The sequence below is a fragment of the Lathamus discolor genome, chromosome 3 (assembly GCF_037157495.1).
Source record: "Lathamus discolor isolate bLatDis1 chromosome 3, bLatDis1.hap1, whole genome shotgun sequence".
Taxonomy (NCBI): Eukaryota; Metazoa; Chordata; class Aves; order Psittaciformes; family Psittacidae; genus Lathamus; species Lathamus discolor.
This window is the reverse complement of record NC_088886.1, coordinates 44,826,907-44,958,864: the sequence shown is the minus strand read 5'-3', so window position 1 is coordinate 44,958,864 and position 131,958 is coordinate 44,826,907. Positions and strand designations below refer to the sequence as shown.

Genomic DNA, 131,958 nt, shown 5'->3' with positions numbered 1-131,958 from the left:
TTGGACCAGATGATCCTTAAGATCTCTTTCAACCTGATGTTCTATGATATAATAATTACTTAGGAATGCAACCAATTCAGTAGGAAAATGATAAATTTGCAATTAACAGTGAATTATACAATAATTTCAGAGGAAGGCAGCTTCTTAGTTTACACACAGTAAAATGGTATGGTAATTTCAGGGAGATATAATAACTACGAAAAACATTAAATTCCCTGCTAGGTCAGATATGCAGCCCAGCTAGGCCATTCCTCTGCTTTCTTCAACCTCGGCCACATTTTGCAGCCTTTTTGCCTCCTACTCCTCAACAATTGAAGTTATGGGACTAGTGGTGTTAGAGGGGACACCCCTGCCTATTACCTTTATCATCTGTGTGTTGCCCCCATTGTCCATGAATCCATCTAATCCTGCCTGAGATGCTGCTGTATACTTGTGTGATCTTTTCTGATGTCCGTGAAACTAATGCTTGAAAGGGACATAATAATTCTTTTTACCATTTTCCCGCTCACTGTCTGACACCAACTTCAGAGCTATTTTGGTTCTGTCTCTTTAACTGAACCTGTAGTTGTAGGAGGTGACAGTGCAGCTGAAAGGAGACTGTGTATATCTGCATTCACTTTTATTCTCGAGGGTTCTTGCTAAAATGCAGGGAACTTCTGTTGAATTGAGTAGCATTACTCTGGGTTTGTAATGACTTACTGAGCTAAGAATCCAACTTGAATTTCTCAGCACTGGGAAAAAAAAAACAAACGCCACACTAAAATTCTCTTTTTCGTGTAATGTAGTAATGAGAATTATTTAAGTAACTTCCAGGCATTGATGCACATTTGTTTTGTGCTTTCAGATCCTCTTTTATCCTCTACTAGCTGTTCTTTCCATACTACTTAGTCTATATTGTATTTTCTTAAAATTTCATCCTTTTTCACTGATTCACCTCTGACTGCCAAATGGGAGACAGTAAAACTGTGATGGACTTATACAAGTTTTTGGTCAATTTGAGCCCTTTGTCCTGCAGCAGGGCTTGGTTGTTGGGTTTGAAGAAAACTGCTTTTCATGCTGAGTTTGAATGTAGTCTGTTTGGAAGCAGGAGTGGGCTAGGGGACCTATTTATAGGTGGCATCCCAATTCTCTTCAATTGGGAAAGGAAAGACTAAGATCTGGAGAACATGTGAGTTTTCTAGCAGCAGTGTATTCTAAAGAGTTAATATGATATGATCTCTAGTGTATCAAAGAGACAGGAAAATTCCAAGGATAGAAGGGAAAAGAAAGGCAGTAATAGAAGGAGACTGCAAACATTTGTCACCCTGGTACCTTCTCCTCCCTCTGCTGTCTCTTGGGCTGATCCTGGTATGATCTCTGGTGCTTCACAGGATGGCACCAAAGCTGGGAGCCTCATCTCAGCTGTGTGAGGTACATTCCTCTCTCAAACAGTCTGGTTGAGTGCTGACTTAGGCACTGACTATTAGCTCCCAAATCACATCAGTTTCTTGAAACCAGCTTAACTTGGGAGAAGAGACTTTGCAAATCAAACTGAAGGCTTATACTTTTTAAGGAATGTGTCCTATACTCCTTTAAAGAAAGAGTGATAGCAAAGAAAATTTACTGTGGCTAATCCTAAAGACTTTTCTCAATTGGTGGTCAAATAGAGCCCATGCACAGAAAGGTTGTAATGGCAGTTATGAAGATTAAAATTCCTTTTTGTTGTATTCCTCAGACCCAGGAGTATTCAAGGGGCAAGTTCACTTTTTGATTTATGGAAGAGCAGATCTTAATCTCTTCTCATGCACTACATGCCCATTTTGGGAACAAGCTGCTGCGTGCAGCCCGAGTCTGAATCCTGCAATGAATGGGTGAGGGTTTTCCTAACTTGCTTCTCATTGAATCTCATGCATGGTTCCCAAGGTGGAGAGACCTTCACATGCTGGGCTCAAATGCTTTTCATCACAGACACTCAAATGCTTCTGCAAAGTCTAGTTTAGAATATTTGATAGAAAGTGCATTACTCCAAGGGGCAAGCTAGAGAATACATTCCACCAAACTAACATTTCAGGTACTTAATTTAAAAATAAACTTATAAGTGATTCCTTACTTAAAAGTAATGACATAAGGGTATATTTCACTACACTGCAACTTACATAAGACTACTGCCCTTTTCTTTTTATCTAGCCACTCTTTATTCATGTCACTAGAGTGTGTGTTGCCATTTGCATCATACAGGGTAGTAGCTGCTGGTAGCAGGGCAGGATCTGGAACCAACAGCTGTGTCATTAATTATCACCCTGGGACATCTGGGAGCTTAATCCTTTTTTTTTCTTACAGGTGAAATTTTAGTGGTGACATACTTGAGTGTTTGCACAAATAAGGCCTGGAGCTACCAATATAGCATGGAACATGCAGAATTTTTGTGATGAGTTTATGAAGACTGGTCAGACCTACTTTGCTTGCGGAGACATGCTTTATGTCCCCTTTTGTACACTGCTGACTCTGGGCCAGTGCTGGATTGAAAGGAGTGCTTTACCTTCTTAATCCCTTGTTAGTGGCCAGGGAAACTTAAGTTCAGTATCTTTAAGTTTCTGCAATGCAAGTCATTGGTTGGATTTTCTTCTCTTTTGGTTACAGTTTCATTGTTGAATTGAATGTGACTGGTCAACATCTCCGTAATTGTGAGAGGCTGGGGAAGTAATATTCAGTTTACACTGGGCATCCCCCCTGGGACCATTGCCAAAACTTTGTAAAGTCTTTGTAAAAGGAATATATGGCGTCCTTATTTGCATCTCGGTGACCTGCATTGCAGCTCTCTGATACGTTCCATGTCTCTTGCAAAATCCTGTCCAAGGCTTTGGTAGGTTTCCAAATGAAAGCGTTTCATGTTGTCTGAGGACTAGGTCCATTAGTTGAGCAAGATCCCCCTCGACTTTCTTGTTCTGATTGGCACAGCATACAGTCTGCTCTCCCAGCTGAGGGATGCAAAGCAGGGTGGGCCAGAGGAGCCACAGAGCTGAGCCAGAAAACAATTCAGCATGGGAAAGTATCTACTGATAGTGTTCTGATAAAAAATTCATTGTTCAAACTGAAAACGTTTATGAGCTTTGAGGTATCTTCTTTGATTTATAGGTCTGACCACAATGGAAAAATTAAATTTTATAATTTTAATATTTTTTTCTGGATCAAAACTACTTTTTTGAGCAACAGCAGCAACAAAAAATCAAAACCAAGTTGATTAGCTGATTGAACAGTTGATGAAATTTCAAGGATTGAGCAGACAGATGATATTTCATTGGTCTCCCTCTTGCCATGGCCCTAACGGCCAAATTTATTTCTGTTGCAATATGCCAATAACAAAATACTGTCTTGAAACTTTTAAAACAGAGAATGGAAATCCAACAATAGTGTGATCCAAAGTTTACTGGAAATTGGAGAAAGTCTTCCTGTTGCATTCAATGAATGTTACAGCAGGACAGAAAGGCTTACAGGAGAATAGGGTATACCTTATGTAGTTCCTTTTGTATTCCTTACATTTTCCTTCCAGATCATCGTCAGAGGACAGGAGCTACTACTTTGTCAGTGGGATTCTCTGGGGACTTTAATTTACTTAAAATTTTATGTGGTGTCAGTAGGTCTGCAGCTTTCTTCTGTGCAAGTGCTGGCTATGGGTAGGTGTACTGGGATCTGGCTTCCCTCTGCCCCCAGACAGTATGTCTGTCAACTCTTCTAATGGCACAGAAGCCATCGGTGTTTAAAGGGAGAAAAGCCGTTTGGTATTTCAGGATGAAGGGGAGAAAGAAGTGGTTGAATTCTTGTGACTGCAAAGCTGTCTTTCACAATCATTTTGAGGTTATCAGTATGGTTCACAAGCTGGCTTTGAGCTCTTCACTTCTGTAAATTGTGGTGGAGGGAAACACATCTATTTTTTGGTGGCTAATTTTGCTTAATACTTCCTTGACATGAGTTACATGTTACATGCAAGAATGAAACAATTGCTGTCATAAAGTACCAAATGCTCTAAAAGCTGTAGCCTATTTTCTCAACAGTGCCAACCACAGATCACTCCCATGACAGCTGTGAGCTCCCCATGGCCAATGAAACAGACAAGGTTTTGAAAATGGAGCTTGTGCCAAATCTAGCTGGTTTTGTTTGTTTGTCTTGTTGTTTGTTGGGGTTTTTTTTTGGTTGTTTTGGGTTTGTTTTTTTTTGGGGGGGGGCTGAAATGAAAAAAAATCTCTTAATTCAGCATAATCACTGTTCAACACTGTAACAAAAAAATCATAAAAATTACACATTTCAGAAATGAGGAAGAGAATAAAATAATCTATTAAGCTTCACCTTTAGAATTTGGAGGGCAGTCCAGTCACAGATAGATGCTCATATATGATATCCTAGCACCAAAACGCTGCTGTATCTCCAAGTTTGCTATTTGATGATTGGACCTGGTAACTCTGTTATCCTATTTGTATTTTTTGTAATGATGCCATATAGTCTAATTCAATGTCTAGTCTTAGCTCGTGTTTTAGCCTTCCTTTGGTTGTATGTTTTCTTCATCTCCAGTTAAGTAACAGAAAGGAAATTATATATAGGTCAAAGAAATCTCATGTAAATTGATTAATTCTTTTAGTGACTAATGGATTGCCAAAGAGAGATGAGAGGAAAAACCTGAAAGGATTTCTAAGCAACTTTCCATGTTGAAAGATCACTTTGAGGTGTGTCCCCATGTACACTTACCCTACAAACCTCCCAGTAGTGGCAGATTTTGCCCTGTTGTCATAGACGGACGTCTCATTTCAGAGACAAACATTTGCATTTGCACAACTTGTGTAGGAAGTTTCACCTCAGCACCTCCGCTCCACCTTTTTTGTGTTTTCCCCCCCTCGAGGTGTGTTTCATTGCAGACACTGTGGGAGACTTTGAATCATTGCAACAGCCCAGGTAGTGTAAAGACTTGCGAGAAGAATGTTTGTCACATCTTGACAAGTGCACATATGTAGCAGGGTGTCTCATTTAATGCTAAATCTCTAATGATATTTGAGAGAGACTTTAAATAAATGCATCATGTTGCTAGTGTTTGTTTGTAAGTAACAATTCTTGCACTTAAAATGTCCTGGATTCTTCTAATAGATTAATTTCTTGCCAGCTAAGAAGAATTCGGATAACCAGAGACTTGCAGGGGTTTGCTTTGGTTGGCTGATTTTAAAATTTGGTTTCAATCCCCCTAGAGTGTGTTGCGTTTTGCCCTTTTCATGAAGAACATATATATTTATTCTTTTTTCACATGGTCCGAGTTTTTCTCCATGTGTCTTCATCTTCCTGTTAGTCCCTTCCAAAGCAGCAGTTACAGTGTATGTATGTGTCATATCCTGAAGCTGTGGCCCTGTTTCCCAGGTCCCTTGGTGCTCACTGTGTACAGACATGAAGAAGAAAAGGACCATTCTTTGATCTGAGGAAGGCTAAGTCTACTTACTAGAGGCAAAGATGTTCTCGTAAAACAATTCATTTTGGAATAGGAGATTTCTGTCAAGCCCAGATTGCTTGTCTTAGAACATCTTGCATTTCAGCAGCTTTTCTGGCTCTCGCTCTTGCTCTTGCAGAATAAGCCCTTGTTTACAGGAGGCCCTGAAGCCTGTGAGCAGTCTTGCATGGTTGGGAACAGCACCATACTTAAAGCGCTGGCCAAGGGCCTAACCATCAGGGTACTGCTGAGGCTGGCTGGAGTTGTCCAGGCCAGCAATAAGGTGAGAGAGACGTTGAAAATGAGGACAAGCAGCACATGCTTAGAGCAGCCAAGGGGAACCTTTAGAAAGAGGAAAAGCAGATGCTTCTTTAAAGGGAGCTGCGGCAAAGCTGCCTTTTGTTAGGGCCCCCAAATACCTCTTGCAGAAATCAAGAGGTTCAGACTAAGGTCCAGAAAGTTTTAAGGGTATAGGAAGATAAGAAGGGCAGTATCTCAGTGGTGCTATGCAAAAGAACCTGTAAAACTTGGGATGGAAGGATCTAGGGCTTTGGATTCCTACGGATAAAGAGCAGGACTCCTGGACAAAGGGAAGTTTGAACCAGCTGGTTTGGGAAACCATGGTTTAAATCTCCACACAGGAAAGTCCCTATAATGTAACTGTGTAGTACTGAAAATCCACAGTGATTGCAACATTCGTCTGGAGAAGGTCTGTGCCCATGGCTACTCTGCCAGTGTTCATGACAATGCCACTCAATAGTGTTAACTAATATCTATTAAAACAAAACTTGTTTGTTTTCTGTTTAGCAATCAAAAATCAGCAGATGTTACTGGGTATTTTTAAACTTATCTTCTAGTAATACATGACAAAATGCCAGCTGTGTTAATCATGAACTAAGTACTCCAGAGGGATTAAGTGTTCTGTGTCAAGTGTGGATGAGTAAAACCTTCATAGAATGACTAGGGTTGGAAAGGACCTCCAAGTCCCCTGCCATGGGCTGGGACCCCTCCCACTAGACCAGATTGCTCAAGGCTCTGTCCAACCTGTCTGTGAACACTGGCAGGTATGGAGCTTTCACAGCTTCCCTGGGCAACCTGTGCCAGTGCCTCACCAGCCCCAAAAGAACTTCTTCCTTATATCTAGCCTGAACTTCCCCTGTTTAAGTTAGAACCCATTACCCCTTGTCCTATCACTACAGTCCCTAATGAAGAGTCCTTCTCCAGCATCCTTATACGCCCCTTCAGATACTGGAAGGCTGCTATGAGGTCTCCACGCAGCCTTCTCTTCTCCAGGCTGAACAGACCCAATTTTCTTAGCCTGTCTTTTTATGGGAGGTGCTCCAGCCCCCTTATTATCCTCATGGCCCTCCTCTGGACTTGCTCCAACAGCTCCATGTCCTTATGTTGAGGACACAAGGACTGCACACAGTACTCCAAGTGGGATCTCACGAGAGCAGAGAGGCCGAATCATCTCCTTTGACTTGCTGGTCATGTTCCTTTTGATGCAGTCCAGTATAAGGCTGGCTTTTGGGGCAGTAAGGGCACAATGCTGGCTCATGTTCAGTTTCTTATTGACCAATGCCCCCAAGTCCTTCTCCACGGGACTGCTCTGAAACGCTTTTCTGCGGGCTTCCCACGAGATCACAGCCTCCTTTGGGCATTCACCTGTTCTGGCGTGGGGCCCTCCATGGGCTGCAGGTGGATATCTGTTCCACTGTGGCCTTTCATGGTGACAGCCTGCCTCACATGGTCTTCACCAGAGACTGGAGGGGAATCTCTGCTCTGGGGTGTGGAGTATCTCCTTCCTGACTTTCACCAACCTTGGTATCTGAGGCTTGTTTCGCCAAGTCTCACTCTTCTCTCTCAGCTGCTATTGTTCTGCCAGGGTGTTTGTTTTTTTCTCCACTTTCTTAAATATGTTATCCCAGAGGTGTTACCCCTGTCACTGGCAGGCTTGGCCATGGCCAGTGACGTGTTCAACTTGAAGCTGGCTGGCATTGGCTCTATCAGACCTAGGGGAAGCTTCTGGCAGCTTTTCACAAAAGCCACTCCGTTAGAACCCCTGCTACCAAAATCTTGCCACAGAAACCCAGTAATGTATTTTTTTCCCTGCTTCTTTCCAACTATAGGTTTTGCCTTCAACTTTGAGAGGTCCATTTCTGTGAAAAAGTGATTGGATACAATGGAGGGTTAATTTTGAAAGAGGGAAACCTGACCTCAGAACACCAAATATTCATCTCCCGTATGTACATAGTGGCAAGCAACAAGCTAGGAAGGGTGCTGGGCTGTTCACAGAGGATGCACAGAGGATGCACCAGCCTTCTCATAACCTGCACTTCTGATACATCAGAGATTAATTTCTCCCAACAGGCATATAATTTGTCCATAATTGCATCAAACAAATGCTATTCAATAGTATTTCTAGATCTATTCCTTACGAAGTGTAACGTATAATTAGTGAAAATTGGTTTCTTCCTTCAGATAAGGATTTTTGTCAGTCATGCAAATGAACTGCATGAAAATACTATATTACATCATAGCCTCTAAGGCTTCAGAGATATTGGGCAAGTCACTTGTGGAACTTTTGTGCTTGGGATTTAGTATGTATTTCATCACTGGGGATTATGCAATGTTTTAAACCCCGCATTTGGCCCTGATCCTTTGATCTAGTGCCTTTTCATGCTCTTTGCTCTGTCAAAAGTCTTCTAAACCATTGGAAATTACAGAAGGGAATTTCCTCTGTTTGGTTCTTTTCTTCCTTGTTCATCAGCTGTATTGCTATAAAATTTTATTTCCAGCACTTCAGACAAGGGCAGTAATATATAATAAAATAACATCATTTGCAAGGATGAATAGAAATGGAAATTTCATTGATGTGCTAGTCAGAAACTGTCAATGTGTTTCTTGTCTTACTGTAGTAGACAGGTAAAGATATCATAGACAGCACCTGACATCAGGATAGGTGAGGTATGTTTTTATGGTTTGTTTTGTTTCTTTAAGCTTTTGTGTTAAATATTAGACCTAAACCCATAAAGAAGTCATTTTAAGCTGTAGCTTATCAGTCAGATAGTTAATGATTATAAAATTCCTTCTCTGTGTCTCTCTTCAGAAGAGTGTTTTAAGCCTTGCACTGTATGGCTTTTAGGAGCTCACAACAGAGCTGCATAGTTAAATAGGTTACTATTGTGGGGCCACAGTTTCAAAGCATTTCAAACTGCTTTCCCAGTCATGTGCAGTTCTGAATTCCATATGTGCATATGGCTTCTCATATGCCAGATTTTGAATGAAAAGAGGCATAGCTTTATTGTCACAACTCTACATGTACCTAAAAATGAGGTGCTCTGCTTCCGTACTGTTCTGCAATGGGGAGATTGAAGGGGCAAGCCCATCCCTCAGAAATAATGCCCATTTTTCCACTGGTACAGTGGTGTTTACCAAGGCTGAACTATTAAGTCCCTTCAGAACTTCAGACTTTCATCAGGTATTTCTGTGTGTGAAAGCCTTTTGCTAAAAGAAACATATTGCTTGGAGACAGCAGACTGATGATCATGGAAAGCAGGGACAGAGAGGCTGTACCTCTGCAGCTGGTGTCCAAGAGCAGTCTGACTTCCCACATCTCCTCTTTAACATCCCCAAACTGCTCAGAACTATCGGTTTCCCAGTATCACCTTGGAAAATGATCTGTTTTCCCTCATACATTTCTTCTCCTTTCACAACTCTGAATGGTTCTACAGCACAGGAACCTAGGCTATCTTTACCTTATCTTTTATAGTACACACAGGAGTGGTTTGGCATGTTCCCTCTGGCCTCTGGAGCAACAGGAAGGGAGGTTTAGCAGAGGCTGAAAACTTAATTGGTCTGTGTTTTAGTGCTTTGTCTTACTGTGAGTGCAGCCACAGGGAAGGAGAATGAGCAGGGTTTGTGAGGGGATCTGAGGAGGTCTGACAGGAGTGAGAGCAATTGAGAAACTTACAGCAGAGGGAAGTCGGGAAGGAACAAGTTAGGAAACTAAAAAGAGAAGAAAAGACAGACATGACAGAAACAGAAAAAATGTGGGCTTGACTGTGGCTTGGGAAGGAGCACAATTGTAAGATCATGCTCAGGGAAGGTCCAGGTCCAGCTGAGGCTTGAGTGCCTCCAAGGGTATTCAAACCGGGCTTTCACATCCCCTTCTGGGGCAACCTGTCCCAGAGCTTCACCTACCTTGCTATGAAGAGGGGTTTTCACTATGTCTGATGAGAATTTCCCTTTCCGCAACTGATGTCTGCTGCCTCTTGTGCTTTGGCTGTGCCCCTCTGAGGAGGCCCTGTGCACACAGCCTCGCAGGCCCCAGCGCAGGGAGGTAACGGTCTCCCTCGACCTTGTGGCCTCCTCCCTGACCTCTGCTCCATGTGCAGACTCCTAATTGCACCAGCACCAGGACACCAAACTCAATGTATTGGCCCAGTAATGACAATCCACAATGCCCATGAACAGTCTCTGAGGTGCTGGTGGCCACGCTGAGCACCAGTGTACCAGTCCTTCACCTGTCCTCTGGCCAATCCATACAGCACTATTTGCTCATACAGATGCCAAGGGAAACCAGGCTGAAAGTCTCACTGGGTCAGGGTGGACAACAGTCACCGTCCCCTCATCCACAGGGAACAATCACTTCCCTTGAACACATAAGTGTTAGCTTGGTTTTATATTTTTTTGCCTTCTGTTTGCATTATGGACTTGTAAAGACTGATAAGATATGGTTATGAGTCATATCAGGACCTAGCAGGCAACTTCAAAAACCTCTTTTGATTTTTTTTTTTTAAACCACTTTGTGCAAATAAACTGAAGGTACTTTGTACACAGGGTTCCTGAAGCTGAGGCCCTCCTCATGGCTTTTGTTTAAAGTCTAAATTTGAACGTGATTTCCTAAGTCAAACCAACGAGATAAAAGATGTACCATGAGCAAGAGTTCTGCTGCAACACAGGACACCAGTCTAGCCTCTGGTTCCTATCAGAGGTGCAATGAAAATTGCCTGAGGACAGAAGTATGGGCTGAGCATTAACTGGGTGGTGTCACTGCTCTGGTATCCAAACTGCTTGTGCTTAATTAGGAGTAGGTAGGTATGGGTGTCAAAGCTCAAGTGAGAAGATTCTATCTTCTGAATGGGGAAGAAATAGAGCTGTAGAGTGAGAAGGGAGACTTGAGATACAAGGCTGCCTCCAACTAGATAACAGCATTGGTAATCACATGATGAGCTGTATTTGCCTAGGAAATGACATAAGAAACACCAAAGTTTGGAATGGGTGTAATAGATTTGGGATCAATGAGGAAAATCAACTAGGTGTGAGTTATGTGTGAGATGTTTGGACACAGGAAAAGAGATGCAGGGGTGGTGAAAAGGTGGGTTCAAGAAAAAGAAAAATGGGGGAATAAGGTATAAAATTAAGGAGAGCAAGAAATGGAAGGACCTTCTGACAGGAAAAGTGTGGTTGCCTCCAGGCAGTGGTTAAGCCAGCCTGTGGATAACCCACCAGAATCTCCACCAGTTCTATGGCTGAACAACAGTACAAGAGGTGGGAGCAAGAACGCATAAACTTCTAAGGAAGGATAGATTTGTACCTTAATACTCAATGCATGAGACTAGGCAGCAGAATTGCAATTTAACAGCACTTACTAGTGATTTTTCAATTTTTCTTTATAGTAATTTAATCAATAGATTTAACCACTGTATTTGTGCTAATAGTAAACAACAACATTGTAACTCAATATGATTTTATAATTGTGAAGTAATATTCCTAATAACAATGGTGTTTTTATTAGCCAATTAAAATATTAGCCTTTTTAAAATGTGCTGCCTAATCAATAAGCATTATAATCATCCTAATCAGTTATGTCTCAAGTCTCCAAACTAACAAGGGAGACGTGAACTTAAGTAGCAACAAGTGCCTTAGCAAGACAGGAGACAAACATATATTTTTCTGGAAGACTTTTTAGCAATTTTAAAAATTATAGTTTGCCTAGTGCTTTTGATGCTCTTGATACTAATCCATGGATAAGGAGATGTGGTTACTGTCTTGACAGTCTTAGGAAGTTCTCTGTCTAAAGCAGCTGGAGAATTTTCAAGTATCAACACTAGAGAGAAATGGGAGAGTGGAAATAGAGGAATGAAGGTTGGTAACCCAATGCCTAATTTTCAGATCTTGAAGGCACTTGCTTGATAGACACTGGATGGTTTGAACTCCTGCTCAAAAATAAGAAGTAGTGGAAAAATCCAAGGTTGTTACTGGAGAGCAAGGACTTTTATTTATTTTTTTTTTTTTTTTAAAGAAATGGTGCTTGATGGGGAAAAGATAGAGAATTGCCTATTGCAAACCTGATGCTTCTTGATACCTGACAAACTAGGAATAGTTGTGATTCATGTTTGACTACTCCTATCATTATGGGAAGGAAAAAGCTATCAAGCTAAACTTCCGTTATGTCAAGCATTACCATTCTAGTTAGCGATTTTGTAACATCGCTTATGCTGACAGATAATCCTTAAAGCAGTCCAGAAATAGCTGCATATAGAGAGCACTGATGTTTATGTACATTTATGATATTTCGCTGTGATCCATAAAGAAATTACAAAACTTCAGGGCATGGAATCTTTGTTGCCTCTTCTCATTACCTTTGGCCAGTGGCAGTGGCCTAAAGGGGGAGCATCTCCAACGTATGTGAAGCCATGCATGGTGCAAGACTGCTCATATGTGTCCTAGCCATACAAGCTTCCCTAAATTCTGGCTGTTATGTTGAAAGATTAGTGTCTTTGAATAATAGTCTATTCCAGAGTTCAGATTTTCTACATTTCTAGGAAGAAATAATGGGAATGTACCCTTCATGAAAGGTACTGGTAGTCTGTGAAAAATAGGAGGTGTGTAGTTCCAAACTAATGACCGTGTCCCTGAGCTCTAACTTAAGAGAAGCTACTTACAGCTCAGGTTACTCTATAATCACCTGGAACTGGCAGCACCTCTTGTGTACACCAGCTGAGCAGGACATGGCCGGTAGCCATCACATTCATTTCACACAGGTTGCTAAGCAGCACTGGAAAGTACCAGCTTCCAGCAGCAGCTCAAACAGTGTACTTACTGTGATGACAGAGCCTCTCCCTGGGGGTTTCTCATGAACTGTGTGAGACAGATTTAAGATTCTGTGTGTTTTAATTAAATGCTCAGGAGTCACAATTGTCAGGTACAGATTGGAATGGGAAAGTAACAAGGTACAGCTATTGCTTGGAAAGCCGCATTTATACATTCTGGACAGTACAGATTCAGTGGAAAATACAGACCCCATTTCAAGTTGGTTTTAGGCTAATTCTGTTTTCAGATGAAATAGTTCAGATGTGTAACAAACTGGTAGAAAGTGATAGCAGTGAATATATGGGTAAAGAAACCCATTTCCATGAGTACTTAATATTGCTCGCATGTCATCATAAATACTACAGTCTAGAGCTCAGAAAGCAGTAATATGGGAAGTCTGATGTTGCTGTATTGACCAACCAGTAAATGTTAATGTAGGGCATTGGTATCATTGCAGATACTTACCCAGCTCCTGGGAGCATGCCATACTGAAATGAAATTGGATGTGTTAGGCCCACCTCCCTCTCACCCTAACTTCGGTTTGATAAACTAGAACACAGCAGATCTGCAGTTTCTGTAGGTAACATTGAGAGTTACCTACATTTGACTTTCCTCATTTCACAACCCACACTCCTACCCCTAAAAATACAAATGCTTCACCCACAGAACCATTACCTCACAGCTTTATATTTCCTTTTCTTTTTGGCTGAATTTTCTAACCTACTTAAACAAAAAAAAAAAAAAAAAAGAAAAAAAGTACTCCCCAGCACGCTGTTATCTCCAGTTACAGCACCAGGAAGGGGCCAAATTAGGCATGATGGAAATTGACATGGGAAAACCCACTGATGACAGAAGAACCCGCCCGCAGGTGAATTCCCGCGGCTTCTGCCACCCCTTTATAAGCAGGTGGAGGTGCGGCAGGGCTGGCAAGACAAGCAGGCAGCAGCTGAGCACTCACTAGAGCACAACTGCTGTGTGGAGTGGAAATGGCTGGCTTTAGCAGCAAGAGCTTGGTCCCGGTTTCCATGCTGGGGCTCCTGGCACTGCTCCTGTGTGGCACCTCTGAAGGTAAGTGAGCTTGGGCATTCAGCCCTGCGAAGTGGTTCTGGGTGCCACCCTGCAGCATGCCAGCCATGTCGGGGTGTGCATGCTTGCAGCTGGCAGCAGCACAAGGGTGAGGATGAAGGGATCTTTTTCAGCTAAATATGCCACCTAATCCTCCTCTTGTGTCAATGAGGAGCTGGACAGTCAGGGAGCTGAACAGTGAGTGCTCTAGGCAGCATAGCAGCATGGTCCGAATGGGGTTTATTTACTTTGTCATTTTGCTTCACTTCAGCACAAAGCAACCAGGATTGCTGCTTGTCTTACACCAAGGTGCGTCTACCTCGGTGGGCCCTAAAGGGTTATACTGAACAGCTCTCCAGTGAAGTCTGCGATATCCATGCAATCATGTAAGTTACTTTTTAGAAGATCTTCTGGTTGCTTTGTTTTTCTTTTCTGACATGTATTAGTCTTAAGATGTCTGTTTGGGCAGACACAGTAATTTCAAGAATATAAGCATGATTTTTCTTGCTTTTTCAAAAGGTTACATTAACTGAATAAATTGTATATAATTCCTGTAAACAAGCCCTCTATTTGATAAGGACTATTAACTCTTAGGACAGCTGTACAGTGTAAATAATAAATCTGACATTTTAGGATTCAGCTGTACAAGCAAAGACATGCTTCATCTCTAGCCAACAGAGAGTATTCCCTCACCAAAACCTCTTAAGAGACACGCAAATGACAAGAGTTTGCTTAATTCACGGAAATCTATTTATTTTTTTTTTTCCCCCACAAGGTTTTAGCCTTCCTAATAGTTGACAGCAACTATTTTCCTTAGTTCCACCAATTACTTTTGACGTCCATAAAAGTTCTTTGTCTTAAGAGTTCCAATAAATTGAGCACAACTTTATGATGCAAAAAATGACTGAAGCAGCTGTTACATTTAAATTTCTTTCTTTTTGTTCATATAGTGTTGGAGGGGTTGTAGAGCATCCCATATCTAACTGGTATTTACAAAAGCAGTTGCTATTATTTATTATATAGAGTAATTATGATGCATGTTTTAGACCAAATGCCTGTTCGCAGTATTCAACGACAGGGGTGTCTAATGGCTTACCGATCTCTTTATCATTATTTCTTTTCCAGTTTCCACACCTACAGTGGGTTGAACGCCTGTGTAAATCCTAAAGAGGGGTGGGTGAAGAAGCATCTTCTTTTCCTGAGGTAGGAATCTAAAAATCTAAATACTATCATCCTATGAAAACAGAGCATGTACAAAAGCCTGTTTCTTACATCTTCTGAATGCCAGTTCTGATGGCAATGCAGAAAATATTTCTTTCCATCTCTGGTCAAATATAGTTACCCTTTTTTAGAGTCTTCCTGGGGACAGTTATGTCACATATCCCTTTTTCTGTCTGAGCTGTTCTCTCAGGTGGTGCTATACCTTGGAGACAGAAATCTATAATTGACCTGTGGCTGAGGTCATTATTTATGTGTGTTCTCTCATTCTTTTAACAGCCATAAGCTCAAGAAGATGTCAATGTGAGACGTTTTCTAGCAGGGAAATAAACAAGCATGGCTAAGGAACTCCTTCACTCAACATCTTGTTTGAGATCGTCATCTTGTACACTGTTGTGTGCTTTCCACTATCTCTGGCTTCCTTGGGACCATTTAACTTCTTGAATTGATTCATATTGCATCGCTGTGTTGCTTGAATTAAGCATTTTGTTAAAGTTTCTATTTTTATGAATGTGTGTATGTTACTAATATGATGAGTATATTTAGAAAGGGCTACCCTAAGTGGTTGTACAGAGTATGAATTTTAAGTTTACTGCATGTAATATTTGTTTTGTTCAGCATGTGTAAAGTGGGTTATTTATTGTCTTTATTTTGTTACTTTGGCACTGCCTTGTGCCAAAATGTTTTCTTTTAATTGTAGTTAGAATTATAATACTTCTTGAACTATTGTTCAAACCAAAACTGCTTGTGAAAAAATGGAAATTGGAGTTAAAGAAATAAATGTTAAAATCTGCGCTTTCTGTGATATATTTTTTTTTTAATTGAAAAAGGTAACTTTTCCTCGAAATGAATTCCTTTGCTTATGAGGCACCAGCTGAAACAATTATACAAGAGTATTCACACCTGTTAAAAGTTTTCTATTGCTTCTGTAGCTCATCCTTCCTCTTGTCACACATGGCTCTGTTGCCACCAAACCCCAGATGCTTTACCAAGAGACCTATGACTCATGGGACTTTTTAAGTTCCTTTTATTCTGATTGAATATTTTTTTGTAACCCACCTTATTGGAGGAAAAAGAAAACATAGAAAGTTGTTTTCTATGCTTCTTAATATGGATCGATATGGTTATATTATTGGTAGGAAATTTAATGTGAACATAACATATCCATCCATGCATTCCTGAGGATACAAATAGGTATTATAAGCAAGTGTTGTATCATCAAAATCATCATATCAGAGGCATGTTTTTGTAAGTAACCTTCAGGACTTATTAAAAGTTCTGAGAGCTCTGAAAATCATGACCCTTTCCAGGAACACCTGATAACTTTGGTGGGGCTGTTCTGCATTTGGGTAGGTAAGTTTCTTTTTCCTCTGTATCTTTGGCCCTTAACTCCTAATTCAGCATGTGGAATTCTGTTGAATAATGTGAGATGCAATATTAGATGGTCATATGGGGTCTTTGCCGCTTTCATTTATATAATTAAAAAAACACAAGAATTTTTTTAATTGCAAATCACCAGCAAGGCTTTTTCCTACTGCTTGGCTATCATTTGAATAATGGATGTGAGAGCTTTCCCTTCAAAGTCTCAGCAGAACTTCATGCTCCAGCTCCAAAGCCACCCGTTCTCACTGCATTGAAATCAGTCATTCCTGTGTCTGCTGTAGTATTATTTTTAAATCCTATTTGTGAAATTCTTTGTTTGTTTTGTGTTGTTTTCTTCTTTTTTAATTCCTTTTTAATTTTTTTTCCTAAAGCAATCTCACTGCATTCCCAGCCAGGACATTGCAGCATTTCATGAGCTTGGGATCTTTCACAGAATTTTTTTTTATATGGAATCATAATTAGATTTACTCATTTCGTAATATTTTTTCTTCTCTTACTCCAGCACAAAGCAACAAAATAACTTGGTATTGTATAGAAAGTGACTTTTTTTGTAAGGAATAGCAAACCTTCTGCTGATTTAATATTGTTGTTAAAGCGTGAAACCTGCCACATCTCATCTGCTGGGCGAGTACTAACAAATTATTTATTGTGTTACTGTTCACTTGACGGTAGCTCCAATCAGTAGAAGACTATTTTTTGTTCCTCATCTCTTGTTTTTTTCCATCTTCCACATAAAAGCGGGTTGTAAAGCATGCACAAATCAAAGAGAAGAATGGATGAAGGCCTTTCTTCGTTTGCAGTATGTATATTTTCAAGTATATCTGAAAACCACGCATTACTGGGTGTGCTTAGTGACAACGACACTTTTAGCTCCGTCATAGGGGTATTGATAATTTGTCAGTTATTTTCAGTTACCAATACCCATGAGCCCACATGTAGCTAAACTGCACTTCTGATGAACTGGAGTGCATTGTTCAGCTGTGATTTAGTAGAGAAATGAATCGGGGAATTCATGCATCAAGAAGGGCTTTAGCCTTATGACACTGTCACTTGATTTTAAGGGCATACACCCAGCTGGATAAACATCAGAACAATACAGATGATCAGTTGTAACAAGCCTTCTGTACACTGAGCTCAGCTGTTACACCCTGGTAGTCTTACTCAAAATACCAGGATACAGGCAACATCCTTTGCCAAAATATGAAACATAAAGGAAGTTTTTAGTCTTCGGTCTAAAACCAGTGCATTGTCTATGCTAAGTTTACTAAATAATTATAGTGGTATGATGGCACATAAATAGAAAACTATGATCTGTGTTCCTATGGTCTTGTGATAGCTCTGTTCTGGGAAGTGTCAGCCTTAACTGTCCAGTGTTGCAGCCCTAACTCTGTTAAAGGTTTTTAAATTGCTGTGTTTGTTCCTTCTGCATTATCAATTACAGATAGCTTTCACTCAAAGCTCACCAAGACTTGCAGGCAGCAGAACATGTAGATACAATATACAAGAAAAATGTTACTGTAGCTGCTCTTATATATTAAGCATAGTGTAGTGCTCATGTAGCTACTAACATAAAAAACCCCCAAACCCGAACACTTGTTTAATAGCCCTTTAGCTTCTTTGAATTTTTATCATTATTCAGATTATGCAATCCAAAATACATATTTAATTTAAAAACGTCATTTGAAATTTAGAATACTCTATGCTTAAAAAGCAAATATGTAATGGGAAAAGTAGAGACTAAAATAGTTTTGTTAATGGCTATTATTAAATTTAAAACAGAATTTATATAGTTTTGCTTATATGACTTCAGTTGTACCTCCAAAATGAAGAAACAGTTTCATTTGTAAGCATTTCTATCTACATGTCTGTGTTCCTGAAATTTTGCTACTTCATGAACTTAAATTGAAAACTCTTCTTCTCCCCTTCTTTCCCCCACCTTGTATCAACGAGACAATTGATGGTCTGGGTTGAGATCCCTTGAAAAAAACAGATATGCTCTATATAGTGTCCTGTATATAGAATTTTGCTGGATACACTTACAATGCATGTCCTGTAGTTGAGGGATTTCGCCTATTATCATGACTAAAGAGCTGCACATACAAAAGTGAGGAAAAGAGGGTTTGCACCCTAATCTCTTTGTTAAATCTGTTGTATGACCTTTGGATCCAATTAATTTCAGTGTACTGGGTTTTCACAATACTCCATCTGCTCAACTATCTTGATTTACCTAAAAAATCAAAGCTTCGTGGCAATTCTTTTTTCTAGCCCTCAAAATTAGAGAAAGCCTTGGAAAACAACAGATGAAGAAGCAAAGCCAGTTGCATGTGTTTTTGAGTAGCAACTGTAGTGAAATTCAAAGGGAAGGTTAATGCCTTGTTTCTTGCAGTGAACACTTCTTTCAGTTATCAGAAATTTTAATTTTGTGCCACTTTTTCATTGAAAAAAATTGCTATTCTAGCTGAATCTGAAGATGTGTATGTTCTTTCTATCTGGTTTATATTTTTTTTCCTTCTTCACTTCTTTCTGCTGGAAATAGACATAATGTCCCACGAGCTTCAGAGCTGATTTAGCTTGCTCAGGGGCTAACATTAACTGTTTCCTGTGCTGTGGTGACTGAGAAGAAATACACAGATAGTTTTATTAAGATATCAGATACGCTTTTCTGTTAGCTTGGTGCTTCTCAGCCTGCGAAGAATTTCTCTCTTGGTAAGACATGCTCATGGTAAGAATAAGGGAGAGAAATCAGCTCTGGAAACAGGAACAGTGTAGCCCAGCACTTGGGCTCCCTGGTGGGAAAGCATGAATGGTAGGATCATTTTAATATCTAAACAGCTACAGGATAAAGTGAATTAGGAAACAAGAAACATTGAGATAGTGAAACTGGGGACACCATGATTAGTGAAGACATATATTAAAGTGTACAAAACACAGAGCCTAGAGTATTTCTTATTTCTGAGTCAAACTTCAGTTACAATTTGCATCACAAATATACCTATCTTCTCTCCTGGGCATGTGCCCAGAAGCCAAAGCAAAATATTTATGTCTATACAAAAATCTTATGTGTGGGATGGTCAAATACAACAAAATTGGTCAAATACATCAAAATTTTTCAAATACAATAAAATTGGTCAAGTACAACAAAATTGCATTAGACTCTTTCTGTATCTTCTGGGTGATAAAATTTGATCAAAACATAGATTTTTCTTGAAGGAATATGGCTTGCAAGCGTATAAACTCCGTACCAAGAATTCATATAACAAATACTGAGGTGACAGCAGATAGCATAGTTAGGTATCGCTGGCAAAGAAACATTACAAATCTGTAAGAAGCAGATAGGACCAGTCCAGCCATCTGATTAAAGTTGTGTCAGTAGAGATGGGCTAAAGTAAGTGGTCCAATTTGCAGTGAAATTGTCAATTACACTGTCAAAATTAAAGTAGTAGTTTAATATGCTTGCAGCATCAGTCATCAGGCACAAAGCTAGTGAGAACACTACAAACTTACAAAGTCGGTAAATGGCAACGTGAGAATGATAGATTTAATGTGACAGATAAATGAGAGCTGTAGAGTGGTCAGTGTGGTTACTTCAACTGTTCACTTAAATGTGGCCGTCTCTCACATACGAATAAGCTTTGTTATATAGCTGTACTTAAGGAATACTAATCAAAATGTTCATTTAAATGTTTGTCATGCAGATCTGAAAAATAATTGTATCTTAGCTATATACTTTATTACTTGATTTCTTCTTTCAAATGTACGTTTACTGGAGCTGGTTTAAAAATATGTTTATGTGTTCCAGTGGGCATCTGAATGTTTCGTATTATAATGACTAGGAATAAATGGTCAAAATGTCTTGCAGAGACAAGCCAAATCCCAAAGATATCTGAAATACTGCAAATCTCAGGGTTGCTCACTCTATAGCATACTCCAAATTGGTACAAAAGTAGGCATAAATGTTTTATGAATTTGAAAGTGGGTAGTACTGTTTTAATGCTAATTAGAATGAATGGATGATATACATATATATTGCACATCCATACGAAGTACTTCAAAACGATGGTAAAGAAACTTAGAAAACAAGAAACACAGAATGAAATAGAGAAGGTGTAGAGATATATAGGAAGCATGATGGTTTATGTGAAATTCTTAATGAATTATTGGCATAATGAAAATTAAATATAGAAACCCAAATGAGTTATTTCAACTTTTTTATTAAAAACCAAGGTGAGATGAAAACAACTTCACTTTAACGAAGCTGTGTTTTTTTTAATACAAAGTAGTTATTTATATTTTGCAATTCTATTGCGGCCTTTACTAGAAATTCTGTTATTTGTTAGGAGCTCTTTGCTTCCTCCCGACTCAAAACGGCTTGACTCAGTTGCATGTTAGATATGTATAGAAGTGTTTATCTATTTCCTCGCTAGGTGTATCCAAATAACTCACCTTCATCTTGCAGGTCAGACAATGTGACTGCAGAATACTTGCGTAATTGCTTGATACCGTCAGCTTTGCTTAACCAAAGAATCTTCAGCCCCCTACAGTCTGGACCATGCTAAAAAGATGAATATATTGTGGAAAGGATCTCCTCTAAAAAGCGGACAGCAAAGAAAAAGTTTTTCAACTAAGTGAAACTTGAATGAAACAAGTAAGAACGTATGCGATTTGCCTGACTGCATGTGATATGTAAGCAGTCTGGGAGAAATAGAAGTTTTAAGAAAAAGCTAAGATGAGAACTACAGTTCCTTTCTAGGTATTTTTTTTTATCTTGCTGTAGGTAAAAAACACATGCATCCATTCATGTGAACAGAAACTTGTAGGTGACAGACTTTCTAGGCAAATAGTATTTTTTTCCTTTTAATTTGAGATAACTTAGAATTGCTGAAAACAGCCATGCAAGGATGAAAAACAAGCTCTGTGAAAGGAAGCACGTTTCTTGTTCTGTAGCACAGTCAGCTCTTTCTCCCAGAATAGCTCTTACCTAGCAAAGAGCAGACTCCCAGAAGATCATATTCCTTACACAAGTAATATAGTTTTATACTTTCAGTGGCTGTGGTGTCATGATTAGCATTGGAAATAACAGTGCAGAAGTGAGAAGGAGCTCAAACAATGCACAGGGAAGTACATGTGCATAGTGGTGTTTGTTTGGGCAAGAGGAAGCAGGTTATCTATTCCAGAACAAAACCTTGAAAAAAATTACCTAAACCTTCCCAATTCAAAGTAGAAACAAGGAAATATCAGAGCATAGTCCTTCTGCATGTGACAGGCCTGACAATTATGAGAAAGGACAGCATGCAAAAACTCCCCTTTAGTAAAAATTCATTGTACCCATTACTAGCATAACAGAAATAGGAAGTGGCTTTCTGTATCTTTCCCTTCACTCAGACTACTCTTGGGCTGGCCTTTCTCGTTTGTTTCAACATACCACAGACTGACCTACTTCAGAACAAGTGGGTCATGATACAACTTTAAATCAGGAAGCCTAAAACCTACTCTTCTTTGAAAGCAAGAGTGTGTTTGAGTCAGAAACACTTGCTTCTTGTTATCCTTCTTGGGGCTGTACATTGGCTCAAGAAAAAGATTTTCAGAACCTGTCTTGGCAGGAAGGAGCCAGGCTTCTCAAAAGGAAGCTCTTCATTGACTGGATTAATTTTGCTTCATAGTGGCTGACACAGCTATCTCCAGTGCTCTAGATAACTGTATATTGCAGCTTTTCACAGGCTTTGGAATATTGACTGATTCTGAGGTTTTCAGTATCTCAACTTTCTGCCATTCCTACAAAACGCTGACATAAGCAAAAATGCGCAGGGAGCAACTAACGTATAAGTTATCTCTTCGGGCTGATGACATCAATACTTTTCATCTCTGTATGTAAAACCCAATTATTTCATCTTGCATGAAAGTCTCAGCGTATAATTTTTCTTTCCAGAGTAGATATTTTTTTAACTTTCTGTGGTGTGTGTGCAGATTCTTTGAAGCTGATTTTTCATGGCTTAGAGGATGTGAACACTCTTGGGATGTTAAAAAATTTCAGGGCAACAATTTTACCCCTGTCTAAAAAATTTCATTCTTTAAGTATACACTATTTGCCCACTTCCCTGAACTTCAAAAAGAATTGCATTTCTGCTTGACATTCAAGGTTTAGAGATACACATTTCTCAGTCTGCTGTATCACCACACTTTCTGCTTGATAAGTCCACAAGTAATCAGCTGTGTGTAAGCCCTTTCCTTTGCTCTGTCACTACACTTTTTACCTTTGCTGCCTAAAGTCTCCTTTGGTAATCCTACCCATGATATAACTCTGGTTCTGTTTTGTCAGAAACACATACTGTTAGTTAGTATGTATTTATGTGCAGACAGGCCTGTCCTGGATGGTACTCTGTGAGAAACCTTCATTTCAGTACAGTGTTAGCTCTTTGTCCCCTGTTCAGGAGGTCAGCAATTTTTTCTAGTTACTATATAGGAATAAAGCAAACAAGGCCATTATGTTGGTGCCTCTTTGGGACAGTCTGGATGGCTGTCACAGACTGAAGAGGAACCAACCTCTCTTGTGACTCCACTGGTCTTGAATCTTCTGCTTACAGAAGCTAGGAAACAAAGTGAGAGCATTTTTTGACTTATCTTCCGGTGTCATTATTGACTCTTACTGCAATAATGATGACAAGCTGTGAAGCATGCATGTTCAGATGGAGATTTACAGCAAAAAAGTGAGGAGAGAATGTGCTAACTGCCAGGTAATAATGTCATGGAGATTTTCAGCATTCCTACTTCCCACTCCCCTGTTTAGATTGGGGCTGCATTGTCCATTTCTGTGTCTTGTGAAAAGCAACCAAAAAAAAAAGCTTGTTGTTTTAGGATGCAAAACTGTAAAAAAAATATTGCCTATCACAATAATTGATGATGCAAATACAACCCTGAAGTATAGAATTGAAGAGCTGCTTACTACATAAGTTATAGTTGAACTGCAGATACTCATTTATGCTGTTTAGAAGGATGAAGCCTTTAAATCTGTTTGAAAAAAGTAGCATTTCTATTTGGTGTCCAGTAATACTGAAGGTACCAAAAAGGCTGCATGAATGTGTGTTTACAAAGAACAAGGAAGGTGTTAACATACGAAGCAGTACCCATGCCATGTTCACTATTCATGTCACTTGTGTTAAAAGAATAGAACAATATTTATATTCTGAAATTATAATCTGGGTGGATACATATTATGTTAAACAAATACAAAAAACTCTTAAGAAACTGACTACCAAGATTAGGGATTGTTGAAAAAGTTATTTTTGAATAGGGTTGGTCCAAGTAAGTCAATTCACTTGGAAAACTGTTCAGATTGTTTCGATTAAAGTATTTCTTATCAGCTTCAGGACTCTCCACATACAAATAAGACAAAAGATTTAAACAAACAAATGGGAAGGAAAAACCAATAGACCACTTTTTCTCCCAGTCATGTCCCAAAGTAAATCTGGGATTAGCCATTGTATTTTACTTCCTGGCTTTCAAAAACCAAAGGAATGTCATCAAAGTGAAGCTGTAGGGAGCCATATGGGTGTTTCTGGAAAAATCACATATTGTTAAACACTGAGCACGACTGTCTTCTGTTGACCCATGTCAGCAGTGTGCGCTATGAGGAAATTTAGTAAATGGCGACGTGTTCACTGCTTCCCCCTATTGATGCTCTACAGTAATTTCTGCATAAATCACAGAAACAAAATGGTTTGTGTTGGAAGGGGCCTTAAAGATCATCCAGTTCCAACCCCCCCTGCCATGGGGTTGGAACTACATCAGGTTACTCAAGACCCATCTAACCTGACCTTGAACACTCCCAGGGATGCGACAGCCACATCTTTGGGCAACCTGTGTCAGTGCCTCACCACCCTCATAGTAAGGAATTCCTTCTTTTAATCTAAATTTACCCTCTTTCAGTTTAAAGCCATTACCCCTTGTCCTGTCACTGCATTCCCTCTTCCCTCTCCAGCTTTCCTGTAGGCTCCTTTAGTTATTGGAAGGCTGCTCAAAGTTCTCCCTAGAGCCTTGTCTTGTCCAGGCTGAACATCACCAACTCTAAGCTAGTCTTCATAGGGGAGTTGCTCCAGTATCTGATCATCTTCATGGCCTCCACTGGACTCACTCTAGTTGACTCAAATTTTTAGTTTTATTAATACATTCTCTTTTAATGATTCCATGTTGGTTATCTCTTTTCAGATATATATTTTTCTTCTGCATTTTATGAAACAGTATTTTCATACTCAAGTAGCTGTCCTGAGTTTCTCTTTAAAAAAATTAAGCTGATTAGGTTTTTAAGTTTTTTTTTCCTTATTTTCCTTAGGAATTAAGTGACTATTTACTTTTCAAATAGCTTTCATGTATTTGTTACGAAACCCACTTTGGGGTTTTTCAGTTGTGATGTTGTATGTTTTTATTGCTATATTTTGTGCCTGAGAGCAAAATTTGATCTTTTATGACCAAATTCTTGGCTCTTTTCAATTAATTCTGCACTGCTCAGAGTGACTGAGTTATGTCTGCCAGGAATTCTCTCAAAAGGCTGGGAGGTATAACTGTCCCTGTTTACACAGCCTTACGTACAAGGATGTGTTTTAGATGTAGAAAAAGAATTCTTTTACTTGTCAAAGAAGACTTCGTGGGCCAGCAACACCCATTGTTATGTCTAAACAAAACCTGCAAAGAGACCCCAAGTATATTAGCTGTTGGCAAAGGCCCAAAATATTCTCATACCCTTGTCTACTTGTTCTTCACGTTGTAAAAACTATTGGGGTTTTATGTATTCTGCTACATACAGTAGTATTCATCGTCATTACTTTCTGCCATTATTTTGATGTTTGAATTTTGATGGGTTGATTTTCAGCTTACAGACAGCACTTTAATTAACTTTTAAATAAGTAAGCTTTTTAAGAATAATTATTAGAGACACCTTTCAGGACTTCAAGCCCAGGGTTCAGCCTATCAGAAAAGAATAGGTTTAATTGTGTTTAATTGTGGAAATCAAATCACTTCCAGAGACTGCGTGTTGCAGTATGAAATAATTATTGTTGTTTCTTTATTGTGTCAGCAGATGGCAATGTGTAGCTGTTTAAAATTGCTAGTCAGTGCTATGTAATTACCTTAGATTTACAGAGAAAAGGGAGATGTTTTGTGTTAGTTGCTTTGGCTAAAAAACCGCCCTTACCTGTTGCTTGATATAACTTGGTTCTGTTGAGCAACAATACATATCTGGGTGAATTCTGCGAAGATCTGTGTATTTAACCTTGAAACCAGAGGTATGCAATAAGGCATCTTAAATTTAAAAAGTTTGTTCCCTTTTAAGGTATGCCCTTAACTGAGATACTGCCTTGCTTTTCGTGAGATTTTAAAATTGTTTATTGGTCACAGAGGCTTACAAATCATTAAATACTTGTTCAAATTCCTGCGTAAAGAATGTTTTTGTTCTTTGTTGAGTAAAGTGGCATGTTTGAGCTTTTGTATTTGGAAATACTAGAGACAGGCAAATCCAATCAATGCTGACTTTTTTCCTTCGCTCAAGAGTAGTTAGAAGTATGTGAAAAGAACTTCTTTTATGTTTCAGTTCCATTTAAAGCTTGTAAATGAAACACGAGTCTCAGATGCTTCTGAGGTACAAATAAATTACAAAAGGTGGGTGGGAGTGAGAGTTTTAATTTTTTGCCAAGAAACATTCCCTGTGTTTGCATTGTTTGGAAATGAGTATTTTTTTCCTGTTGCACTGGAGCACAACATCAAATAAGTGTATAAGCCCATCTTTCTGTTATTTCCAGTAATTGTGGTGATGGTGGTGTGCTAGGCACCCTGCAAAGAAACAAGCTTTGTAACAATTTCTCAGGATTGAAACTCTTAGCTAGCAATGGTATGCTGTAGTGACCCGTGGATTTTTATCTCAGGAACTGCTGTAGCAGATTTTGCACCGCAAGGGTATGTTTTTTTTTAATATTGCCTCAGGGTTTGATTATTGTATCATTTGTGCAAGCGATTCTTGCTGGCTTAGGGTTCTGTGGATGAAGCAACAGCAGCACGGGGCACTGGAAGAATAGAATTAGTCCCATGATCTGAAATTTAACATAAACACATCTTGTTTTCCTCCCTTTTTTCATAGTTGTTAAGTATGGCTGTTGTTCAGAGCTGCCTGCATGGAGCCCTAAAAATGCCATGGATCTAATTTACATAAATTTTCATAATTATTCATTCTCCTATGCAGACACTTGTATAGTGTGGCAAAATATTTTTGTCATTTCTGTGTCTTGATTGCCCATTCCCACTGCTGTAGCGGAAAGTACAGCTTCTCTTACTTTCTCTAGAGAACAGAAATTGCTGTTTCCCTAATGTAAAGCATATTTTCTGTTTTTCTTTGCCTTTTTCTGTCCTTTATTTGACCATTGTTATTTCCATTTTGATCAGTCCCTACTTTTCTGAGTAGATGATCCCTAAGTGTCTTTCATTTTCCTTTTGGAGACAGGCAGCTAAGAAAGCTAGACATAAGGACAAAAAGTTGAAGCTCTGGTAATATGTCAGTGATTAAATGGTATTCCTCATAAATCATTTCTTCTTCATTCTTACACTACAGAGAAGACCTGCACTACACTACAGAGAAAACACTAGACTACACTACAGAAGACTTAGTGGACTACTGCTGCATTTTAACATCTGTCCACTGTCAGCAATTGTTATGATTTCCCAGGTTATGATTTTGTTATACTTGACTTTAGCAGAAGCCATCTTATAACAGATGCAAGTTGTTCAAATGCAAACCCCATTATACACTAGCCAGTGTATATAAAACCATACCAGATTATGATTTTTTTGTCATTTCCAAAGTATCATAGCATGCTGACTTTCATTGGAAATACCTGAAATCATTTTCAGGAATGTTTAATAAACCTTAATATATATTGTCATGGCTATAAGATCGTTTACATGAAACATATATACGGTCTTGTTAAATGATTTTAGGAACTATGTTAGAAAAGCAGTGACAGCTTCAGTTAAGGAGAAACAACACTTCTGTCATAACAGGAGTGGATTTCTCCATTTGGTATTACATGTCCATTATTATTTGCACATGATCCCTGCGCACGTCAGGAGGGTTGGAGCTAGATTATCGTAAGGTCCATTTTAACCCAAACCAGTCTATGACTTGGAAGTCACAGCTATTGAGTAATTTCTATAAAATCCACAGGGTGCCGCTGTATGAATGTCAAATGTAAACTCGGGCGTCTTGTTTTTGCAGTAACTGTCCTAGATTAGAATTGCCATTTGTTAGGTGATAGGAATAATACATTAAGCCTCTGAAGTTTCATTGTCATTTGCTTCCTGGGGAAGAGGTCGTGTCTAGGTGAACCATTTTTACTTTTCTGCAAATAGGAGAAATTAATTCCTATTTTTATATCGAATCACATTGCTTTATTCACTGTCAGATGTCCTATTTATCATTGAGCCATACACAGTTAACATCAGGAGATAAATGTCAAAGACTTGTTATGCTATTTGGAGCATTATGTTTTCCTTCTAAATGAAAAGACTTTACCCTAGAATCTGCTACGTGTCTTAAGTGAATATATGTTTTATATCATGGTATTAATCTTTACTTTTAAAAGAGCTATTAATGAAATCCTTTTCTATATGTCAAAAAAAAACTAACGTATGACAAAAATCCCTGCAAAGATCAATAACTGAACTGTAACATAAAAATAGAGAAGCAATTTGTTCTATGATTCTGTATATAGCAAGTGAAAACCTGGTAACAACCTTGAGCTACCTTTACATTCAAAGTTCAGTAAGAAAAGACCTTTTCTCTCGCTAATCTCTATGTTTCAATATAGTGTCCCCTGCCATATTTTCTGGGTACCTCGCTTCTGACTGCAGTTGGTCACTTCCATTGACTTTCAGTGGGAGTGGAGTTCAACTGAAATTTGGGTAAACTGCTTGGAAACTTGATAAACAGATGTTATCTGATAAAATGACATAACTTTTAGATACATCTGGAAGTACAGCAGATAACCTGTCCCTAATGTGGGTTATTTGTCAGTTAAAAACACTTCTGTGCTAACAGACAGGCACAGTGTCTTGTTTAGAAACTAGTTACGTCTTTTTTGCCCTTAACTCCTGTTAAGGGAATCCTGCTCCAGTATCTTGCAGTGTGGCAAAATATACCAAAATGTATGCAAGCTTCATCAACTGGGTATTATTTCTTTCTTTGATATCAGAGGGTTTTTCTTAAAATAAAAAACCCCAAACCAACCAACCAACCAAAAAACCAAAACCACCACAAACCCAAACAAATGAAAAACAAAATCACCCCCCCCCCAAAAAAAAAAAAAAAAATAAAAGCCCAAGTTTTTTGTTTATTTTTTTTATTTAGTGACAAGATTTTCACAGGATCTTTTGATAAAACCTAAAAACTGGAGTATGGAAACAGAAAAATGTTATCATAATTTCAGAGGACATGAGGCAGCTATAGTGACTACTGATGGATATTTCTTATTCCTTTATGTTTCCTGACACCATCACTGATGGCTGTGGGTTCCAAGTCCGTGTGAGCTGACATTTGAAGGAGCAGCTATTCTGCTGCATCTATTCACACATTCAGATACTGTGAACATTTCTGCACTGCAAGAAATGATAGCCTGACAGTTGTTAAGAAATAGAATAAAACATTGGAACAAACTAAAAAAAGAAAGTCATTTCGATCTGTATACAATTTCCCTAGTTTGCTCCATGTTCAAATATTTTTGAAAAATACTATAACAATCAGAATTTTCAATTTATTGCACATGTTTTTTTTTTTTTTTACATATATTTTTTTTTTCTAGCTGTCATGAATTGCCTTTCATATTTGAGAACTAAGTACAGAAGGACATCATTCCTTGTATTGCTGTCTTTCATGGTGACATCTGTACTTCATGTACAGAACTAAATGGAACCACAGAAAAACGAATTTCTGAAATTTTAGGGTTTAACTGATAAACTGAAATGTCAAAGATATATGAAATGAAAACAGTATAAAATGGTAACAGTTAAAAATGGTTAGTTTCCTTTCCAACGTACTAGGAAGCTATTGGCAATAGGCACAGAATTCTGGTTTAAAAGATCAGGGCAAATCCACTGAAACTCTTAATTTCAATCCAGAATATACTTTTTTATGCAAAAAGCTATACAATCACTATTTAATAGAGCATTTCTGGAAACTATTTTTGTTTAATTTGTAGATTGCAAGGTCTATAACTAGTGTGGAAATGGTGGTTTACCTTGGTGGAAGGTGATGTTTGTTTCAGTGGGTTTTTGATTCTCTGGATACTTTGAGACAGTTATAATGGAGAGCATGTCTGCTTACTGAGACAGGCTGCAGAACCAGTTAGCTAAATATTTAAAGGCCTCTCAATTTCTTCTGACTTCAGTAGAGGTTAGATTAGACCCAAGTGGTATGAGTAGTGCCAGAGAGTAATTAGTAGAAGATAATAGCCAGCAGCAAATTGTGTGTTTCTCTGAATGAGACCTGTTTCTGAAAGGCCATTATTACCCAATACATTGCTGGCAAGGGTGCATCCATAGCTATTCAGTAAAAAAAGAAGGAAAAAAGAATAATGAGAGAGTCATAGTGATAACGCACCAGAGACCTCAGCTACTGTTTCACTTTTTACATGGCACTCCCCATGTTTTATTAGTAGAACAGTCAAACTGAATAATTATAGAGAATTGAAAGATGACTACATGATTCTTATTTTATTTTTTTTAACATGAAGAATGAATTGAGGCAGTCGTTGAGATTTTCTTCTCGCCTTTTTATAAATGAATCTGATGTTGTGGCGATGCCTTTGACAAATGGCGTGGATAATGACACCTGTTAAAATAAGAGTGTGAGTGCACAGAATATGTGGTTACAATAAGCTGTCTGGAGGGACTTTGCCTCAAACTGATCAAGGCAGTGGCATGGGTTCAACTGAAGCTAGAGCACTCAAGTTTCCTAGGGGTAGTGTGAGCAAGTAGGGGAACACATAGAAAAGGGGGGTGTGCTTGTCACCGACTCATCCTGTGAGAGAGGCAGGAGTGTGGAAGTGTGTGTATGAGTAAAACTTCTTGGAGTTAGAGAAGGAGGTTTAGAAGTGTGTCGTTGTTAATTAAGATTTCATAGCTTTATTGTATTACAGTTACTGATATAAATACAGAGTTCTCTGCCAGCTAGCTGTGCACTGTTAATACATTAACAAACTAGTTCAGTCCTGATTTTCATTAAAACTAAACTAAACTAAATAATTTCTCCCTGTGACACATAATGAAGCAATGTGATTTTTAATCCAGGCTTAGAAAACAATACAGGAAATCTTCCAGTCTTCTTAATGCATTGCCACTGCAAAGCAGCCAATTAGTCCATTTGATTTGAGCAGTCATCCAGAGCTACGTGATAAGGATTTGTTGCTCTTCTAGTGAGCTGTTGGAAGAACCCTGCAATTTTCCTCTATGCCATAAAATATGAAGTCCAAATTTTGTCTTATTTAAAAACATTAATCCTGACCTGTTGTTTTTGAGAAAATGTGTATAAATACTCTCCTGCTTTTTCAAGCCAACATTTCTTGCTTATAGGTATGTGTATCATTTAACCTTCAGAGCACATTGGTGGAAACTGGAAGCATGGATACCACCGCCAAACTATGGCATATAGAGAAAGGAGAAGAAATAGTCACTTTAAGTGTATGTTTGCCTTCCTTATGTTTTTAAAGGTGTTCCTTGTTTTCTTAGTTTTCTAACTGAGATAAATAACAGTATAACCCTTACAATAATTTCAAAACTTCCGGAGTTTATTTCACAAGGTGATCCCACAGTGACTGCAGTTACAAAACAGATTAAGAAAACGTGAAGAGAATGATAAAGCTATAGTACAAGAAGTCTTATTTATCAAAAGATAGATTTTTCTCATTTTAATGATGTTACTGCTGTAGGCTAGAATACCTTCCATTGTTCATTAAAACACATTGCTATACTGTAAATTATGATCTCTTCTACACCAACATAAGGTAACGTTTGAGAACATTAATATCATATACTACATCTGTATGGATCTTCTTCCTGCAAACATCAGCAGAGGACAGCCATTCAGTGACCTCTATATTGTGATGCCTGTTTGCTCTGTGTGGTTTGCTGGGATTCCACAGGCTCAGACTGACTGTTTTTGCTGTTTCAAAGCATTTCTCTCACAGAAATCCTAAATAATAGGTAGTGCAAAAGCTTCCTTTAGTATACGCGGCCTGGGACTATAGTTTGAGGAAAGCATTTTCTCTTACTCAACTTTCTCTTCCTCAGAGCCCTGATAACGTGAAAGAGTCGTGGAATGTGTGAAGCTTTAGCTTGTAAGTATGCTCACATTCATTTTTCCAGCCCTATTCACCAACACCAATGACAAGCTGTACTGCAATTTACTGTAAATGAAACATCTGAGTTCAGTATGTGTCAGTAAACAAATGTGATTCTGTTTAAATCAAATATGAAAAATATGCACTGATGACATCATTGGACAATTGCTCACTGCTTAAGTGACACACCTGATTTTTTGCAGTTGTTGGAATACCCACATGTTGCTATTTATTCTCCTTATTGATTGGATGTTCACACTGAAGCTGGAAGCCTGTACTACCTTTATGACCTATGGAAATTAAAGCTTTTAAATTTAAAAATGGCCAAATTCACAAAATTAAGAAGTTTTCCACTGTTGTTTTCTGCTTGTTGATTTTTGGTTTTACTGTAAAAAAGTGTACACAACTACAACAGTGCAGGACTCAAGCTGTGAAGAAAGTAAAAGGAGTAGTTCTATAAGATTACATGAGTATAATCAAGTTTTTGTTATCATAAAAAAATAGAAAACTCCATTGCTCAAGAGATTTGCTTTGCTGTTCATTTAGCACATACATTAATTTAGCTACCCTTATATGTCTTCTGCAATGAAAAAAAACATTTCAGTCACTCATTTAGCTGTTTTTCTAGTCATTAGTTTATCCATTTTTTAACGCAGTTTTCTATTACTGATACAGTGATATTAGCATTGTGATAATAACCTAATTTACTAATCCTTTTATATATATATATCTATCTGAATCTTTTTTAGAGATCATTGCCTTATAAGCCGTTATTTCATAGGAAGCAATAATGGCAATTGTACCCTCTCTATTCAGCTAAAGCTGAAGAATTTAGTGGAACTAATATTGCCAGTCTTGTGCAGCAAAAAATATAGGATTAATGAGGATTAGAAATCATATTTCAGTTTGGCTGTCATTTGCCTGTTACTTGGGAACATGCTCATATTAAGTGACTAAGTTCCATTTGATCTTCTGTGGATTTTATATAAGGTTTAGATTGCATGGAGTTCTACAGGTATACTGTTTGCAGTTTGTTTAAGTAGGATAATGGGAGAGTGTCCTGGGTTCAGCAGTAGCAGTTATTTTTCTCCTTCTTAGTAGCTAGTGCAGTGCTGTGTTTTGATTTTTTGGGCTGGGAACAGTGCTGATAACACTAATGTTACTAAGGTCTCCCCCCATCCTTCTCTTCTCCAGGCTGAACAAGCCCAACTCCTTCAGCCTGTTTTCACAGGAGAAGTGCTCCAGCCCTCTGATCATCCTTGTGGCCTCTTCTGGACTTGCTTCAAGAGGTCCACTTCTTTCTTATGTTCTTAAATGAAAAAGGTAGCTAGAAATGTAAAGGTGTATTTGCTACTAGGCTTTCCAAATGCACAGCAAGAGAATACATAATGAAGAAGTAGCGAAATAAGAAATAAGCAGTTTTACATGCTTATTATTTTTCTAGGAATTACAATAAATAGCTTTTTCTAGGAATTACAATAAATAGCTTTTAGTATTCACCTGCATAGTGTTATATTGTAGCGCACAGTGACAATACCATATTATTTTTACATACTTAAGTGTTTTGATTTGCAATTTCAGAAACAGGATACAGTAAATGGGTGGAACTACTTGGATCTGATTTGCTGTAGTTGCTGAATTAAGACATAAGACAATGTAAAAAAATTCTGAAATGTAATCAATAGCTTATTAAATATGATTAATAGCTTGTTAAATAGAATGAATATCTGAAATCTGATGAAGGCTTTCTGAATATATAGTACATGCATCTACTTCAGTAGTCCATGTTCTATGTGGATATTTGTTTTTACATTTTATAAGATTTCGAGCTGAAGCCATTAAGAAATCAACCTTTTCCAATTGTATTACAGATCTTTTGAGATACTTTATCCTTGGGGGAAACTGTCTCCTATGTCTATTGAAATCAAGCCTGAGGATGAGGCCCTTCTGACCTTATTAAAACGTTCTTATTGAAATGCATGCTTAAGCATGACAATCACAAACGGCTCCTAATCTACTACAACAGGATCAGCAAGTCTATAATGCACAAAAAAGTGCATTGCAAAACTAGAAGGGCACAGAGGTGAAATTTCAAATGTAAGTTGTTTTTGGTTTGCACCTTTTCTTATTTGATTATGTGTAACATCCAGTCCACCAGTTATTCCATGACACAGGAATACTGTTAAAGAATGTGGTGGTAAAGTCATTAATATTCAAGATTGAGAAGTCTGGCTAAGAGGATACCTTTACTAAAAGAACATTCCTTTCGACTAAAAACTATCAGTCAATGATTCCAGCTTGAGCTAAAATAATCTAGGTGTGCTACACCTATAGGCTTCACCAAAAGCCACCTTTCCATATTGTCATGTTATTGACTATTTGATCCCTTAGAACTGTGGCAGTCAGCAAGTTACTTAAGAAGTCCAACCTCCCAGGGATGGATACCTGACTTTGTTAACATTGAAATGATTGTTTTTTCTTATCTCTTTCCTTTTTCTGAAACACTATATAGATTAGGTCTCTGTGTACAGTTCTGGTGTCCCCAATATAAGAAGGACATGGAACTGCTAGAGAAAGTCCAGAGGAGGGCTATAAAGATGGTCAGCGGGCTGAAGCACCTTCCATACAAAGACAGGCTGAGAAAGTTGGGGCTGTTCAGCCTGGAGAAGAGAAGCCATGCAGACCTCACGGCAGCCTTCCAGTATCTGAAGGGAGCCTACAAGGATACTGAAGAGGGACTTTTCATCAGGGACTGTAGTGGTAGGACAAGGGGTGATGGATTCAAACTTGAGGGAGATTTAGATTAGATATAAGGAAGAAGTTCTTTACTGTGAGAGTGGTGAGACACTGGAATGGGCTGCCCAAGGAAGCTGTGAATGCTCCATCCCTGCAGTGTTCAAGGACAGATTGGACAGGGCCTTGAGCAACCTGGTTTAGTGCAAGGTGTCCCTGCCCATGGCTGGGAATTGTAACTAGATGATGTTAAAGTCCTTTCTAACCCTAACTATTCTATGATTACCACTTTTGCTGCACAAGACAAAATCAAATCTTTGTTCCAAGCAGAAGAAAGTTGATGATACTTCAGTTATTACATTGTTTTTAGTACATACTAAATAGGGCCATGAACAAACTTGTATAAAGGCAGGGTCTTACCCTACCATCTCTGCTAGGGGCATATACCAGCACCAGACCAGTGACTAAGCCATTTTCTCTCAATGCACTGAAGTGAAGGAGGTTTAGATGAGCAAAAGGCAAAGTTTTTTAAGGGAGCACACCTTTTGTGTATTTGGCACCAAACTCTGTTCAGGTTTCCTTCATTTCAGACAAAAAATTGTGGGAGTAGGGAAAGATACAGAATATTTGTGATTGTTTTGATCTTTTGATGGAACTACCAAAACATGGGATGCAGGATGATCTCAGCTAAATAAATTGCTGTAGGTCCTTCTGTCTCTTGCTAGTCATGGGCAGAAAAATACTTCCCTGGTTCCTTGTGATTCTGTGTAGTATATTGGTGTAGGTATTAACAAAAATGGATAATCTTGTGATACACCTACATGATTCCTTCGCAACTTGCTTTTATTACTAGGGAGCAAAGATAACTCCTGCAGAATATGAGCCTGACTGAAATGAATGAAAGATCCAGTTTGGTATATGTCTACTTTGTGAGTTTCATAGGCAATAAACTCAGTCTTTCTCATCTGTTTTCTTTTAAGGTAAATGGAATGTTTTCTTGTATTTCAATTTGTGCATGTTGCCTTTTTATTGCGTACTGCCAAGAAGGGTGGCTTGGTTACCTCAGTCACCTCAGAGAAATGATTAGTGTTAATGAGCTCAGTAGGATGGCCCCATTTTTTTGTGTCTAATTTTTAACTTGTACCCCCTTTAATGAAATACATCACATGTGAAATGTAAATAGTTTCACCTGTGAAAAGGGTGCTGTTATGCACTTGCTCTGAGTGCTTTAGAGTTCTTGGTGGGTTTTTTTTTTTTGTGTGTAAAGAAGAATTAAGTAAAAATGCTACTTTTGCTGCTTGTAATGCAACGTCCCACTCACTATTTCCAGAGAAAACCAATAACCATTTGTGGTTTACATTGCTATTAACTATTGCGTGCATGCTGTAGTTAAACTCCCACTCACCCCTCCCTTCACACTTGCGCACATCTTTCCATTCATTCCATTCCTTTCTGCGCAGCCTTCATTCTCCCATTTGCATCTGAAGTAAAAAAAGTAATAGGGTTGTGACTCCAACCGTAAATCCCAGTCTGAAGATTATGGCCAACATGAAAATACTCTATGCACCAAAGATTTGAAAACAAGGATCATGACATAATCTGAAAAGCATATGAGGAATTTCTGTTATTTACCACTATACAATGAGCTCTCACCTAGGCTGACCACTTGCCAACAATTGCCAACAGGTTTCACCTGTATAAAGTTCTCTCCACTTCCTAACAGAGCACCTGAAACTGGAGTTGGTCTTTGCAGAGGACTAGCAAAAGAGCAGGGCTGACCAGTGTCCTCCAGCAGCCTTGGAACAAGGATGAAGATGAAAAGAAGGTAGGATCAAAGAAAGTATATGTGTTGACTGAGACAAAAAAAGAACAAGCAAAGTGTGCAGCACTTTATGTTTTATATCTCTGGGTGGCTGTGGACTTGACTTCTAGATGTTACATTTAATAGGAAGTTACTAATGCTGATGTGTTCTGACTATCTCTGAGTGCTTATGCTTGCCAGCATTCTTGCGTGCAAATGAAGAAACAAATGTGCCTGTCATCACTTGGCAAATATCCTGTTTGTTTCAAGTAGTGACATGTTGGGGGAGAACTAAGCAGTGTGCTGCAGATCATTTAAAATTAAACCTTTACCAGTAGGCAAAGTGGCTGATATTAATGTTACTGTAATGCTTATGATGTTTCCTGGTGTCTTGTGCAAAGATTTATGGTATCAGAAGTGTATCTCAGTAATCCCGAACTGAAAGGGGCAGGAAGGACAAGGCAGTTCTCTGTAACTTGAAAATTGCCCAGTGTCGCTGAATCAGTTTCCACCTGTGCTTACAGGTGGAGGAAAATGTGTAATGAAATGTGTACAAATACTGCTACTTAGTTAAAAACTGAAATTTGACTTGTTGTGTAACCATCGAAAGGTAAAACAAAAATTGGACTGTGATTAGAAAGTAGAGGTTTGATTTTTATTTTTTTTTCCCAGTCTTTCAGGCTAGATTATTTTTGTTGTCTTTTCCTTTATGCTTTTTCTCTCATACTATGCTAGTGACTCAGTGAATCAAACATCTGAAGTAGATTTTGACTTTGAGCTCTTGCCCTTTATATATGTGAAACTGTGAGTGACTTGAGGTTTTGGAGGCTAAGCGTTGAACTGGGAGGCCATCTGGGTTCTATTTCTGCATCTCCCTGGATGCACTGAGTAAAATTGCTTTCCAGGCTGAGTTATCCAGGTTTCCTGCTCATATATGAAATACTTTCACATCTGGTGTATTCACGGCTCACGGCACTGCTGCAAAGTGTTCTGGCTTGACACCTCGTAAGAACTTCAGTAGTAATCTAGGTACCATCATATGAATGCTTTGATGTTAGGCTTTCTGCACCTTGGTTTACTCATATGAAGATTTAATATATTATAGAGGTATACATTGGGAGTGCATTGTATAGATATATCATCTTGAAACCATTCTTTGTCTCTGGTAGCAGTTTGATACTCTTCTCTAATTCCACTTCAGTCTGCACCATCAAACTAGTGTATGTGGCTGCTTTAACTGTATTGTCCGGTGCCTTTTTGATCTTATAAAAACATTTGCCTTCTACATACCTTACACTCTCCAAGAGGCTACTTTAATTGTTGGGTGTTTGGATTGGGATGTGGCTTTCAACATTATCCTGAAATGCTGGCAAACTGGATCCACTGCTACTTCGTTGAAAAGGATGACCTCTGGAGACTCCCGAAATGTGCTTTAGTCAGGACTGACTGTAGAAATCATATTTAATGTATTGTTTCTGTCCTTTAGACCTCTGCATCCTTCCATCATATACCTCTATAAATATGCAAGTGCGTTTTTCCGGGAAAGAAGCCCTTAACCTCTATCATGTAACACCACCAGGACAGATTTCCACGTAAGCATACAATGTGTAGTTGGACTGTTGATGTATACTTTCTGTATCTCCTGAGATTCAAATTCTTTTCTGAATAAGTAAGGATAATACTAATACTCATGTTTTAAAAGTGGTATCTTGTGAGAATGTCTCTTTTGCCTCCTTCTGTTATAATTTGCAGTTCCTGGGTAGTTAGTGAAAGGATATGAAATATGGCCTTGATTATATTTGTTGTCCACCATTATATAGCTTGGTTGTATTTTCCAGTTTGCTGCACTTTACTGTCTAAATTTCAGCAGGCACTGGGAGGAGTACCCATCAGCCAGATCTGTCTTCATGGCAAATTGTTTTAATTAGTTTGATAGTCCAGCTGCCTAATTCAACTGTCTGTCCTGTGGAATGCTGTACAGCTGCTGGCTGTTTTCTGAAGGCCTGTTTGATGTGATGAGTGGATCTGAAAAATTGAAGTAGTAGCATGATGAGTTTGCTTTAACCTTCACTTAAAATGGTTCTGCCTTGAATAAAAATTATTAAATTGGTTAGTATGGATGTGCGTTCTTTCTCAGCTGAAATTTCTTTTGTTTATTAAGTAGATCATGTGGGCTCTATATGTCAATGTTTGGGAGTTTTTTTGCTGTTGTTGGGTTTGTATTCCCTCAATGTTTTGAAAGTAAGAGTGCAGGACTCATGGTGACATTCCTATGATTCTCTGTCATGTAGCTCTGCATGAAACTGGAGAAATAGTAAAATTGGCCTCTCCAGAAGTTAGCTGCTGAATTTGATAGGACGGCTGTAAACAGGTGACCATTTTAATCATAGACACCAATAAAATACTTAATTTCCTTGAAGACACTATGAAAGTCTTCGGTGGTATGACAAAATTGAAGCAGGTTATAGTTTTTCAGCTTCTAGTGATACCACCATTAAAAGCACCCTGAACAAAGCCAAACTAAAAATGAAGTTTTTAAATACTTATTTTTCAATAAGTAATTTCTTCTGAGTTTGAATTAATGTGTCTGCAAGCCAAATTCTGCTCTGCATCAGGCGTGTGGTAAAGTCAGCTCCAGGGTGGAAGGCACCTTGTCCTGAAACCGCCTTGCAGGGTGAGAAGGCGAGCAGGGCAGGCCTGGCTGAGTTAGGTGCTGAGGCAAGCATCTCCGCTGTCCCCATGGTGGTCTTTGGTGGCCAGGGTGTCTCAGGAGGGGCATGGGGTTTGTCTTCTTTAGTAAATGTGGTGTGTCTTTTTCAAGTATCTGTAAGCTCCCACTTGAACTTACGCACAAGAACTGAAACCTCTCATCTGTGTCAACCCTTTTTATTTGCTTTGTGTCTGGCTTGTGTGAGTTCCATTTATTGGGTCCTAGTTTGTATTGGGAAAGACAGCGAGTGGCTGTTCCCTTTGCACCCTGGTGATATCAACAACCTGCATCATGCATCAACCTGCATGAACTGTAGATAACTTGCTCTGTGACTTTCACCTAAAATTGTATGTAGTATGATGTTCTTATTTATGTGTATTTAATTTTGACTTTATTTTTTTTCAGCCTGTTTTAGTGGTGGGCAAGTCATGCTCTGATTTACTCAGCTAAGTGTTGGTTTCCTTTTCTGTTTAGAAGTAGAAATAAATTCCTTTATACCTAGGTAGTAAATACCTGTACGAACTTAAACAAGCAGAAGAAACTGCTGAACTTCTGTCTCTGACCCACCTGCCTGCTTTTGCAGGTACTGAAAGCAGCTGGAGAGATCATTTGCAGTGATTTTTCTGTGTTGGGAGTTATTTGAGGGTTAGTTCACAGCAATGAACATGTAATCTCTTTTTATTCTACTGTGATACTTAGAACGTTATGATTTGTCTTGTATCTCTTGAGTGAATTGTGGAACCTAAGTAAAGCCGTAGCTTTGATGCTGAGGTAAGACCTGGAACTTGCCCTGACTTCTTTTGGTCTGGGCCATGGGTCAAGATTTTCATTCAAAAGCAGAGCTTTGAGAAGCTACACAGATGGCAGGCAAATGTTATTTAATAAGTCAAAAACCCCATAGTACATGATGAACTTTCTACGAAGGCAAAGAGAACACACGTTATAACACAAATTTATTTCTGAATAAATTGCAACATTAAGAACTACTGTACAGAGAAACTGCATCACACTGTTACAACTCCGTCATTATATTTGTGCTTTGTAGGATAAGTAAACATTTATTCTATCACAGAAAAAACTTGTATACTGACACTAACTGTATTTGGTTTAAAAATAAATACACTTTCCCATTTATTGACTCAAAGCACTTTAAGTCTATAATACTTGGTGCTTTTTATTAACTTTCAGCCTCAGAAATGCTGAGCATTCAGAATTGTCACTCATGTTAGTGGGAATTACTACCGAGTGACTGCACAGTAATGTTCAGTGTATGCAATAAAATGACCTTTAACTCACAGTAAAGCAACCTTCACTGTTTTGTGTATGCTGCAGAGTAGATGTTAATTAGTCATGTTGTTTAATGTTCCACATTAGATTTTGATTCACTAGCAATTTGTGTTTCATAATGGGTGATGCAATCATGCAAGTTTAGGAATGGTTTTAAAGATAAAATTGAGAATATGGCTCTTTCATAAATTATTTTAAACTACTTTAAAATTTTCAAAAATATTTAGTGCAAAAGAACGTTTTTTTTCCCATTTTCCCAAGAAATATTACAGAAGCATATACTGTTATATGGAAAATAAAACATCTCTTAAATATTTTATTGGGAAAAGCAGGCATGTTTTCTATTATGCTATTTAGGTAGAGAGAGAGGAAAGATAAATATTTTCAAAGAAACAAATAACAGAAAAGCTCTGCTGTGATAAATACAATTACCTTCAAATTCAAAACCAATCTCTTTGGCAGAATCAAGAGAATGCATCATTAAGTGCATGATACTAACAGATCATCTCAACAAGACGATACCATAGATTATTTTATCAAACAGTTATATAAATCTTATGGTAATGTGAACTATCACATATAGTCCAAACACTTATATTCAAAATGAACAAGTATGTCTGCTGAAATTCTAACAATCCTTTTGCTTTCTTGGAAGTCACAAAAATTAACACTAAGATTTTTATGAGATGGTACTGTATTCAAATATGCATTTTTTCAACTTAGTAACAATTTATTTGGTTAAATGAAAATTAAAGTAGGATTTTTTCACTGATTTTTAACTGATACATAGCATGTTACATAATGCTTTAACTAGAAGCACTTCACGTAACCATCGTACTATTGTTACTCCCTTTTACCAGGTAGAGACACTGAGGCACAGAGGTGAAATGACTCGCCCAAGGTCATGCGAGGACACGGTCTGTGGCAGGACAGGGCTTAGAAACCTGCTGCCTTGGCTCTCAGATCTGTGTTCAGGGACATACCATGTGTAGCTATGCTGAACTGCACTGCCTCCAAGTGAAAAGGAGGCAGTTCTTTTAAGGACAGTAACTGAGAGTTCAGATTTTATTTCCTTGAGAAGAAGACAGGAATTGGGAATGCTTATGGAAGAGAATCACATGGAAAGAAACTAAAATGTGCTTTCAGCAGCTTTTTATTGTGTTGACTAACGGCAAGTTAAGTGTTCAAAAGTTTTTACCCCTTAGGCTATGAGGACAAAAAAACCCAAACAATTATTTATCTAGGGATATGTGCATCTCTAGGCATCTTGGAACACACTCTGGTTCTAACAGTTAAGCTGTAAAAATATTGGTAACTAAAAACTGAATGTTTGTGTACTATCCCATTTTGGCTGATTGATTTAAACCAACTGATGAAAATGGAACGTATTAGACATTTAATTAAGCCTTTCCTGTATAGCCCATTAATTCAGAAGACTAAAAAAATCCATCCCCTTCTGGTACAGTACACTCTACAGCACAATATGTCACGAGCCCCTCATGATACAGAAAGATACAATACACCTTGGTTTCACTTAGCTTCTTCAGTTCTGGAACAGCCATGTGCTGTTTCTCTAGAGTTTGTATATCTTTGCTCATTTTATTCAGTGGCATTCAGAAATCAGAGCATTACACAAACCGCTGCTTATTTAAACCGGAATAAAACAAAAACGCTGAACAGGTTGAGCTTTCTTAACCCAGTTCCAGAAGCCAATCAAACAGGCTTGGTGTCACCACTTGGCCTTCCTCGCTGAGCTTGCAGTACTGCACCACGGCATGAAAGATATCCCCCACTTTCCAGGACTTCCGTTGAACTAATTGCACAACATCTGAAAACTAATAAAAAACCAAAACAAAACACACTCAGGATTTGCTTAATGCTTTGCTAATGTTTTGTGAAATGAATACACACAAACCATCCTTTGAAAATGCACTGCTGTGAGTGGGCACAGCTCATTACACAGCAACATACAGTTTCTTTCCATTTGTAAAATTTCATTGCTGAAGTTCTATAGCTCCCCAAAGACTGGCCACATCTTGATGTTTTCTGGATGAGCTGCTCTCAGCAATTATTTCTTATTTATTGCAATGAAATTAAGAACAGTGAAAGTGAGCTTAGTAAAGGATCACAACTTTCCCTGTTACCAACAACCCTGTGAAAAGAATGGAAGTGTGACTATCCAGTTTGAAGAATTAAAAAAAAAAAAAAAAATAAATCCCACTTTTTTACCATTTGCTAATTTTAATTTTTATTTCATTTTCTGCATGTCCACATATGCATCCAATAGTGTATTAAATGTTCATATAGTACCGGTGAGAGGAAATTCTGGGTAAACTTCTGTCACAAGGAGACATTTGCTACAATTGTGGTTGGATCACAGAAAGTATCGATATTTGATTTTAACTTCCAGATCGGAGATTAAATATGTGTTCTTATGCAGCTGTAAAAAAAATCCTGAATCTTGTCCACTTTATACTTAAGAAAGGGCTTCACAGTGTCATACATCTGGTCCCATTTTGTTCTGGAGCACATAAATGAAAATCAAAGCTTTTAATTTCTCTGTGATTCACACGCAATATCTAATTAGCTTGCTCCTTCTATGATTCCAGTTTTAAACCGCACAAGAATATATTGTGTCTCTAGTTAGTGTAGCTGTTTGCTATTTACATACTGAAGCCTAAACTTTTAATATGTATTTTAATGACATTTAATAGGCACGTGATTTCCAAAAGCACTGTTGTAGGCAGGATGTGCTTCATTATTCTCTAGTGTATTTTTGCAATTGAATTAGCTGTTTGCCAAAGCACATGGGTAAAGCTGACAGCTGTTTCTTTAATTAGATGCAATTTGGACTGTTGCTGCTGAATGCATTTTAAATTATGTTTATGATTCCCAAATGCATGTACTCAAGAAAATCAAACAATATCTCTGCTACTCAAAATGATCTTCCCATAAAAGACCAAAATACTGATTTGTAATACTTTTTTTTTTTTTTTTAATTAATTATTTGGAATTCTAGGACACTTTTTGAAAGCCGTAAAGCTTGAGCTGTTCTTGCTGATCTTGGAAATAGGGCTGTTCTGGTTATTCCTGAAATACTGTGGGTGTCATTTGGGGTTATCCACAATGGAGCACTTAATGAATCATTCAGGAATAGGAACAGTCTGCACTTCTTGTTACCATTTTGGACTTCAGTGTGGCTCTTGTTGCTCTGGCTTGGACTAACACCTCAGAAGTTTCTTGGTTCTAGTAGCCTGTGTCTGTCTGCCTCTCTCTGGAATCAGATGTCTGCTTTCAAAATGGCAGAGGCTGAGCTACACGTGAGCAGGAGCAAAAGGGTACTGGCACACATAATACTTTATTGTTCAGCCAGGGGAGGTGCTTCATAATTTTCACACAATGATGCAAAATATTTTAATTTTCAGGCCAATTTTCCAAGTAACAGATGTGATTGCAAATACAGCTCCACTGGAAACACTGGTTGGTCACTGCCTGAGCTAAAACTGTCTCTCAGGGTAGTGGATACTACAAGGGTATGCCTACACAGCTAGATCCAGCCTGCCTATCCTCTGAACTGTGGTGCAGAAGCCTCATAATCATGTTATTTTAGACAGTGGACCTGAGCTAATAGAGGTTAGCTTTCTGTGTTTTGCAGTTAGTCTCTTCTGTACATTTGGGCAGTGGGTCCATTCCCTGGTGACAAGCAATCCTTTTCTATGAGCACAAAGTGTACTATAAAGCCAGTGCTTTTAGCCACAGGCCCCTGTGATGCCTTGCTGTATCCCCAGCTGTAACAACCTAAGGACTGTCAGGCACAAGTTCAGACCTGCTGAGGCTGCCCTAATCCATGTTGCGCGCAAGGCAGAACCTTGCCCACAGCCAAGTGATTTTTAAGCTACATGCTCAAACTCTGCTTAAGCCATCTGCAACCCTTCAAGTGCAGCCACATAAAGGGCTCTATGTTATTTCTGACTTGCGTGTTGATACTTAACACATCACTGAAAAAGTGAACAGATTCATCAAAGCATGTTAGAGAGGCTTTGGAGAAGGTCTCATGGTGCTACCGTTTCTTGTGCCATGGACAATCTACTAGTTCACATACCTTCAATTCTGACACATTTAATCCATCCTTCCCTTTCTGTAATAGACAGTAGCATTGCCACCTTGCTGTAATGAAGATGTTTTTGCATCTTCCATTATGCTCACTAACTTTAAGAAGTCAAGTCATAGTAACTATTGTGATTAAAATGAATTAATAGTATGCCCAGTTCTGTAAATGCTACCTTTTCAATTCTGTTTTCCTGAGATTTCTTAAAATAGATGGTTGGAATTCCAAGTTCAGAAGCGGCTATCCACTGCAGGGTGGCTCGCAGCTCTGCATCGGGGCACTCTGGTTCCAGATCAAAGTTTATCACCAGTAGGTCCTTTTGACAATTAGCTGTTCCCACTGAAAGTCCAGAAGTACTTTCTGGAAAAATAATCCCAGCAGTTACTGTGCAATTACTCATGTTAACTTCAGATTGTATGCTTGAGTCGATACGGTTCAACTTACCCTCTGTATTTTCTGTCTGTTCTTTAAGGAAAACCTTTTCTTCTATTAATTCACTTAGAAACAAACAACAACAAAGCTTATTAGTGATATTTAGGAACAGTCTACAACATTGCTTCTTGATGGATAAACTTCTCCCTCAATGTAAAACCTAGAAAAACTGCACGAAAAGATTACATAGGATGGAATAATGAAATGCTGAATGTATTTAATTTATTTTTATCTGTAAACCAGGAAAAGCTACAGGAATTGCATCATTCTCACTGTAATAGGATAGAGTACTTGTAATGGTTGTGCCATGTATTATGTTTGACCAGGATCTGCTGATCTTTACATTTTTCATAATGACAAGTAAATGACATTATGGTACGATGAGCAGATCTCAGAACCTGGGCGGAAATACTGAACTTCTAATGTCTACATTTTGCAGTGCTATACTCCCTGGCTGAATCCTCTCCAGCTTTGCTTTCTACTTTTATCTTTCATAATTAAACACAATCATAACTATCAGTTACTTCAACTACTGCTGTTTTTAAATGTATTTGCTGTTTGGATAAACAAATGCTGTTTACACCTTGTAAAAATTTCCAAAGATCTTAATTTCTTGTGTACCATCTCTTTCCTAAACTACAGGACACAAACTCTAGGCATGTAGTCACTGCTTCAGCTTCCATTTCTGAACACAATATCCATGCATATATATATATGGCAAGGGACTGCAAACTCACTACTGCTGCCACTGCTCTTGCCTTTGTTTCATCATTTGTGGAGGGACAGCATTTGCAGTACACATTTCCAGACTGTCCCATCCTGCCCTCAGTCAGGGGGAACGCTGCAGGTATAAGATTTTATTTCTAGCATAGGACACTACTGTTTATCAGCTTCTTTGCCACTTTCATTCACAAGATTTCAGAATCTCCCCCAAGGCTTCAAAGAATCAAGACTGTATATTCTCATGTAGTGGTTACTGCAAGATGTGAGAGGAAAGAATAAAATGGCAGTATGGTTTGTCATGACTTAGAATCATAGGTGCTTAATTACTTCCTTCCCGGCAGGCTATTTTCCTGTTTTCTGTTTGAACAGCAGATGCATTCTGTGCCTTGATTTTGATTTGTGGAAGTACAAGCTTCTCATGCCTATCAGCTAACAGCTGAGAATAGCTCCTGAAAGCTAACGAGGGGCTCAAAAATGCATCCCTTTGCTCCTCAGAAATTTTTAGGAAAGGGGTCACCTTTAGGAATGTGTGCAGGAAGTATCATTGTCTACTGTAAAGTTTGGAATGTTTTAACCAGGTTAGTCTACAAATCAGCAGCTGGGGGAGAATGCACATAACTACAGAAATATGAAAGCCCAGATTTCTTACAAAAAGAAAGAGCTTTTTACAGAAAAAGCTGGGCAGTTGTAGTACAATCTGGTAGCAAGCTGTGAAGATTTTCTGATGTCACTGACTTCACAAAGATCCCATGTTCAATGTTTGATATATGGTCTGTACACTTCTGCAATGACCATGCCCTGACTACATTGTGACATTCACCAGCTGGCAGGTTATACTAGGTTTCAGGTTTCCAGAACCTTTTAAGTAGGTACTTACACATCTCTTGATGAGTTAATTGCATGCTCAGTAGAAACATGCCCAGAAACAATAGGTAAAATGCAGTTTGGGCCAAATTGTTATTGTTATTTGAAAGAATGCTATCAGATTTTTTTCCTTTTAACAGATTCTCATTTGCTTGACCTTGCTTGCTGTTACAGTAGTTTTGATAATATTTGAAGTTACTGGGAGAAGAAATTTAACACAATGAGAAACCCATACCACAGAAAACTGTCTTTTAGCCAGAGCAGTTAGTGGATCCATGCTCTTTTTGAGAGATCTGCCTGGGTGAACTTGCCTGGGTAATCTTTCACTCTCTAGTTATCACTCTGCACAGAAACCTTCATGTGCTTTTTCGGAAGCTAACAGCAGGCTCAGCAGCAGGTGCAAAGCAGGGCTTGGCACATTTTAGATGGTGTAAACGATTTGCAGTTAAAGTTGGACTAAACATCAAATCTCACTTCAGTGTCTACTTACTTAATCGTAGGAGAAGATGGCACGTTCTCCTGATAAATTTCCAGGTCCATAATGCCAAGACTGCTAGTAGTACTGCTGTTACCATTGCTGACAAAGCAAAAGTTTAGATATTAGTGCCAAGCTACACTGAATATGTTCCCATACGTCTTTTTTGTAATTTACTTATGTACAAAGCAAAGTGAAGAGGTGCCCTCTGTTATGCAGAGTTCCACAAAATCCATTCCACTTAGCAAGTGGTTCCCAGAATGAAGTACATTAATCTGCTCAAAATAATGAGGCTTTTATAAAAGTAGTTCTATATAGAGCATGTATCAAGTGATACATTAAACTGGAGGAAATAGAAAAAGTGGACTATCTTCTTGTGAATACCTTATGCAAAGAACGTCTGGCCTCAAACAAAAAAGCAGTCTGCATGAGTCCTTGAAAAGGATTACCAGGTATGGAGATGCCCTGGAAAAACCTGCTGAGATTCAGATACCTCTGAACATGGTGAGTTGATAGCAAGGCATTTGGTTGCCCATCATACTACTTACCTGTTGGGTGACTCCATGCCTGTAACCAGCAACAGTTTCAGTCTATTATATCGTACCTCAAATACTATCGGGGATCTGATGGAACCCGCAGGTACAGTGACAGCCCTTTGTGTTTCTGACTACTCTGAAAGACAGATTTTGATTATAGCCAGTGCTCAGTGGGACCAGTAACAAGAAAAAGTATTCTCCTTGGCTTTTTCATAAGGATGAAGTATGACATCTGAGAATATTTGGAAAAAGTAAACAGTACCAGTTCATTTTATAACATCATTATAAAATTGATAGTGAATGTTTATGCAGATATTGTGTTAGTCTTGTGAACAGATTGTGAATTTGCTGGCTGCAAGTGAATTAGCACAAACCAGTTCTGTGAGCAAGCGAACAGGAACCGCTTAATTTTTATAAAAAAACCAACTAATGTTAGAAAGATTGATTAAGCTCTTTTCCCCATCAGGTTTTTCTGAGTCAGTGTCAGAATGCCATGCATTCCGACTTGCTGTAGCAATTTCTGTTTAAGTGCAGAGCCAAGAGGCACAATACATTAGCTCTCTCAGACCAAGAACTTTGTTAAAGGTTGATACTGTAATGATACTGTAATGATGGCATGAATATTCACCCACACTGACAGACAGGTTTTGCTCACTATTTTTTCAGCTATCCAACAATGCTCTCTAACAGGGACTCTTTCTTTTCTTTGTTCATTACCATAGTGACTTCCTTCCTTGTCATTTTGATACACAAGAGAAAGATGTAAATACTTAACAGTATTTTAAAACCTAATCTAAGAGCATGTTAAGAAAAAAACTTGCTCAGTCTGAAGTCATGGGCTGAAGTCAAACTAACAACACTTTATACAAACTCTAAGGACTAGATAACGTTTGTAAATGCATGTCCTGACTTGAATAGGAACAAAAGGCAGCACACTGTGGTGGGAGCTCTGGAATTTATGCCTGCCCAAGGAGAACTCTGTCATCCTCTGTTAATCTGTTTCCCTGTGCCATTCTAAGCATATCAAGGCTCTATCTCTGCTCTTCTTGGTGTACAGATAACTGGTGGGAATATTAGTCTCATCAATCTCAGCCAAGGAAATGCCAAAATAAACATTATGCAAATAGCAAATACATCAAAGGAAAGACTGCAACAATTAGCTTTTCCGATGGCCCTTTCACTGTAGGACTGAGGCACTGGAGTGGTGCCAGGAAATTTTCTCTTTGTCTGAATCTAGCTGCTTACAACTAAAAAAAAAAATCCTGCCGAGAACCAGAATGTGGCTAATTTTGTCTCTTTTTCTTAATTAAGGAGATGAACTCGGTTATTAGGTTTTCTTTACAGTATTCTGAATAAATCTGAAGCTGTCGAGCCTCATTCCTGATACGTCGTAGCCAGATCATTGGTCTGGTTGATTAGCTCATATTTTATGCTGAGAACAGACAATATGGGTACCTCAGGGATCGCTCGCTGAGTTGTAAGTAGCTGCTTGTGTCGTCAGGATTGTCCTCATCATTAGCTAGCTGGGACCAGCTGCCAGTGCTTTCTTCACTGCTGCTGAGGTGGATTGGAAATTCTTCGGCTGTTTTTGTCTCTCCTACGATTTCAGCATCTGGTCTGCTCTGAGGACTGTTGCTGGTAGGGTGATAAGGAAGGCACATTGATGATATAGGCAAACAAAGTGGTACCACCAGTCTTCAGGCAATGCTGCTCATTAAAATCAACCAAGCTGCGACATTATACAGGTGCAAGAGGCTGGGCAGGCTTATCATTTATACATAAAGTCCAGTTGAGCATATGGTCTGAGATGCTCTTGAAAAAGATCTTATGAGTGCTATAAGCAAACACAAAACATAGTAAACCTTATACTGAAATATGCATAGAAAAGTTTTAACCTGCACAGAAGAGCTGCTCACTGCACAGGCCTGTTGCTTAGTGCACCTCAGTCATTTCAGTGATTGAAATACGTGGTATACGTTAGCACTGTACGGCAGCATTTCTTGGAAATATATCTTGGCACTAATTCCCTGTCTTACTAATGGGTGAATAGGTTTCTTGACAGGGTTTTCTACTCTATTAACATTGCAGATCCAAAAGAGGTCTAGAAGTAAAAGTATGAAGGTGGTGGGGGTTGTGAATCACTAATGATTCTTAGGCTTCCGTATTCCTTAGGATCCAATGTTTAGACTGGGTAATGACGAAGTATTCTTTTTCTAGATAGGTGTGCAGCAGGCAGGCAGAAACCAGACTGCCTACACAGGTCTAGACTGAGTTTAGAAAATACAGGGTTAAGAGATGTTGTGGCTTAATGCTTTACAATTCTGTATGCTCCCACAAACACACAAACAAAAAATAAGAACTATATTTACGGTAACTTTTCAGAGCCAAACTGGACTTTGTGATACTTGCTGTATGTAAGGCTTTTGATATATAGATGGGAAAGTATATTATAACTCAAACTCCCTTTTTTGAATGCTAGGGAAAGAAATAGTTGTATAACTGCAGCACCAGAATAGCAGTTAATGCAAAACTGTAGTTTTGTTAAATTTACTGGATGGTCTGCATTTGCAGCTGTGTGATTAAGACAATGTAATGTGTACTGGCAACCCTCTTCAGGAACCCTCCAGAGTTCTCACCTTCCGACTTTTATTTATAGTACTGGCTGAGGCACCCTGTCTACAACTGCAGCAAGAGATCACCCCCAAAATTCTACTGCTCCCAAGTCATTAATTTATTTAAGACTATATTGAGACAATATCATTGAGGACATTTCCTTTTGTCCTGCCCTCACTCTAGCGACAGCTGAGAAGTTGCATTAATGCTGGATGCTAGAGAGAGGCAGCCTCCTGTACAGGGAGAAAAGGACCTGTTTGCCTTAGGGGCTCTGCTCTTCCAGGCAGTCAGCATCTGTCAAATAACTATGCCTGTCATCCCTGACCCCTCGGGTACAAAACCAGGCATCTGTGGTAACTAAGCAGCCAGGTTGCAGTTGTTACTCAGATTTTTAATACAGGGCATGTTGCACCTATTGCTTGTTCCAAAGAGGTTTCTGTGGGCGTCATTACATGGCATTTTGGGTTGTGTTTGATTCATTATGCAATTGCATCTCAGACTAGCAATGCTTTGAACTGACAGTTCCCTACTTCTGAACAGTCAGTTGGAACGGTTTCTGTATAACTGTGACAGGACTGGGTCTGTTGCGCTGCCTGCATATACGAAACAACTAGTTTGGTTTTTTTTTTTTTACCCTTGCTGAAGACCTTTTCCGCAGGCCTGCACAACCTTCCCTCCCTTCCCTCTTCTTTTTTTCTAGTTGCCCGTGTGTCTGCTTGATGTTTTGCCTGGAGCCCTGTGTGCCTGTATCTACACTAGCAAGTAATTTCATGCAGTAGGAGTGGATCAAAATAATTGGTGCTCATGCATTTCTATCTGTGTTATTTATATATCTTTAGGTGTTTACTTTAGTCTAGACTTGGTCCAGACATCCGTGCCACAAGCAATTCAAATCCATGTGAAGAAACACTGAAAGCTTTGCCTTCCTGGTAGGGTTATGAGAACATCTGGTACACACTTGTGCAGCTTCTAGTTGAGAATCCTTTAAAAGAAATCAGCATTGCATGCTGCAGAGAAAGCCAATGCATGGAAATGAAGACAAGTTGATTCAGAACTGCACTGCATTGCTGAACCAAAATACTAATGTAGGTGTAGCCTCTGCTTACTAATTCTGCCCTACCAATCCTAATGCTTCAAACTTCCCATAGTTGCTTTAGGAATTCTTCATCAAAGACAGAGGAGAAGCTATTAAAGGGCTCTTAAACTGTGCAAAAATGAAAGTCAAGATTCCAGATATGTACATTTCTAAATGTATCCTACTAAAAGCAATTTGCTTTAAAGGAAGAGAAAGGTTAGTGGGGGACAGTCGGCATGAAAGAACAGTGACATTATGATAATTGTCCACCTAATCGCTACCATACACAGTAAAGTACGTGCTTTCTCACTTCAAGCAGAGCTTTGTCAAACGCCAAAATAGAGCACTTCCTCGAATAAAATTAGCTGCAAAATGGTTTCTAACACTAGCACACGCACTCTGTCAAGCACTCTTGAGATAATGGGTTGCTGCAGTGATCCAAGTGATTGGCAGTTTAGATACCATTAAAGTAACACACATGGCAAAGTATAGTTAAAAACAAGCAATGTCTTGAGAGAGAGTCTTGCTCTTAACCTCAGCATCCACAGCAATCCTCTACATTTGCATTATGTAGTAAAATGAAATTTTATTATTTTCTCTACCTAAGTTCTACCAGAGGAGCCTTAACTAAAGGAGGTGAGGGGTGTTTTTAATTACTAATTTATTTCTTCCACTAAAGATTTTTTATTACTTGTATCTCCAGACTGTAAACACAAAGCTGAACTTCAAGGTCTCAAAAATCTAGTCTTGTTTCCAGGTACACAAAGCATTAGTTAGATGAACAAGCATTGCAGAGAACTGCAGCAGAGGTCAAATTCTGCTATCTTCTGTCAGTGCTAAATTGAAGTTCAAACTTTGTCCACTTTCCTGTCTTAACTATGGAAGACCTAACTGTAGAGAGAAAACTTACTTGTCTCTGCAGTATTAGATTTGAATCTTGGAAGCACATTGTCATGTACAATGTAACTTTGCTCCAGAAACTGGCACTATGATATATGATTGGATGATTTTTATGCCATGAGAAACCTGTAGTCATAACTTTCTTTCTTTTATTTCTTTGAAAGTGCTTCTCCTCTTATCTTCTTTTATCAAAATAATTTTTACTGGGAAATTAAAACAAACACAAAAGCAACGTGCTGAATTTACTGTTTTGTCACTTACCTATTTAGTAGGGAACTGGAAACTGTGTGTTTCCCATCAAAAGCTTCTGGAGGCGTTTCTTTGCTTTGATGCTCCTTTCCAGAAGGGCTACATGAAACAAAGGACTCTGAGCCTTTTTCTGGCTCATCTCGTTGATCAGTTTCTATCTGAATTAAAGGCACTTCCCTATGCTGACTTGCAGGGAGGCATCCAAGGTTCTTATGCTGTTTTTTCTCATCCAAATTTACTCCATCCCTTTTGGGTTTTGATTGAGTCTGAGTTGTGCTTTGAGGATGTTTGCTTTCCAACACACATTCTTGGCTTGTATAATCAAAAGAATCCTGCTGGACAACAATTAAATTTTTACCACTTTCAACAATATTTGCAGCCAGTCTGTTTGCATATTGTTCCACATGTGGTGGGGAATCACTGTGAAACTGGTCTGCCTCTGCCTCATCTGCTATGATTTTGTTCTTGCGCATTAGAGATTCAATAGAACTTGCCCACGTATCGTGGATCAACATATCTGTTATCTGATCAGTCTTGCATCTTTGGTACAGGCATGAGTCAGACTTGCAAAGACTGGAGGAAGCCACTGTATTAACTGGCTGTACACTTAAGGAATCCTGGTGATGGTGGGCAAATCCATCTAATGAATTTGCCTTAACTGGGACACTAACTGTTAGTCTAGAACCTGATGATCTGCTGTCAGGCACTGATGATTGCCTAAAGCAAAAAGGTGATCGTAGAGAGGGTGATAGCAAACTGCCACACCAGTCTTTTGAATTCCGAGGGGAAGATAAGTTATCTTTATTTTCTTTTTCTATTTCTCTTAGCATATACCTATAAAATTCTTCTGTTATGCTTTCTGTGCTGGACTGTTTGGATGGGCAACTTGGTCTGACATTAAGATGGCCATTTTTCTTGGCTACCTGCTGCAAAGCAGAAGTTAAGATGTTGTTTGCATTTTTTCCTGCATAGTAATCTAGTAATAAATCAAAACCTCTTCCTTCATTTTCCATCTGGTTCACCATAAATCTTGAAAATTCATCTGTAATGCTTTCACAACTAGATTGCTTTGAGACAGAACTTGTCTGGCTGACAGGTTGGCCAAAGGCGTTCATCAGGCCTAGGGTATTGAAAGAGGCTTTGGAATCTGAGTCCTCCTCAGGTATGCTCTCACAGCTTGAGGCTTTGGCTCGGCTCCATCTTTCACAGTGCAGCCTGTTCCTGGGGTGGTTTGGACCTTGCCAGATGCCATCAACCATGGAGAGCTCAGTGAGGTTCATGATCTTGGCAGCCACTTCATTAGCAAAGATATTGACTGAGTCTGGTGTGTCCTCAAGGCTTATAGATTCATCTACTACCCGATTCATCAATCTTTCCTTTAGCTCAGGATGCTCATCTGTTTTTCTTTTGATCTCACTAAGTCTAGGTGCCCTGTTCTTCCGAACAACTGAACCATTACCATGGGTTTCTTTTTTCCTTTTCATGGTTCTGCAAGATAAACTCTGGGTCACCAGATATTCATTACCTCTCTTCCACGCACAGAACCAAGGTTGCTTTCCATTTGAATTTTCAAGACAAATGGCAGCTATTTCTGTTGCCATAGAGACAACTGTTTCTGCCAATTCTTCTGCAAAATCCGTTATACAATATTTGTCCCTTGAATGTTTCACCTGTAGCACAGGCTGTGAAGGAAGCAAGACATGATTTCCTAACAAAGACAAGCTAACCTGCACGTCATTATTTAGCATAGTATCAGACTTATGCTTGGCCTGGTTTTCTGCATTCATGACAGTACCGGAAGACAACTGTTCTTGAACACCATGCTTGCATTCATTGTTTGCAAAGGTATTTTCTCTATCTGAAAATGATCTGTAGTCTTTCTTATGATGATTATTATTACTCTGAGTTGGGGATTTGTAACAGTCTCGTGTGGTTCTTTTCAGGTATCTTTTCTTGGGAGATGTTTTTGCAACAAGTGCATTATGCCCTGTAGCTCTGCTTGTTTGTTCTGAATCTAGTGGAGCAGTTTCCTTGCTATTTATGTCTTTCATATTACTTTTCCTAGTATTTGTGACATTTACAAGATCTTTGCTAGAACTAGTGCTGTAGGATGTACCAAATGTTTTAACAGCAGAGCTATCAAGGGGGCTGTGTGAAGTTTCGGGTTCTGTTGCCTGTGTTGACCATCCTTCTGCTCTTGTTACTTTCTCTGTCTTTGTCCCCCCAGAAAAGAGAGAACACTCTTCAACTTGTCTTATGTCATTCATCTTCTTGAAAGTGAAATATACTATGTTGAAAAGCAACTCATTTGCAGTCTCCATGAACATGTCTTGTGCACTTGAACAGTTTTCTGAACAGGGGTGTAGCTGCCTCCTTTTTCTAGCCTCCTCCATAGAATGTCGTAGAATAATATTGGATAAGTTTTGTGCAAGTTCATCCCTGATTACTTCATTAGTGTGTGGAATCCGTGGTCTTGCTGCTGTTTCAATAATTTTTCCATTTATGGACTCCATAAAATGCCCTACATTTTTGTATATGTTGGGTTTTGTCAAAATCATTGATGCCTCTTTGAGAAGTGCCTCTGCAATGCTATAATTTAGTTTCTCCATGCTGCTTCCTAAAGCTATGCTGCAATGTAGAGTAATGGCTGCAGAAGTCTGAGCAGCAGACAGAAGTCCACTCGAAGTAGCAGGGTACTTCTCTTCCTTTGTTTCCCCCAGACCACAAACAGCTACAGCACTTGCTACCTGAGTCATGCCACACAATGCAGATGGAAATGAATATTCCGTGCCAGCACAGTCAAGTAGCTGTGAAGGTGCTGTGTGTTCTTCATTCTCAACTGCTCCACTGTTAGGCTGTGTGGCTTCTTGATCCCGTCTGAATTTTTCTGCAGCCTGCGGACTAGAAATGGTTCCAATAACAGTGGCTGCACAAGCCAGAGCCACTTCCAGTGCACTCTGGCTGTGTCTGTTTGAATGCCCTTCCTCAAAGTAATCTGATACTTCAGCAGAACTTTCTGATTCAGTCCAGTGACACAGGCTGGGGAAGGCAGACCCTGGCCAGTCAGACATATTCTCAGAACTGTCTGGACTTTGCACTATGACAATCTTTGGAAGTTCATTCCATGATCGGGAAGCACGTGTGTCTTCCGACTTACAGGAGCTTCCTACGGAGATGCTGACGGCAGCCTCCTCACTAAAAGTGGGTTGAGACTGTGACAGTCTAATGAATGCATCTTGCAGAACAGATTCTGCTAAATTTGTGGCATACTGACCTGTAGTTGCCTGCTCATCTTGTGGGAGAGGATCAGTTTTCCTGCTACCTGCACAGTCGTCTCCATCTGTCTTACTGTTGTGTTTTTCTGTTGAGTCATGAAGAGACCCTAGCTCCTCTTTAACCATTTTGGTTAAAGATACATCTTCCAACACCTGTGCTGAATTGGAATTTTCAACCTCACTGGTCAAAGTATTAGTACCAAAGGACGAAGTAGCTCTTCCAGCTAATTCCTTCTGCCACAGTGTTTCCTGGTCTGCCTTATCTTCAGGTTGTAAGACGGCATCTTCAGGCACAACAGTCACAGCTTCAGAGGCTCCAGTAGCTGCATTATCTTCATTAATGCAGTTCCCTTCAAGAATAGACGGCAACCTGGTTTTTCTGTAGTGGCTATTTTCAAATCCCTTTCCTTTACTTTTTTTGACATCTGAGGATGCTTCTGAAACACTTAACTTCTCATGACCTATTAAAAGGAAAACAAGAAATCGGTTTTTGCAGAGTACCCCATAACTTTAAAATGAAAACGGCTGCACAACTGTGTCATGCATTACTGCTCTCTAAAACTACTGCAGAAACATATATCCTTGTCTTTGAATAACAATTTGAAAATATGAATGGCCATTAATTTTCTAAATTACAAACAAATATCTGCATGAATTAACATGAAGTACAATTTATGTGAGCAGTCATGGCTGTTTTGCAGTAGAAACAATAGCAGATTTATGCTCAGTCACATTGCTTTTACCAGTTTTACACTCATCAGCCTCGTTGTCATCCTCTAGGTGCTCTGATGCTGTGAGGAAATCTTCTTCTATTGAGGACACGGAGCAGTTTGTGTCATCCTCAGGCTTTAGGACATGAGCTTCTACCTGCAGCTGTCTCTCCTGAACAAGCTCAAGTCCAATCAGAAACTTGTTTATTTCAAAAATGATGCAGCTTGTGCTGTTTCTCCTGTCTCCCCGTGCACACTGAACCAAGCAGACATCTGCCAGCCAAGGACACTGGAGGGGAAAAGAATCTCAAATAGTTATTGAATTATAAAATAAAACTTATTTTAAGCTTCCCTCTCTGTAAACATCTTAGGAATGTTCTGTTGCAAAGATGCAATGCAATTTGTTATTTAGATGTTTATAGCAGAGTGTGCAGTTACATATATGCCAAAATGAGACTGCTTGGACTTGATAGCTTTTGTTATATAAGCATTTTAGTAGAGAACCCAGCTGTATCGCAGGGGCATCTTTATTTTGTTGAAATTACCAACTTGTTTGTTTTCAGTCAGCTTTGTGTTTTAATGACAGACTTGTTTTTAGTCATGTCAGATTTATCCACCTGACATACTGTTATTAATGGCCTTATACCACCTGGTATTACCTATCCCTTGAGGCAATTGTTCGTGGGCATGAATTCCTTTTCAGGATAATTTCTGTAGCAACACTTGTTTAAAGGCACCCTGGCTGGTGAGATTGTTAAGAGCAGGTCACCTTTAGATGTTCCTACAGACTGTTTTCAAATGGTGTTTTATTTTGTTTCTTTGCTCTTCTTCCTCTCCTTATTTGCCCAAAGCTCTGTTATTTTAGAACAGTAAAACCTCCTACTGAAAATGGGGCTTCACTGGGCACTGTGTTAAGCCTTTAAACAAAACCGTCTTACCCAGAGATGCTGTACAATTAAATTGAAAGTTGAACAAAAACTGAGAGAAAGGAACTCTTGTTATTCTCATTTTACTAATTTTAAAAATGTTGGATATTTATACAACCACACAGGTAAGCTGATACCTCTGCATGCGGCTATGGTTGTGGTATGGATGTACTCTGAAGCAAAGCCAAGCTTTTGCAGCTTGTGATTTTATGCTTTAGCTGCAGGCCCCCAGGAAGGAGCCTGAATCCAAACCAACTCTGGATTGAGGCAGTAGATTTAAGCTGTGCAAAAGATGTCCTAGATCCCCTGTGCATTTACACAATATCTAGCATAATGTGACTCCATCTTAGACCTTTTGTCTTTGAAAATGAATGCAAAGCAGGTATCAGTAATAAAGGGAGTGGGATGTGTATTATGTCGGAATAACAAGTTTTGTTAGCCCGCACTTTCTTGCCACCTAAAAAATGTGTCTGAACAGAAAACCAGATAAATTAGTGTGTTAAAACAGAAAAGATAGATTAGATAGCTAAGAAATTGTTGCTGAATCAGACTTTAGCATACACCATATTGTGAAAAATGTTATTAAAAGCAGATGCAGCCTTAGATCAAATGTTCCCCTGCTGTTGCTCCAGTCCACAGTTTGCAGAGTTCTACTTGTGAAAAGGGCTGACGGGGAGCAGAATAATTATTGTATGAAAACTATGTGAGTCTCTTTACAAATGAAATTCTCTGGAAAGCCAAACATATGTAAGGACGAACATAGCATGTACTTATCTGACCAATAAATCTCACCCAGTCTCAATGCAGAGATTTCTTTGTCTTACAAGATCAAAATGTCAGCTAGTTCCCATTTGTGTCTTGCCTGCAGTCTCTCTGGGAAGGCTGCCGGTCTCAATGGCTGCAGTCTTTCGGAAGTGAGGGTGACTTGGGAACTTGAGTCATCTTGTTCGGCCCTCAAAACACCCTTGTGTGTATTGCAGTGGCTCCCCTCTAGAGAAGTGCGGTTTGGAGGTCCACTGCTCCTACCACAGGCTTGTGCACTGATTTCTTTTTAATCTTTCTAAATTCAGCCAATAGTCACAAGGGGCTGGAAAGCTCAATGACTTGGGCAGCCTCTCCTTTTAAAGATCAGCTTCCTGGTATAACATAAAATGCAATGATGTTTGTATACAGCTGTTTCAGGACCTGCTTCCTGAAGACTTTTGTACACAAGTTAATTTCAGTGCCTTTTATTTATTTATTTTTTCCTACAGCAAATGCTATGTTTCCTTCCTTTCTCTATGTGGTGCCAGTAAGAGGAATTCTCAGCCTCCAGATCACGGATAGGGAACATTTAATTGGCAATAAGAGGAGTGAAAGAGTTAGCATGAGAATTTTGCCTTTAGCTCCTTTAAATGTTAAGCTTTAATTAATGTGTTAATTACTTTTTAAGTTGACAGAATCTAAATGAGGTATTAGCTCTGACATGGTTAAAGTAGCTTGGTATTTTCCACTGTCACATTCAGGTTTACAGTAGCCAGTAGGATTTTCAAGTGCTATCGTCAGCTCTTTTCTGAGGTGCATGTGTGGGAGAAGATGGATTGGGAACAAAAGTGGGAAGTAGCAAGACTTCACTTGAAAGGGAGCCTGTAGGAGCTGTGCCTCAATCTGGTTATGTGCACAGAAAAAGTGTCATGTCTTTCCTTTCCCTGTTCTGTGCTGTCCACCTGACTCCTGCCACTCTTGAAATCTGGGCTTATGAATCAATCACCTCTGCCACCAGTGCCTGCATTCACTGGTGAATGAAGAAGGATCATTCACTGAAGGTTCAACCACTAATGGCTTAAAGCATTATCAGCTGCAACCCAGACATCCAAAGGATCTAGAAGGCAATAGCAGGGTTTCTTTCCTATATTTGTGCCATACACCCCCCCACCATCCACTGCCCTGCCACACACACTTAAGATTTTGTTAGATTTACATTTTTATGATTGCAAACTCATACTTGTCTCTTAAACAGCTGCAAAGACTTTGCTTTCAGCTTCCTCTTTTCCATTTTCCAAATCCATCCTTCACAGGTGTGATATAATCTTAAAGATGAGTTTGATTCCTACCTGGGGAACATCATAATCGGCCTGAAGGTTTCCCGATGTTAACCCACTCAGCAGGACTATTTCATTTTCCTTTGGTGGCTGTACATTCATTGAACTGATGAGTTTGGGGAGATTTGGAGAGACGCTGATCAACCGCTGTAGTGTGAAAGATAAATTTTCTTTCAGGTAATGAAGTCTGAGCTGCACAGTTCTATTCATAAAATCAAAATGAAATACCAGTTACAGGCATCCCTTTAGGAAGCTTGGTGGAACTTATTTCTTTGAGTTGATTAAAAATGGAACTGGCAGCATTACAATGCACATTCTTTCTTTTGAGCTACCAGGCAAGACAATGGTGATAGTATAAACTTCTGCACAACTGTTCAGCAGGACAGTCCTTCATCCCTTACACTGTCATGTGCTAAACAGCTTGATTGCATTTATGCATCTAAATGCTTTGCCTTTCTATTACAAGTGAGCTCCTAAGAGACTGAGAATACACTGCCAGTTACTGTTTAAACCAGAAAAGATTCAGTAAGCACGGTAATGAGAAAAGGGCAGATCTTCCAGTCTTCCTCCAAGTGTATGAGAAGCAAGAAACCAAAGGGAAAGTCAGCTGGAAATTGCTGATCAAACTGATGCAATATTAGACCTGGAATAATGGAGCTATTTAATACAGAGATGAAATACTCATTTCTTTGCTGTTCCAGTGGACACCTTCATGACCTTTCATTTGTAATGATACAGTAATTTTCTACCTCTTATGATTTGTTAGAGCCGGACGTGGTAATAGTCACAACATCAATGATGCTATGTATCAGGAGATTCATATTATGATACTGCTGGGAGTCCCCAGTGTGTGTAGGAGACATCTGCTCATTCATGTACAAAGACCAGACTGAAAGTAAAATACCTACCCTAAGAGTACTTGCAATTCTTTGCGGCCAAGGATCTAGCTGTGCTTGCTTTATGAACAAGGAATCAAGGTTGATGCCTTATGGAGAAGTAAATACCATATCCATTTTATACACTAGAAAAGTGCATAAAATGGCAAAGCCATTCAGGGGAATACAGATCTCTGGCACCCAGCCGTATACTTTGGTTACTGTGCAGTTCAATGATATCCCACTTTTTCCTTTTCATCTTCAAAATAATAAGCTAAAAATAATAAGCAGTACTGTTATTTTTCCTCAGAGTGAATTAGATATAATAAAAATTTCTGGCTTAGCAAAGCTAATTCAGTTTTGGGGAACAATTCACTTTTTGGTAGAGTGATCTTCAGATGAGACTAAGTATTTGTGTTTGACATGACTAAATTCAGTGCTTCAATTAACTGATGTTTCAGTATAGTACGAAGAAGTTCTCATCATTTTCTTTTTTCACATGATAGCCTTCTATCATACACAGTTCTACACAAATCTCTATTTTTCTGCTGCCTAAATTGCCAAATTTATGAGATTTCTTATGCAGGAAATCATAGCAGTTTTTTTATCTCTTACTTCAGTTCCATAACTTTTGTTCAGAATAAAAAAAGGCAAAGTCTGGAAGGATGGTTACTTTACAGCAAAACCCCCCAGTTTAACCCATTGCAATGGGTAATGCAAAATCCCAACAGTACCTATTAGGAAATAGTTATATTTCATATGAACAACAGCTATGCTAACATCTTTAAAATTCTATGAAATGCTTTCACCACATCAGTGTGTTGTATAAAAATCCATTCTACCCAAAGCGAACTTACACAAACTGCATATTACACACAAAAACTGTGATGATCAAGTTTCCTCTTAGAGAAGAATACACGGTACCTGTGCTAGCAGTGAATTTTTATTACCTATACTACATATCCCCCATGTGCCAGGTGGGGATCAGCAGCTGTAGGCATGCTGGCGTGCAGCACTGCAGGGACCCGACTGGGCTCTGCTGTCAAGGAAAAGCTTAGGGCTATGCAGAGTGTACAGGCAGTGAGTGGACCACTGTTGTAGGGCTGACGAGTAAAAATTATGCAGCTGCAGGTGATTTCTGCTTGTGAGGGAGTAATCTAATCTCCAGGCATTGTAAAAGCTAGCTGCATAAAGCTAGTTTAAGTTGGCTTTTACAGATATCCAGCTCTAAGACTGAGGGAGAAACTCCTGGTATTTCCTTATCACTTGCTATACCTTTTGTTCCTTAATAAACACTGTAAGCAACAATAAAACCATTGCTTATTAGAAAACAACCAGTGCTTCTGTGGATTTAGTAAAGTTAAATCTCTCAAGCTGTTCTGCACAGTTAACCTGCTGATTCAACACAAAAATAATTTTGCTGGAAGAAGCTGTATTTATTTTTGCCATCTGAATTTTTATAAATTAGGATTCAGAAAACTGCATAGAAAACAGTTCCTGTTAATGAATGACTTGCAGGAGGTGACGAGGTCCCAGCATTGGTTGTTCTCCTGTGAGTTAAAAGTGGTATCAGCAAACTAACTGTAATGCTTTACTGAGGAGCTCCCTGGATATTGTGAGGAGAGCCTACCTTTGTTCTCTTACCACATACTGCAATCGTATTGCTGTATTGATCAGAGACACCAAATGAAAATGAATTGGTGAAGGATGATGTAAACTCAAAACTGACACCAGGCCATCATATCTTTAAAATGTGACTCCCTTAGAATTTTCTTTTTTTAATGGCATATATTTTAAATAGCATATGATAATGTAGTTTGTCTTAATGCTTGTAAAATAACAAAGCTTTTTTTTTTAATCCTTTTTTTTACCCTCCAAACTTTCAGTTAAATGGGTAAAATACACCTTTAGTTATATATAAAATACATATATATATATAAAATACATACACACACACACACATATATATATATAAAAAATACACCTGTTTTACCTAGAACCCTCCTCAAGGCCACATAATCAAACTATTTGAAGTTGGACTGAGTAAGACTAATCAGCAGAACATGACCTAAATGACTAGAAGTTTCTCAAAGGTTTTTTGACAGTAAGAAAGAGCAACATCAGAAATTATTTTTAAGTAATATTATGTAAAATTGAAAAATTGGATGCATGACATATCCATGCTCTTCTCTGATAAAACCAAGGCTAAGCAAGAAGTCCACTCACATGATAACAGCTGTAAATTCACAGGCTGCAACAATCCATTAGATATTTCTGGGATTAAAGTATGAAAGGCTAAAAAATATGGCCTGGCATTGAGATAATTTCAGACTCCTGATGCATTGCTCTCTGTAAGGGTTAAAAATCTAGGGCTGGCTTTGACTTGTCCACAGAATTTTAATCTGGGTTTGTATTGGAAAGTCCTGACTAGACACACTGTGCATGTTATTAAAATCTGTTACCTGTTTCACTTGCTCATCGCTGCAATCATCTGTGTTTGCATCTAAATTCACAAAACAAACCTGTAATAAGAGAGAAAAAGAATCAGTAGCTTTTAAAGTCATATTAGAATGGCAGCAACCCTTTTAAAGTCAATATATTTTCCTTTTCTAGCCTTGTAGCTGAATACATGAAGCCTTCTCCCAGCACAAAAAAGGTTGAAAGGTTAGCAAAGAGAATAGCAGAGTAGATATAAGGAAAGCAGAAAAAAGGAACAAAAAAAGTCGTGACATTACCTGCTCTGGCAGTTAGCTTGTCTGGTAAATGGGCAAATGTACCAACTAGCTGTAATACAGAGGATATTAGAAAAGATAGGGGAAATGTTAAAAATGCATTTGGTTGTGTATCAGATAAATTCTTCATGTCTTACTTTTCCAGTCATTTCTGGTTTTCAGGCACTTCTTGTTAAATATTTTGTAAGTCCAATTGTGAGCTGCTTTTAGAATTTTCCCTACATCATCATTTAGTATTTTCCCTAATTTTCTAAACTTCCTAAGTAGAAGTTTAAGGCTTAATGGATATAACTTCTTTAACCTGGTTCACTAGCCAGTATGCAAGCAGAAGTTTTTAGCTGTGCTAACTGCATGCTACAATAGGTAGCAGAACATCTTACAAGTTTACCTGTGATTCATTGCAAATTACTATTTTTAATGACAAAGTCTTTTTCCCCTTCTTTGATCATTATGAGTTTCAGCTACCATTTGATGATAGTCAGATTGACTTCAAGAGAAACTTCAGATTTAAAGATGATTTAATTTCTGAAGACTTCTCTTATTTATTTTTCTATTATTTTTACATTACTGGAAGACCATTTTCTAATCTTCAGAAATAAGAAAATCTCTCTTCCAGCTTTGTTTCCAAGTTAGAAATAGGGTCTTGAAACCCATGGTGTTTGTCCTACTTCTGAGCACTGCAGATATATCTTTAGAAGTTTGTGAATTTTGCTGTTGTCTTGATATAACACAAAACCTGGCACAGATTCAGGGCTGAGCTGAAGCTAACACTCGATTTCAAATAAACTGCAGAGCCAGAATCTACCTTTTAACAGTGGAGTTATTTATTTTTTTATTTCTTTTCCAGCAAAAAGTAAATGATTTTTGCCTAATTTTATGTAAATTTCCCCTAGAAAAATAAAATGCTCTAAATTATCCCGTTCACAAATATTCTTGTGCTAGGCATCCAAGTTCCTGTTGTGTGCCTGCTTTTACCCCAAGACAACACTGATTTCAGTTTATATATGCACATACCATATGTACAGATTATGACCATCTGCAGTAACAGCCAGCACACCAGATGGAAAGATCCAGCCAGACCTCCCATTGGAAACAAAAAGAAACCCACTGAAAAAGAAACCTTTTTATACTTTTATGAGTTTAATGGCATCTATATATGAACTAAAAAATATACTTTCCCAAATCCTTACAATTTTAGGAAAAAATATTTCTCTACCTGACAATGTCAGGAATCAGGATAAGCCACTGGCATCTGCATTTTGTGGCTGGCTAAATTTTAATAAATAGTTATAAAAATTTCTAAGCTAAAGTATTGAAAATGCCCTCTAGCAACGTCATGTGGCAGATGTGTAATGTCCTAAACATGTTAGTTAATTATATAGACAAAAAATTGTCTTACTTTCCACTGGTATTTTACATGTAGGCATTTTACATTTCAGCAATAGGTAATCATTACAAAGAATTAGAAAATTACACTGTTGATTTGCACATGCACTTCCTCAATGCACGCAATGATATGTGGTTCTGAATCCACATGTACACGTGGATGCATTCGCTTAGGGAATCATTAAATTAGCAACCAGGGTAGGAATGCTGGAAGGTATGGGTCCAGTTTCTATTCCTCTCAAGCATGTTCACTATTGTACTGAAAGTAGGGCTGTTACTTAGGAGCTTTGTTTCCAAGCACACATGCCAGAGTAGTAAGGTTTAGTTTTGTACTGGATTCAGTGTGAAAGCTTTGTGACAAAGCTGTGCAGAACCAGCCGTGTCTTCATGTACATTCCAACTAAACACTTAACTCTCTGGTAAACCTTGTTTTGTCATTTACTATCTATGTGTTGGCGCAATGGCATATGTTTTTGCTGTGGTATACAGTAGCATTCTTACTAGTGACAGTGTGTATCATCCTAAAGGTATGCCTTTTCCGAACAGCCAAAAAATTCACCGCCTCTATTTCATGAGGTGTGGATGGCATATAACTCACTAATGCTTCAGGAGAAGAAATAACAATATAAACAGGAATACCTATTATTTAAAGTAATATTCTCTTTCATATATATTGTTTTTATTTTCAGAACCTCAGAACCAAATGAACTTGTAATAAAACATATGGCAGTACTGAATCTAGTTTCCAAATACACTTATAAAATTCCATTGACATTGATTTATTATACTGCAAATGCTGTCTCAGCATTTTCCTATTCTATTGATTTTGCAGTTTTAATTATAGGCAATTTTTAAACAAAAATAGTTTTGCACTGGTGAAAGACACTGAAGAGCTCATTTACTTTTCCCGTTTTGTTGTTTGTTTTGAGATTAGCCCTGCTTTGAGCAGGAGATGGGACTAAATGGCTACTGCGATCGTGCATTTAACTCTACAGCTCCATCCTGGCAGGCTCTGCACTACTGCTACCTTCTGGAAAGTTTGCTGTGAGGGTATTTTTCTTAGAGATACTTCCCTAGATGTCCTCAAAGGGAAAAAAGATCCATCTGAAAAATCTCTTGCTGTTTTCTGCTTATGTAATATAATTAACATTTAAATTCTCACTAGCTTTCATTGCTTGATGAGCTTCTAGTAATTATCAGAGACACTTCCATCAAAACAAGGCAAAAAACCATTGCAGATTAATTCATAATCTGTAGGGAGGAAATATGACACAGACTATGAAGAAAGAGCCAAAGTCAGTTAGGTCAGCATTTGTTAACCTCAATTCTAACTTTTTTCCTTTGGAACAGATGCAAGTTTAATGTGTTTTAGTTTAGTTTAACTAAAATCTAACCTTGTCCTAATCGCAGGATCTTTAAATGTCACATCTTTTCACTTCCAAAATGTGTCTGCTCTCCACTCATACTGAGCTACTGCCTGGAAACATGCAGAACTGTCAAGATATTGCCTTTTTTCTGGGTTTGCAAATACTTATTTTTGGAGGACAAAATAAAAATTAAATGGTATTACATAATTAAAAACACCAACCACCCAAGAAATGACCCCCCCCCCCCCCAAAAAAAAAAACACCCAAACAGAAGCAACCACAAAACAACCCAACAAATAAAAAAACCCCAAAACACCCAAATTCTGGCTTTATGTAGTAAGATAGTCACCCAACAACTTCCCTCTTAGATGCTAATATCTATCTGTTTGCTCAAGTGAGAACAGCACTTTCCTTTTGGTGAGCATGTACCACTGAACTTGAATCTGGAGCATCTATACTGGCAGAAAGCAGTATGCTACATATCCAAAAACTATTTAATACACACTCACATTGTTAATAGTAACCTTTTTTGCTACACAGATTCCCCCAATACAAGATTTCCATACTATTTTCTGTTTGTTTTGAGAAGTGCTAATGGCTCTTCCTATTGCCTGTATCAATGCCCAACAGTACAGAAAGAAGGGTTTGTCTTTGAAATATCATCTTTGGTAAGATTAAAACAATCCCTAGCTTGTGGTTGTTTTGTTTTGTTTTTTTTTTATTAAACTAGTACATATATATATTCCTAAGAAGAAAATCTGCTTGGTTTTGAATCTTTTTCTGTGTCAAATATACTAATTCAGCAGAGACATTTGAAAACTGGGCTCGTCCTGCCACAACAGTAGTAGCTTCTTGCAAAGTGCTGCAATGGCTAGGAGCTGCTAGCAGTTTATGAGAAGAGAAACAGCTTTTCTCCCACAAAGCATGAACTCTTCTAGGTTCTTAGGGAAGAGGTTGTACTGAATATTCCTTCCTTTCACTGGGATAATAGCTGTCCCTTGCACCAAACTGGTATAGTTACTCTGGTAAACAAACTGACAGCCATAGTCTTGTGCTCTGCGATGGAAGAGCATTAGTTTGAAGTGCTGCAGGAGGTGCTTATTTCCTCCCATAAAATCCAAATGCATATAAATCATACACCACCCTCCCAAATAAATTTTAGTATCTATTTTAAAAGAAAGGAATTTAAACCGAAGAGACAAGGCTTGAAAGTTAGAACAGATGGCTTGTGCAACCTTAATTCTACCTCGTATGCCCACATTCGTGCAGCACAGTATCTCTGTCTGATTAATGCTGACTGCAAAAAGGCACAGAATTATGAAGCAGAGAACTACATTTTCTAACATTTGAGTTTATGACTTTGTGACCTAAAGGACACACTTAAACATGGTTTCTTCATTTCTATATCTGTATGTTAGTGGATTACGACCATCCAGTTAAAGACAGCATCAAAACGCCAAAATGATGGCAGGACAACATTCAGGTGGTACAAACCATTTTGCCCCTGTAACTCTACCACTGTATCCATACAGCTGATCCTCCTCAGGTTTGGCCTAGGTATTACTAGCAGGCTAGGTTTGAGCTGAAGCAGCAACTGTAACTCCACAATAGGAAAGGCGAATTCAAGCTGTGCTGTTCTTGCCCTTTAAGCTTTCTCCAATGACACTCAGTAGCTATTTTGTTCACTTTCAATGTTAGCATATGCTGCTGACAGGGGTCCAGTGGTAGAAGCAGCAAGACAGCTGTATGTCAGGGCAGTTGGCCGTCTCCTGTCTTTTTGGTGATGATGTATGAAACTCACAATGTGAATTTTAAATTAACATGCACCTGACTGTGGTTGTTTGTATCTTCCCTTGCTCCTTGTGCCCAATGTAAGTAACATGCATCTTACATTAATGCAATGACTTTCTGATTACTTAGCATTATCCTCTGAGAAATTAAAGGCTTGTACCTTGTTTCCACATTGTTTCTCCTCTAAATTATGAGCAGGTATTATTGTTCTCAGGATGTGTATTTTTTCCTACAACCGGTTGTGTTACTGAGCACTTTATCCTTTTTTAAAATGTAGAACCATGGAGATACAGTTTTTGAAGAGGCTTGTGAAATTTTACAGTAGTCATGATTGCTGTGACAGTTGTTTTTAGGAATTTAATGGAGGGTCTGATCTCCTTCATGTCTGCTCTTAGCAATAACTCTGTGATGGCATTTTTGGAATTATGAGCTCTGCTCTCATCCTAATTTCATCTGTGCAGAAGTAGAAAAAAAATACAGTTGCTCTAAACATTTATTAGACCAAAGTCAAAGTCTCCTGGCTTTAGAAAGTTAGTTTAGATCAACCTAATCTCCTCCCAGCACAATAACCAAATACAGTTACTCTAATGCATCATTCACTGGAATAGTGTCTATTTCATTGAATGTACTGCTGCACACTGTACTCTTTTAGGAGCTGAAGTCAGCAAAAACCCTAGGAAAAAGTATTGTTTTACTTCATGCATCTGTGGCAAGGCAAACTGTAAACCACAGAAAATACCACAGGAGTGGCAACAGGCCATCTTTGTCCAGAAATATTCTGTGAGCTTTGTCTTGTTGAAAATGACGTATTTTTTACGTCATTTTTACTTATATTAGTACCTTGGTTTCAGCTGTAACAGGCAAAAAATGCGTTTTCCAGCAGACTGTAGCAATGCAGCCATTGGTTTTTTTTTTCCTGTCTGTACAACAAGGTGGTTTCTTTTGGTGGTTATAGAAATGCTGATATGCAGAGCTCCTCAAAAGACCCTCGTGTTTATATTTCATTTGAATTATTTATGCGAATGTGAAGGCTACATAAAACTTCTTGGATTTCTTGTGATATATATATATATATATATATACACACACACATATACACACACACACACACACACACACACACACACACACACACACACATATATGTATATATCTGTATAGCCTGTCTGCAAAGACCCCTAATTACTGACCCCTCTGTTCTTTAAACTTGCAGCTTCTTGATTCTTTAAATCTCAATAGAGTTTCAAGCATGGTTTATTTTTTATTTTAGGAAGACAAAAAAATAGCTGTAAAATGATGATTTCTACATAAATCTTCTAATATATCACATAAGATTACCCTTTAGCTAATAGCTAAACAAACAACCTCGTAATTTTGGAGATCCTAGGCATTTTTTAGCATCTAGGTTTTGTAGGACTTGTGTGAAAGGAGGCTGCTTGTGTGAATTTGAATTTGTTTTGGAAGCTTGGGTCCTTGGTCATTTCATCGTATCTACTAAAAAGAAAACTTTCATAATGGACACCTGAGGCCAATGTCTGCACCTCTCAGTACATTTTGTGCACTGTAATTCTGGGTCATGAGCTGAAAAGCTGCTATCAGGTTTTCACTGTGACTCGGGCTTTGAAGAGTAGAAGTCTTTCTACATTGTAGCTTCAGAAATTTGAGGCCTTGGGCAAATTCCCTGTGTTTGATGGAAATCTTGTTATCAATAACTTCACGACTGCCCAATGAATATGTACATATTGGGTGTGAAAATTACTTCACAAAAATGACTCTGCCATCCATCAAGGCCAAAAGCAATATTGAGCCTAATATTTCTACCCTTTGCTTGTCTCTCATTACCAATAAAAAGTTTATGTTTCTCTGTCACCATTTTAAGTTACAGACTGGAGTAAAAAATAGTTCTTGCTGCAGAATGAATATGAAGTAGCACTGCTCGTGCAAAACTACAGTTAATGTAGTAAAAAAACCCAAACAAGCAATTCATGTGTCTGCATTAGTCGTCTTATTGCTTTTTTCCTAGGTCTTATGCTTATTTATTTTCTTTCTTTCTGCACTCATTTAAATGTCAAGTAAAATCTCAGAGGACTAGATAACATAACTGTGACAGTTAAAGCTAAGAAATCTGATTTCAAGGCCAGTCCCAATAAAACAATGGTAAATATAAACCAATAAATCACAATTGATACCATCATTGAGCTTTGTTCAAGTTAATCTTGTCTTTTTTCTACTTCCTGCATTTGAAGATTGTTGGTAGGGCAAAATTATGGTTCCATCAGACCATTGGAGGGGATGCTATTTTCAAGGAGGATTAACTCCTAAGGAAAATATTAAATAAGAAGCTGAGACCAGTTTGTGGGTTGCACAGAAGCCTGTCCTGCTCCTTCCCCTTTTCCAGCTTCCTCTGATCTCCTGCTCAGCAGAACAGGCTACCTAAATTCCAGCCCAGTCTGGAACAGTATGTCAGTGACCAGGCTGCTCCAGAAAGACAAAGTTACATCTTCATAAAATAGTAGTTCTGAAGTTTAGATGATTCCAGGGAAAAGATTTCATAAAAAGCATTGAAATTTTCAGTAGTTAAAACACTACAATGTTTTGACTGTTGCGGTGAACTACAGACTAGGCTCTGCTAAGTAACTGCACCAAAAAAATATGTAATGGTTTGGAAAGAAGAGCTATTTAACAACAAAATGGAGGTGAAAGACTGACTCCCTGCAATCCTCAATTCTGATTGTCTTGGCAGTCTTTGCCCAGGCCAGTCTTGGTAAGCCAGGAAATGTAACTGCCTATAGTCTACAAAGCTAAACAGATTCATTCTTTAATCTTACAAGCAACTGAAGCAGGGAATTATAATGTTGGATATATACAGAAAATAACATTGGTGCATTATTAAATGAATGTTCAGATTTCTGGGACAGTTGAGTGTTTGCCTACTATTTTTTTTAACATGTAGTCAGTCTCATTTGGTACACTCTAAACTACTGTAAAAAACAATTATTTTTCACAAAGACACTTGTAGGTCATGTAAAAGCAAAAAAAGGAGATTAAAATGTTATAAGTACTTAAATCCATGCTGCTTATCTGTGCATGTCAAAACACTCTATGGTAGTCTACAGGCATTTTCATTACTTGAGGAAGACTAAGTAAATGATGTTAGGCCTAATTCAAAAATGCAAATGATTTTGCTAAGCAAAGATGTCAAGTGAAAATATTCCATAGCAAAGACTATGAGAGAATGATCGGACTCAAGTTCCACCTGATCCAGGTCTCGGGGGTGTATGACTAGGGAGGCATTACAAAAGCATGCATGTATCTATGAGCTGGATAGAAAGAAGAATTGTAAATTATACAACTATGTACAAGGCTCTTAGATCAGAAGCTAAAGCAGCAGTATCTGGAAAAGTGTATTTGGGTATTTTTAAACTGAGTGAGGTAGTCCTTTCTTGCCTTTATTACTCAATAATGCTTATCTCCTCATTATTATACCCAATACCATCCTGCAAGTTCTATCTGCTTTTGAGAAAATGGTGTGGAAATTAAGGAAGAAACCACACAGGTCTGATTATGGGTTTTGACTGAGCTTGGTTGTATGATAGATATGCATCAGCATACACAATTAACAGGCCCTTAGTGACATGGTATAGTAGTGGACTTGGAAGTCCTGGGGTAAAGGTTGGACCTGATGATCTTAAGGTCTTTTCATACATAGTCGATTCAATGATTAAGAACAAAAATCAGGTTTGTAAAATCTAACTGATCAGGATAATGCCGTAAACTCTTCCTTCTCCCCACCTTGCACATCCTGGCCCTAGTACTGCTTCTGGTTTTCTGGGTCATAAGATGATCATCATGTTTGCTCCCCTCTGAAAAGGAACTCTTCATCCTTCCCTTAACAGTATTTGCATTCAGCACACAAATGATGTTACAAGCTGACCAATGTCACAAGCAATGGAAATTACAGCTTTATAATGGATATTGTTTTGTGACAGTGTTCTTAGTTCCATGCACTTTATTGCCTATATCTAACAGTCACCCTGTAGAAATCTCTAAATTACGTACAAAATAAAATATCCACTTACTCTGTGACTGAACCAATTCTTTAGAGATGTCTTTCACATGAAACAAACTCTTAGCAAATAAAGGTTTCCATTGCAATTTAGAAAATAGCATACCCTGTTCTGAACACTGAGTTCACAACACATGTTCTAAATTCAGGAACACATCGTCTCTATACAGCCCTAAATCTACTAACCTACATTAGCTCAGATACACAAAGGCCAGTGAAGAGAAGACAAAAAATAACACGAAAACAGTAACATGAAAGCAGAAAACCAGAACCACCAGTGCAGGGCTTGTCAGAGTCAAGGCTTAGCCCAGAACAGTGATGCCATCTACTTTGTGTCCCCTCATAATGGTATGCTTCAAACAAAAGGCTAATTGCCTAGCTTCACAGCTCAGTTTTTCCTTGTGGGCTTTGTTCCTGCTGTGGCTCACCAGTCTCTCTTTTCATCTTTTCTGAGTGAAGTTCTATAATAAAGACAGCATATGGTTGCCAACAGCTTCAGTCATTTTAAACTAAAACTTTAGGGACTGACCTCTGTTCCTGCCGAAGGAGACTTGCACAACATCTGTCTGCTCACACGTGCTTTACAAATTGCAGGGCAGCTCTGCCCCAGCTGTTAGGCACATTATAAATACGTAGAGCTCTGAAGCAGCAAGACTACTTGAAAAATAAGAAATATCACATATGCTTGTTCTTATGAAGTGGTCTGGAATGATATTCTGATTGGCTATGTGAGTGCTGGGATTAGAAAAGTCTCCTATTAACATTTCACGGTTAACTTTTCAGCATCTTGAGGTGTAAGGTCTCACTGCCATTTCCCCTTCAGTAGAGTGTGTGTGAAGGTGTGGCTTTGTCTTGTTTCTCTGTTGTATAAGCAAGGTTTGGGTTTGCACCCAGCTGATGCACTTACAAGTTCCCAGTCTCATCTCTATTCCTGAAACCTGTGGAACATTTACCTCCGGGACCTCTGGCCTATTGTCATATTAGGTATCATCCAGCAAGTTTGAAAGTGACTACAGGTTGTCACATGGAGGCCTTGACTACTTGTTCTTGTAAGTTATGCCTTGACTGGAAATGAAGATATAATCTCTAGCATACAGAGTGGTAGCTTTATGTGACATACCAAGCATTTCAGAAACCAGATCCTGCAAGCTGCAGAGGAGTCACAAGAAGAAAACTTGTGGGGCAGAAGAATCTGTTCCTCCTCCTCTCACTGTCAGCACAGTCTGTCTCCTTATCAAAGCTACCCACCCTCCAGCCATCTTGGTTCTTCTCACCTGCCTCCCACAGACCATCAGGGCTTAAAATTTGGTCAGAAAAAAGCTGAAGCCAGTGCTCAGCTTCCACTGATGGAGTCTGTTGCTGTAGGAGGTTGTTTGACATGACTTCATCAAGACACCGGACTCCTCTGTCTTTATGTGAGCCTTTCAGAGCCATAAGGGAAGGCTCTGTTGCTAAATGTGTCCCTGAAAGGAGGGGGCCTGCAGGTCCGTCTGCTTTTGCACAGGTGGAGGGGTTTAATTTGGTGCTGCTCTCCTTTGTCTCTGCCTATATTTAGAGGACTGCTTTGTGTTAGCATCCATTAAAAAAAAATAGTCTTCTATGATAGCACAATCTCGAATCCCACAATTTTTTGAAAATGAAATCATGAATCACCATGCTTGCAGAATGTGTTGTTCAGTAGCATTAAAAAGATTCTTCAATTCAGTTAATTTGACATCTTAAATATACGCTCTCAAAACCCTAAATGCCACTGCATAAGTAGAAAGGAAACCTTAACTGAACCTTGAAATTTCCTTTTTCCCCCACTTCTCCTTTATTTGCTCTCTCCTCAACTTGAATTTACTCCTTGATTGCTCTCAGTTGAGTCTCAAATTATTTGTGTTGGTAAACAGGCAACCAGAAACCATAATTATGCTGCTTTACTGAAGCTGTGATCCTTGGTATTCTCTTGATTCTTTAAAAAAACCCAAGAGAAAATAGTCAAACTAATTTAAATCTAATTCAACTAGTTTGTCAAAATGTTTTTATTCACACAGACCCACAGCTGAGTTGGGACAATGTTCTGCCTATTTGCATGTAGTTTTTGACAGATTTATGTCTGATTTCTGGAATCCAATATGAAGTAGTAAAGATAAATAATTTCATCTCCCAGAGTTCTCTAAGCACCTTTCGGGTTAAAAAAAAGAGCAGGGTGGGTGGGAGGGACGTATAGATCTGGAAGGCCTTGTCTTACTCAAACACTGTTTAAAAAGCAAGCTGAGAAATTCTTTAAACTCTGCAAGGAAGTGATTTTAAGAGGGAAACCTCATTTTGGTGTGTTTAATACTGATCTCTCCTGAATGCATAGAAAAATGACTTAGAAAAACATGATTCTGCCCACATTTGCATACCATAAGTTGAAAAGAGCATGGAATATCTCTGCTAAAAGTCTGCTGGAATGTGGAGGAGGTGGCTACTGTATCAGAATCATAAAACCATCCCTAATCTCTGTGTGTTAGGCAGAAGTACCTGTAAATCAGTGCACTCACCCATTCTCCCAAGCTCTGTATTTCCAGAGCCAGACCACAGAACTGCTGAAATCATGGACAAGATTCTTCTAGTATGTTAAATAGCAGCAGTCAGAAATAAAGCTCTTTCTGTCCATGTGTGTGAGTTGGATTACTAGTGTTGTCATTCCCACTTTTAAGCTCTGTAGCTTAAAAAAAAGAAAGAAAGAAAAAAGAAGACTTCATTCCACATGCATTTCCACATCCATTTGCATACGTGGCTGGAGAAAATAATACCTGGATAACATTTTAGAGGGGTTTAGAACAAACCCCTTAAATAAAGCAGGAATCTCCTAGCTTTCAATTTTTCATATCTGAAATGACAAAGCTGGAAGTTAAAATTATTTTCTAGTCCAAACTTTCTTTTTCCTCTTAACAAGCTTCCAAGAGGACAACATCAGCTTTCTTCATGTCCTTCTCCATGTCCAGAGCAGTCGTGTAAATGGGATTGAGGCTGCCTCACAGTCCCATTTGTGTGTGCTTTTTGTGGCATCATTCCTACGTTGGTCTCATGTTACGGGAGGGGATCTGGAAGCTCCTATAATGATGATTAATGTGAGGGCTTTTGTAGCTCCCAGTTTCTTTGCAGAATAACAAAGGGATGAGAAATACTGGCACCCAACTGGGGATTGGATTGTATCTTTTTAGAAAAGGAGCTAGCAACCTCAGCCTAAGCGAGTTTCCTGCGAATGCTATCAGGAGGGGTATTTTGTGTGATGTCAGTAACAGTGTTCCTGATTCCTTCTTTAACTTATGCTGATACTCTGAGAAGGTAAATATCTCTAAAACCAGAACCCCCTATCCCTGTTTTTGCTTACCCCTGGTAACTTTTTCTTAGTGTAGCTCAGGATGTTGTATGGTGATAGACATATCACCAGATACCAGACAGCTGTAGATGATCTTTCACTTCAAGGGGTGCATGAACAATCACTTTGCCTGAACAAGGCCTTGAGTTCTAGAGAAGAAAACACCTAGGGCAGAACACTCAACTGCAATTAGGTGTAACTTACAGTGGAAATTGGGTTTCATGCTCTGAATACTAAAAGCACAAAGCTACACAGAAGAACTTCTAACCCTAGTATGTTTTTCAAGTTCTCACATTGTCATTAGGTACGTGTGTTTATCTGTGTAATAAACAACTGCTCATTTTACTTGACGGAAACTTTACTGTTGCAGCCAGCAGCAGACTGAACTGGAACAGAGGCAGTTAGACAGGCTGCCCGGGGGGCCGATGGTCTTTGCACTAACTTGGTCCCACTCACAAATTTCTCATCTGTTTAAATATATAACTGTGCAGTCACACACCCTCTAATTAAGAGGAAAGGAGGATTATCTGAAGTAGGAGTGTGTGTGGATTTCTTCTGCAGACAGTTTCAGAATGCCTAATGCGTGATCTTCATTCAGCTTCCTTCTTGTTTTATACTGTGCTTCTTCATGTCTTCATTCAGAGCAGTGGGACTTGTGACACCTACATCATAAAGCATGTAAAGGAAAAGACACTTTCCTGTGGTTTTGGGGAGAGAGAGATCTCACCTGTTCACAAACTGCTAGCTGAAATCTAGTGAGTGTCAGGTCATATTCTATAGGGTGTTCTCCCACTATTTCTTCTTTTTGGTCATTACTGTTATTTAGCCTCCTATTGCTCCACCTCTGAGTAGAAGCAAGCATGATTTTTTTCCCTGCCTTGCTATTGAATTGATGTGCTGTCATGGGATGGAAGAACATAATGAGGTAATTTCCAAGTGTTTCCCTTCCCCGAGCATAGAGATAAATGCCTATTGAGGGAGTATGTGTTATAAGGATTGACATCTCCTTTTTGTGGAGATTTGTGCTATTTCAAAGGAAATATGGAAACTGAAAATTACCAGTTGTTGCTTTTATGTTGCAGTTATTTGCTTTTAGATTACAACTTCCTTTCCTCCATTGACTAAATTTTTGGTGACTTATTTTCCCTGACACTGGCTCTCATCACTTCTTTTTGGAGTCCTTAACAGTTATAACCAATATGCATAGCTTAACTTTGTGAAAGATAGAAGAGTGCAAATGGTATAAAAGATGTAGCTCCCTCCTCTACACAGTACAATTTGATCTTTTACATTTAAATAGTTAAAGAAGATCTTCAGTTGGAATGTGTCTTTTATCAGGTGTTTGGAATACCCTGATAGTGACTCAGAATAAAAAAGCATCTTCTGGAAAACAGAGCTAATTATCCATTAACATTTAGATGCAATGCTTGTCTCGCATTAATTTCCATGCTTGCCAAAATGATTCTTGCAGAAGAACCAGCTGAGAAATGTAGAAATAAAAACATGGGTTTGAAAGTACTGGATATACCATGTCACTGCTTGCAAAAGGATGTACATGAATGGAAGTGTGAGGCAGTAGTATTACCCCGGTAGGAGAATTTACAAGTGCAACATTATAAATTGTCCCAGAGTATGAAGCATCTCATTGCACACCTTCCACACTGTAATCTAATTCAAAAGGCTTCGTGACAGGTATCCCTCCGCTATACAGCGGTACCTTTCTCATCTCACCAAGTGAAGCGACTGCAGACCATCAAAAATATCCTTCTTTGCCAAAGTAGGATCAAGTCATGCTACTAACAGTTTCTCTGCCGAAAACTTCTGCGGAATGCAGGGCAGGATAGGGAAACATCAACTTGAAGCCAAGTCTGGACCTTCCTTTTGTTGTACAGTCCTTTGCGTGATTAGTGATTGACAATTTCCCTCTATCTGTGAGAAGAGAAAGTATTTTACCCCTTCTTGCCCTTTATTAGGATGACCACAACAATCAAACTGCTCCTTTCAGATTTTATGTAAAAATACCTCCTGTGAGCTGCACAACTGCTATCTAACATGCAAATGAGGTTTTCAACTGCTCTCCTTGCAAACCCTAAGGCAGTGTTTCCAAAAGCAGACAACCTGCTATAAACTATCTTCTATGAGTCACCCAAGTTCACCTAAATAAGGTCCTGAGGTCACTTTCCTGTGTCTCCCCAGTCCAGCCACAATTCTTTTTTAGGTACACAACATATGTTGTCAGAAGGATGTGTTATACTGTTCTCTCTCCAGCATTTTTAGCAGTAATGTATGTGAAATTTAGCCCAATGTATGTGAAATTTTAGCAGCAATGTATGTGAAATTCCTCTTCAGAAGGTGCATATCTCAAATGACTTGGTGGATTGCTCTTGATATTTTAATGACTATCCCTATTTCAATAGCTGGACTGCATTAATGGATCATCCCATCTCTTCATAATTGGTTGCTTCAAAACCAGCTGTGAATATTTTCTTCCCATTAAGCCTTATTCCTTTGGGTTTGATGTAATTAGTTGTCATTTATGACTTAAAGAAAATATGCCAATAAATATTTATGCCATATGCACCATCTGCTTTCTCTGGTGGCCTGTATACTTAATGTTGAACAAATTTCTATAAGCCTCACATTGCAATTCATGTTAGAGGGAGCCTGTGGTTATAAGAGCAGCAAGTAGTTATAGATGTCCACTCCAGAGGAACCAAAAGAACCCAGTTTCTCGATAAAGCAGACCATGGAGGCACTGAGAATATGCTAGTGTGAAATGCTTAAGAGGATACAGCTGCAATACCACACTTGGTCCTCCTGGTGTTTATTTATAGCTTAGTCAGAGTGAGGCTAAGCATCCTGTTCTCTTAAATACAGTTAGGAAAATTCTGCTGTATGAGTATCACAGAGGGACATGAAAGGAGGTGGCAGATCTAGACAGAAGAGTAAAGAGTGTCCAAGTGTGAAGTTACAAGGAAAGGGAAGAAAATCTATTACCAGTCTTCCCTGCCGCAAAATTCATGAGGCAGCTTTCAGATGCTGTATAAAATACATGTATGGTACTGAAAATGTGGAAATACAACCCTTTAAGGGTATATTTAATTTCTCCCTTAATATTAGCTCATATGTGAAGATACATTTTTCAGAGCCAAGTATCTACAAGAACAAAAAGGGAAACACATTTTACAGATTACACAAGTAATCCTTTCAGTGGTCTTTTAGACTAGTGCTCAGTCTGCCAGCACTGGGCTCCATAAGGCAGGGAGTAATTGGTGAAGAGGAGGGTTATTTCTCTGTGCAAACAAGAGGGGCTCTCAGGAAAGTACAATTCCTTACCACAGTAGCATGAACACCCACGCATGCCTGAGAAAGGACTAAGACTCAGTGCCACAGTTTAGCCTACAGCTGTTGATTCCTGCTCCTTGTCAGGATACAATTAAGGTATCGTCAGGGTGAATAGGAAGATGGGACTTAAAACTAAAAATACCTCTAGTAATTACGGCTTAGATCTTGAAATCAATGGATAGATTTTGATCTCTGAAAGAGACAATGCTGTTCTTGAAGATGGTTGAGTAATTACTGAGTGAAAGGTAAAATGAATACTCATGTAATCCCCTATCTATATGACATACTGCTGAGGGCATGCATGCAATCTTGTGAGGGAGAGCAAACATATTAGTATATAGGTTTGTCTATTTTATGCAGGCAAATAGGACTCTGCCATGTTTACTAGGAAATGTAAAACTTCATTGAAACACAATAGAAAAAGCCAGTTTCAGCTATGTATGGTCACTATTCAGGAACATGCATATGGTTTTGGTTTTATGAAAAACAACCACCCTCCAGAAACCCGTCTTTTGGGATTCAAGATTGCATTTCCATAGTTGGCTGTGTAAAGAACCTTGTTGACTTCTACCAGTCCTGTGAAGACATATTCTCCATTATGAACTCATATAAGACTCACACTCCACCCTTCAGTAAGGGTATGCTTTCATTCATTGGAGACTCTGGAGAACACACTGGAGGTAGGGACCCTGACTAAGAGATACACAATGTCACGGTGCTTAGGTTTCAAGACCCTGACCCAGTGTCTGCACTATTGTTAGAAAGTTACCTAGTAGTTGCAGTATCTGATGTAAAGTATCTGATCTAAAGTATCTGACTGATGTAAAGTATAAATTTGTATATTTGTACCTAAACATATAAAGATATGTAGCGCCAAATCTTTAAAAATACTTAGGTGAAGAAATGAATGAAAACCACTCATAATCCACCTTAATTCAACTGAAAACTGCTCTCTCTTTTTTTCCGCTTAAAATATAACTTGCCAAGGATTTTCCCTTTCTGCATATGTTATCATTCAGTTTGAATTAATTTGTGAGAGCTGTTTCCTGGATGTTTTTATTCTATCACTTGAGTGAGCACTGGCATTTGGCTGTGACAATATGGTGACATGATTCAAGAAAGAATTGGCCAGAAAAACTAATTTCTTAATTTCATAGTTAGTTTTCTTTCTGAATTGACTTATTGAATCTCTGTACAAATGCCAGGGCAGATGAAGTAAAAGATGAAGTAGGGGATAGAGGTGGAGGTATGACCATAGAAGCCCTGATTTGGACAAGGTTAAATTAGTGCATAATGGCATCCTTAATCTCTTCCTGAACCTGTTAAAGGCCTGATGGCTAAACTGCAGTGAAATTAGAAATGTTTAGGTACTTGCTTAGGATAGCAAAGCTGTGTAGTAGCAAGGTAACTTGCCAGTTCTAAAAATCCAGCTGTTATGATGGCAAAATGACATCCTTTATCTCAGTAAACAGACCATAGAATATGTGATCCCTAATTACATCACCTGTTTGCTTTAACAATCTGTTTTATTTCTCACCAAGAACACAGCCTTGCCACTCTTCACTAATATAAGCATTGCTTCCTCTCCTGGAGAAGCCAATTTCTGACTCCTAGACTGGGTATGCTCTGTACCCAACTAACTACCGAACAACCCTAAGATGCAATTATCCCTCCTTCTTCCTTCCATGCTGTAAATGGATTAAGGTTCTTCTATGTGGCTTAAGAGCACACAGTGGCTGGTTACTGTCTCCAACATCTCTGCTTCCCTAGCCATGTTGTCTTCCACTTTCCTTTGTGCTACCACCAGCACTCATCAGACCACTTGAAGAAAAAATGCAAATAGCATGGAGTCAGACAAAAACTGCCAACAATTAAATGAGAAGGTACTTTAACTAGACTGAGTTTTGTCAAAGTTTGGGCTGCTGTCCTTTCACTTTCCCTCTACTCTGGCCATGTGTTCTTGTTGCTCCCTTGGGCTGGATCTAACCAATATACAACTGCATATGTCTATGCGTATAGCCTACATTACATGTATAATTGTGCAGAATATTCTGGTGCAAGCATTTATGTTGTTACAGAGTAGGAGTACTTGCAAGCAGAAAAGTTGCTGGACTATTTCAAGAATGATTCAAATCTTTAAACTCTGTTGAAACTGTTTTCTCACCCATCTGCCTGCAAAGCCATATTTTATTTTTTTTTTTTTGCTCTCATCTCTAAGGAGGCATAAAATTATTTTAAAATGAGCTTTGGAGTCCTTGACAGATCCTGATTCTTTAAAAGCTGGTATCTTGCTGCTAAGTAAGAAATGGGCACTGTTTTTTTACTGCTTTGTTTTAATTTAAAAGCAGAGATTTTTCCACCTTCCCTATCTGTCACTGACATTTAATGGCATAAAGTTTATGTCTCTGCTTCTCCAGGATACTTGACAAACAGTTGTCAGCATTTCTGCCAGTCTGGAAGAGCCATTGCCTGTCATAAGGAGGCAAACTGCCTGGGAAGAGAAGGGTGTATTTTCCTAGATCGGCGGCTCTCAAGTGCAATTCCTTGTAAGGTTGTGTGGAGCAGGAAGGCCTGCTTCCCAGCCTCTGTGCTGGGACACGACAGTTATGTGAAGAGGGAAAGGACATGATGTCATATTTTGTAGGGAGATTATTGGAATCTCAGTCCATTTTGGAAGAAGATATTTATTCAGTGCAAATATAATTTCTAATGGCTTTTCTATCTGTTGCTGGTTCAGACTCAGAAAATCCAGAGAATTTCTGGGAAATTTACTGTTATGATTTGTGTATCTTGAGGTAAATAAATGCCAAATGTCTTGCAGGACTAATATGATTTTTTTTTTTTTTTTTTTGTCTGGTTTGGTTTGTATCCTACTTTTTTCTAAATAACTCTTTACATCAAAAATTCCTAAAGATGAGTAAGATACATATCTAGCAGTGTGGCAATACCACCTTAATCATGTTTACTGCACAGGCATCAAAAAGGAAAAAACCAAATCCTAGAAAGTGCTAAGAAGAATCATAAATTACTTTTCTGTGTGCAAGATTAAAACTTTGCACTTTAGGAGAGTCCAATGCTAGAATAAACTATAAATCATCTCATTTAGGAAGAATTTAAATTTCTTAACTTGTACTAACACAAGTCAACTACAGATGTTCAGCGCTGGTAATTAAATAATCAGCTCTAGGAAGTAAGGACAAAGTATCTCTAGGCTTTTTATTTTCAAATCAGGTTTGCTTAAAACCATGGTCAAAGCAGGGAACATTTGATGAATGCCCAGAGAAAGATATTTGGCAATAGTGGAGTGGACAAAGGTACATATATTTATGTGAAATGAGATTTATAATGTTTCTCCATAGGATAATAATAATTTCACGTTACAGATATTTTAATTACCTTTATAAGTCATTATGTGTAGCTTATGAATGATTATGTCTCACGAATTCATGTATTTTATTTTATTAAGTGAATTTTGATTAAGTTCTCATTCACTGGAAACAAATAAAACTTCCATAATTAAACTACCTTTAAAATTTGTATCTAATTATATTAGCATTAAATTATGTATTCTAATGTACAGCAGTAAACTGCTGCTAAACTATCATTGTAAACTGAACTAAGCTTAATGATTAACAATTAGTCTCTGAGGAAGAAAAAAACATATAACATCACTGAAGTTTTTTGAGGGCGTTTAAACTTTTTAAGCCAAGAGCATGGCAAAATGAGATAGGCTCTGCTGAAAAAAGGAGGGTAGCACACTTCAACCCAGGGACATTTTAAAGAGAGCTGGTAGGACATTTCATTCCAATACAGAAATGAAAACGATCAGCACTGCTACCTGGGATTTACCTTCATTCTCTCACACTGAGACTTCATTTCAAGAACACAGAAATCTCTTTCAGCTGCCTTTTCCTCACTAGTCTCTGTGGGAAAACTCTGTGCTAAGGCCTAATAACCTGAGACAGTTAACCCTGTCCTCCTGGACTCAACCCCAGTATATCTATCTAATCTGATCTCCCAAATATAAGCACAGAATTGGACAAAAATAGCATGCACCAAAAGTAGAAAAATAAAGTCAGGAGAAGACAATCTTTCAAACTCTGTTCCCATCATACCTATTTTATATATAACACTTCTTTTCAAAGACAACTCACCAACATACTGCTAAATTGGCATAAAAATGGAGAACAGACACTACATCTCACTATTATTTCTCCATATGATTTCTATTATTCATCTTTGCAGATGACCAGAAACACTGGGTTAAATATGATCACACTAGTATTCCTTCTATTATGGTGGGGTAATTTTCAAACCAGATTTTGAAATAACAAATTTCAGAGCTCAGGAGATTTCAAACTTAAGCAAATGTGAAATACTGTTTGTTCCTCTAATACAATTTATTATTTTCATATAATAATGGCTAAATTTTCATGAATTGGCTTGGAAATTAATGGACTATTACACATACCAGAATGCCCATTCTGCTTAAAAAAAAAAAAAAAAGTTTCTTTGAAAAGTAGTTTGCTATAACTGAGTTAAATGCTTAGTGTTTTAATAAATTGATGTTAGTATATTTGGTGAGCATATGTAGGACAGCCGTGAGTTTATTTTTACTTGTACAAACTGTGCTAATCTGTAATGGGACATAATGAATATAACATTTATGCAAGCTATGTTCATATGGTCTTGTTGCATTTATAGTTACAGTAAGATTAGACCCCTTATAACTAAACATGAACTCTTCCAAATGAAAACTGAACACTGTAGCTAAATGTATTACCAACTATCTCCAGGAAAAGCAACCATTAATGACATAGTACATTTGAGATTTCTCTTTTCCTTCTGCAAATCTAATGACAACTTTCAGAGGCGGTTTTATTAAAACATCCCTGGCACCATTAGCGACAGCAACTTATAAGTCTTACACATGAAAGAGAAGATAAAACATATTTTCTGCTAAGGGAAGTCTGGTTTGCCTGCTAATTGAGAAGCTGGCGAAACTATTCCATGTTCACATCCTTCTTACTCCCTCATTCCTGCAGTTTTGCTCATTTAGTCTCAGTTATTGGAAAGGACTCAGAATGAAATGCTTTGGTCATTCTAAGTATGATACTGAACTAATGCTTAATCCTAGCACAGCTAACTATTGTGTGTTCCTGGTTTGCTCACGTACCAAATGAACCACTCATGTACCTAAGGTGAGGTGAGCAATTCAGTGGTGGGTGGGGTGAGGTGGGGTGGAAGTGCTTACACTCTTACCACATATCAAGTTTAATGACCAATTTCTAAGTTTTCTAGTTTACTGCTTGCATTTGCATTAGTTGTGCAACTTTTTAGGCATCAAAATAAAAATTCTGTACTGTACTACTGCTCAGAAGAAATTAACCAGGAATATGAACAAAACTTCAGTTATGCTTCTAACAGTTTATGAGTAACTATTTAACAGTAATGCAGAAGCATAACTTCCATGGACAGATCAAGAACTAAACTTCCAGACCACCAAATACCTTTTCTCTTGAATTGAACAGCAATGTTCCAAAATAATATTTAACAACTTTGCTTCTAAATCAATGTTTTATTGTATCTTCCACTTCAATCTCATTAATACAAAATTTTTTCAATATAATCTCCTTTCTTCTATAGTGGTAACTATAAATTGCAGAAACAAGTAGGTACTAAAATTTTGCTTTGAAGATTGTGAAACTTTTTGTGTGTGTAGAGTTGGCACCATGTTCAGAAAGCTATACAGGGAAAGCTGCATGTCCTATATGCACACTACGCAAGGAGTAGGCCATAGGAGATGACTTGCCAGACCCTATTGCAAAGCATATCCTAATATTTCTCCCATGTAAGAAAGCAGTCACGGTCTTGTAATTTAGAATGTCATTAAGAACTGTGAGGGAACTGAAAGCTTCAAGAAGCACCTTTACCCATAGGAAAGAACTTTGTTGTCTTTGTCTTTTCTTCAACAAAGAGGGGATTAAGAGAAAATTTTCACCTTGCATAACTTTGCCAGGGAAAATTGTAGGCATTCAACACATACGAGATTTGGGTCTGTGAGTTGCTGAAACCTCCTTCTCAGAATCTCCTTTTGGGATTCTAATGAAAAGTAATTTCTCTGCTTTTGCCTCTTCTCTCATATCTGCAAAATGGTAAGAGTAATGCTTATTTTATTTTCCCTACAGGGGGACTGACCAGCTCTAGATAAAACTTTATCTGTGCTTTCATGAGAAAAAGTGTGTATGAAGCAGATAGCTAAACAGTAAAAACAAATGACTGTGGTCAGTGTTTTTGCACTAAAAGCAATCCTTTCCTTGTATCAAACAAGGATACCGGTGATCCCATTCTGGTTGAGAATGTATTCAGGATACTGTTCAAGTCACAGCATTTCAGCTGCAGTTGAACAATGTGCTTTTGGCCATATTCCCAACTTTTAACGGCAGCAGTTAGACTGTTTCACTCCTGCTGTTCTCAAGCATGCTGCCTCACCCCTAGGCAAGACACACAGGTTCCAGTCATCACCACCATGGGATGGAGATTCAGTTTCTTGACAGCAGGCATCAGGGTTCATCAGCTACAACTGAAACATTCATGTCCTTGAGGGAATCCCAGCAGACTCCATGAGAGCCCTCAGTTTTTAGGTTGTGTGCAGCACAAACATTTTGCCTGAGATAAAACTGCTCTTTTCTGAAGTACTTGTTGGCTTAACTGCGGCAATGAAGTATCAGTCAAATGAGTTTCTGAGCAAGGATCTGCTCTCCCAAGTCCTTCATCAAATAAAAAACTATTCCATACAGTTTCATGTAGACAGTATGTAAAGCAAAATAACTCCTATTTCTTCATGTACGCTCTTAACAAAAAGTTCTTCTTAATTGCATTATAACCCACAATAGTGAAATTAAAATTTTATTTCAGATGTAAAATAATTCTGTTTGAGTTCTTTAGCTGCTTCTCCTCATCTAATATGGAAAGAGTTTTCTCTTTAATTTTGTCTCTCTGCCTTCAAGAATGTTGAGCAGGATTTAAAACATCTGCTCTTTCCAACTTGCCACTTAACAAGCTATGGTTTGGATTAATTTTCTCTTTGGCTTATTTTTCTCTCTTGTTAGTTGCAGATTATGAATGTAAAAAAGTAAGGAGGGCCACAATGTCTGAAGGCCAAATGTGGGGAAACCAATAATCCTTATTAATGTGCTCTGTATGGAAATCTGTATGCATTTTTGCTTTGTAGGTTTGCTTTTAACAGAAAGCTAGAGATTACAGAAACTAGAGATAGATTGCTATAATTTCAGTGTTAGTCACTGACTTTAACATGTACTGTAATCGGCCCCACACCGTACCCAAATAACTCTCAATAGACTTTTCCCCAGAGGAGGTGTGAGTACTTACTGAGGCACAGTTGCTTTCTGACTTGTCTTCCAGAAAGCCAATTTGGCATGGTGTCCTCTGATTCTGCAGCCAGTAGTCTGTTGATTCTAGCAGACTGTTACTGCAGAGAATCTGTTAAAATAGTAAAAAATAGTTAAAATACTTAAAAAAAAATATTCATTCCTACTTTGTTTTGAGACCCTGAACTCTATTATTGTAATTCAAAGGAAATCTTGACTACAGAATTCTGGGGAGGCAAGACTGGGACTCCTGTTCCTTTTGGACATGTACAGTTAATGCACCTTAAATAAAGTGATTTATGTACCCCCCAAAGTATCAGCCTATTTTCAGAACTGAAAGTCCTTCGACCTACTTGAAGGAGATGCCTAAACCAGATATTTTAATTGGAAAATACTGCTAGGAGTTTTGTTCTCTGTTAAAGTGATAAACATAGATAAACTAATTATTTAACTATACCAGAGTGTGCAAACTTGCACCTTTATGGTTTACTGTGTCTCTTTCCATGGTAGATCAGTAGTGTCCATTCTACCAGTAGCCTCCTTTCTGGGACTGACTATGCCTACAAACTATTTATTTTTCCCCTTTGTGAGGAACTAAAGTACTTAAGACCTGCTGTAATGAGTACTGAGCAAGTCAGCTTGCATTTAATCTCTCTGTATTGACTCAGTCCTATGGCTTATGCCACAAGCTTTGCTCAAACAAAACCAAAATGGGCTTACAGATATCTGTAGACTCTAAAAAGGGAAAAACCAGTTTTGCAAGTCTGATGCTTAGATTGGACTGTATTACCTGCTTGCTGACTCTGTACTAATTGTCTTTCATCAAAAAGTGTGACTCTAAGTATTTTTAAAACAACTACGTAACAGTGGGTAAACAATAGCTGTAACAATTATGCTACTCATAGAACATTTCATGTGGCTTATGGTCATCTTCAGGCAGCAAAGTTAAGAATTATGTTTGTGAAATGGATGTATATGTTATTTGTGCTTCTTGCAGTTCTTGCATTGCATGGAAATAGGCTGTACTCTAGCTCTTTAGCCTTTAATTTTAATAATGTTATTTTAAAATATGAATTAATTGCTCTACCTGAAAAAAAAAAAATGAAACATCTATGCTCAGTATTTTCCTTTACATTGCTGCACATTTTGCTTTGACATGCATTTCTCCTACTCTAGAACACTTGACTTGTAAGCCTTGATCCCTTCCTTAGAAAGAGAAGTGAGAACTTGTGAGGCCTCTTCATTTCTCAGGGAAGATAAATGACTGTGGAAAGCTAATCAGGCCAGTTGACACAATTTTCTAATACTCAGGGGCAATCCAGAAGAAAGCTTATTGCCACCGTCAGTCTAACACCCACTCCAATTTTTATCTTTCTGACAGCAAGCCAGTTAGATAATTAATACTGCACTCTCTGTGTTATTCTATATTGATTTCTGAATTAAAGTCAGCAGAGGATGGATAAGGAGGTAATGGGGAACACCACAGTATGTAAGCTTGGCCTGCTTCAGTACCCTTCTTCAGTGCCCTCCACTGTTTTCCTTGGTACTCCAGCCTTGCTATGGGATTTCTTCTAAAGAGCATCTGAATATAAATTTAGGGTTCATAAAGTACTCAGAAGAAGTACTGTTCCCAAAGACTTTGTTCTGAGAATGACAAAGGCTCATGAATGCTTCACATCAACACCAGTCTCTTCTGAGAGACTGCTTGCTAATCTTGTTTACCGGTTAAATGACTCTGCACTCAATAAATTTTATAACCTCCTGTCTCAGTGCAAAAAGATTCCTGCCACCATAACTAACACTGAGACTAGATGTGGAAAAGAATATATCTCATATCCCAAAGAAACAATTTTCTATTAGTGTTACAAAGGATATATATTTTTTCTTTCTTTTTTTTTTTTTTAAGGAATGTTTTCAAATGTGGAAATACTGAGCCCTTGCAAGCTGGTTTGTAAAGTCTAGTATCAAACATTTTTTCCAAAAATTATCATCCAAAAATTACCATCCCCTGGCAATTTTTTATGGGTTTTCTTTTTTTAAATATGGGTTTTTCATAAAAAATGGATGTTTTTGGAAGACATGCTCTGGGGAGACTTTAGAGCAGTCTTCCAGTACCTAAAGGGGGCCTACAGGAAATCTAGAGAGCGGCTTTTTACAAGGGTGTGTAGTGACAGGACAAGGGGAATGGCTTTACACCGAAAAAGGGTAGATTTAGACTAGATGTTAGGAAGAAGTTCTTTACTGTGAGGGTGGTGAGACAATGGAACAGGTTGTTGCTGCTCCATCCTTAGAAATGTTCAAGGCCAGGCTGGATAGGGCTTTGATCAACTTGGTCTAGTGGAAGGGGTATTGGAACTAGATGATTTTTAAGGTGTCTTCCAGCCCAAACTATTCTATGATATATCTACACATCTGATTTCAGATTTAATCTGATTCTAGATCTTCTCATCCTCAAGGACTGAAGTTCTAATTACCTGTTAAAACGTAATTTTGCATACATAGGAAACAATTCTCTTTAGCTCAAATAGCTTTTGCTGTTACAAGCAGTCTTGTTTCACTTCCTTAAAAATCAGAGTGCGTTTGTCTTCAGCCTTAATCACTTTATATCTTTCTCTCCCAAATCTCAGTCAGTTTCTGAGAAACCATAAATTATCATGCAGAAACAAACTTCCTGTCTCATAAGGACTTGCTGTGCACACCCAATGTTTCAGAATAGCTAGATCACAGCAGATGTATATTGTAGACGATAAACACAGAAAATGAGCCGGGTAGTCCAAACTTCAGCTAGTTTTCCACCTGTGGGATGTTAAACGACCCTTGATATCTCTATCTTTCTTTCAGAGGATGTTTTTATCAGGAAGTAAATACTGGTAAAGTACTAACAGAAGAAATAAATTTCCTGACAAATCTTTCTATCCAGTCAGGCCACAGTTGACAATCTTTGGTCATTCCAGCATGGTTTATAAGTTGCAAGGCTTTATACCACACTTAAGTTTATTTTCATATGTAGTTTTTCATAATAGACTTTGAAATCAGGGGCAGAAATTATTACATGGAAATTTTGGACAGCGTGTGATTTTTAAGTAACTTCAAGGAAATTAAAAGCATTAGCTGAATGATGTTTTCTCTAGGCCAGATTCTTCTCTCATGTGTGCATAAGTAGTTCTGCACATGCACTTGAGAATGCAGCCAGAAATGTGAAGAAGGTATAATGGCATAACATTTTTACTAGTGCAGGTTGGAGAAAATAGTTTGCAGCAATTTGGCTTTGAAGATAGGTGAGAAAACCAAACCCAGATATACTTGAGTACACACAGCAGAAGCTAGTGGAGGTCAGCAATCTAAGGAACAAAGGCTGGCCCAAAGTCATCTGGAAAGCCTCCAGGAATTACTGTAGAAAAGACAGCACTGTGGGAAACGGAGGCATGCAAGAACATGTGGGAGAGACCTCCTTGCATATGGTCTAGTTTTACATATATCAAACGGTGTTCAGGAGACAGAAAGCGACATTTGAGTAAGCAGTGGCAGGAATGTGTTCCTGGTAGTGTTCAAGGCCAGGTTGGATGGATCTTTGGGTGACATCATCTAGTGTGAGGGGTCCCTGCCCTTAGCAGAGAGTTTGGAACTAGATAATCTTAAGGTCTTTTCCAACCCTAATTATTCTGTGATTATATGAATCAGAGGTGTAAACTTTAGATGAGTTTAAACTTTACCTTATGAAATGCAAGTTTCTGCATTATGACCATTTCAGAGCTGTTATTGCTCAGAACCTTCCCATTAGTACTTCTTTGGAGGAAGGATAATTTGGGCCACCCCAAAATGGTGATCCTGCCTGCTATGCAAAAATGCACATACAGAAACTGTGTGGACTTTGGGGCATATTTCTTTGGTAAGACACCAACATTATCACAGTCAAAGACAAACTGAAGAATGAATGCAATACTTGCACCTTGCTATTGTGAGGCAATTTTTCCTGTTGACGAGGTGCATGTGTTTATATAAGATGAGAGTTTGCATATGTATTTAATCTTGGTGGGATATTAATGTTTTTAAAGTCCTTATACTGAAGTCCTTATAGCAAAATAATGTATGACTGTAATGATCGAAAGTTGAAGGAGCTGATCTAAATTAACAGGGCTAATAAATCAAATGAAATGTGAGAACTGGTATCCCTCAGAGATGTAACTCTATCAGTACATTCTGACTGCCATTTTTGCATATAAGCATATTTTCAAAATATACTGAGCTGTTCTGTACCAAAGGATAAGAAACCTAAACCTGTACTACTTCAGCTGTCAGTCAGCATCCTTCCTTATGTAGCCTTCACTTTTAAGGCAAACAGTATCACTGGCCAAAATTTCCCCTCCTATCTTATATTTCATTCTTTTCTAATTGAGACAAGTTCTGGGCCAATCTGACATATATTTTAGCAATTTTGCTGAATTACACTTATGTGTAACAGCTGCACACACTATACTGCTGTATATCTGGTTCAGAGCAGGATCATCACACTCGGAAAATAATTCAGGATGAATCTGCATCATGCACTAAATACGAAATCAGCAGTAATTCATGGTTCTAAAAAAAAGTTTTCCATTCTTATCTAGAGACTCAGCCGTCAGCATTACTCAGTGTGTTGTGAATCAATGAACTAAATCAGCCTCTAGCAGTGTGGATTAGAAAAGTCGCTCTTTCCCAGAGGAAAATATTGCATACAAGTTTAGTGTAACAGCTTCCTGCTCCCTGATTTAGATCATAAGACATTAAAATACAGTAAATATCTATAACCGAGACAACATTAGAAAGGCTCTGCTCCACAAATGAAACATCTGCGCCTTCATGGCTTATCATCTTAATTGCTTTGGTTAATTACTACTCATCAAAAAAAGATATGAAAGTGGGACATACAGAATAAGATGCGATATCAAGGGGCACATCTTCCGCATTTTTTTCAGATTGGTCTGTATTCTAGTAGGCCACATCTCATATGGTTTCTGACAGGAGTCGTTCATGTCAAATACAATTACTCAAACCTGCAAGTCAACTGTGTAAATTGTTCCCTTGCAGCAGCAACCCATAGTGTTCCACTCCACCACCAACTACACATCTAACTTAAAAAAGCACTGAAACTAGGAGAGGCTAAAAGAGAGGGTAATGGGCTATTTTTCGTAATTTTTCATTCTTTTCTGCACACACACACGCACACACAAAGCAATGGTAACCCACTCTGTGACAATGCTGTAAAGAAACCCAAAATGTCCTGCTGTTTGTCAGAAGAATTGGTAGAAACAAATAACTTCTTTTACTGTGCCAATAATCATAAAATCGACCTGTGTTACAATGAGAAGTTAAAATGTAAGGGATCAGACACGTGAAGCATCTCAAAATCTTGTGGTAAATGCTAGCCTTTAAAAGAGAGAGGTGCTTCTAAAGGTGACCAAGCTGGAAGCATTTGTAAACACAGTGGTGCAGCACTTCAGTGCTGGGCCACTGTCCTTCAGTCTCACATAGAATAGACACCTCTGAATTCAAATGAAAATCGAAGATCTCCTCCCATATAGTGGATTTTCTGCCTTTTTATGCCTATATGAATATTGCAATTACAGTCAGCAGCACTTTTCTAAAAATCAGGCATTTTTTTGCAAATAAGCAGACCCTTTGACCAAATGAAATATTGACACTTTGTCTTTTTCCCACATTGGGGGGACTCGGAGAAGCTCAGTCCCAGTGTACACGTCACTCTATTGAGTTCTTTTTTATATCACGATTTTACATTTAACAAAATTTCTGTAGACAGGCAATACTCACACCCCACAGCCACAGTGTAGCTCTTCAGGATGATGAAGATAAATCTTTACCTTCTACATGTTTTATCTTTCTCTCTGCTTACATATATAAATCTATGTAGCTGTTCTTTAAACAAACAAACAGACAAAACCACCTAACAAACCAAAAATGGAAAACATTATTATTACTAATGGAAGGAAAAGAAGGAAAAGAAAAAGAAAGGATTGTGGGAAAACAGAATGAAATGTGAAGTTTTATAACATTTCTGTGTTAGAACAAATGCTTTCTCATCAGCTCTAGAATTATGCCTGTGGGAGTCAATAAATCTCTGAGGATTATTGCAAAGTGAGAGATCAAAGATGTCCTGACGCCCTCGGTAGGTCTTTGGTAGTGCCTCTTTCCCTCAAACTATACAGCCATAATCTGGTGCTGCAGAGAAGGAATAAAAGCAATCATCCATGGTCTTCACCTGTGTCTTTCCAGTTGTACTGAAATTGCCTACATGCACAAAATAATGTCAGTCACATCTGGCTCCTTCTAATTACATACAAACAGGCATCCTTCTCCCCCCCCACCCCCCCCCAAATTACATAACTACATATAAACCTATTTTGAGGCAACAAAGCCAGCATCAGTCAAATCTTTATGACCTCCTGGTTTGCTGAAAACCTTCCCAGTCTGATACGAGGGAAGGCAGAAAAGCTTTTTCATGAAGGACCCCTCCATCGTATTGGCCTGAGAGAAGCGAAGCTCTGGACCCTCAGACTGGGTCCCAGAAACCTGACACCTATTGAAGAGCAGTCCTGAAGCTATTCTTTCCATGCACTGCTTTTATTTCATATACTCAGTTAATGGGGGAAAACAGAAATCTGCAGGGGGAGATTATCTCCCATGTATTTTAGGACCAGACCAGTATAGACCAGGCAGACAAAACTGCAAGATACTATAACAGCCCCCCGCATTTATTTTCTGTATCAGTCCTTTTTTTTTTTAGGTACTGGTTAATTTTTGTGTTCTCCAATAATGACAAAAGCTAAAAAGCAAAACTATAACTTGGGATGTATCTTCCTTTGAATATAACATAAACATAGACATTACCTTCTTACATGCTGTGACAGAGCTTCCCAAACTGCTTGCCGAACTGTCTGTGCTGCTGCCTTGGTGCTCTGGAACTTCATGCATCAGCGGAGATTCAAAGTTGCTGAAGAATAAAAAAGAAACAGACACCCCCAAACCTTTCCAGCGACTCAGCTACATAAATACCTCAAATAATAACAAAATGCAGTTCAGTAAAGAGATGTAACTTAGGTTATAAGAAGCTGTTTATACTCTCTTTACTGATGTCACTAGCCTATTTATTACTTTTTTCTTTTTTTCTTTTCATTTTGGAAGACTCTCCTGAGCTACATGTTGGATATAAAATAGCAGACCAATGTCTTTTGAAGATTAGGGGATAGCATAAGGCTACCTATAATCATAGCTGCCTCTCTTGAATGACACTGTAAGAAGTGGTACTAGCTTGTTTTTATAAGCAGGCATCTTGGAGCAGCAAATGAAATACTCTCTGCATTAGTTGGCTTGGTAGAAAAAAGAAATGCTTGCTGCATTTTTACCTGCCTGGATAGAGGTAGAGGGGTAGTAATTAAAATGTAAAAAACACAGCAGGAGTAGCTGAATTCTGTAATCTAGATGGAATAGCTTGATACATAGCAGGTTTAGAGCAAAGGTAAGTCATGCACATTCTCTGTTTTTGAGAATCAGTTACATACAACAGAGGTAACAATATTTGCTTTGGGACTGTGCAGATGTGAAATACAAAATCATAGAAACAAGTTCCACCAGACAACTTATTTGCATGTACAGCTGGTACCACCCTTCACACTTATTTTGGAATAGCTCAGGCTAGTCTCGTAAGATTTCCTTCCATGTAACAGTCTGTCCTGGGTTCAGCAGCAGCAGTCATTTTTCTCCTTCTTAGTAGCTGGTGCAGCGCTGTGTTTTTGACTTTCGGCCTGGGAACAGCGCTGATAACACCAATGTTTTTAGTTGCTGCTCAGTACTGTTTACTCTGACCAAGGACTTTCTGAGCCTCATGCTCTGCAGGGAGGAGGGGAAGCCAGGAGGAAGCAGAGACAGGACACCTGACCCAAAATTGCCAAAGAAGTATTCCATACCACAGCACATCATGCCCACTATATAAACTGGGGGCAGTTACCCGAAAGGGTTAGATCATTGCTTGGGTCGGGCTGGGTATTGCTCGGCGGGTGGTGAGCGGTTGTATTCTCTTCCTTTATTTCCCTTATCAATATTATTATTGGTGGTAGCAGTAGTGGTTTGTGTTATACCTTAGTTACTGGACTGTTCTTATCTCAACCCATGCGAGATACATTCTTTCGATTCTCCTCCCCATACCTCCGGGAGCTGGGGGGAGGAAGGGGGTGGGGGTGAGTGAGCTGCTGCGTGGCTGAGCTGCAGACTGGGCTTAAACCACGACACAGTCATATTGTTGCAACCTTTCTGAAGCTTTTCTTTCTGGACATGATGTGATTGCAGTTAGACGACTCCGTGCTAAAGGGATATTTCTGCAGAAATGTACTAGGGAAAGAATGCCCTACACATTCAAGTTCTGCTTCCCAAACTGGGTCGCTAGAGTGCCTTTAATTTATTGCAAGCCATCCGTGAGAAGATACGGCACACATTGTGATAGACCATAACAATCAACCATGGCTTAATATATAATCTTTCATCAGTTCCAACAGGCTAACAGACCATGTGCAATTTCCTTTATGCTCAGTTAAAAAATAAAATGCATTTTCATAAGTCACCTTTGCTGGAGCTTAAGCCAGTATCTTAAGAGAAGGCTGCTTCTACTTTTAGCCCCAGTCCATCAGTAAGGCTACCCTTCTCTTAAGGATTCTAGATGTATATTTCTCCTGATATTGCTTAGGACCAGTTATGAATATAGGACCAGTTATGAATATAGGACCAGCTGTGAACTCCTACTGATAAGTAACTTTGTCAATAAGAATTTTGTTGATATATGTGGTGCTATTCTGTAATTATTCCTTTTTAAAAAAAGCGTCTGTATGTGCTAGATCCAGAAGAGTGAATGAAAAACATAAAACTAACTTAGCACTTATTAATTGTTAATTGGGAAAAAGCTTCATGAATTGCTTGGAAGGATTGAATACAGATGCACAAGTGAGACATGTAGGTTAATTGACTTCACTTGAAAAGTGTGATATCACTTAACATTTTCTAAGATACCAGCAACATTTGTATCTAAGAGGCAGACTGTTGCCTGTTTACAAAATTCTGCTGCAATGCTCATACTATGTAGATAAATGTTAACTTTTCTGGACAGTAATTTTTCTGGCATTTGACAAAGCAAAATAGCATTTTATAGGCCTTATACAGAACTCTTTAACAAAATAAGGGACATTAAACATGTGAAGTTTTTCTGATTTTCTACCTTCATTACAAATAACCCGTCATATTCAGAGGGTCAGATATTGTATAAGTAAGTTAAGTACTCTCCTTGGTAAGTCTAGCCTCTGTACTAAGTACAACTCAGTATTCACAGAAGAAGCTGTGCTCTGCCTCTTTTTATAAGATGCATCACTTCTACAACCTAATAGTAAATTACAAATGAAGTCTGACCTGCAGGTTGAAGTACAAGAGCCATTGTTTTCTCCTGCTCTTCACTGAGAGAAAGACTGAATGGTTTTGCCATTGCTTTGCCCTACAGGGAGAAGATATGCTGGTAATGTCTATTGGCTCTCAGTCACACTGTGTGCAGGGAAAGGAACTTCTAATGCATCAAGTGTTGCTGAGTCTGAAAGCAACAAAGCATGGCCACTGACTGAAGGTCTTTCTTGGACCTTAATTAAGAAGTGCAAATAGAATATTTGTACATTAAGGCACAGCTGGAAAATATAGTTGAGGAGTCATGTTCTGGAGTATAAATAAATTTGTGCTATCTCTGGAAGGTGCTTCAGTAAAGGGTAACGCATGTGTTCCATACAGAAGTAAAGTTGCCTTCCTAGTCACGTGGAAAATGAAAAAGATCTTTAAAATCTTCTTAATCGTTCAAAATCTGTGTTGTTTCCAAAATAAGCCCACTTTTCACTTGTAAATATAGAAAAGTTTGTTACAAGTGCATGATGAGTGAAATAAACTTTACACACCTGAGTCTTCCATAAGTCAGGAAGGTGCAGGATATGAGGTTCTGTCTAGATATCTTTAGATTCATGGGTCTTTCTTTCAACATGGAACACAGGTTTGGCTTTGCAACATCTTTTTTCAATTATCCCAGATCAAGGTTTCTTCTTCTCTTTCTTTATCCCCTTCTAAGCTTTATTTTTCAAAATGTATGTGATTTTTCAAGAGACCCTCCTCGGGCCATACAGCTCTGCCACCTTCGCTCTATAGCAAATCCAGTAAGATAAACTACTTTTCATTAACTCCCCAGAGAAAAACTATTCTGTCTTTGAGAAGCTGCCTGCTCTCATTAGTTTCTCAACAGCAGGAGGCTGAAAGAAACTGCTGTGGAGATGTAGTTATCTCATCATCAAATGATAGCTCTGTATTCACCTACTATGTTCATTACTTCACGCTAAGAGTTTATACAAAGCTCTAGTCTTTTTGAGACTTTTAAGGCATATGGCAAAGATCTGAGCCTTTTCACTATAAGATAAAGCAAGCTGCTGAAGGCTTTAGGTCCTAATTCTCACTTTGCCTTGGATTCCCTTGTTTGTTATGTGACGGAGAATGCTTATCTGACTTAGATGTGCTCATCTGATTTGGAACTATCACTGCAGGCCATGGGCATAAGAAGCAATCTCTGTTAAAGGATGGCTCATGTGAGAAATCCTAATTTACAATTTAGTTTTTGAAACTGAAGCTGGGAACCTGGACCTATGACCCAGTGTTAAAAAATACAGCATTTTTCACACTAATATTTCCTTTACCAGAAAAGTCTCCGCAGTCTCTTATTTGCCACCAGGTGCTGCCTTACTGATTCATGAATTTGACCAATACTTTTTTCTTACAAAGCTAAATTCTCTCATGAAAAACACAAACTTTTTTTTTTTTTTTTTTTTTTAATTAGAGGATGGTAGCAAACAAATAGTTACAAGGTTTATGGCACTAACTGCAGTAATACATCCTGTATTATTGAGTAAAATCCTATTAAATAATTCAAAAATAGTGACCTTGATGACTCAAGACTCAATAAGAAAAAAAGCCCAAAACACCACATCTTCTCCTAAAAATAATTATCTTCTTTGCAGATGTGGCAGATGGTGCTACATCAGCTAAGATAAGGCAATTTGAAGAATTCCCCAGGTTATCCCTAAAGAAAATTAATCTTGTGAAGCAATAACAGAAACTTCAATTTTCTACCATCTTGCACAAGCATAACCAGCTTCCAAAAATTTGCTGTGCAATAATCTTTCCTAAGGAGCAATTTCAATAAGCAATAAGTGACCATTACATATAATTTTTGAACCAATCCTATCATAGCCTAGTGCTTTTCATATTTTCATTATGATTCCTAATCTCAGCATTTTGAACATATAAACCATACTGATCCATGAAAAAGATAATCTTGATGAAAGAAGCAAACTGAATGAACATTGCAAGGTTTGTCAGTTCAGTCTACTCCAAGCTATAGTTGGCTACATCTGTAATGTTTTGCTAATATTTGTACTGAATACCAGAACAACAAAAAAAGAATGAATTTCATTTTGGAATAGAAATTTGAGACAAGTGAAAGCATGGCAAAATACCCTAGCATATTCTTACCTTTACACTCACAAATGTATCTGAAAGCTTCTCAAACTGAGGAAGGCAGCTAGGCTAATCCAGACCCTAAGCAAGCAGCAATTTTGAAAGGGATGCAGGATTCAAAGAGCTCCCCTTAACTTCAAAGCCTTTTTGAAGTGGACAGACCAGTCACACTCTTTCTTCATGCTACCTTTCAGATTTTACAATTTAAAGTTTCACCTTTACATGTAAACAGGTCAACAGTTACTAGCAGTAAAATCTTTGGATGTAGCAGTGTCAAAGTTACTATTTTAATCCATATATCAGTTTTTTATTCAGTCTGAGCCATGTGTATACTTCCATCATAGCACAGATGGTTAGTCAAACAGAAGTTCTATAAATACCTCAGACAAATGTCTTTCTTGTTATGGATTTAGAACCCTTATGCAGAATATAATCGCTGGTAATATCAGGGTCTGATCTTGCAAGGTACTTCACAGGGAACTGAAAATACTGAATACCTTCCATCATTATCAGATCTGAGTGTCTAACAGGTATGGGATTGGGTTGGTAGTTTTACATATCTGCACTAAAAAGAGTAGAAGTTTAAGTGCTCTATATTCAGATTGCTCATTTCTTAGTGTCTGTTGGGTACTCTTGATTTACATTTCATTTTCATCTGTGACACAGATGCAAAAAGCTAGGTCATTAGCTATGTTTTAGTGAAAAACGGGCAGAAAAAAGATAACCCATACCATGGTACACCACACAACAAAAAAGCCTTTCCCTTCCATGTTCATATGTTCATAGAGCCCTGAATGTCTTTATTCTGCTCTAAATAAAGAAAAAAAAATAAATATAAAAGCCTCTGCAAGCATTAGCAATGATCAGCCTTCTTTCAAATCATGTTTTAAAATACTATAAATGAACAGACATGTTTTACTGAAGAATGAATGTAAACCAAACTAACTAAATTTTATATGATTATTTAGTCCTTCCTTCCCTTATTTACTGATCGAATTATCAAAGGAAAAAACCAAGGTTTTATGTGCAAGTCTGACAAATGTCCCCACATCCAATAGTTATGGCAGGGCACACTCAGATGAAAGAGATGACAATCAAATCATAGAGTTGGCAATCAGGACCTGAATGACAGGTGACCGTGTAGAGGTTTTTGGATGTTTAGCTATATTTCAGTAGTTTGCTGACAGAGAGACAACCCAGTGTGAACTGGGCTTTTGCATATAGCTGATAGCCATTCTCCCTTTTTCCCACCTATCCCTGGTTTTGATATGACTTTAGAACAATTCCAGGTGGACCTTTGTTATGCTGGTAGAATGGCTACTTACTAAGAAAGCCTTCTAGAAAGGACAGGCTTGGATCTTGATCAGAAGGGACTACAGAAAAAGCACATGAGGAACCATGAGATCTCTTCCTGGCTGGGTGCATCAGGCAATGAAAGAAAATGGCTAGAATGATATGTAGGGTGCAGTATTGGTAACAATAATTTTTGAAAAGTTCCTAATTTCGAGGATTTTTAGAAGGTATAAAAAGAAGCCCTGGAACAACAACTAGGGACTAGACAAGGTCTGATGAGGGAGAATGACTGAACCTGGGAAAGATTAAGGAACAGACCCTTAGATTCTTAGAGGGCTAAATGACTGCGCCTTACAGAGGTGGACTGCAAGATAGTCAAGACTGCTTTTCTGCCTTAAAAGCAAGGAGTGTAGATCTGAGATTTATACTCGCATCCGGAGTTCCAGCTAGGTGGGAAACTAAGCCATTGTTGAGGTTTGACTGCAGGAAAGATAAGATTCTTCAAACTAATTATTCTGTATGTACATAAGTGGGCACTGCTGATCAGGAAGCAGGCAGTGCTGATCAGGAAGATGGCTTTAGAGAGATAAAGACTGAACTCACTGTATCCAGGCAGAAATATTACAGAAATGACAGTTTCGTTGCCCCTACAACAAAGCAATGGGTTTGCTACTATTTGAGCCTACTAAGTCAGCAAGAAGAAATATAATATCAGAAAATATTCTTAAAAAGATGTCCCACAAAAAATTCCTTCTTCACTTAGCATATGCAGGTGTACCGTACAACAGCACTTTTCCTTGTGCTATAGAAAGGAGGGCAAAGAGAAAACATTTGGTTTTCACCTCAAGCAAGACAGTTCATGACTATGTATTTACTAAGCAACTTACATTATTACTACACTTTTGATGCCACAGTCTATTCTTAATATAGATTACGTTATTAGTGCAGCACAGTGTAATATGCCAAGGGTGTGACGTTATTCGATCTTACTTCTTTTAAAGATAAAGAAAAAACATTGTGACATAGCTGGAATCTAGTGAAATTTGGTCCAAATTAAATACATAACAAATGTGCAAGAAACTCCCACAGATTTCAACTAGAAATGGAAATTCTCAGCATTTTTCAAGATGAAGTCAAAGATATTGCAAATTAGACTTTCATGCCATAAACCACCAAGTAATTTTTTAGTCTGTTTTAAATGTCTCTTATATCTAACAAAAAGCTTGTGCTCTTTGACTGCTCCTCTCATCCTTTTGCTATGCACAAACTGTCAGGTTGGCATTTCAGGGGAACCAGTAGAACGTGACATAGGAAGAGATGGGTGATTTCATGTGGAGGATGTTAATCTTGGTTTAACTGATTTGCTGAGTATTTTCTGGCATCTTGTTTATGTTATATAGCCAAACCTCACAGTCAGGCTTCTAAACCTGCTTTTGCCATTGACCCATGCAGTGCATTTCTGATTCTGAGCATTAAAGCAACAAGAGGCAGGATATTCAATCAAGTATTTCACTGACACCTTTCCTTAAAGTTTACCTTTCAAAGATTCAAATCTACTCTATAAAAGCTTTTCATTCTTTAAATTCAAGACAGATACTGAAAGGATATGTGACAAAGATGTTCATAACTTAAAAGTAAATGCATGTCATGATTTTATTTGGATAGAAAATGCATGTAGCTCATCAAAAATTGCTCGCTGTTCCACTGTTTTCCTATTTAGATTGATTACAAATCAAATAGACTGTAAAAGTATAATTGAAATTTGGTAGGTACTCAGGATTTTGTGCATGATAGGAAGGTGAACATGCTTTCATGTTTTGAACAGTGTGTTTCTAATGTTTGTTGGTTTCTGAAATTCTTTGTACCAGATTTCCTGTGAAATAATAAATCTGTCTTTGGAAATCTGAGATTAACAGAGGACTGACTTGTCCCCAGATAGTTTAGGGAAAAGCCTGAAAATTTTCTACTGTCACAAAATCACTTTCAGCCAATTTAAAAAAAGGTAAAGAGCAAAGCTGTTATTGAAAAGGGATGGTGATACTGGAAAAACAAATTGTTAAACTCTGAATCTGAATTATACAACAGATTGAGCTCTTGGAAGAAATGTATGTGTATGACCAGTCAAGAGGCTATCGCGCTGCATAGCGTTCTTCATTACAAATCACGAGATCTTAGAATTGACTTCACCTTAGAGTAGCTGAAGATGCAGTTTTCCATATCACAGAAGTTAATGTTACTGAATACTTAAGGAAATTATAATAAAATATTTATTATAACTGCCTGAAGACTCTCCAGCCACCAGTAAGCTACAGAACTAATCATCAAACCATTACAAGCTTTTTCTTTTTCCTTTCCTTTTTTTTCCCTTTTTCTTACTTTTTTTTTTTCTTTTTTTCTTTTTTCTTTTTTTGCTGCCGTAAGCAAATCTGGAAGCTTTGGTAGATATTTTTCCATGGAGAGTCTACACTCTTTCCTTTGTTCTCAGAAATAACATTACCCAATCACAAAATCATTTCTAAAGCTGTAAAAAATAAGGAAATTCATAGTCTACTGTCATTTACTTCCTTGAGCAGGCAGCTTCACCAACACATCTTTATATTCAAGAAACAATTGTTCAAACCTACTCTGTGTAACTGTGATGGTGGTCCCTACTAAACTCAATTTGATTATGGTAAATATTTTACTTTAAGAGTATTTAAAGAACTTTCAAAAGTACCTAACTAGTAAATATATTATTTCCTCAACTCCATTCTGGTTTCCAGCCCTTTTTATCTGAAAGAAAGCCAAACTGGTTTAGATTCCTGCTAAATCTTTCAAAATGTTTAGGATTATAATACTGTTCAGGAAACAGTATGGTTTTGCATTAATTAATGATAAGTAAGATAATAGGCTAAAAATGAGTGTCTTCATCTAAAATATTCACAGAAATTTCCTATTCTCTTTAATACAGTATTGTTTCTATGACCACCTGCAGTCATATATGTAAACTACTTAGTTAAAATATCAGGATATATTGTGAAGTTATTATACTGCCAAAGAATACATTCTATCATTGCTTATTCAAAACAAATTTTATTTTAGATGCCTGAAATATTCCTGAACAATTCTGATTCACTACTAATATCACAAAGGAACTAAAATCTTAACAATTTTGATGCTAAGTTAATATGTCAGTAAATAGCAATCTATAGTAACTTATAGAAAACAAGGCCTCAAAACCCACTTGTTGAAAAGCATGGAGTTTTTTAAAAAGCAAAGTAACATTGTCTGAGATGTGAATAAAATGAAAATACCTCTAATTATCTTGGCTTCTAATACAGTACAAAATGATTTTGTGTAATTCTGGCAAGATACTACAAATATTGTCTTTATCATGTCCTTATCGTGACCTGCAGTGTGCAAATGAGTACGTGCCTAATTAGTATTACATTAGTATTGCATTTATACCTAATGCAAAAATACAAACCAGACCATGTGTAGACATGGATTTTCAGTTATCCACTGGGAAATCAAGAGGCAATTTTGTTGCAGGGAATCTGAGAAAGATTAAATTGCTCTTTGATGTTACTATTCTTTTTCATGCTTGGTCCTTTCAGATAGAAGTGTTTCAATTAGATGTTACTTCAGATGCGGACAAGTTCATTCTCACCACAATCCAGGAGTGATCCTACAATATCTGCAGTGAAGCTGATCATATAGCTGGATTGTACAGCAAAAAGGGTACCTAAATTGACCATGTGCATCACAACCATTATCTTGTCCAGGTTTCTTTTATAAAAAATAAAAATATTGGAGCACAAAATTTTTTGTATTTTGTAATGCATCCTAAAACACCAAATGGCCATAACTCACAACACTAAGATGAAGGTGCTTACTGTCTCTGGGGCAGTGATGTTACACTGCTTCAGCAGAGCCCAGCAGCTGGCATGCCCTACGTATTAGCCTCATTATGAGCAGAGTTTGCCAGGTTTTGCAAAGTTATTTTTGTTTTACTAATAGAGGACCACTGTAACAACTTCAGCTGCAGAAAGATGCAGTCTAATAGTTCTAGTTCTGCTTATCCAAAAGCAATCCATGCCAAAGTAAACCTCATCCTGTGACCTCTTGTTTGTTTGTTTAGTTTGGTTGGTTTGTTTGTTTTAATTAGTCAACTTGGATTATTATTTGTATTATTTGTTGATGATCCATCTCTACTTTTGAAGTGGCAACTCAATTATTTTTCTAATAAAGAGTACCTTAAAAGCCATGTCTTCTGAATCAGGAAATTATTTGTTGCACTCAGCAAATATGTACTTATCTATGAATTAATTTTACTTATATGAAATAAAAACCTGCTACTGATGGTAGTACCCAAAGACGCCTCTCTCTTATACTTGGATATAGCTGTTCCACAATGTATAGTATTGCTTTCCACAGTATTTTTCTTTGTAATTTATGTAATGTAATTTAAAATTTATGTAATTTTAAAATTACACATATGTAATTTTTAAAGTGTCAAAATTTTGTATTTGGTAATTATATTAATATTTTAATCATATCATGCAAGCCACTGATACAGTTCATATATGCTACTTACTTTGAAGAATGTGAATAATGTGACCATTGGTTTTCACTGAATTTATGGCATATATTGTGCTCAGGATTGAATTTATTGACAGATACAGTGTGACCATTTAACTAATTTAACAGCTGTGCTGTTACTTCTGTAGTTTTATATATTCAAGGAAAATTATTTTTTCTAGTTGATGGGAGGGCCTTATTCCAGAATTTGTGTGAGGATGATGGGTTTTTCATTTCAGTATCACAGCAGGAAATCTTTCCCTTTTCAAAATAAATGAGCTGTTCATTTTTATTGGATGTCTACAATGGTATTGCACATTTTTCATAGAGAAGGAAGACACTGCCTTGATAACATAGAAGAGGAACAATCTGTAAGTACATTGTTGAGATGTTACTTTGCTGATTTGATCTCTTCACTTGTCAAATTGAAATAGCATAGACAGTTATAAATGAATCTTAGGGGGAAAGGATTTGAACTGAATTTAAACACAGCTCTGAAAACTGAGAGACAACTTTTCTTTCTCCCTTTAATATTCTTAAGAGCCACTGCATGTAATGAACAGCTCCACTGCCGGTGATGTGCTGTGCCTTGTATATGGAATTCTGATAACTATGCAATCTCGCAAGGACTACAAGAGGATCATCGAAGTTTTTCATTGCTGAAAGAAAAATACAAGTCCACTCCTATGTAATGTTCTAAGTAAACTGAGCCTTTGCTGAAATAAAAGTTCAGTATCCAAGTAAGTTATGAGTACTAAACAAACAACACTGCAGCTCCCTTCAGCCTGCTGAAAGCTGGTTTTCAGACAAACTGGTCCCTGGGTTGAATGGTTACATTCAGGCTTTCCTGACTCACCCAACCCAGAGACCCTGAACTGCCAATACGGAAGAAAATTAACCTCCATGCAAGAAAAAAAGAGACTACAAATCTAATTGGTTACATAGTTGCCACTAAGTAACTAATTCCATACTATATCCAACCACATGCCAGTCTGGTGTATCCTTGGGACAGCCAGTAATTGAAATTAAACTATTATCCAAGTCTAAGCCTCCTAAACTCCATGCATTTTTCTGTTTGAAAAATTTCAACTGTAACACAAAGAAGTCTTACTTCAATGCATTCCAGATTTTCATCAATTCATATAATAAATTAAAACTTTTCCAGAAAACAAAAAACTCCTGTAATACCTAGAAACTGGTTATTACTAGTGCATACAGCCAGCTCAGAATAGAGCATAGAGGGTAGATCCCAGTCTTAAAAGTGACTGCTTAGAGTTATACAGTTATACTTGTTGTCCAGTTCTGAATTTCACTATCAGGGGCATGTGCACTGCAGAATGAGGTTCTATGTTAGAATTTTTAAAAGCCCTTTTTCTTTCAGCTATAAATTAAATTTAACCACAATTTACAAAGGAAACTTTCTTATGGAGCAGTCAACAATAATTAGATATATAATAAATTGTGGTGCCATAATCAAAAAGAAACATATCTTTGTCAAAAAGACACTGACAACCTGTTATGTGTCATAGGTGTTGGCAGCAGACATATTTAATAATAATCAGGCAAGTCTTGAAGTGAAGAAAAATAATGAGGGAAAATAAAGAGATTAATGAAAATGATCCAAGGTTGACAAGACTGAAAAAGAAGGTTTAAAATTCATACTGGGCACCAAATCAACCCTAGCATTAAACTGCACATGATAGATTGTACTTGCCATTAAAATAAAAACCAAAAATATCCAGTATAGTATTTTCCTTCTGTTTTCAGTGAAGCAGGAAGAAGGGAAGGTGTATTGTACATGCAGTGTGAAGCACTATGCAATCCACTAATAAGCAAAGATGTGGTAAAAAAACAGGGAAAGGACTCCCCCAGGTTCCTGACACTGAGCTCTTGATATATGTGAACAGTTTCAAAGTGCATTGTCACTACCAGTGGTAGGCTGGCTTTCCTTTCCTGCTCCTCCCTAGAGAGCACAGCCAGCACCGGCCAGGAGCTTGCACAACATGCAGGGAGAGATGGAGCTGCTGCTGTATTTTATCCAGTGGCTTGGTAATTAAAGCTATTGTTTTGACGTAGAAGTTTTATTCATGTTTTTCCTTCTGAGAGAAAAATAAACTTGCCTATTCCACTTCTGGGTGGATGCTCAAAACTACTTGGCTATTAGTGCTTTAGCTCCTGGTCCTGCATGTTGAAGCTGTTTCTGCATTGTCTCTGAGAGGAAGCTGCAGCATTCCAGCCAAGCCTGAACAAGCGTAATATAGAGCAGTGTACCTGGAGGAACCACTGCCAGAATACCTGTGATCCCAAGCTGGTATTTTCAATGGAGGGAGCTCTCTTATCAGCCTGTTCCTGCTCCTCAGAACCTCTAGCACAACAAGATGCTCTGCTGTCTGAACGTGGGACTTACTGTTCTGACTTCTCGCTGCTAAGGTGCCATCATGGCTTAAAATACTGTTCTTTAGAGGCTGCTCTGATATACAACGTTCTTTGTCAGGGAACTACAGCTGCATGAGGGAGTGACCTGAAGCAGTTTTTATTGTCATCCACAGTACAATAAAGGCTTCCACCAGTGTAGCTATGCCTCCCTCCCTTCTACTCAGGGTGTAACTGAAGAAATGTAACAAGAAAGTGTAAAGCAATTAACATAGGACTGAGGAAGGAGATGGTAAAACTCCTCTAACCTGATAAGTGTGTTTACAGTGATTAGTGGAAGAAGGTCATAGTCTAAATCATTTACAAAGCAAACAGCATAGCAACAAATTATGGACATATCAAACTGTCACAGATACTTTTTAGGGTTTCTCAACTCAATCCTGGGGGAAAGACACTTCAAAGAGGAGGGGCTGAATGATGGAGAATAATGGGTTGACACATGTAGACAGAACTGCGAACAGAGTGACTGGCACTGCAAGTCAGAAAGGGGAGAAGTGATGTATGGGAGTAGAGCAGGAACTGAAAGACATTAATGGATGTGTTCAGGAAAAGAAGTGTGAAGGCCGTGTAGGAGGCTAGAGTAGCCTTGATTAAAGAATTCAAAATAGATAAAATTGGTAAAATAAAGGAAGAAGTGGAGATGCAAGTCTGGAAATGAGTAATTTGTTTTTGTCACTGCAGTGCCTACAGGGTTAATAAAATAAAGAATGGAAATTATATAGATCATTTATTTACTGCTTCTGCAAGTGAAGTAGTAAAGAAATCCCTCACTGATATGGTTTAGTAGTGGTCTTGGCAGTCCTGGGATAATGGTTGGACTTTATGATCTTAAAGGTCTTTTCCAACCTAGCTGACTCTATGACACTAAGTCTCCCTCCTCCTGTCACACCCAGTCCCACTCTGAAGGGATCAGATTCCTCATCCACAGACTTACGACCTTCAACAATTTAAGTTCCTTCTTGGTTCAGCTGAAATTTTTCTCCCCTGACCTCACTGAAGGAAAACATATCTGATAATTGTTGCCTACGTTTGACAACATAGGCTAGCCAGGTTAACGAACTGTTTAAAGTAATCCCCCGTGAAAACAGGATGCAGCATGTCATTTCAAGAATTCCCACCACTGACAATCAGACTGACATTGCAAGAAGGTAGTGAAATCCAAAATGATCACATAGCATTAGATAAATTTTCTGGCCACTCAAAACATCTGGTAAATTAATTGCTAATTTGCAAATGAAAAGCATACCCAGCAAGTATTAAACTGATTTCTCTGCTGGGGCTGCAGTATTGGTTTTGCACAAGTGCAGAAAAGCAAATTTCATGCTCATATGTGATATCAGCTACTGTTGTAATGCATGCAGTTGTCTTGATAATGAAGTTCTGATATTACACTCTTGTTAAGGGGATTTCTTTATTTCCCTTCTCTTATTTAAAAAAGATCTGTAATACATTTGTTTCTCTTCTACTCATACGGGTGGAAAAATATGGAGACCAGACCTGTAAGCCGTCTCACCAAGTCTCACCAAATACCACCCACCATGCTCTGTGTCCTTGCTAATTTCATTCCACTCATCACTGACAGTTGTTCAAAATAAATTCTTAGTACTGATTCCTGTTGGTTTATATGCTGCTGTTCTTTTTGTTGTTGCAGTTCTTATTTATTTATTTATGATTTCTTATAAGAAACTGTTATCTCTAGCTTACACCCGTGACTGTTGAACTTCATAATTTCAGTCTTTGCCTAAAATTTTTTCTCCTTAAAGGATCAAAGCTTTATTTAACTTGTTTCTAAAAGCATTTTAGTACAAAGCCACCAAATCTGTTTTCTCTGTTATACAAGATGTGTGGTTTGCTGGACCACAAGCACAGCTGTCAGCTGAAGTCTGTGACATTAGTGTTACTGTGTAAGTTACAAATGGCAGTGAGTGGGTGCCACATGCTTACTGTCTGTAAGAAAGGTCTAATACAGCCACAGCTTTTTGATCTCTTCTTCAAATATCTTAACTTACCTCTTTGCATTTGTGGTAGGTCCTAGCATATTCATCAATAGTAAAAAAAGCTTAGCTTTCAACACAACCGTATAAAGCCAGAAAGGCTTTTCTTAACCATTCTCTGAGCTCTATGTGCAAAAGCTTTCTGCCACGCCAGGTACTACTGATAGGTAGCAAAGATATTTCATTCTGTGCTGGTGATACAAAACTTTAGCCGACATTCTTTGGGCTTGTCTTCTCATGGTTTAAAATATACAGTCTATACTTCTCAAATTTGTTGGATGGAAATGCATTTTAATTCTTCTGAATTAGTGTTCAGTCTAATATTGCTTCTAAGCTCCAGTACTGTTTCTAATTATGAACTGAAGAACAGTGATTATTCTGCCTTTTCTTTCTAGTATTCACTCAAAAGGTGTGCTGAAAGCATATGCCAGTCCAAAAGACATGTCTGAAGGTCAGGTAAGACTACTTTCAGATATATAGGGTTGGTCAAAAATTGCATATGTGTATATGTTTAATTTCATAAGCTTGAGCAGAAAAACTGCAGTTTTACCAAAAGTATTGACTCTATCTCCTTAAGCAGCTGTTCAACAGCATCTCAAATAGTCACTGGCTTACACAAGGGACAGAAGGACAAAAGTTCCTGGCTCAAATGTAAGAAATTCAAGTGGTTTTCTTCCTGCCTCTTACCTGAAGAGGCAAAGTGTGAGATGCATGGTCTTAATGTGGTTTTGTTTATCCACCATAAAAAAAACCCAATAAACCATTATAGACCACAGTTCCAGCTTCCCAAGTGTGATGCGCACCAAAAATGTCTTTTAGCTGCTTGAAGAAAAAGTGACAGCTACCACTTCTGTGCAGTTCTCTGCAGCTGCTTGTTTGATCCTCAGGATAAGCATTCATTGCAAGACACTATTGCCAGAAATGTTAATTTATCAATAGATGCCGAAAGGCCACTAGCATGCTCTGCTGTGCTCCACAGTGGCTGCAAGGCGTCCAGACCTGGGGCTTAAGTTTTTGCCTGAGATATGGAAGACAAAACAAGGGAGGGTATTGAGCTGGAACTAATATGCACTTCTGGTTTATGCTGAACTCAGGTAGTGATTGTTGTGTGGGATAGAAGAGCCAGCAAGATGGACAGAGCTGCAGCATCAGTGAGTGAGACCAGGGGTGAGTAGCCACAAAACCAGTCCAACACCCAAATGGAATATGTAGGGAAGGTGCAAAATACTATTTGATTTATAACAGTTCAGTAGTGAAAACTTTCTTTGGTAAGGTATGAAAAGCTAAGTCCTAAATGCTAACACTCTTTGTATTTCTTCACAGCTGCTGTAACTATTTCTCAGTTAAAGTTGCCCAAATATTGTGGACATGATGAGCTGAAGGTGTGTGAGGACAAGCTAGCTGTCCCCTGGATTTTCAGGTGTGCTTTTTTCCCCAGGGTTTCCTAGTGAATACAGGAATGGTCTGAGTAAATTACTTGCTGCTCTGGTCACCTTTTTTCCTAGAGTCCTCTGACCCTTATTCACAGAAAGTCTGAAGTTTACACAGTTGTTCAGCAAAGAAATGGCTGCCTTGATTAACAAATAACAAGCAGGTGTCAACATAGCAGCTGTAAGAGATAAAAGAGATGACAAAGATAACTGTGGTTCCTGATAAAGGAAGTCTGATTTGCTTAAGCTATGGAAGGAGGAAAAAATTACTCTTTAGAAAGAAGAAACAGTTATGCTGCTTGCAGGAGCAAGATAAGCCTTGGCCTTACTACAGAAATAGATTATGTTTTTTGGGTAATAGGCCTAGCTGAAGTATATAAACCATTAAGTATATAAACCATGAAGTATATAAAACCATTTGGCCTGACGGCAAAGTTCTGGAGTGGAGTAGGACTGGTTTCCTCAGCTTTACACGGTGATGAAAAGCCTAGCAACAACCGTGTGGAGTTGGAAGATGTCTGTATGCCTATGAGGAGGTAAACATGTAACAATGAAAGCAAGATCATAAGCAAGGGAAGTGACAGCTTTTCTATTTCTTAAAATCTTTAAGACTGTCTCTTTGGAATATCTGTTTTATCCTGACACAGGTTACTGGGGTCAAGATCACACTCTACTCATTTTTTGTTGTAGAGTGTGAAATGTCAGATCAGGTAACCTAAAAGTCTCTCTGGCCTTACCCTCTGAGTCCCTGACTTCCAGATTGTGGCTTCCCATAAAATCCTAAACTTTGTACAATCACCTTGGTATTTGGTGTGTAAAAGTTGCATATAAAATTACTAGCCACGATTAACAAGCTCTAAATCCTTCTCACCTTACCTTAAAAGCCAAGGCAAAAATCAGGAAGGGCTTCTTCTGCATCAGGCAATTCAGATCAAAGTGCAAAAACATTATTAAGCTTTAGTCGGTAAATGTTTATTGATGTGAAACACTACTCAGTCAACTGTTCTGGGGGATTGCTTTAAAGCTTTTTGTTTCCTCCAAATAAGCAAAAGCAATCTCTCCTGCAAGTAGTTATCACCCATTTAAGTGTTGTCATCCCTCTGTCCCCCAGCCAGTTCCTCTTGAGTATTCAGGTTCCACTACCTTCTTTTTATGGCTGTGTTTTCTCTGAACTTTACTATTTTTACCCTTCATTTCTCACTGGGACACTGCACTGGAAGCAACGAAACCAAAACAAATTGTAATAATTTGCAACATATGCTTTTTATCTCTGATAGTCTGTATCATATTTAAATGCTACAATTTCTAGAACGCTTTTTGTCTGCTATCATCAAAATGCAATTTACTTGTGATTGTTGAAAATTATGCTTAACCACATCTTGCATCTCCGGTAGGCTACTTCTATCTGTGCATCAATTTCCGTCTTGAAGGAAGTTTTGCCCTAATCTGCTGTTCATAAGCGCTATAAATACATGAGCTGGGATAAGAAAAGTATAGTGATTTTTTAGCTTTTTCTTCCATTGTCAAATCCTCTGATTCACTAGGTAGCGTACGTGCATCGAAGTGGCTTAAGCACAGTATCCTAAGGGTATTTTATTAAGCACTAATTAACTCTTAAGAAGCTACGGTATTGAAACCAGCTGTTGTAGCAAAATTAGATGACAAATCCCCCCTTCCCCCCTCCCCCCCCTTTTTTTTTTTTTAATTCTTTTAAGAAAAGCCCTTTAGTTTCTGCTTTTTGTGTAGGTGTAAAGCCATGGCGGTTGACCACCTTCTGGCGAGTAGCTGCACATCCCCATCCCCTCTGCAGCTGGACACGAATTTGCTGTGCCCGTTCAGGCTGCTTTCTTCCCCCCAGGCTCCAAACCGGCCTCTCCCACCGGCAGCGGCTCCGTACACCCGGCCACCCCCAGCCTTCCCCCCGGTCGTTCGGCCACGTTCCCCCTCAGGTACCGCAGGAGCGAAGCTCGGAGCCTCCGTGGCCGCCCCTGTGTCCCCGCTCCTCCTCGACCGCTCTCAGACGGGGGACACCGCTTCCCTGCGGTCTCTTGACTCCCGTGCCGTGGTAAGCACTGGCAGGGGTCCGCGGCGGCGGGCGCCCGGCGCGGCTCCTTACCGGCAGGGGACCCGCCAGCGCTCGGAGCTGTTACTCACCGGGCAGGCAGCCGGGACCCGCGGGCGCCCGGAGCCGCTCTCTAGCAGGCAGGCACCGGCGGCAGCCGTCACTCGCCGGGCAGGCAGCGGGCACCCGAGCAGGGAGCGCAGCCAGCCGTTACTCGCCGGGCAGGCGGCACTGTAGCTGTTCCTCGCCACAGGCGGCGGCAGCCCCTTGCGACGCGGCGCAGCCCCAAGCGCGCAGGCGGCGGCTCGCGGGGAGGGGCGCGGGTGCGGGCCCTACCTGGGAGCGGCGTGCGGGGGGCGACCGGGCTCGGCGGCGGCTGGCTCGGAGCGGCCGGACATAGCGAGCACGGCGGCGGCGGGACCCTCCGCTAGGGCGGTGTCGGGCCAGCAAGAGCGCTGTCCCTGCGCTCTGCGGTGCGGCGCCTCCCGGCCCTGCCCTCTGCCTCCCTCCTCCCCTACCCTCTCCGGCCACCTCCCCTGTCCCTCCCTCACGGTAGGGCCCCCCGGGGGCTGCGAGCCGGGGGCTGCGCTCCCCGGGGCATCGGTCAGCTTGGACCCCCGCCCGCGGTGGTATGGGCCGCGGCGGGTCCGAAACGGCACCTCGGGCACGGCTTGCCCAGGCGAGAGCTGTCACCCGCGGCAGCGCCGTCCCTGGGACCCTTCGCACCTGCGACCCGCCGCCGGGCTGCTGATGCCCAGCCGGAGAGTCGGCGGGAGTGATGCTGGAGGCGGCTGGTCGGGGTTACTTCGGTTTCGCTGGAGTGATGTAGAGGGCTGCACGGAGTTCAGGACGCCTGAAGAAGTTGCTGGGGTTGTGCTGTGTTTGTGGTGTGGGAACTGGGACGTGACAGCGAGGTGCTGGGTGACTCCAGCGAGAAACAGGCGATCGTTGCTGACTCCTCGTTATGAATGTCATGATGTTCTTGGAGCCCCAGCCCCGTAAACCACGTGATTTAAATGTGACGGGGTTTTCTTTCTGTCTGTCTTAGATGCAAGACTTGAGGATTTAGAAAAGGAGCCTACTTAGTTAACTGCAACTTATGTCCGTTTTGAGCTCTTTTAGACTTTTTTGTCAGTTGCAGCAGTTTGTTGGTCCCCCACCCCCCCCAAGAAAATGCTGAATGCATTGTGGCTTGGTTTTGTTGTGTTTGCGCACCCACATCTGAGAATCTGTGCAGTGCAAATTATTAGAATCTGTATGTAGTCTTGCAGAGGTGAAATTAAAAGCATCTGAGTCACAAGTGATGCACGGTGCAAACATAAGTTGTTTGTGAATTCCGAGATGGAGTGTATGCAGAGCCTCCTGGGTTCAGCAGGAGTCCTTTGGCTTAGGTGTGAATTTGCAGGACTGGAGACAACTGTCATAACCTTGAAGTTGCTGGCAAGGTCTGCTTTTGCTGAGATTTGTTTTCAATACATTTATGATCCAGGTCAGAGCCCAAGGTCTGCTTTATCAAGTAATGAGTATTTTGCTTCTGTTAGTTAGTTAGCAATCACCATGCTAGACAGAGGAATTGAGTAAACCCATGGCAAGAACTTAGACATTTCCACAAATACTGCTAGAAGCTTGACTTGGGTATGGTGAGCCTTCTTTAGTCATTGTAGTGTTCAGGGATTGCCTGGGTGAATTCAAAGACAAAGGGCAGGTGGCAAGGGCAACTAAAGCTGAACTTTAAGCCATCATTTAAAGCTGAACTGACAACCATCTTTTTAATTTGCAATACAGATTCAGTATTTCTCTTATTGAAATGTGTAATTCCTGTGTCTTTGGTACACTTTGCTACTCCGTTTAGCTGCCACAGTGCTATGAAATTGTGAAGTTCGCTGAGTTTTGGAAGGGCATGTAGAAGGAATTATTTTATATATAAACTATTTTTTTTTCTCTTCCAATTTACAGTGCAGAAATTTCTTTAATCAACTTTGCAGCCAGAGGCATGGTATCATTCAATTAATGAATAAACATTTTTCATCGTTAAAAAGGCCACCTGAAGGGTTTGTTCTTGACTTGCATAACCAAGAGGTGACAGTTTCTTGTTAATTTTTAAATATTTCTTAAGACTTTACGCTATAGATATGGATTATCCCCACCGTCATAGCAGTCATCTGCCAACTTGTGAAATGACAAATGAGAGCAGGCAAGGCTGATTGCTATTGTCATGGTTAAGGGTAAATGGGAATCAAACCAAAAGGAAATAGTGGGTTTTAAATTGAAAGTGGAGAAGCTGAGAAAGAGAAATAACAGCCTCTGAGGGGTGCACTTGAATTATGCTGAAAGGCAGCCCATGTAACAGCATAGAAACTTGAGGGATCTTCCAAGGCTCTGAATGAGTGGAAAGTTCTGAAATCCAGAGCCAGGTAAACCATAGAATTTATCTTCTCAAATGCAAGCCCACGTTAGAGTTGAAAGTGGTTGTCTACATGAAACATTACACACTCTGTTTAATACTCGAATGTCAGCCTGTATGACATAACTCCCTCAGCACTGTGCTATAATTCTCATGCTCTTCTAATGCTCTTGCACCCCTCCATTCTTGGAAACAGGATGTAATATCCCTTCTTTCTCCTCAGTTGTCACCATGCATATTGCATATTTTGGCATCACTCAGACTCCCAGGTCTTTCATGTCCCTCAACCCTGTTGACTCATTAGCTTTTCTTTCACAGACACCACTGCCCTACTCATGCAGTGCTTAAAATTTTATATCAGCTTCCATTTGATCAGTTACTTTTATTTCATCTATCAGCTTTAAGTTGTTTTTACTGACTTTACATCTCTAGCTCTGTATTTCAAGTGTCCTATTTTCTCTTCCTTGTCATGGCATTCTGTTTCCGATAAATCCAACTCTGTTGACATCAAACTTCTATTTTTTCATGTTCTTCTCATTCAGTAGCTTGCCTGTTCCTCCTTTGCCATCATTATCTTATCCTGTTTCTGTCACTGTCAGTGTTCAAGCATTTCTTCTGCCCCAGATATTTACTGTTACCTCAGATTGAGTCCACATGTGACTCTACCTAGTTGTCTCTTAGCTTGCATTTAGGATGTTAATTAAAGCTGGCCAAGACCTGTTTACCTGGGCAGAGGGTAGAGTATGGCTGGTGCCTAAACCGCTTTAGTTTTTAAAGCAGTTTAACCTTATCCAAACTGGTTGTGGTTGTTTGTTTGTTTTTCTGAACAGAAAACACTAATAATTAAAGAGTACAACTGATCATGGGGCTGTGCTAGACTAGACACACATAGACAGCACAAACAGACACTACCAGTTGTGTAACATGGCTATTTCAGTCATTAATGTGCTCAGATTTCTTATCTGACTTTTTGATGCCTCCCCTTGGACACCTCCCAAGCATCGCACCCTCTCTTCATTCTGTATATCCCCTGTTTAGTTTTGTGGGTTTATGTACATAGTTACTTAAACCTTGTCACCATGAGGGGTAAGGTGGTTAATGTTAACTTTTCCTTGTGATATATTTTACTTACCGTCTTTGTGGATTTTGAAGAGGCTCAGACATTACTTGCCTACCAATGTTCTGTTTGACTATCTCACACCATTTTCCATCCTTAACTCTTGTGTTCCTCTCCTTTTCTCTAGTAGAGCACAATTCTTTCCACTCTCTTTCTGTTCCATTTTCTCCATTCTTTTACTCCTTTAAGTTTGTTTTTGTTTTTTTTTGTTTGTTTTTTTTTGTTTGTGTTTTTTTGCTTTGTTGGTTGTTTTTTTTTTTTTTTCCCCTTTTTACTCTCTTTACTTTTGGCTTCTCAACTATTCTGCTGTAAGTCCTTTCAAATTTATAATGTTCTCACATTCCTGTTTCTGGCTTTCATAACAGCTTCTTCAGTATTGTTGAAAAGTTTTGTTTCTGTTGTGAAAAACAAGGACACCTCTAGCTAGGGACAGTCCAGAGAGAGGAAATAACCATTTTCTATCAGTGATGTTAGTACTCCAGAAGTTTATAACAGGTTTTCTACTCCCTAATATCAGATTGTCTGCTCTTCTGAGTTGTCAGAGGGAAGAGCTCTGTGACAGAAAAAGAGGCAGAGAGTTTTTTTCCCTCATGAGAGGTGAGGATATCTGTCTCACCTTTACATTTGGTCTTTGTTCCCTGATGTGATATGGTTCTGAGCCATTATTTTTCCATCACAAGCGCTGCCACTCATCTGTCCCTTACTCCAGCAGGTAGCACTGAGATTACACACATACTGGTTCTTGCTTTGATTTTTACCACATCCTTACAGTTGATGTGAAGCCCTCTGATTCTTGTAGTTCGATTCCTTCTCTCTATTTTTTTTGCATTAATAACTCCACAAATCTGTCTTGTACAGACACAGGCTCTTCTATTGCTTCTTCTCACCACTTCAGAGCACATCTTTGAGCCAGCCATTAGGACTTGATTTCCACACAATCTACCAGAAATTTTTTGATTTCAGGTAGCTGGCTCTTCTCTTTCTGAGAGCCCATAATCTTCATTTCTGAGGGAAATAGCCAAGTGCTACTTTGTGCCGTTGTTCTTATTCCTTGACAGTGTTGGCATATAGCCTAAAAAAACCATACTTCTTCCTGGAACCTGACTTGACAGAAGAGAACTGATTGCTGTCACACATTGACTTACTTCAGAGCTGTCACTGGGAGTACATTTTTCTGTCAGTTTTTAGATATGAATTGGCAACAGGAAGAGCATCCTGTGCCACTTTAGTTAGCTGTCTGTCTTTTACATGTCAGCCTAGGACACTGTTCCCATACTGGGTAACAGCAAGTCACAGCCAGAGGATGCAGTATTCTGATATTTTAAGGATACAGACTATTTCAGTTGTTTGCCTTAAGATTTTTCTGGTTTAGACTTTCATAAAAATCTAAGGAGCAACTTAAAAATGATTTATCAGCCCTTCTGTTGGGAAGACAGGCAGAGTAAACTGCTGCAGAGTCGTTAATTTGAACTGACAGAAACTGAAACAATAGCACCAGAGTTGACTGTCACCTGAGAAAATACGTCAATCATTCCTGAAAAGTCAGAGGAAGCCAAACTTAAACAAAGACCGATTTGGTTCCAGTCATTCTTGGAGATATTCAAAGCCTCTCTGCACATGGTCCTGGAGAACCTTTGCAAACTGAGCAATTCTGTGCTTCTCTGGCTTCAAACTCTTCTTCGAGCAAAAAACGGTCCTTGAAAACTGTGCTTACGCATTATTTGGCTTGCCCCCAGAAATCTATCCAGTCTATACTGATTCTGTAACTGGATGGTATTTTCAGGGATAGATAAATGTTGTAGTGGGCTGGGGATAATGCTTTTCGCTTCCCTTTGCTTGTTCTATGAACTGCTTTTTACAAAACTCTCCTGATTAGAAATACAGAGGTGGAAAGCTTAGCATGCAGTGCGTGTGTATAAAACCAGGATCAGAAAAAGCTCTCAACATCTTAGCATTTTCTGGATGGAGGCATGTTTCCAGAATAAATAAGATATTGTCAAATCCCTAGTACAGCGCCACCTCTCTTATGTAATAAGAAAAGTTAATCCACTTGGGACAAGTAGATCCTAACAGAGACCTTTGGCACTGGTGTTAATCAAACTTTATTTTTTGTGCACTTCTATTTATCCTTCTTGTCCATGCTTGCTGTGCAGTTGGTGTATGCACACAGATTCCTGTCTTGATAAATGTGTAGTTATTCCCTTACAACTAAAGTAACTCCCTTTCCCGGTGAATGTAAAAGGAGTGCTTCGTAGGTTTTGTGTAGTTACTTAAAGTTTTTTAAAATAGAGATCATTTAACATGGTTTATATTTGTATACAAAAAGTTTATTTACCAAAATGCATATTGCAGTTTGGTGTGTTATTGTGCAGTTGATTACAATACATATTTTTTTACCTCATTTGCTATCAGGTTGTTGATGAAGTTGCATAATTCTCTTTATGTAGTTGTTAAATACATTGAGTTATGATACTAGACAAACACATATCTTTTACCCAAAATATCAGGTAGTTTTGCTTGTAGAGGTACACCGGTTAAACACTTCACATTGAAGATTAGGTAGGTAGCTTTATTCTGTTAGTATGTTGAGATGAAGAGCTTCTTGTCAAATACTTCTTTCTTTTTTTAACAGTTTTGGTGATCTAATTACAAAATCTTGTTCTGTTGGTCAAAGTCCTTTTCCTTCAGCTGGTGTTGAAGAGATGTCATAACATGTTGCAACAACTAAGTAGCTTTACTTATTTCAATTTATGTTAGAACAGATCTAGCTCAGACAGTTCTCCCTAGCAATGGCCAGAAGCTTGAGAAGAAAGTGAGTCTGACAAAGATATCTGTTGATGTAGTCACAAGAAAAGGATCAGTGTCATTTGTCACCTCCAGATTGTATGACGTGGCTCCCCGTTTAATAAAAGTATACCGTTACTGTAGAACATGGGTGGTAGACGTATTTATTTTTCATCTGTATATATATTTGTAATTACGAAGAGATATTTTTCTAATATAACCTCAAAATTTTTTAGTTACTATACAAGTTTAAATACTCAACCTTCTCTAACTCCCAAACCTACACTCTATTTCCAGCCTATCTGCATTCCCAGAAAAGATAGGGGGAAGAGAAGGGGATAGGAGATTGCATTTAAATTATGGAAGATAAATCAAGGATATTAAGTTGTTCCCAGATTTTTAAAATTCTGAATGGTTTGTTGTCACTCTTATGCCAGTAAACAATTGTAGCCAGAGCTCCTGAAATTGAGTGTTTCAACTGCTATCATTCCATAGAGAAAGAAGCTGGTGTTTGCAATAAACTCAAACTTGAGGTATTTAGTTCCTTTTAGGTCAAGACTAATGCACTCACTTTTATTCAGAATTGGGCTAGAAGCTGATAATAATAACCAGCTGCCAGGCAATGAGCCACCATCTGTAGCACTAACTGAAATCTTTTAGACATCTAAAGGTGATGATGCATACACAGCAGACAGAAGGAGACATGTTTACAAATACTCTTCAGGTTCATCTATGCTGTTCTGGGGTTTTGGATAAAGATGAAAAAATGCTCTTGGCTTCCCCCTGTTCTCTGAGCATCTAAAATTTATGTCATATGAGCTGTGAAAATATATTGTGCATTGTTTTGTGCTCACTCTTGTCCCTTCTTACAATTCCAGAGGTCATTCAGTGCTGGTACTTACTTAAAAGGCTGTGACTATATGGGTCAGCTTTGTTTTGAGAATACATACAGAATTTTAAAATTCTCTGAACAATTACCGAAAATCGGATCTGGAATTCTCAGTCTTTTTCTCAGAAAAAGTCTCAGAAAAAAATCTCAGAATTTTTCATTGCTAAACTGTTATGGAAGTTTTATACTCCAGCGTAGTGTTCCCCTCTGGCTTCATATTTTTTACTGTTCTCTTGGGTGAAATTTTTAAGTGCTGGGAGTAGTTACTTTTTAAATAAGAATTATATTTTGTATGCCCCTAGAAGAAGAGTTGAAGCCATGAGACATATTGAAAAGGTCTCACAGAAGCTATGAATAAGAACTATTCTTTTATTCCTCATGTGGACAGGCAAGCGAAAACAAGAAAAATTGGAAATGCTCAGAAGAAGAGGCTGACAAAAGAAATTCAAAGACCAATGCAGTAGATAATGGATAAAGTCTAATTAGATAGGGTTCTCTGTAGCTATATAGTGTTCTGTAAGATCTAGGATGTCTATTAGGTATCAAAATTGCCTAGGTGGTGAGTACATGCAATTAAAATGTGAAGGAAATGGTTTGCTTTTTTTGGTAGATTTTTCAGGTAAGCATATACTAACTGCTCCGTGTTAATGTTCTGGGTGGATTATATATTCATGAGATGCAATGTGAGAATTTTTTTATGCAATATATTTGAATAAGTGACAGGTTATACTGACAATAAAGTGCAAATGTATGAAAAGAGTAGGGCAGCTACTACCACTGCAAAACAAAACAAAAATTCTTCTTGACTATATACTGTCCTTCAATTTCATTTTGGACATCTCTGTCTGAACTCTCAAGAGAATAACAAAAAGCTAGTAACCTTTGTACAATCCAGAAGGACTTAAATGTGCTAACTGTGACTTTCTTGGTTTTGATACTTTTGGAAGCTAAATTGCCATGTACAGTTGTTTAAATGGCTGTGGGAGGGGAGATTGTAAGTAGATGCCGAGAGTCATGTACAAAATCCTATGGAGTTAAAAGTTTGCTTCAGAATTGCTATAAAATCATTTTGCATCACCATAGTAGCTAACAGTATTTCCAGAATCATAAATACCAGATGTTAAACCAAAATGTGTATTTCCACTGTAACAGCTACAGCTGAGCCACAGGCATGAAAGCCTCTCTGCACAGCCGCTATCATGTAGCTCAGACCTACTGTTTTCTTAGACAAATTTAAATAGTACAGTCCCTGTAATCCCCTGTATTTTCTTAGGAAGCTTGTAAAATTGTTAGTTACAGGATAACTTTTTGAGACAGCCACAAGAACCGGGATTTCATCAGAGCCTAAACTTGCAAGAGCTTAAACACTTTTGAATAAAAATTTCTTTGTAGGACAATCTAGAAGTAAGACAGACGTATAACTTCAACAATAAGGTACCCTTTGGGAAGGTTTCAAGAAGGTAAAGGAAATTTCATTTATGGGTCTGAATAGAAAGAGTTTACCTAGACTTGGGGAGAAGGAGGGAGTGTTTAGAGCTTGATAAGGTCCTGAAATAATTTTCTGTTCTATGAGGAAAAATCAAAATTAAGATCTCATAACTGCATGTGAAGGCAGGCATTTAATTTCACAAACCTCTGCTTTTGAATGTATGCCTTTTGATTCTGCCAGTGAATTTGCACTTCAGTGTTTCATTTTATGCAGGAAACTAACAAAAATTAAGCAAGGCACGTGTGCCTCTGTGCATCTGACTTCTAATTGCTAATCACACCATTAGCTGGAGCCAGAAAGATGCTTCATTTAAAAATATAATTGAAGACTCATCCTAGGAATGGCGTATTTGAGAAATGAGTGATTCATATGGATGCTCAATGCAACTTTGCTTTAATTGGATGAGCTGCTTATGACTGGAAGAGGAATGGGTGAAACAAACTGTCTTTTCATGTAAAATTTTGAAACACCTTATTCCTCCTCTCATTTTTCATCAAAGAGAAAGAGAGTGATATGTAGGAAAACGGTAAATCAAGATTTTTGCCTGTAGAAACTTTTGGACTGTATTAAATTCAGAGTGCTTTCAGACTGTTAATTGTACTTGTTTAACAGAAATCTCGATCGCATCTTATGTAGTGAATTTATGGAGGATAAAGGAATAAGATACACAACGATATTACAATATGAACTGGATGACTTTTGTAACTTCTTTCTGGTACCATTTTCTATATGAAAAGTGAGAAAACTCATAGCAGATTTTGTTTGTTTGATTAAAAAAACCCCTGTAGATTGCAAACGCAACTGTATCAGCGTAGTAAGAGAAGGAGTTGCACTTTAGTGACCTCTCTTATGAGATTATCCTCTAATGCTGCTATAAATGATGTCTGGGTCTGACATTGACTTAATATACAGCAAACTAACATCAAAGGAGGATCAGGCCCTTACCGTTTAGATGTTACATTCAAAATTGGTCTAGATAAGGAGCGCCATTAAATTTTCACTATGGTAAAAGGATCTGCGTTACTATTAAGTTATGCAAATATGGCGCTGATACTATTTTAAAATACAAGAGTATGATATTCTTATGTGAAAATAATGAGATTGGAGTAAATGTGGCATTTTTTGCTGTAAACTATAGTTCACCTTTTTGTGCTGTAAAATGTCATCAGCAATGTATATGATTTGATACAAAAAAACTACTCTGCAAAGCTCTAAGCATTTACAGGTTGTTTTGGCTTTGGGATATGCTTGCATATATTTGTGCAGCACTCAACTATTTACATCTGGAAAATTGAATTGAAATGGAAAGAAAAATTAGTTGTTTGGCCTCAGACTCATGACTGCAGGCTCAGAGGGACAACATGTAAATAGCGACATTCCTCTTATTCAAAATGCATAATTAGCTTTGAAGTATGGAACAGAGTCAAGGGTGTACTTTCCCATGTGAGTTTTGTTCCCATTCTGGTATTTTTCTATCTCACTGATTCTCAAAATCTTTCCATACAATGGCATAGCTTCAGCAAAGAAGATGTTTTCTGCCATCTTGGGTTGTCTGGGATGACTAGAGCATCCTCCTGACAGTTTGCTTATATAGCTGTGAACTTTCTGAAGGATATCAGACCCAGGTTGTTAATTTTTGGATTACTGTTCTAATTGGCAGGCTATAATATATTCAAGGATCACACTAGTTTTACAGGCTTCATCCACTAAGTATATAGCTGAGGGAACAGCTTCTTCTGAGTCTTTTGTCAGAGAAGTGTGAAAATGCACAAATAGATCAGGACAGGAGGTGAATATGAAGCTAGTCTAATGGGTGATTGTTTCCCTCAGAGGGTTGTTAGGGCTTTTGATCTTGCTTCTAGATGTGTGTGCATTGATTTTTGCCTTGGAATCTCCTCAGGCTGTTGATTTTTGTCTGTGTAGATTCACAATTTGTCTAACATTTCTGTATGTTGGGCAGTCCAACAAGAACTGCTGTACTGAGCTTCCCCTGGGCTGCTGCCTGCTGAAAACCCCAGTGCACGTGCTGAGAAACCGCATGGTGTGTGGAAATGTTTAACTTATAGAAAAAGTACTACTACATGTGAAGTATGTATTTAATGTGTGACAGTGTTGGGTGTACAGTGTAAGCACAGACTAGGTGCATGGCATATGCACAGTATGTCTGGTTCTCACTGGAAGGGTTGCATTTCTACCGCCTGCACCCAGAAATTTCAGCTTGAAGCATGACAAGCCTCGTCTAGCCTTCAGTTTCCAGAGAATATGAAGAAAGAATGTATTGACGCAGGCCCTCCTACTTCAGGAATGACAATTGTAGGGTTTATGGCTAATATCTAGCCTTATTTTTGTTTTTTGAAGTCGTAATGTTAAAAATAGCAGAATTCATCCTTTTGGCTTATGGGTAAAGTCTTTCTAATAGTTGAAGATATTGTTACTGATCTTTCACTGACTCCTACTAGCTGCTTATTGGTTGCCCATGCAAAGTAATTATTGCATCTTGAAAGCTTTTTTAAAACTCTTTTGACATATTGGATTAGATTCTGCTCGCAGCTGCACCAATGCATTTCTAGCATGCTATAACAAGGTAATAACATCTTTGGCCCTAACCTTGGAGAAATTATTACAGAATTAGTAAAATGACTATTGCTGAGAGGTGAGAAAATAAACTTTGTGTGAAAGTTTGATTTGCAAAAGCTAGTGCTTTTTGGTTGTTTTCCAGAATGAATTTTCATCTATGGTATAGACATAATAATTTTTTTGAAAATAAACATCCTGTTTAATGTCAAAGACTTCCAACAGAAAATGAATTTCTGAGGTTGATCTCCTCTTCATATGAGATTAATTTAAATTAATCTACATATATGTTCAAGAATCCACTTTCTTTTCTAGTTTTTCAAGAATACTGTACTGCTAATGACATTGTTACCTCTCTGATGTAAGGAGATTCTGGTTGGTGTATTTAGTTGCTGTAGAAGTGGCTCTATCAGTTTTGGAGAAGCTGGTTTGTCACTAGTTTACTGTAGTATGAACAAACAAGATTGAAGAAAGCTATTGTAAATGTTGGATGCTTTTTTATTGCACTTTGGAGATTTTTGCAGTACCGTTTAAACTGGTTATGTGATAAAGATGCTATTCAAATTGATGAAACAGATCTCTGAAAGGCAAAGCTCTTAGTGGTCCTCAAGAAATTCTAGCTACTCATAATCAAGGTCTGTAATTTTTAATTTAACCTGTGTGTGGTGTTGTGTGGGTTTGGTTGGTTGGGGTTGTTTCTTTTTGTTTATTTCACCTAAGAAGTGTGCAAATAACATCACAGGCTTTAAAGAAGGCAGCGCTTCTAATTTGTCACTGTACAGCTACTGCTTTTATATACTTTATGCACTTCTGCTGCCTTCGAAACTTAGGTCTGTCAGTAGGTGGTAGTCTCTAGAGACTCATCACCAGAGTACCCATGTCATTAAACTTTAATCAGAACACCGTAGTTTAGTGACAGTAAAGATGTGTGTTAAAGTAAGAATAAGCTTTCAGTCTGAAAAAAAATAGCTCTGTTTAAAGACCTATAGGTAACATGAAGATTATTGTTAATAAGTTCATTCTTGCATGTTGATATTCTGATGGTGAAAGTACATAGCAATATGGCAAAAGGTCTGACAAAAATGGAAATGTTTTATTATACTGATAAAGATGACTTATAAGGATTAGTTAGTGTCTGTCACTAACCTTTCAGTTTTTCAAAGCTGAGCTGTATTTATTATCAAGTAGATAAGCAATGGATAGTTATTTTCTTTTATTCTGGAATAGGAAGAGTTGGTGTTTAGATTAGTGTTTTCATTTGGATTTTTAAGCAAAAAACCTCAAACCCAAAAACATTAATTAATAGGTATTTGGTTTTGAAAATATTGCATCTAAGGTCAAGTATTTTGCAGCAGAAATCAAGACCACAGATGATAATAGAATGAATTTATAAAAGTATCTGTCATGCACATCCGATTTTTAGCATTAAAATCAGGGAGAGCTTTTGTTATCCTTTAAGAATTAGTTCAAACTTAAAATGGTGCAGTATTGCTACTTACTGAAGTTTGTACCAAGTTACTGCAGAATTCATTTGAAAATTATGACAATTTAAATTTAAAAACCACTGCAAAACCCTAAGTTATTACAGCTTTAATTGCTCAGAAGAGTTACAAAACCACACAATTCTACCATACTCACATTTTGTGTGTTTATCGCGTGTAACTTTGGCTTTTATGATGTGCCTGGTGGCTTTTCCTACATTTCCTGTATGACATTTCCAATGGTCAAGATTTTCCAAAAGCAGACAGCATTACCCACCCTTCCCCGTCCCAGTGTGATTTTTAGGATTTCAGGTGTCAGTAACTGATAATTCAGTAATCTTAAAAATTGTCTCACCTTTCTCCATAGATTTTTCTTTGTCATTCTATCACATTTGATCTTCTGATCATCTAACAGCATGAAAAATACTGTGCCAGCTCCACTATTTGAAAAGTGAAGCTGCACTATAATTATAACCTTTGAAACTGGAATTGCCAGTTGGTTTTGAATCTGGAAAATGCCTTATTCTATACAAGCCATTTCATAGACACAGCAGACTAATTTTGGTCCTCTGAAGGATTAAAGTTTTTCTTCCTTGTAAATTCTCTCTTCTAATTCCATCTTCTGAGCAACAAAACTGCTCTCTGTGTCTGTATATGCACATACATGAGAAATGTAACTCTTCCCAAATCTTGAATTTATTATGTGCTGTGCTACCCTGGTACATTTTTTTTTTGCTCTAAAAAGAAAAATACCTACCTTTTTGCACTCTACAGAAAATTCTACCTTTTTGCACTCTACATTTGCCGTAAGAAAGAGTTTGGCGGCTTTTTTTAGAGGCGGAGACAGATGTTACCAATGTAATTAATTCAGTTCACACCTTTTTCCGCTGGGCATTCTTGAAATGTTCTCAGAAAGGGGAAGAGCTAGCGGACAAACTCCATTTGCACTAACTTCTTACTGCCCTTTAAACCAATCCATATAGCAACTATGTTCTGGGGTTGGGTGTGTGTACATAGACATGCTAACAGTGATTTTGGATTTCTTGTGTTTAGTGATCATGCCACCTGCTGGGGATATTTTGGCCGAAGTCTTTGTATAACTCTTGATATTAATTATCATGTATGATTTTTGTGGTTTAAGTTGTGATGGTGTTACCTGAAAATTTTGAACTAACAGCTCAATTTCCAGCTCTCAGAAGCATCTGTACAGTCTTTTCAAATGCATCTGTTTCTGGGAGTGGCTGATTAGGGATAGAGACTTTTCCTTTTCTCTAATTTTTAGTGCCATTCACAACTCCTGCTAGTGAGCTGCATATACAGTAGGGCAGAACTTCTATTTGACGTCACCTTTTTGGCTTGCCAAAATATTTATACTTCAGAAATGAGTAGACTGTTTCATTGTGCCTTTACAGGGATTCAAATTGGAGCATACAAACCTGCCTTTAGATTCCTAAAATTCATAGCCAATTTTAAACTTCAAATTTCCTGCTAAACACACCAGAGATTCCACCTGTGCAGCTCTCCGACATCTGCCATGTTAATAGCTCAGCATATTTTTTGATGCAATTCAGACAACCTGAATACACAACAAGCGGCTCAATCCTATAGCACAGCAGCAGTGTAGCCCAAGTGGGAGTAGGCTCAAATTTGGGCTTTAAGTTTCTGACTTGGTGCTTTTTTGTTCTTCATATTTTATTTTATTTTAATACTGTTTCAAACATCTATTTTTAAGCATCTTCTGTAAGATACTATAAAACATGTATAGATTTCATTAAGGGTAGTCCCTCATTACAATTATGTTATGTTTAAATTATTTCCTAAATGTAGGACTTGCATTTCACTTATTACACAAACAGTCAAAATGGAGTAAAAATACTGCCATACAAACCCCAGCTTTGTTAAACTGATTTAGTAGTTCAGTAGTTTAATTAAAGCTTGATAAAATTAAACCTACTTTGTTGCTTCTATTTTTCTACGGCTCTCAAATACAGGTTCATAAACATCGCAGAAAGACTAAGGTGATGGTAACTGTATCATGTCTTGCTTCCCTGAAAGGTTTACTTTCTCACTTCATGCCACACTGAAGATCTTTTTGGTTGAGCTTTGTATAGACATACTACAAAATATTTGGAGTAGACCTAAGGGGTATGCATTTATGCACTGCTCCATAGTACATGTTCAAAATTCTGTATCATCAGTCTCCCAAGCCAAAATCCATGCAACCGTTCCCCTATTCTTTTGGATAAAGCTGAACACTGGGTAATGTTACTAGGCCCTGTGGTTATCAGGATTATATTTCTGTTGTCGAATCTACTTTCACATCCAGTTTTGCACATTCCAGTGCCAATGACAGAACTCTTGAACTTCCCTAGCACAGCTTGTTTCTTGTAAGACTCAAATAAATACTTCTTGCTTGGATATGAGTCATAAGACTGCTTTATGAAATTATTGGGACAGCCATGTTATTTATACTTAATAGGCTGCATTTAAAGACATGGGGCTAGAGAGAAGGGTGGGCAAGGGGGTGCATACAGAAATGAGTCTTACTCCAGTACCTTCAAACACCATTAAAAAGTGCACGTTAATGTGTGGTGCCTAATCTGAAGGTCAAACATTAGTATATATGTATGGTTTTGGATAAAAGAGAAATATTTTAACATATACTTGTATATATGCTATCTGGTATCTTGTATAATTATCTTCAAATCCAACATTTATGCAATGATTTTATCATGTTCGTTGAAGTAAATACGCTCAGTTTGATTGTAGTTTATTGATGTTTCTCAGTGGAACATCAAAATGTTTTGTATGTTACCTGAACTCTTCTGTGTCAGATGTTATATATCAAAATGCTTGGAAGTCCTTGTGACGAGGGGCTCTCGCTACATATTTATGTGCACAAGTGATTGATCTTTGACTCTGATGTGATGTAAAATGAGGAGATATTGATCAGAGCACACTTGGGTTTTTTCATTAAAAAACAATCACGGGTGGGGGAAGTCGTCCTTTTATTAAAGGGGTAAGTCAATGGTTTTAATGAGTGTCTTTCAGGACTCATAATGTAGGTTTTAAATCCTATTCCCCATGGTGAAATATGAACATTATTTACAGTTTCTTCAGGAATAACCTCATTTTTTATTTTTGTTTTTCAACATGTTGTAAAGATGCTTTTAAAGACTCAAGTGATATGATCATAATTCTCAGTCCTGTCAGGTTAGATTGACTTTCCCAGCAACTAGTGTTTGGGAAGGATGTCTGCAAGCCTGGTTAGTAAGGTTATCCTGATGTCAGTAAAGGTATTCTGAAGGATTAGTATAGCTCTACATGTGGAATAATCCAGGAGCAAATGCAAACTTCTCAAAGAAGTGGAACCAGCGGAACCAGCAGTTTCATGGTTTGCATTTCTAATTCAGTTGGTTCTTAAAAATTCTTTCTGCTGTTTTAACCTAAAAAAATCAGTTCCTTTTCCTTTAAAATGTGGTCATAAGTTTAAACTGAGAATTTAATTCCTTTTATGAAATTACTCTGAAAAATGGCACTGTTCTGCCTTAAAGTAATTTAAAGCTTGTTAAAATGCTCACATTAAAAGTCTTTAAAGTCTTTATCAGTTGGCTTTTATTCATTCTTGTAGGTGGAATTAGAAAATAATTGTTTTGGCATATTTCTTTAAAATGATAATACACAGGAAAATGGCAATAGTAGAGCTTTTTCATTAAAATTCTTTGATTTAGTAACCTTGGTTTCATTTTCTAATAACTTAAATTCATGTAATACCACACAACTACACAGGTGCCTAGATCCTGCTTTCAGTGAACCAAAAAGCAGTGCTGATATACATGTCATGCATGCCAGTGGGATCTGAAGAGGGCTCAGCTCTGTGTGCAACACAGGAATTTTGGCTTATAAGTTTGTTTTGTGTGTTTGTGGTGTGTAGTGGCTGGGATTTTTTGGGGAAGGGAGTGAGGGGCTTTTTGTTTGGTTTTAATTGGGAGTTTTGTTCATTTTTTATTTAACATCTAAAAGCAAGCTCTGCTTTCGTTCTTAATTTCTGTTTAATTTAAAGGAAAACAAGAAAATAAACATAGGCCTGAACTAAGGTTTATATTGTTCAGACTTGATTGATTTGTGATTGGAATACAGTTATTGATGCCATGTGATTTAGAGGAAACTCCTCTCCTCCCTGGCTTGTATGAACAAGGGCAGATCTCATGAACTTCTTAAACTTGACCAAGATCTGTTTTGCATGAAGTATGGTTTTTTGAATGTTTTTCACATCTCAGTTCAGTTCTCAGCATCTCAGCATCCTTCTTAACCTAAGAATAATTATAATGAGGAAAAAATAAAATGAATTTGTCTTTGAGATATAAGCTATGTGAGTCATTAAATTTTAGAAAAAGAAATAGACTTGTTTTACAGTTTTAATGGTGCTTTGGGCATAGCTAAATTTTGTCTGTCACCAGAAGCGATCTCCAAATGTTCTCATTCTTATGGAGTTGTGAAGCTGTTTTTCTTGTCAGAAAACACTTGCTAAGAAGCAAATTCTAGAGAAAGAAATAAAAATATTGTGTGGGTTTATAACATGCTACAAGTACATGTAAATTACACCATTTATCAAAAGCTCGTTTATACTAGTGAGATTATGAAGCTACTTACACTGAAGATTGAACTCAAGAATTGTTGCATTTTTCCAAAATGATAATTTCTTTGGGTTTTTTTTTCTTTATTTCTGTGTCGATCTTAGAGCCAACTCTATGTATCACATACACATAGCCACTATGTACAGGGAAAAGTGTTTACTGTCTCACAAAGTTACATAAAAGCTTATTGCTATAACAGCCAAGATGTTACTTTTACCACAAATTAAATTTCAAAGAGTTTTTTTTCATTGTTCTGAGTGTTCATCTGTAAATACAGTTCAGTCAGACGTGAAGATCTTTCAGAATGATAAAACATTTTGGGCAAATTCTAAACATCCACTGAAATTCTTAGAATATGATGTTTTCCAGAGGAAAAGAGAACAGATGAGAAAAATAGAAGGGGAGTATAAGCAGACTGCAATGAAGTCAGAAAAAAAAGCTGAAGGATGTATATATACACATGAAGATTAAGGGTATAAAACGTACAGCAGAAAAAACATGTTTATATGCAGGCATGTATGTTACCAGTCTCCTGTATAGTCCTCCATATTTGATGCTTTGACCTCTAAAATCAGTGGAGTACAGAGGGGAACAGTTTGATATATAGCAATCTATATAGCTGTGCAGGGGATCAGAGGATAATTCAGGCAGGAAGGAACTTCAGAAGGCCATATAGTCACATCAAATTAAAAAGTATCCAAACTGCTGCTGTTTTACAAATTTGTACTGTGATTTAAATGTTGCTATGCCATGACGTTCTACAAAACGAGTCTGGGGAAAACCAGGAAAGATAATCCACTTTTCTGAAAGGAATGTCAACTATATTTACGCAGCTGTCAGAAGCAGTTTGTCTAATGTAGTCTTAAAAATTCCCACTGCTAGACATTTCCACTACTACTGCAGGTAATCTCTTCTTGTGTTTTAGAGCATTGGATAGGTAATGCCCTTCAGTATTACAACAGGTGCCTTTGTACCACAATTTAGAAATACAGAGTACTCACTGTATTAAGCCAGAAGGAGCCAAGTAGGCATAACTTAATTTATCAAGCTATGAAGTTCAAGACACTCTCTTTTGTGTTCCCAAACAGGTAAATTCTGCTACACTTATGCTCTGCTCCGAACTGTCTATTGTTGTAGTAGTTGCAAGAGTATTTACCTTTGAATGTTTCAGCTGGAAACATTTAAATTTATCTGATTGAGGGAGATTGGACAAAAAAAAAAAAAAAAAAGAAGTCTGCTCTGAGAACAATCAAGTGTATGCTTGGATAATTATTAACCTACGTTAATTCAAGAACTTTTAGAAGTGGAAATGTGTAAAGTATGTGCCTGGGTTGTGATATGAGTGCTGTTATGCTTGTGAAAGTTAGGTAACCATTAGATCAAATAGCTTGTACAGGTATTAAAACAGCTAATCCATCAAATTTATATTTGGTCAGAAGGACAGAAGGCAAAGATTGCTGATAGTAAAACTGGGATAGTATCTGCATGGAAGCTTGGATTTTGGGATACAAGAGCAGAATGCAGTTCATTAACCTTTGTAAAAATGAGCCCCTCCTGGTTTTCCAGAGCTGCAGAGTACTTTGGCTAACACCACCATTTTGCTGAAGTAATGTTGCTCTATTATGCTGCAAAATGCCATCTGATTTCCACAGAGTGTCAGTGTAATGATGTCAGTAATGGTGCAAAAGCCCCCATGTGAAAGTGTCAATTTCAGTCCTTGCTGCTGCTGGGGGTTATCACGACTTGCTACTTTCATGATGTTGTAGGCAAAAATATGTACTAATAGATTATCTGTTATTGCTTTCATAGCCCAACACTCTCTGCTGCTAATATAAGGTAGAATTATACGTGTCAAAGAGAAATGAAAACTCAAATCAAATTGCCCACTGTGTGACTCAATTGCATTTTCCGTTTATTAATGTGATGCTGTGATAAAATGCCATCATTCCTGGGCAGTTTAAATGCAATCACTAGCAATTTATCAGATGGCTTTCTCTTTAGGCTTTGTCTTTATTTCCAATCTGCCAAAGAAGGGGTATTTATCTGCCTAAATTTAGCCATTTTGCTTGCATTTCTGTGTTTGCCAGCTTGTTTCTTAGTCTGCCTTGGAGGAATGGAAATACCTTCAGAGGATTTCTGAGTAGGTGTTGAACTCTGAATCACTGTCTGGGAGAGCCAGAGCCTACTGAAGCTGCTTTTTTTTTTTTTTTCTTTTTTTTTCTACTTTTTTAAATTTTTTTATTTCTTTTTTGGGTGGGGGGGAAGTTGACACTTTTATGTAACAGCTGAAAGTCAGGCAGAGTAATTTTTCCCTCTTGATTAATGCGACCACTCTGGATGTAAGCTGACACACTTCATGCCATGCTTCTCCTTTCCTCCTTATTGCTCTTGGGACTCCAGAATGTATATATAAGGACCAAAGTTGGGACAGACTGGTGTTTATGAAGAATAAAAAATAGAAGATTATGCAATCCAGGACTCCATTAGATGTCCCCTTTCATTGTCCTTCTGCAGTGCAGTTTGAATTTGCTACAACACATTTGCTCTTTATAGGAGTAATGATCATGTTCATATGACCTCATGCAAATCAATGCTGAACATGGATACACTTTGTGTTTTTGCTGTGTTTAAAATGTACTGCAGTGAAATTATGTGTCCATCTCTCAGTGATGGACATGAGAGAGATGCACAGTGACTTCACAGTTCAGTTACACTCACATATCTTGCTTTATCCTGTGATTAGATTGAACAGGCATCTCCCAAAGGACTTCATTCAGTTATTTTCCTGCAGAAGGTCTATGTGAAAAATACCTAATACTTGACAGATGTGTAGCTACTGTCCTAATTGTGAGGTAATTGCCACACAAAGCATACAGCAGCTAATTGTGTTCACATGGCCAGTTTTAGCATAAGATGGCTACAAGCATCTTAATTGCTCTGTCAATCAGATGTTCATTGGTGATGTAGCAGAGGCCCTGACTGGTCATGTTTTGGTGCTAATTAGCTGTGTGAAAGCCAACTTCATTCAAGTCAGAACAACCACTGTTTGGGATGCATGTGCTGGGATCCCAGTGATCTATTAATTACAGGTTTCTCTCCAAATTTTACTCCACTGGCTTCCCAGGCTACTGCCTATGAATTTGACCGGTCATTTATTAGACCACAGCAGCTATACAAGCTGCAGAAATGCAAGCATAAACTTGTAAAAGAATCATGACCCTGTAACTTTGAAAATGAGTGCTAAAGGTTAATGAAAAAGGTCTGTTTTCTAGAAGCTGCAGGTGATATGCAGCAGTACTAGACAAGTCCTTAGCAGCATTTCCTGGGTGCTTAAAGCTGGCTGTGATGTGGCTCAGAGAAAGCAGCAGCTACTGCTACTAGTATAAATAGAGATGTCAGAAAGAAAATTTGAGAATGCAGAAGATCTGTTGGATTATTAATTGTGTGACAGCAAGAAGGTTTCATATCCAGGGTCATTATCCTTTTATTTAGGCCAATATCAAATGCAAAGGAAAGGCTGAATGAGGCAAAAGATAGCAAATCCTGGTCAAGAACAAAGCGTGTGGGTATGGGGGCAGTGGTGCTTTTTGGTTTCTCATTTTTTTGGGGATTGATGGGATGATGTATCAAGTAAGTATATATAGTGCTGAGAGTCATTTATATAATTGAATTGACTCACTGTTTTTGATGCATTGAGTTTTCATTCTAAATGCATGAAGATGGAGAAGATCAATGCATGTGATATAGCACCCAAAAACCAGTTACAGTGAGTGAGGTGTAATGAAGAGTGTCTCTGTAGAGTTCACAGGTCTTGGGAGAAATGAGAAGCTGTGCCAAAACATGATTCTAAAAC

At 38.4% G+C, this 131,958-nt stretch overlaps 2 protein-coding genes across 3 annotated transcripts; one reads left to right on the top strand and one right to left on the bottom strand.

Annotated features, from left to right (window-relative positions):
• Positions 1-10,457: 10,457 nt before the first annotated feature.
• On the top strand, positions 10,458-15,617 carry CCL20 (C-C motif chemokine ligand 20). Of its 2 annotated transcripts, XM_065674967.1 has the most exons (5): positions 10,458-10,539; positions 13,326-13,609; positions 13,878-13,992; positions 14,732-14,809; positions 15,104-15,617. In XM_065674967.1, the coding sequence occupies exons 2-5, from the start codon at positions 13,528-13,530 to the stop codon at positions 15,129-15,131; spliced, it is 303 nt and encodes a 100-aa protein (XP_065531039.1). In that variant the 5' UTR covers positions 10,458-10,539; positions 13,326-13,527; the 3' UTR covers positions 15,132-15,617. The 2 variants fall into 2 exon arrangements, with proteins under 2 accessions (XP_065531039.1, XP_065531038.1); XM_065674966.1 differs by lacking the exon at positions 10,458-10,539 and having other exon boundaries at positions 13,281-13,609.
• A 25,237-nt stretch (positions 15,618-40,854) lies between these two features.
• Positions 40,855-111,128, bottom strand: SPHKAP (SPHK1 interactor, AKAP domain containing). Its single transcript, XM_065672665.1, has 12 exons — positions 111,067-111,128; positions 92,267-92,369; positions 85,383-85,493; positions 62,414-62,473; positions 59,089-59,223; positions 56,103-56,358; positions 52,097-55,820; positions 48,703-48,882; positions 46,727-46,813; positions 44,662-44,714; positions 44,393-44,577; positions 40,855-41,944 (listed from the first exon to the last, which is right to left on the bottom strand). Exons 1-12 carry the CDS (start codon positions 111,126-111,128, stop codon positions 41,801-41,803), a joined length of 5,100 nt encoding a protein of 1,699 aa, XP_065528737.1. The 3' UTR covers positions 40,855-41,800.
• Positions 111,129-131,958: the final 20,830 nt, after the last annotated feature.

Bases quoted from the DNA above. Each gene is read 5' to 3' on its own strand.
- SPHKAP (XM_065672665.1), bottom strand. From the start codon at position 111,128: ATGTCCGGCCGCTCCGAGCCAGCCGCCGCCGAGCCCGGTCGCCCCCCG. The intron at 59,224-62,413 runs GTAACAGATTTT...TTCACACTACAG, and splicing joins GCGATGAGCAAGTGAAACAG to CGGTTGATCAGCGTCTCTCC. The intron at 44,715-46,726 runs GTAAGTAGACAC...TTTGTTTCTAAG, and splicing joins CCATCTTCTCCTACGATTAA to TGAATTAATAGAAGAAAAGG.
- CCL20 (XM_065674967.1), top strand. From the start codon at position 13,528: ATGGCTGGCTTTAGCAGCAAGAGCTTGGTCCCGGTTTCCATGCTGGGG. The intron at 13,610-13,877 runs GTAAGTGAGCTT...GCTTCACTTCAG, and splicing joins CCTGTGTGGCACCTCTGAAG to CACAAAGCAACCAGGATTGC. The intron at 13,993-14,731 runs GTAAGTTACTTT...TTTCTTTTCCAG, and splicing joins TGCGATATCCATGCAATCAT to TTTCCACACCTACAGTGGGT.